The 112936-nt window shown below is 42.6% G+C and overlaps 3 protein-coding genes across 5 annotated transcripts; 1 reads left to right on the top strand and 2 right to left on the bottom strand.

Annotated features, from left to right (window-relative positions):
- Nucleotides 1–13451: 13451 nt before the first annotated feature.
- On the bottom strand, nucleotides 13452–58764 carry rcc1l (RCC1 like). 3 transcript variants are annotated; one of them, XM_073053855.1, is made up of 11 exons: nucleotides 57973–58754; nucleotides 55916–56045; nucleotides 42288–42416; nucleotides 41070–41136; nucleotides 36531–36582; nucleotides 32831–32915; nucleotides 30377–30558; nucleotides 22934–23021; nucleotides 22339–22512; nucleotides 21603–21688; nucleotides 13452–13747 (listed from the first exon to the last, which is right to left on the bottom strand). In XM_073053855.1, exons 1-11 carry the CDS (start codon nucleotides 58270–58272, stop codon nucleotides 13511–13513), a joined length of 1530 nt encoding a protein of 509 aa, XP_072909956.1. In that variant the 5' UTR covers nucleotides 58273–58754; the 3' UTR covers nucleotides 13452–13510. The 3 variants fall into 3 exon arrangements, with proteins under 3 accessions (XP_072909956.1, XP_072909957.1, XP_072909958.1); XM_073053857.1 differs by lacking the exon at nucleotides 13452–13747 and adding an exon at nucleotides 17934–19064 and having other exon boundaries at nucleotides 57973–58725; XM_073053856.1 differs by lacking the exon at nucleotides 42288–42416 and having other exon boundaries at nucleotides 57973–58764.
- An 8284-nt stretch (nucleotides 58765–67048) lies between these two features.
- Nucleotides 67049–102913, bottom strand: derl2 (derlin 2). Its single transcript, XM_073053854.1, has 7 exons — nucleotides 102785–102913; nucleotides 96416–96481; nucleotides 95594–95667; nucleotides 95353–95446; nucleotides 93815–94010; nucleotides 74692–74782; nucleotides 67049–70179 (listed from the first exon to the last, which is right to left on the bottom strand). The coding sequence occupies exons 1-7, from the start codon at nucleotides 102875–102877 to the stop codon at nucleotides 70086–70088; spliced, it is 708 nt and encodes a 235-aa protein (XP_072909955.1). The 5' UTR covers nucleotides 102878–102913; the 3' UTR covers nucleotides 67049–70085.
- On the top strand, nucleotides 102866–104530 carry mis12 (MIS12 kinetochore complex component). The gene is made up of 2 exons (XM_073053852.1): nucleotides 102866–103020; nucleotides 103535–104530. Exons 1-2 carry the CDS (start codon nucleotides 102957–102959, stop codon nucleotides 104179–104181), a joined length of 711 nt encoding a protein of 236 aa, XP_072909953.1. The 5' UTR covers nucleotides 102866–102956; the 3' UTR covers nucleotides 104182–104530.
- The last annotated feature ends 8406 nt before the right edge of the window (nucleotides 104531–112936 follow it).

Below are 112936 nucleotides of genomic sequence, written 5' to 3'. Positions count from 1 at the left end.
GCTGTTCTGGGTGCGGGACGGAGAATGACCTAGATCAAGCTCCGGGGTCGCTTCCTCTTCAGCTCACTGTTGAATAGTTTCTCCGCGATCCTCCTGGCGTGGCCGGCCGACCCGTGCCGGCCGCTGGTCTGTCCCATCTTATTCCTGCTTTTTCCCTTCCCTGCGCTGTGTGCCCGGTAATCCGCCAGGTTGTAGTACTCGTACTGGTCGTAATGCACTAACTCAAAGGTCTCCAGGCTGCCGGTGGACATGGTCGGGACAGGGCCGGCTGTCACTCACTCTCTCTCTGTGCTGTCAGGACAAGCAGGAACGGCGGTTAGGTGTACCTGCTAATTCACCAGTTTAACCTGTAACTATTGATTAGTTTCATTTGTCACGTAAGTGTTTGCGTCAGCGACAACACAATCCGAGGCTGTGTGCATCCGCGCCCACATTGCACGCCTGGCCTGTTAGGTTGTGTAACATAACTAATGGAAAGAAACGCAGGCAACCGGGTGTGGTAAACCATGTATACCTCCTGGGGCTCCTCCCACAGACCCCGGTATAAAGGCGATTGGGGCACTGCTCCTCCCTCAGTCTCCGACACGCCGTGCTCCCTTTTGCTGCTAATAAAAGCCTATCGTTCACTTCCAGTCTCCCAGAGTTATTGATGGTGCATCACCGGAAACACTTGTCTTAGCTTCGGTTTTACTTTTGCCAGACGCGCATATATGACGTGGTGTCTAAATGAAGTATGCCATTCAAAATTGAAATAATTATTATACACAACCTTGAGATTTGTTTCCTTGCAGGCAGCCACAGAACAAACGAACGGAATAGAAACAGAAAACCTACAACACAAACAGGCCCTTTGGCCACAGTGCTGTGCCAAACATGTACTTTAGAAATTACCTATTACATTACTAGGCCCATTACACAACACACTCAATATGCTCGCCACAGTATGTTTACAATATTACTCAAATATTAAATACACAATTGCCTACAACTTACTAACCTGTTAGACTCTGGAATGTGAGAGGAAACCACCTACAAACTCCTTACAGCCAGATAATGTTGGGAATTGCACCTCTCCCCCCCACCGGCATGCACTGTAAAATATTACTCTGGCTTCCTGCCTAATTGTTGATTCTTTAGAACCCTTCTTATTGGCTGTAAATAATTACATTAAGACACAAACTGCAAACTTAAGCTGGCTCCAAAGATCACCCCTTTTTCTTCTAAACAAATATATAGGTCTACCATTTCTTAACTGTTCATAATAGAACAACGCTCTCAAACCAGGAATTGACTGTGAATCTTTCCTGGTCTACCCATTCCTAAATCAGTGTCCCCAGATCAACGGTGTAACAGTGTTCAGTTGTTAAAGTCCATCCACTCACACTAATGGCCAAAACCTTCATTGGCCTTCGCACTAATGTTCTGTGCCCAATGTTTCCCTTTGTGTGATTCCTGATTCCTGCACTAGAATGCCAGAATCCCTCAGGAATCCACTCTTTCCACTAACGGGTTACACCTGAACCTGAGGTGGGGGGAGCAATATCCCTGCGGGTAGGTTTGCTAGAACTGTTGGGGGAGAGTTTAAACTAAACCTCTAATCTCAGACTCTCCCATTATAGAAAACATCCTCTCCACATCCACTCTATCAAGGCCTTTCACCATTTGATAGGTTTCAATTAGGTTACACCTCATTCTTCTTTGAATTCCAGTGATTGGAAACAGAATGATAGAGCTGAGGATGGGGCAGTTGGTATATAAGTCAATGCAGTGGGTAGTGGAACTGTGGGGAAGGACCGGCAAATGATACTGCACTCAATTGAATGAGGTAACATGGGGCAAAATCAACAAGGGTGCTAAATACAGGACTAAAGATGTTATATTTGAATGCACGCAGTATACGGAATAAGGTAGATGATCTTGTAGCGTAGTTAGAGATTGGCAGGTATGACATTGTGGGCATCACTGAGTCGTGGCTGAAAGATCGTAGTTGTGAGCTGAACATCCAAAGATACACATTGTGCTGACAGGAGGCCAAGTAGGCAAAAGGAGTGACATGGCTCTGTTGGTTTAAAAAAAATCAAATTCTGAGAAAGAGGTGACATAAGATCAGAAGGCGTAGAATCCTTACAGACAAGGGTAAGAAACTGCAAGTGTAAAGAGACCCTGATGGGAGTTATATACAAGCCTCCAAACAGTAGCCAGAATGTTCCGTACAAATTACAATGGGAGAATGAAATGACATCTAAAAAGGGCAATGCTACAACAGTCATAGGGGAGCTCAATATGCAGGTAGATTGGAAAAATCAATCTGGTGCCAATCCCAAGAAATGGAATTTGTTGATTGCCTACAAGATGGGTTTTTTTAAAAGAGCAGTTTATGCTTGAGGCCACCTAGGAGAAAGGCAGTTCTGGGTTGAGTGTTCTGTAATGAACCAGGTTTGATTAGGGAGCCATCGGGAAAGTAACCATCGGGAGATAGTGTTCAAAAAATGCAGTTTGACAGGGGAAAGCTAAAGTCTCAGTATCAGTATTACAGAGGCATAAGAGAGAATTGGAAGGGGGCTCCAACAAGGATGACAGCAGAGAATCCATGGCTGAAGTTTCTGGGGGAATTCAGAAGGTACAGGACAGATACATCTCAAAGATGCAACCCAATGGAAAGATGAGGCATCCATGGCTGATGAGGGGAGGCAAAGACAGCATGAAAACAAAAGGGAGGACATATAGCAAAAATCAGCAAAGCTTCTAATTAAGAAGCTTATAAAAACCAACAGAAGGCAACTAAAAAAAATCAGAAGAGGAAATGATGACATATGAAGGTAAGCGAGCCAAAAATATTGGTTTTATATAAAGAGCAAAAGAGAGGCGAGAGTAGATATCAGACCACTGGAAAATTATTCTAGAGAGGTAGTAATGGAGGACAAGGAAATGGTGGAGGAAATGAATAAGTATTTTGCATCAGTCTTCACTGTGCAAGACAGAAATGCCAGAAATACGAAAATGGTGTTAGGGGGCAGATGTGAGTGTAATTGCTATTACTAAGGAGAAGGTGCTTGGGAAGCTGAAAGATCTGAACGTAGTTACGTCACCTGGACCAAATGGACTACACCCCAGGATTCTGAAAGAGGTAACTCAAGAGATTGCAGAAGCATTAGTAATGATCTTTTGAGAATCAATTGATTCTGGCATGATTCTGGAGGACTGGAAAATTGCAAATGTTACTCCACTCTTCAAAAGGGAATGAGGTAGAAGAAATTACAGGCCAGTTGGTCTGATTCCGGTGGTTTAGAAGATGCTGGAGTCGATTGTTAAGGATGTAGTTTTGGGGTACTTGGAGGCACGTGATAAAAAAAGGCTGAAGTGAGCACGGTTTCGATAAGGGAATATCTTGTAGAAGTTTGGCTGACTGGCAGGAGGTAGAGTCAGAATAAAGGTAGTCTATTCTGGTTGGGATGCTGATGATGTGGTGTTCGCAAGGATAGGTATTGGGACCACTTCTTTTCACGTTTGATGAAGGAAGGGCAGTAGATGTAGTGTATATGGATTTCAGCAAGGCATTTGATAAGGTACCCCATACAAGGCTTATTCAGAAAGTAAGGAGGCATGGGATCCAAGGGGACATTGCTTTGTGGATCCAGAACTGGTTTGCCCACAGAAGACAAAGAGTGGTGTAAATTGGTCATACTCTGCATGGAGGTCGACACCTTAAGGGTCTGGGACCTCTCCTCTTCATGATTTTTATCAATGACCTGGATGAGGAAGTGGAGAGATGGGTTAGTAAATTTGCTGATGACACAACAGTTGGTGGTGTTGTGGATAGTGTGGAGGGCTGTCAGAGGTTACAGCGGGACATTGATAGGATACAAAACTGGGCTGAGAAGTGGCAGATGGAGTTCAACCCAGATAAGTGTGAAGTGGTTCACTTTGGTAGGTCAAATATGATAGCAGAATAGAGTACTAATGGTAAGACTCTTGGCAGTGTGGACGATCAGAGGGATCTTGGGGTCCGAGGCCATAGGACTCTCAAAGCTGCTGCGCAGGTTCACTGTGTGGTTAAGAAGGCATACGGTGCATTGGCCTTCATCAGCCATGGGATTGAGTTTAAGAGCCAAGAGGTAATGTTACAGCTTTATAGGATGCCGGTCAGACCCAATTTGGAGTACTGTGCTCAGTTCTGGAAGGATGCGGAAACCATAGAAAGGGTGCAGAGGAGATTTACAAGGATGTTGCCTGGATTGGGGAGCATGCCTTATGAGAATAGGTTGAGTGAACTCGACCTTTTCTCCCTGAAGAAGCGGAGGATGAGAGGTGACCTGATAGAGGTGTATAAGATGATGAGAGGTATTGATCGTGTGGATAGTCAGAGGCTTTTTCCCAGGGCTGAAATGGCTAACACGAGAGGGCACAGTTTTGAGGAGCTTCATAGGTACAGAAGAAATGTCTCTGTGTTTTATGCAGAGAGTGGTGTGTGTGTATGGAATGGGCTGCCAGCAACGGTGGTGGAGGCGGATATGAGAGGGTCTTTTTAGAGACTCCTGGTTTAGATACGTGGAGCTTAGAAAAATAGAGGGCTATGGGTAACCCTAGGTAATTTCTAAAGTAAGTACATGTTTGGCACAGCATTGTGGGCTGAAGGGCCTGTTTGTGCTGTAGGTTTTCTATGTTTTTATTTGGGTGCCCTGATAGACTCATCACTGTCAACATCTAGACAATGCACTGAAGTGATTAGGAAGCCTGATACAGTAGAATGTTGGGCTATATAACGCACTCAGTGGAGTTCAAGTCTAGAGACATTCTCATTAAACTCTATAATATGCTTGTGAGGCCACACCTCGAGAACTGTGTACTGTTTTGGTCTGTATCTTGTGAGGGTTGTGAAGGCACTGGAGAGTTCAGAGAAGGGCAAGATCATTCCAGGTCTGCAGGGTATGAGCTATGAAAAAAGATTGAAAGAATTAAATCTTTTTAGCCTAAGTAGACATAGAATGAGAGGAGACATGATAGAAGTGTTCAAAATCATTAAGGTGGATGCCAGCTGCTACTTCAAAATTAATGTGTCAAGGACACAGGGCCATAGTTGGAGAATGGTTAAGGGGAGATTTCAGACTAACATCAGGAAGCATTTCTTCACACAGCGAGTTGTGAACACATGGAAAAAACTACCTAGTTGTGTAGTTGAGAGTAGTACCTTACAGACTTTCAAATCTAAACTCAATAGTTATTTCAACACACAATGGGAATAGGAATTTTAATGAGGTTTGTTGTGCTGAATGGCCTGTTCTAGCGTACACCTTCCAATCCTATGTCACCTCTTTCTAATGATTTGATTTTATTTTTTTAAATCAACAGAACCACCCCACTCCTCTGCCTACCTGCCTGTCCTTTTGATACAATGTGTATTCTTAAATGTTAAGCCCCCAGCTAGAGTCTTCTTTCAGCAATGATTCAGTGATACCAGAGGTCCGTGAGTGTCAGGGAGCAGGAGTGAGTGCCATTGCTATTTCAAAGGAAAAAGTGCCAGGCAAACACAAAGGTCTAAAGGTCGATAAGTCACCTGGACCAGATGGACTACATCCCAGAGTCCTGAGAGAGGTTGCTGAAGAGATAACGGATGCATTGGTCATGATCTGTCCAGAATCACTTGGTTCTGACATGGTCTCGGAGGACTGGAAAATTGCAAATGTCACTCCACTCTTTAAGAAGGAAGGAAAGCAAAAGAAAGGAAATTATAGGCCAGTTAGCTAATCAGTGGCTGGGGAAGTTATTGTTAAGGGTGAGGTTTTGGGGTACTTGGAGACTAATGATAAAATAAATGAAAGTCAGCATGGTTTCTGTGAAGGGAAATCTTGCCTGACAAATCTGTTGCAGTTCTTCGAGGTGGACCAAGGATGTCATTTACTTGGATTTTCAGATCAGGTGCCACTCATGAGGCTACTTAACAAGATAAAATCTTATGGTGTTACAGGAAAGATACTGGCATGGATAGAGGAATGGCTGACAGGCAGGAGGCAACAAGTGGGATTAAAAGGGGCCTTTTCTGGATATGGACACCAAGATCCCTCTGATCCTCCACAAATCCTTCTCATACAGTGCACTTTCTAACTCAAGACCCCCATTGTAATATTTTTACTTCCTATATGTAATACTTTACATTTACTGACATTGAATTTCATCTGCCATTTATCTGCTCACATCTGGATTTTGTTTTGATCTAACTGTATTGATTCTGCTGCCTGAATGTTATCAGCCTGTCTCCCCTAATTTTGTGTCATCTTCGTTGTGTAGAATCATTGTGAGTAGAGCTAAGAAACTGCAAGGGTAAAAAGACCTTGATGGGAGTTTTATACAGACCTCTGAACAGTAGCAAAAATCTGGTCTATTAATTACAATGAGAGAAAGAATATGAATGTCAAAATGTTACAGTACTCATAGGGGATCTCAGTATGCAGGTAGATTGGGGAAATTAAGTTGGTGAGAGATCCCAAGAAGGGGTCTCCAGAATGCCTACAAGACTGGTTTTTAGGGAAGCTCGTGGTTGAGGCCAGTGGGGGATCAGCTGTTCTGGATCGGTGTTGTGCACTGAAATGGAATTGATTAGAGAGCTTAAGGTAAAGGAACCCTTAGAAGGCAGTGATCATAATATGATAGCATTAACCCTGCAATTTGAAAAGGAGAAGCTAAAGTCAAGTGTATCAGTATTACAGTGGAGTAAAAGGAATTGCAGAGGCATGAGAGAGGAGTTGACCAGAATTTATAGGAAGGGGACAGTAGCCAGCATGACAGCAGAGCAGCAATGGTTGGAGTTTCTGGGAACATTTTGGAAGCGTAGGATAGATACATCCCAAGGAAGAAGAAGTATTCTAAAGGCAGAATGACACAACTGTGATTGACAAGAGAAGTCAAAGCTAACATCAAAGCCAAAGAAGGGGCATATAATAGAGCAAAAATTAGTGTGAATTAGTATGAAGTATTGGCACACTTTTAAAAACCAACAGAAGGCAACGAAGGTAGGATGACCTCATCTAGTGCTCTTTGAAGCAGCACAGTTGTCTTAGTCTATTACCAAAAATGCTCCTCTGTTCAGCCAGGGGGGCATGCAGAGGGTGAGAAACATTGTACATTGTCCAGAACTGCCAGGATTTTCCATAAGGTCCTTTGTTCTACCACAGCCTCCAGTGTGTCCAGTTTGACTTCTATAACAGAGCCAACCTTTCTAATCAGTTTTTAAGCTTGTGTTGATGCCATTGCCCCAGCACACCACCGCATAGAAGATTGTACTGGCAACAACAGACTGGTAGAGCATGTGAATGAGAGCCTACATACTCCAAAGGACCTCAGGAAGTAGAGGCAACTCTGGCCCTTCTTGTACGCAGTCTCTGTGTTGGTGCTCACTCAAATATGCCATCCAGGTGCACCCTCAGGTATTTGTAGGTCTCATCACATCCACATCTTCACCATCGATAGTAACAGGGAGCAGTGAGGTTTAGTCTTGTGCATGAATGACAAAAAGTTGATTTGCCAGTGCAACGGGTTATGAAGAAGGCAAATGGAATGTTAGACCATAAGACATAGGAGCAAAATTAAGTCATTTAGCCCATCGAGTCTACTCCACTATATGTTCATGCCTGATGTATTTGGGAAGGTTCACCAGGTTGATTCCAGAGATCAGGGTGTTAGCCTATGAGGAGAGATTGACTTGCCTGGGACTATACTGCTGGAATTCTGAAGAGTGAGAAGGAATCTCACAGAATTATCTAAAATTCTGAAAGCAATAGGTAAGATAGAGGCAAGAAAGGTGCTTCCGCTGGTGAGTGAGACAAGAACCAGGATACATGGCCTCAGAATTCAGAGGAATAGGTTTAAGATGGAGATGAGGAGAAACTGCTTTTCCCGTAGTGAATCTTTGGAATTCTCTGCCCAGGGAAGCAGTAGAGACTACTTCATTAAATACATTTAAGACAGAGTTTGATAGATTTTTGCATAGCAGGGTATTAAGGATTATGGGGAGAAGGCAGGTAGGCAGATCAGGCTCGACAGGCCAGATAACCAACTCCTGCACCTTTTTCTTTTGTTCCCTCTTCTCACTGTTGCCATCAGGAAGAAGGTATGGGAACCCCAGGACTCACATCACCAGGTTCAGGAACAATTAATACCCTTCAACCATCAGGCTCTTGAATCAAAAGGGATGACTTCACTTGCCCCATCATTGAAACGTTCCCTCAACCAAAGGACTCTTCATCTCAAGTTCCCAATATTAATTATTATTAATTTATTTTTGTATTTGTAGTTTGTTGTCTTTTGCACACTGAACGTCCACATTGGTGTGGTCTTTTGTTGATTTCTGCCATGGTTATTATAGATTTATTGAGTATGCCTGCAGTGAAATGAATCTCAGGAAATGAAAATGGTGATATGAGGCAAAAGAGGTGTGGGTGTGGCACTGTTGATCAGAGATAGTGTCACAGCTTCAGAAAGGGAGGAAGACATAGAGGGATTGTCTACAGAGTCTCTGTGGGTGGAAGTTAGGAACAGGAAGGGGTCAATAACTCAACTGGGTGTTTTTTATGGACCAACCAATAGTAACAGGGACATTAGGGAGCAGATAGGGAGACAGATTTTGGAAAGGTGTAATAATAACAGGGTTGTTATGGTGGGAGATTTTAATTTCCCAAATATCAATTGGCATCTCCCTAGGGCAAGGGGTTTAGATGGGGTGGAGTTTGTTAGGTGTATTCAAGGAGGTTTCTTGACACAATATGTAGATAACCCTAGAAGAGGAGAGGCTGTACTTGATCTGGTATTGGGAAATGAACCTGGTCAGGTGTCAGATCTCTCAGTGGGAGGGCATTTTGAAGATAGTGATCATAATTCTATCTCCTTCACCATAGCATTGGAGAGGGATAGGAACGGACAAGTTAGGAAAGTATTTAATTGGAGTAAGGGGAAATATGAGGCTATCAGCCAGGAACTTGGAAGCATAAATTGGGAACAGATGTTCTCAGAGAAAGGTATGTAAGAAATGTGGCAAATGTTCAGGGGATATTTGCGTAGAGTTCTGCAAAGGTACATTCCTTTTTTTTAGAATCTTTTTAGTGGTACATAATCTTCTACAGTTATAAAATGAAACAAAACTTCAACAGATAATATGTATACAATTAATAAAGCTGATCATAAAATATAAAAATGGAAAAAATTTATGTGTGTGTGTGTATATATATAGGAAAAAGAAGGAAAAAAAGAACCCCATCTAACTAGGGAAAAAACCCACTAACTACAAAAAAAAAGAAAAAAAAAACCCTTAGGAATCAACCCCCCGGAGCAATACGTTTGACCATCATCTAAATATTTAAAAAGAGTCATCAACCATCATTTCATATTTATAAAAAAAATAAAATTGGAAGGAAACCATATAGCATAATTCAAATTAAATGATAATATTTGGCAAAAGAACCCCATCTTCTCTCAAAATCAAATCGAGGATCAAAAGTTCTACTTCTAATTTTTTCCAAACTAAGACATAACATTACTTGAGAAAACCATTCAATTAATGTAGGGGAAGAAATATCTTTCCATTTTAATAAAATAGCCCTTCTTACCAATAATGTAACAAATGCAATTACATGTTGATCTGAAGATGAAATACCCTGAATATGATGCAGAACTATTCCAAATAGAACAGTCAATCTATTAGGTTGTAAATTAATTTTCAGAGCTTTAGAAATTGTAGAAAATAAAGATTTCCAAAACGATTTTAATGAAGAACATGACCAGAACATATGTGACAAAGTAGCTACTTCAGTTTTACTTCTATCGCAGTAGTTATCTATACTAGGAAATATTTTAGATAGTCTCTCCTTTGTTAAATAATAACGGTGAACAATTTTAAATTAAATTAAACAATGGTTGGCACATACAGAAGAAGAATTTATGTTTTTCAAAACTCGAAGCCAATCTTCATTAACAAAAGTCATTTTAAGTTCTCTCTCCCAATCTTGTTTAATCTTTAGTGATAGGTTTTCTTTTTGTAACAAAAGTAAATTGTAAATTCTACAAATGGAACCTTTCACTAAGGGATTCAATTTCAAAATGGTATCCAACAAATCAGATTCTTGTAAATATGGAAACTTAGGTAAATATTGTAAAAAAAAGTCTAACCTGAAAATATTCCAAAAAAATGTGTATGAGCGAGAGAATATTTGTTGATTAACTCTTCAAAGGTCATCAATCGACCATCACAAAATAAATCTGTAAAAGAATTGATCCCTTTATTTTTCCAAAGGAGAAAACTCGGGTCAGTTGTTGAAGGTTTAAATGAAAAGTTTTGATATAAAAAACTAGACAACTTAAATTGTTTAAAATTTTAAAAATTACGAAACTGAACCCAAATCCGTAAGGATTGTTTAATAACCAGGTAAAGATTTAAATTTGGAATTTTAGAGAGCTGTAAAGGTAATGGAGCTCCTGAAATTGAAGTTAAATGAAATTGTTTAATAGCTTTTAATTCCAAATCAACCCATAATGGTTTTTGGTTCTTATCAAGCCAATATAACCAAAAACATAATTGTCTAATATTCACAGCCCAATAATACAGTCTTAAATTAGGAAGTGCAAGTCCACCATCTTTTTTAGATTTTTGTAAGATACTTATTAATTCTTGGTCTCTTATTGTTCCAAATAAAGGAAGAAATAAGAGAGTCAATTTTATCAAAAATTTTTTTAGTTAAAAAGATAGATATATTTTGGAAAATATATAAAAATATATAAAAATTTATAAATATATAAAAATCTAGGTAAAATCATCATTTTCACAGCATGAATATGACCTATTAAAGAAAAAGTAAGTAGATTCCATCTAGAAAATAGTTGTTTCATGGAGTCCATTAAAGGAACTATATTCGCTTTATAGAGATCTTTATATTTTTTTAGTAATTATAATACCTAAATATCTAAATGTATTAACAATTATAAAAGGAATATCATTATATATACTAACAGGGATATTTAATGGAAACAATTCACTTCTATTCAAGTTAAGTTTATATCCTGAAAATTTACCAAAATCTTTGTGTTTCCAAAAGATTAGGAATTGATTCCCCAAGATTTGAAATAAAAACCAAAAGATCATCTGCATAAAGAGAAATCTTATGTATGGTTCCATTCATAGAGATACCCATGGATATTTTTAGCTTCACGTAGTGTTATAGCTAAGGCTCCAATACAAGATTAAATAATAAAGGGCTTAATGGACATCCCTGTCTAGTGCCACGAGAAAATGAGAAAAAAGACCTGCAGTTATTAGTAATGACCGTGGCAATAGGATTCTTATAAATCATTTGAATCCGTCTATTGAAATTATTACCAAAACCAAATTTTTCTAATACTTTAAACAAATATGGCTACTCAACTCTATCAAATGCCTTTTCTGCATCGAGAGAGATAACACATTGAGGTTGCTTAGATAATAATGAATATATAATGTTTATCAATCCCCGAACGTTAGAGAAAGAATAACAGCTTTTAATAAAGCCCGTTTGATCCATAGAAATGATTTTAGTTGAAACATTTTCCAAGCGATTCGCCATTATTTTAGAGAGAATTTTTGCATCCACATCTAATAGCGAAATAGGTCTATATGATGAACATTCAACAGGATATTTATTTTTTTAAGAATTAAGGGGAAATAGATGCTTCATAAAAAGGTAAATTACCCTTCTCAAAGGATTCATGAAATATTTCCAAAAGATACGGAGAAAGCAATCTTTCAAATTTTTTGTAAAATTCCACTGAATAACCATCAAGTCCAGGAGCTTTACCTGATTGCATTGATAAAATAGCTTTCTGAATTTCATGCTCAGTAATTGGAGCATCAAGCATCTGTTGATCTTCAACAGAAATTTGTGGAAATTTAATTTTAAGTTTAAAAAAAAACCTTCATTTTGGAGGAATCTGCAGGAAATTGAGATCTATAAAGATCAGAGTAAAAATCTTGAAAAGTATTATTAATGTCCTCATGGTTACTTGCTATATCTCCATTATTTTTATGAATCTTTAAGATTTGTCTTTTAGCTCTAGCTGCTCTTAATTGAGAAGCTAAGAGCTTATTATTTTTATCCCCAAAGATATAAAATTGACTTTTCAATTTAAGCAAATATCCTTCAATAGGATATGTTAGTAATAAATTATACTGTGATTGTAATTCCACTCTTCTTTTAAATGAAACAACATTTGGAGAGATTGCATTGATGTCATCTAATTCTTTAATTTGTTTGGAGATTTTATCTAATTCCATTCTTGTTTGTTTCTCCAGTTTAGCTAGATACAAAATAATTTGACCACGTAAATAAGCTTTTAATGTATCCCAAATTACTAACAGAGACGTTTCCTATATTATTAAAGAGAAAAAACTCTTTTATCTGAGCTTCAATAAACTCAACAAATTCTGAACTTCGTAATAAATGTTCTGGAAAACGCTAAAATGGTCTGGTAGAAACAACATCTTTCAGTTCAAATATGAAGTTTAAAGAGGCATGATCAGGCAGATCGCATCATACTCACATTTCTGAACATTAAATAAGAGTTGAGGGGCAACTATAAAATAGTCGATTCTCGAATATTTATTATGAACATATGAGAAAAAAGAGTGTTCTCTATCACTCGTGTGCATATGCCTCCAGATCTCAATTAAACCGTAATCAATTTAAAAGGAATTAATAAGTGATGCAGAAGGATTAGGGAGTTGATGTTTGGATGATGACTTATCCTTTAAAGGATTTAGACAAGAATTAAAATCACCACCTATTAATAATATATATTCATTTAAATCAGGTAATAGAGCAAAAACAGCTTTAAAAAATGAGGGATCATCAACATTTAGTCCATAAATATTAACCAAAACCATTTTCCTATTACAAATTATTCCTTTAAGAATCAAAAATTTACCACTAATATCAGCTATAATATCCTCCTGATTAAAAGGAATATTGGAATCAATAAAGATAGAGACACCTCTAGTTTTACTCTGGGAGTTTGCATGAAACTGAGTACCCTTCCAAAATTTAAAAAATCGATTTTTATCACATAACCTGATATGCGTCTCTTGAGCAAAGATTATATCAGGCTGGAATCAGTTAATAACTTTAAATGTTTTCTTATGCTTAATAGGATGATTCCAACCGTGAACATTCCAAGTTAAAACATTTAACTGTTTAGATATCATCATGGAACTATGTATCTAAAAAGAGTAGTTGGACACATGTCAGGATAGGGTAGTCGGAAATGGCGGAGATGAACAACAATAAAAATAATTGGCATAGATAGATAGATAGATACTTTATTCATCCCCATGGGGAAATTCAACATTTTTTCCAATGTCCCATACACTTATTGTAGCAAAACTAATTACATACAATACTTAACTCAGTATAAATATGATATGCATCTAAAATCACCCTCTCAAAAAGCATTAATAAATAGCTTTTAAAAAGTTCTTAAATAGTTTACTAAAATACATTCAATGGTAACTTAAGCTCAGTCCTAACCCCGGCACTTTAACATATCTTACCCCTGGCGTTTGAATTGTAAAGCTGAATGGCATTGGGGAGTAATGATTGGGGAGCATATGCTCCAGGATTTCATAATGGGGAGAAAAAGAAAAAAATCCCACCCAAACTACAAAGCCCAGAAACAAGTCGATATCGACTGACGCAAGCCCCAAGAAAAGCATCGATGTGAATACAACTCCGCCTACCTAAGTAAAAAAAGAAAAAAAATTAATCTCTGTCTCCCTCTACCGAACATAAAACTCATTACAGTCATGTATCTCAACATAATTAACTTGGAAGGAAAGTGTTTTTCTTGTATAACAAAACGACCTTCAATTTGAAAGTAACCTTCATAATATTAGATAAGGGAAGAAAAACACATCCAAAACAATTCTTGAAATATTTGCACAGAAGAAAAATAATCACCATCTTTAAATTGTCCTGTCTATCTTTAAAACATAAGGAAATCCAAATAATTACTTAAAAGATCTTTACAAAAGCATATGAAACAAAAAAACAATTAATTCATTTAAAAGCTGCAAAAAAATTCTGAATGGTTCAAACTTATTACAGTCTATCAACAGTTCCAATGAGGTAGGGAAAGGATGGTAGGGTACAGGAACTGTGGTGTTCAAAGGCTGTTGTAAATCTAGTCAAGAAGAAAAGAAGAGCTTCAGTCAGCTTCCCCTAATTTGTAATGCTCTCACTTTCCTTGTGGTGGAGGTCTCAGACCCATGAACAAGCCATTTATCAACTCTGGTGCAGCCGGGAATCTCATGCACATCTCTCTCGCTGAAAGATGGGGAGTTTCAACTCGGGAATTAAGGGAAAAGATCAATGTCAAGGCGCTGGATGGTCGATATCTGGGAACCGGCCGGATCCACCTTTCCACCCAACCCCTCCAACTGGTGCTCAAAGGCAACCATCATGAAGAAATATCTTTCTATCTGGTTAATTCACCTGAACTGCCACTGGTTATCCCAACATAACCCACGGATCGATTGGTCTCTGAAGGTACTCCAAGAATGCCTGTCTACCTGTTTGAGTTCAGTTCAAGCTCCATTCCATGAATCCCCTCCTGTGTCAGCTAAGGATGAGACCTGTCTGGGATTCCGGCTGAATATGCGGATCTCCTGAGGTTTTCAGTAGAAGAAGGGCCACCACACCGGCCGTACGACTGTGCCATAGACCTCCTACCTGGCGCTGGTCCACCCCGGGCTGCCTCTTTTCCCTCTCTCGTCCTGAAATGGTGGCCATGGAGGAAGACATTAAGGAGGCATTGAGCATGGGGTTTATCCGACCGTCAACCTCGCCAGCAGGAGCGGGCTATTTTTGTGAACAAGAGAGATGGCAAAACCTCCGTCCCTGAATCGATGACCGGTGTCACCTGTTCTGTGCCCACAGGTTTCATTTACTGTGAGAGTCACTTTAGGAGACGCCTGGATGAGGTGGGTTATGATATCAGTGTAACAAGTTGCGACGGACCGCTGGAATTTTCAGTTGTGGGGGGGGAGGGGGAGAGGATTTACAAATCTCTCCCATCATTTATTCCGTGGATTACTGGACCTTTCTACTTTGCCATCTGAATCTTAAGACTTACATCATTGTTCCTAAACTTGACTGTTTGGGAGCCACACACACACATATACGCATAACAATGTTAACTTCTAAACACACAAAATGCTGGCAGAACTCAGCAGGCCAGACAGCATCTATGGGAGGAGATAGTGATGACGTTTTTGTGTTTTTATTTATTTCCAGCATCTGCAGATTCACTCGTGTTGACTGTTAACTTCTGTTTATTTCGTTTAATTTCTTATATTATGAGTAGATACTAATAAAGATAGTGGTTTTAACTTTAAACCGGACTCAATTTGTGATCTAAACAACAACACACACAAAATGCTGGTGGAACACAGCAGGCCAGGCAGCATCTATAGGAAGATGCACTGTCGACGTTTCGGGCTGAGACCCTTCGTTAGGACTAACCGAAAGGAAAGATAGTAAGAGATTTGAAGGTAGCGGGGGGAGGGGGAAATGCGAAATGATAGAAGACCAGAGGGGGTGGGATGAAGCTAAGAGCTGGAAAGGTGATTGGCGAAAGTGATACAGAGCTGGAGAAGGGAAAGGATCATGGGACGGGAGGCCTCAGGAGAAAGAAAGGGGGGGAGCACCAGAGGGAGATGAGAACAGGCAAACAACTAAATATGTCAGGGATGGGGTAAGAAGGGGAGGAGGGGCATTAACGGAAGTTAGAGAAGTCAATGTTCATGCCATCAGGTTGGAGGCTACCCAGCCGGTATATAAGGTGTTGTTCCTCCAAGCTGAATGTGGCTTCATCTTGACGGTAGAGGAGGCCATGGATAGACATATCAGAATGGGAATGGGGACAGTAGAGGAGGCCATGGATAGACATATCAATTTGTGATCTATTGTTGCTGGAACGTACACACCAGGTTCGGATATGGCCCAACAGCGGAGTGAAAGACACTGAAACAGGTCGACAGTTCACAGACTTTAATATGAGTAGTGTTAAAGGGGAAATAAAACAATAAACACTAGGCCAAACAGGACCGTTAACTAAAACTCCCAAAAGGAAAACGAAGCCCACACTGCGGCTGAAAAGAAGATTAAACGAATACCGCTAGTTTTCGGAGTAGGTTGATTTGAAAGACCAATACCTCAGGGAAGGCAGCGAAGCACAAGTCTCGGCAGCACGATGACGAAAATGGAGTTAAATACTATCGTGACAAAGAAATGATTACCTGACACGTGCAAGTTCACAAGCGGAATTGCCGTATCTACCGCGCTGCCGAATCCATGGTTGTGACAGGATTTCCCTCTCTAGGCGCAACCCCTGAGACGCCACAGACCTGTGTCCGCTGGAAGTCCCGGTTCAGCGACTTGTCCAAGATGCTCTTGGCCACCATTCCCCGTCCACAAGGTACTGGACCTTACCACGTACCCGGCAACATGGACGGTACAGACTTCTACCAGGAGGGGAGGAGGGGTGACCGGGGCCAGGGGAGAGCTAGTAACCGGCTTGAGCTGGGAAACATGGAATACTGGGTGGATTTTCAGTGGTGCTGGTAGAAGCAATCTCTACAACACCTTGTTGACAGCCTTTTCCACTACAAAAGGTCCCACGTAGCGCGGTGCCATTCTCCGGTTCTCCACTGTCAGGGGAAGATCCCTTGATGCCAGCCAGACCGCCTCTCCTGGGTTGAAAGGCCTTACCTGTCGATGGAACCAGTCAGCCTGTCCGGAACCTGGCTCGTCTCCGGCTGCGCTTGGAGCGCTGGATCTCCTGATCAGGGAAGTGCGGGGTCTGGATTCCCTTCTGGCATTCAAAGGGAGCCATACCGGAGGTTATTGTGGGCGATCTCTGCTCAAACCAATGAAGGCTGTCTGCTTTACTGTTTCTTGCCAGTTCCATTTATTCTACCTTCTCTTAGTGCTATGCTGAATTAAATAATTTTTCCAATCCTAGGACAAATGTAATCATGTTTTGCCTTGATGGTTGTCATGTAAACAATAATTATTCACACGTTCACTAATTTGAACTCCGGAACTCACACTGTCAACCATGTCCAACGATGTAACCCCTGGGAACTTCACTGCCACAGGTGGTCGGGATCAGGGCGACTTCCTCCAGTTCATCTGCAAAACACTTTAATTTCTCCTCTCCTTTTCAAAGTCTCTGATCTACAGCTACACTCAAATTGCGGTTCTTCACAGCAGGCTGGAGCACACCGAGCAGCCTGGATGCAGCCCTGTGGACAAGCCGACTGCAACATCACAGATCAGAACATCGAGACAGCAGTCGGCTCCCTCACTCTGACAGCAGCAATCGCTCTCTTTCCCTCCCTAGTAAGAGTCAGTGCGGAGACTGGATTTATGACGGACTCCAGATCATGGTCTCTTTGCGAGCTTTGCTGTTTGCCTGCATGGTGGGTGGTGAGGGGGGGGTCTGATAGTAGGTGGGGGGAGGGGGCTTTGCTGTTTGCCTGCATGGTGGGTGGTGAGGGGGGGTCTGACGGTAGGTGGGGGGAGGGGGCTTTGCTGTTGCCTGCATGGTGGGTGGTGAGGGGGGGTCTGACGGTAGGTGGGGGGAGGGGGCTTTGCTGTTGCCTGCATGGTGGGTGGTGAGGGGGGGTCTGATAGTAGGTGGGGGGAGGGGGCTTTGCTGTTTGCCTGCATGGTGGGTGGTGAGGGGGGGGTCTGACGGTAGGTGGGGGGAGGGGGCTTTGCTGTTGCCTGCATGGTGGGTGGTGGGGGGCTGATGTTTTTACTGGGGCAGGTGGGGGAGGGGGCTTTGGGGTTCTAACGTTTTTCTGTCATTGTTTCATGTATGTCTATAAAGAGTAAGAATTTCAGATTATATATACTGTATACATTCTCTGATATCAAATTTAATAATTGAAGCAAATAATTGAGGCTGATTCACACATCCAAACTCCAACAGTGGCCGATGCTGTAATCCTGTGCTTACTGCTATCAGTACTTCATTAACAATCCATCCGCAGTCCCAACATCAGAATCCAGACTCTCCCAACATTCCCACTATCAGGATCTGGTCCACCCCATCAGCAGAATCCAGACCATCCCAATGCCAGGAGAGTCTGTCCCACATTCCCAACATCAGGATCCAGACAGCCCACACTCCAACATTGCACCAACCACTTCCCGTCCCACCACACTGCCGGTGCTGCTTTCAACCAATGATGAGTGTGTGCTGGGTCAGCAGGAAGAGTTTGAAGTTCTGAGACATAAATTCTGAGAATGTGTCTTGTTTTCCCTTTAAGGCAGATGAGTGGTGTAATTGGTGAGTTTATCGTGGGACTGGGATTCACTGCCTTCTTCAGGCCCAGCGTGGACCGATAAGATGTTTAACTGTGAAACGACATTCTGTCAACAAAGGGCAGTTTGCCCATAAAGCTGGGATGCAGGGTCCATGGAAATGTCGGTGTAGTTGGTGTGCTATTTAGCCTGTTGCTGGCAGTGTGGCCACATCACTGTGTGCTGAAGCTCAGTCCTTCCATGAGGCTCTCTCACTCCAAGTATCTGTAAATGAAACTTAAGAACCAGGAAACAATAGAGCAGGGAAAGCTGTGGATCTTGAAACCACATCATAGTGAAAAGTTAGCTGAGAATTATGGCACTTGCAACAGAGGAATTCTTATCCATAGAAGCCAGTTTGTTGATGTGATTGTTGGGGTAGAAATCCCTGTATGAGCAGGTGAGGTGACATTCATTGGTCAACATTATCACAGCTGTAGTATTAATTTCACTGCACAGTGTTTAAATAATTTCAGCACTCAGTCTTAAAGGAAATAATAGTCAGGATGGCCAGGCTGTGGGATTGGAAGCAGCTCGAACACATTTGAATACTTGAATCAGTTTTTGCCAAGAGTCAAGCATGTTCGATAATCGTGGGCCATCAGGTCAGATGAATGTTTTTGTCATTGCCACCATGTGGTCGACCCCACAAGCCACGTCCATGACCTCTCCTGGTACCGTCACCTGAAACAGATAAACAAATACAATTAGTCAGAGCAGTGGGTTCCACCTGATCTCCACGAGCTGGGTGTGATCTGAGTGAGGCTTTCTGTCTTGCAACTTGATATTTGGAGGGTGGTGCTTAGTGATGATGGCGCTAAACTCCTTTGCTTGCATCTTTGGAAACAGCTCTATTTCTATCTTTGACATCTCTTTTCCCCTTTCAAGGTTCTTTTGAAGTCCCCGACCTGGAGTTACGCACTGATTTTGGTTCTTTGCGGGAATGTGACCTGCTGTCGAGCTGCCTTTCGATACGCAAGGACGCAGCCTGGAAGACTAGCGTGCCTCCAGGGATACGGATTTTCGTGGCTCTGGAGGTGGGCCGATTCAATGCTGGTGCTGCTGCTGACTGATGCATCGCGGGAGAACATGGAAGATCGGAAGCAGTGGGCTGGCTGTGTGCCCTGAGACCCGAGTTCTTTGGGCACAGGGCTCGGAAAAAGCGACACAACACCATAAAAAAGACTTTCAACACCATAAATCAGCAAGTTGTTTTGTTATGCCTCCACTCTAACTGTGAAATGGGGACACCTCTTTTTTCCTTATTAGGGGGAGAAAGAGCCTGTGGTATGTAAAGTACTGGGTGAACGAGTAGCCTTTGGGGTACTGCAAGTCTGTGTCTTTACTGAAGCTTTACTGCACGCTCGAGTGCTCCGTGGGCGAGCACAGATGCTTTTTTTTGCTGGTGGGGGAGGTGGGGTTTGTTGCTTTGCTGCTTGTGCGTGGGTGGGGGTAGCTGAGGGGGTGCTTTGGGGTTTAACTGTCATTCATTCTTTGGGGCATCATTTGTTTTCATTGATGTTTGCGAAGAAAAAGAATTTCAGGATGTATATTATATACATTTCCCTGATAGAGGTGTATAAGATAATGAGAGACATTGATCGTGTGGATAGTCAGAGGCTTTTTCCCAGGGCTGAAATGGCTAACCTGAGAGGGCACAGTTTTAAGGTGCTTGGAAGTAGGTAGAGAGGAGATGTCAGGGGTGAGTTTTTTTTTAGTGTGTGGAATGAGCTGTCAGCAACGGTGGTGGAGGCGGATACAATAGGGTCTTTTAAGTGTTACGAATGAGGAACAACTCTGATGGGCAGAAGGGTGCAAATTGTGTGGAGAAGGGTGGAGAAATTGCAAATCGCTATTATTTCAAGGCTGCTACCAAGGAAATGAAAGGGACAAAAGGAAATCTGCCAAAGGCAGTTGTTATTGGCAACCGCTCATGAAAATTAATGAGAGAAGAGACACAGCTCAGGTTGGAATGTCTCCTATTGACAAAAGGGGAGATTTACTGCTATTGTCTTTTGGAGAAGGATTGTGTACTTGGTACTGTTCTATTCATTGAAACCCCTCAGGGGGCAACCAGAGTGGGCTGGTTTGATGGGTTACATCATCTCAACCTGATTGACACCTGAGACCCCGTGAGTGGGGATAAAAGTGAGGTCTGGGGAAACACCCCTCAGACGCACCATGAGACGCTACGAGACTGGTGGGGGCTTGTGTGTGTGTCCACCCTTCCTTGGGTGACGAGTCCATCACGGAAGAACGGTCTAGCTAAAGGACGGAGGGGCCATATGTGAATGGCCACAACAACAACGCATCAACGGATCAAGATCATAAAGGAAGGTTGGCAAGATAATAGCTGTTACTGTTCTCTCTCTCTCTCCTCAACAATTGCAACACAGCGACCAACAACTACCGCAGCCTGCATGAACTGAGTGAACTTTATATTTCCATCTGACAATTCATTATCCCCTAGACAACGATAGAGCTTATTTCTTATTGATTATTATTATACCCGCACTTTTAGGTTTAGTATTGATGACGTATATTATCTGTATATTTGCATTGATATTATTTTTGTGTATTTTTACTAATAAATACTGTTGAAAATATTATCACCAGATTCCAACGGACACTTCTATCTTTGCTGGTAAGACACCCAGTTACGGGGTTCGTAACATAAGAGACTCCTGGACAGGTACATGGAGCTTAGAAAAATAGAGGGCTATGGGTAACTCTAGGCAATTTCTAAGGTAAGGGCACGTTTGGCACAGCTTTGTGGGCCATGGGGCCTGTACTTTGCCACAGGTTTTCTATGTTTCTATTAAATGTATCTATTGAAATGACTTCAGATAGTAAGCATATGAAATGAAATGATTCTGAGGAAGTTGTTTCATTAAAGGAGTTGACCATCCTCACAACAGGAGATTTATCAAGTTTTCAAACTGAGCATCAGTGCTCAGTAAGTCAGCTATCTCTGCTGCATCAATGCCTCTCTTCAGAAGACAATCATTCTTTGGACACCTTCTGTTGAAGTATTAATGTCTGCATGGTTATAGATAAGAGATCCCCTTAATTCTCGACTCCCTGGGATTTATTAAAGAGAATGTGGAATGACAAAAGCTGCTGGCAGCTGCTTGCCTTCATTTCGTTTTGTTTATTAACTAAATTTTGTGAGCTAGACCTGTGAAATGTCAGAACTAACACCAAATATTCTGGAGAACTCACCTTCCAGGGGAAGTACTGGTCATCTTTGCTCCCAATGCCAAGGCAACCTCGCTGGTTTTTGCCCCAAACAAAGAGCTCACCACGATCTGGAACACAAGGACCATTAAGCAAACAATGAAATCCACTCTTCTCCCAAATACAGAGCTTCAACTATTGTTTGAATAAAGAGAACATGTAGGAGAGACAGGTGACGTTTGAACAATGGCAGCATATAGTAACATCACAGGATGTCAAAGGTTGATCTGCAGCCAAACATTGCAGAGAACACAGACGTTGGTGGTGTTGTGGACAGTGAAGAAAGTGGTATAAGGCGACAGCAGAATATATAGAGCAGCTAGAAAATTGGACAGAGCAGAACTGAATTCTGTTGAACATTGTGAGCATGATGGAGCCAGAATGTGTGGATACCTTTGGATTGTGTTGGCTGTTAACGCAAAGGACACATTTCACTCTATGTTAAAATGGACAGATACTGTAAAAGAAAATCTGAATCTGACGTGATGCATTTTGGGAAATCCAGTGGGGTGGGACATCTGTATACTGGATGGGGTAGAGGACTAAGTAACATTGATGGACAGAGAGACCAGGGGGTTCAAGTCTTTAGTCTTGAATAGTTTAATAGAGGGTTGGTAGAGTTAGGCTGAAGGATGAGTTAAAGGAAATGAAATACAGACCAAGAGACGGGAGCTTGGAGCATGATAAAATGGCAACACCTCAAACTGTACGATGTACTCACTAGTGATGGCAGCAAAATGGTGGAGCCCACAGGCAATACGATCAACTCGCACTTGGGATGTGAACTCCGAGCAGCCAAACAGAGTCGGTGGGATCATCTCTGGTAGTTTGGACTCAGAGAGATTACGTCCTTTCCCCAGGATCCCATACCCCCACACAAACACATTGCCATCACCTGCAAACACCAAAGCGAAGATGTGTTCAGAAAATCCAAGTACTGTTATGAACAATTCCAGATAATGAGATATAAAAGGGTCAGCTGATTGACGAATGGACAGCAGGAACATTTGACACACATGAGAGTGGACTCACTCCCACACTCGACACTAGTGCTTTGAGGGAGTGCATTTTTTAGATGTAATGTTAAAGTTTTGCTCAAGGTGGATGTTGTTCTTTTACAAGTTTTGGGGCAATACAGCATTCTAATTTGGGCAGGCAGGGACGACAAGCGAACTCTGAACCGAATGTGGCCGGTAGTCACAGCTAACATCACTTTCAGATGTGTGAAGCCCTCCCTGATGCACAATCCAATTTTCTGGAATAAAGGATGAAGAGGAAGTGGAAGGTTTAAAGAGTTACAGAAGGTGATAGCTTACTATTGAGGACTGCAGCATGAGTGCCACCACACGCCGCAGACTTTATCCGTCCCAGGCCTTTAAAGGGGAGCTTCTTCGGCACATTCACCTGAAAGATCACATCAGACATAGTGAAAAGTTTCCAAATGACCACTGCTAGGCTTTGCACCCGTCCAGTTCTGGAACCCTACTCTCCCCATGCATTTTCAGCATCTTCCTTCCCATTGACAACCTGCCTGCAGAAATTGGTTTCATTCCAGAGCTTTTAGGGATTTGGGTTTTCATTGATGGAACCAAAGAAATAATTGAAGAGAATTAATTCCCAGTACGTAGTTACACTGCAAGAATGCAAAGCCACGGACGGGACAGAGTTACTGATCTCTGCTCATAGAGCAGTACAGGCACTTCAGCACGAAGTACTGAATTGAACTAATGACATTCTGCCCACACATGGTCCAATCCCTCCATTCCAGGCATATTCACATGCCTGTCTAAGAGCCTCTATCTCATTAAAACCTCTATCATACTGGTTTCCAGCACATTCCAGGCACCCACCACAAAGCTTTCCTGCACATCATCTTTAAACTTGCTCCCTTATACTTTGTGCATAATCTCCAGTATTTTTATTTTTACCCTGGAAAAAAGGTTCCAACTTTCTACCTTATAATTTCATAAACTTCTATCAGGTCTACGCTCGGCATCTGACTTTCGTTCAAAGAAAACAAGGCAAGTTTGTCCTACCTCTGCTTATAGCTCATACCTTCTAATCCAGGCATCATGCTAGCAAACCTCTTCTGCACCCTCTCCAAAGTCTCCACATCCTTTCCACAACGGGGAGAGTAGAGTTACACACAATACTCCAAGCTTGGCCTAACCGGAGTTTTAATGGCTATACACCGGCCATTTTAATCAATGCCCCTACCAACGAAGGCAGCATACAATAAAATACACCTTCATCATCACGTTATCTACTTGCTTGGCTACTTTCAGAGAGCCATGGACCCCAAGATCCCCCTCTACATCATTACTGAAGGTCCTACCATTAATTGTGTTCATTCCCTTTGCATTTGACTTCCCAAAGCACAACAACTGGCACTTGGCTGCATTAAACTCCATCTGCCATTTCTTCCACATCTGTAACAATGTTTGACAATCTTCTTATGGTAGTCATCAAAGCAGGAAGGTATTATTATACAAAAGTTCTAATAAATTATTTTAACTATCTTAAGATATAAAATAACTTATATCTTCAAAGGAAAAAGCTCAAAACCCAGCCACAGATCAGATCGTTTGATCGTGGAATGATTATCGATGGGTGCGTGTAGTCAGAGTGGACCGAAACACTTCTTTCTGACTTGAACTGTAAAAGCCATGTAATCTCAGCACAGAGCAGCATTAAATCACATCTGAATGGCAGAGAGGGCTGATGGAAAGCTGAGTGTTAGGAGGACAACAGTGAGTGTGACCATGCCAGTTACCCAGAGTTGGTGAGATAATGTTCTCTCCCACCAGTGAATGAAGATCCCTCCTGAATTATCTATACCCTGACTATGGACACTAGTGACAGAGGACTCTCTAGTCAGGTGCACAGACAGCATTTCTATGGCTGTGAGCAAGATTCTGTATGGAGTGTCGCCTCCCTGATGCCAGGGACATGGAAGTCTCTTGGGAAATTTCCCAGGATTGAAGAATCAAGATCTAGAGGGCATAGGTTTGAATTGAGAAGGAAGACATTTAAGAATATGAGTGGCAGCTTAATGACCCAGACAGTGGTCCGAAAATGGAATGAACTGCCAGAGGAAGTGGTCGAGTACAGTACATTAACAAATTTGATAAGCTACTTGGACATGTATAAAGATTTAGAGGCATATGGACCAAACATGACAAATGGGACTAGTCTAGAGGTTAGGTCAATAAATCGAATTGGAATAGACTGGACCAGTTGAATTGCCATCTGAAGTGTAATTTATCTTAATGCAAGGAGCATTATGGGTAAGGTACAGGAGCTCAGTGTCTGGATCAGTTCACAAAATTATGTTGTTGTGACCATTAGTTAAGACAGGGAGTGGTAACTCAATGTTGCAGGGTTTAGATGTTTCAGATGTGATAGAGAGGGAGGTAAAAGAGGTGGGGTGGGGGAGAGAAGCTGTATTATAGAACTGTGAGAATGCCACAACTGCGCTCAAAAAGAACTTAGTGAAGGGCACAGCCACTGAGGCAATATAGGTATAGTTCAGGAATACAATAAGTGCAGTCACTATGATGGGGTTATACTAATGACCTCGCAATAGTCAGCAGAAGATAGAGAAGCAGATATGTAGGCAGATCACAGAAAGATGCAAAAACAACAGGGTTGTTCTAGACTTTAACTTCCCTAATATTGACTGAAACTACCTTAGTGTACAGGGCTTAGATGGTACAAAATTTGTTAGGTTTCTTGAAACAATTCGTGGATTCTCCAATGTAAATAAGGAAGAGGCTGTACTAGACTTTATACTGGGGAGTACATCTGGATAGGTGCACTTTGGGAACAATGAACACAATTCTGGAAGTTTTAAGATAGTTATTAAGCATTCCTGTGAGGATGAAAGATGAGGATGGCAAGGTTTGGCAATCTTGAAGGACAAGAGATATTGTAAATTCAGTCAGAGAGGAAAAGGAAGTATATGTAGGATTCAGGAAGCTTAAATCGGAGAAGGTCCTTAAGGAATGAAAGGAATTGGGAATAAACATAAACAAGGAATTGGGAGGGCTAAAAGAGTCCATGAAGTGTCCGTGACATGTCAGGTTAAAGAGAACCGCAAGGAATTTGAAACGTTCATTAAAAACAAGAGGGTAACGAGTGGAATGGAAGGCTCATTCAAAGCCAAAAGAAGGGATCCAGGTCTGGAGCAGAGGAAGTGGGCAAGGTCCTAAACAAATATTTTGCATTGGAATTCTCTAATGAGAAGAACATGGATGATCATGACATCAGGGATGAATACATTGACATTCTTGGTATTAAGAAAGAGGTGGCGTCAGGATTCTTAAGGAACACTAAAGTTCCCAGGTCTGACGGAATCGATGCCAGGTTATTGAGACAGGCAAAGGAGGAGAATGCTGAGGCTTTGATCAAGATAGTTGTATCATCTTTTGCCACAAATAAGGTCCCAGAATGTTGTCCATTTGTTTCGAAGAGCAAAAGGAATAAGTCATGCATTTATAGACCAGTGACCAATTATAGACCAATTTACACCATTGCTAAGGAAACTACCACGGAAGATTGTTTGGGACATAATTTACTTGCATTTAGAAAAATGTTTACTTATTAGCGACAGTTGGAATGGCTTTGTATGGAGGTCCTGTCTTATTCAGTTGATTTGAGTTTTTAGAGGAAGTGACAATCATGGATGTTTGCAACACAAACTTTAATAAAGCTTTTAATCAAGTATTCCATAGACCATAAAGCATTGAAACAGAATTAGGTCATTTGATTCATCAAGATTGTTCACCATTTGATCATGTCTGATCTATTTCCCTCTCAACCTCACTTTCTTGCCTTCTCCCCACAACTTTTCACGCCCTGACTTATTAAGAATCTGCCTTAAATACACTCAATGATTTGGCCTCCACAGCCGTCAGTGACAACAAATTACAAAAATTCACCACCTTCTGGCTAAAGAAATTCCTTCTCATCTCTACTCTAAATGGATGTCCCTCTAGTCTGAGGTTGTGCCACCTGGTCCGAGACTCCCCCACTATAGGAAACATCCTCTCCATCTAGACCTTTAAACATTCTATAGATTTCAATGAGAGCCCCACTTCCCCCATTCTTCTAAATTCTAAAGTACAGGCCCAGAACAATCAAACACTCCTCATATGACAAGCCTTTCAATCCTGGAATCATTTTCGTGAACGTCTTTTGAACCCGCTCCAATGTCAGCACATCCACAACTGCTCACAATACTCCAAGTGAGGTCTCACCAGTTTTTATGTTCTAGTCCTCTTCAAGTGAATGCTAACATCACATTTGCCTTCCTCACCACTGACTCAACCTGCAAGTTAACCTTTAGGGAATTCTGCATGAGGATTCCCTTTGCTTCTCAGCTTTTTGAATTTTCTCCCCATTTAGAAAATAGTCTACACTTCTATTCCTTCTTCCAAAGTGCATGACCACACACTTTCTGACGCTGTATTCCATCTGCCACTTCTTTACACATTCTCCTAATCTGTCTAAGTCCTTCTGGAGCCTCCATTCTTCCTCAATGCTACTAGTCCCTCTATCTACCTTTGTACCATCTGCAAACTTGGCCACAAAGCCATCAATTCCATCACTGACATGCATTTTTGCATTCAAAAAGAAGTGGTCCCAACACTGAGCCCTGCGGAACACCACTAGTCATCGGCAGCCAATCAGAAAAGGCTCCCTTTGTTCCCATTCTTTGCTTTCTGCCAATTAACCAATGCTCACCCAGTCCCCACTATCACAGGCATGTATCCTTTCTGGGAACATGTCTTCACCGCCAGTTTGTACCACACCATTTCCACATTTGTTTTCAAACTTCTCAATTTGGACCCTCTGAGGACCCCTAGTACTCACACTCAATTGACGGCTTTTCCCTGTGCTTCTCCCTCCACGTTCTACATGCCACGCTTTCCGCCATGAGGAAGTACCTGGTGTCCCTATGCCAGTCACTTCCACAACTCTGGGATTCTCTCTCCACCGCCTAGAACGGAACTGTAAGATACCTTAACGGATCCATGCTTTCAATTTCCAGTTCTTTGACTTTCTCGTGTCCTGCAAGGATCGGAAGATCGTCCATCTACAGACCACAGAAACTGCCGAATCCAACGCTGGCAGGCACAGACGTCTCCAAACTGCAATCCTTGCTGCTGACCTCAACGGTTCTAACAATCCATTCTCATTCCAATATGTCTATCCATGGCCTCCTCCACTGTCATGATGAGGCCACACTTAGGTTGGAGGAACAACATCTTATATTCCGTTTGGGTAGCTTCCAAACTGATGGCACGAACATTGATTTCTCAACCTTCTGGTAATGCCCCCACACCCCCCCCTCACCTTCTCCCATCCCCTTTTCCCTCTCTCACCCTATCTCCTTGCCTGCCCATCGCCTCCTGCTGGTGCTCCTTCCTCCTTTTCTTTCTTCCATGGCCTTCTGTCTCTTTCACCAATCAACTTCCTTGTCCTTTACTTCACCCCTCCCCCTTCAGGTTTCACCTATCATCTTGTGTTTCTCTCTCCCCCTTCCCCCACTTTTTAAATCTATTCCTCAGCTTTTTTTTCTCCAGACTTGCTGAAGGGTTTTGGCCCAAAACATCAACTACACTCTTTTCCAGAGATGCTGCCTGGCCTGCTGAGTTCCTCCAGCATTTTGTGTGTGTTGCTTGGATTTCCAGCATCTGCAGATTTTCTCTTGTCTATGCCAGTATCTTTCCTGTAATACCATGGGATCTTATCTTGCTAAGCAACCTCATGTATGGCACCTTGTCAAAGGCCTTTTGAAAATCCAAGTAGACAACATCAACCGATTCTCCTTTGTCTAGCCTGCTTGTTATTTCCTCAAACAATTCCAACAGATTTGTCAGGAAAGCTTTTCCCTTAAGGAAACCATGCTGACTTCGGCCTATTTTATCATGTGCTCCAAGTACTTCAAAACCTCATCCTTAACAATAGACTCCAACATCTCCCTAACCACTGGGATCTGATTAACTGGCCTATAATTTCCTTTCTTCTACATCTCTTCCTTCTTGAAGAATGAAGTGAATTTTAAGAGTCTTCCAGAGCCATGCCAGAATCTAGTGATTCTTGAAAGATCATTACTAATGCCTCCACAATCTCTTCAAAGCCCTGGGGTGTAGTCCATCTGGTCCAGCTAACTTACCTACCTTTAGACCTTTCAGCTTCCCAAGCACCTTCTCCCCTTCTCTATAGTAATAGTAACTGCACTCACTTCTGCCTCCTCACATTCTCAAACTTCCACCATACTGCCTGTGTCTTTCACAGTGAAGACTGATGCAAAATATTCATTCAGTTAGTCCACCCTTTCCTTTCCTTGTCCCCCATTACTACCTCTTTAGTGTCATTTTCCAGTGGTCTGATATCTGCTTTCACCTCTCTTTACTCTTTCTTTATCTGAAAAAACTTCTGGTGTCCTCTTTGATATTATTAGCTAGCTTTCCTTCATATTTCATCTTTTTTTGCTCCTTATGGCTTTTTTAGTTTCCTTCTGTTGGTTTTTAAAAGCTTTCCAACCCTTTAACTCACCACTAATTTTAGATCTATTTTATGTCCTCTCTTTGGCTTTTATGTTGGTTTTGACTTCCCTTGTTAGCCTCAGCTGCATCATCCTACCTTTAGAATACGTCTTCTTTGGGATGCATCTATCCTGTCCCTTCCAAATTGCTCCCAGAAACTCCAGCCGTTGCTGCTCTGCTGTCATCCCTGCTAGTATCCCCTTCCAATCAATTCTGGCCAGCTCCTCTCTCAAGCCTGTGTAATTCCCTTTACTTCACAGTCATATTGATACATCTGACTTTACCTTCTCCCTCCCAATTTGCACGGTGAGGCTGGTGAATTGGATACAAAACTGATTTGAGAGCTGTGGTAGAGAGGCGTTATTCCATCACCAGTGTGGTTACACAGGAATCACTGCTGGGAACACAGTTGTTTGTGATATATATGATCTGGATGAGGATGGAGGTTTAACAAGTTTAAAAACAACATGGACATTAGGGATACTGAGGTAGGTTGTATAGAGCCACAGTATATAGAGCAATCAAAACCTTGGGTGGAGTAATGACAGATGGAATTAACCTGGACAAGTGTGAGGTGATTCATTTTGGAAGATCAAATGCAAATGGAAAGTGTATAGTAACTGACATGGCCCTTAGGAATACTGATATCTAGAGGAATCTTAGGGTACAATCCAAAACTTCCTGAGAGTGGCAACACAGGTAGATAGGTGGGGAAGAATGTGTTCAGCATATTTCCCCTCACTGGCTGGGGCACTGAGTATAAAAGTTGGGAAGTTGGGTTGCTGCTACATATAACACATTTGCACTATTGTGCGCAGATCTGGCCATCCCATTACCGGATGGATGTGGGGGATTTTGAAAGCATGCAGAAGAGGTTGCCTGCATTAGAGGGTAAGTAGCTATAATGAAACTATGATAAATGTGGATTATTTTCTCTGGAGCACGAGGCTGATAGAGGTATACAAAATTTTGAGAGGCATAGTTTTAAGATGAGGAGGAAAAGATGTGAGATAACTTGTTATTTTAACAGAGTGCCCTGGAATGTGCTGCCAGGGGAGATACTGGAAGGAGAAACAAGAAGCACTTAGACAGACACATGAGCTGCCAGGGAATTAGGAGATATGACCATACACAGGCAGAATGGACAAGGGGGACCAAAGGTGAGTTGTTTGCCCGATAGTTCTGTGTTCTATGAACCATGCTTACCTGTGTGGACTCAGTGACCGTAGAAAGCTGCAGGTACTCAGAGTTACCCCAACCAAACAGGTCTCCTTCTGCCGATACAGCCAAACAGAAGTCTCCATATGTTGCGATCTGCACAATATTCACTCCAGCAATATCTCCTGTCACCCTGGTTGGTTTGGACACTGCACCATTGTGACCGAGACCTGAGTAAAGAAAGATCGGGGAATACTGAACTAGCCCACAACTAAAGAGTAAATTCTCATAAACTAAGTCAATAGAATCTTTTGACACGAATACTGTCTGTGGGACTGTTGTACAGAGGGCGTGGAGAAAAAGGAATGAACTTCATTTAGTTCTGAAAATGAAGATGAGGTGTGGGTGGAGCCAACAATCACTAGGTCATGGCAAACACTGGTGGGAGTAGTCTGTGGGGTTCTAAACACTCCTGGTAATACAGGGGATGGCACCCAACAGGAAATTAAAGATGCATATAGTCAGGGTAGGACAGTTACCATGAGTGACTTTAATCTATATATTGACTTATCAAGCCTTATCAACAATAATACCATGGAGGAAGACATATTGGAGTGTGCACAGGATGGCGTTTTAGACCAGCATCCTGAACAACGAGCTGGAGAACAGGCTATCTTGGTGCTGTGCAATGGGAAGGAGTTACTTAATAATTTTCTGATGTGGGGTCCAACAGGGAAGAGAGACGACAACATGATGCCTTCACTACATGATGAGTTATTAACTTCAAACTTCCTGCATAATCACTCAAAGAGTTGACCTGCATGTACATGTAACGAGAGCTGTTTAACTCATCTCCTTCTACCTTAGGCCATGAACTTATCAATCATCCCTGCTGTGGACGCTTCCTGGAGGTCCGAGATCCGTATGCTCCACGACCGCTGGACTAAGTGTGTAAATGTAGGAGGGGACTATGTTGAAAAATAAATGTGCTAGGTTTTCTAAAATCAACTCCTTCTACCCGAGGCCACAAACTTATCAATCACCCCTCATACATTACGTACCAGTGTAAAAATACAAAAAAATGTAACCCAACCATGAGGCTAGCAAATTATGTCCTGAGTAGTATTTGGTAAAAGGAGAAGCCACATCAAGTTGCCAGTAAAAGGAAGAACCCAAGGAGCAGAAGCAATTTGGATTTTAGCAAAGGAGGAATCAAGAATTGATTAAGAGAACACAAATCTGGGCATAAAAGACCAGCAAAGCAGACCACAAACAAGAGAATGTCTACAGATGCTGGAAATCTGAGCAACACACACAAAATGCTGGAGGAACTCAGCAGTTTGTGTGTGTAGCAACAATGTTTGTACAGGTAACACCAAGCACAGGCAGAACACAGCCACCCGGGTCAGTGCAATCCAGCACTTGTTGTGAAGCTGCTTCTCCATCAAATCTTTGGCCCCTTACCCCTGTATCCCACATCACTGTCTTGGTTTATAGGCGTTTGCAACACCATTATTTGGCTCCAAGTCCTTTGGGTGTGAACATTGATTACATCTCTTGTTATCATGTCCTTTGGTTTGAGATTACACGCATTTCTCCCCCAATACCATTCTAATGCCCACATCTGGGCAAAAGACTCACCACATAACTTATTTTTTTTAAACCTACCATGCCACAATTTATAAAAGAACAAGGATCCAGATAGATTTAAAAAAGGTGTTCAATTTTTCTTGCCAAGTTTAAAGATTTGAGTAAATAATGAACAATTACACTTGAATCTTTGGTGCTTTGATGCAGAGCTCTGGCATACCTCTTCAATCCTGCCCTTTGGTGCTATCCATGTGGAGTTTGCATGTTCCCCTGTAACAGCAAGGACCCTCCTCCCCCCAGCTGCTCTGGTTTCCTCCAAAGACACTGGGTTAGAAGTTAACAGGCTGCTGTAAACCGCCAGTTGGCAGAATCAAACAGACAGCTGTTGGGAATGTGGGGCTAAGGGCTTGTAGATAAATTTAGTGGGGGATTCGAATTGCTTTGATGATCTGGTATTGACTCTACTAATAAATAGTTTCCTGTTGCAAGGTCGTATCAGGATCTGAATCAGGTTTAATATCACTGGCATGTGTCATTAAGTTTGTTCACCTAGCAGCAGCACTTCAATGCAATACATGATAATATATAAAACATTAATCAAAAGTATATATATGCATATTAAATAGTTAAATTAAATAGTGCACAAACACAAATAATAAAAAGTGAGGTAGTGTTCATGGGTTCAATGTCCATTCAGAAATCAGATGGCAGAGGGAAAGAAGCTGTCCTTGTATCTCTGAGTGTGTGCTTTCAGGCTCCTATACCTCTTTCCCGACAGTATTGACGAGAAGAAGTCATGTTGTGAGTGATAAGGGTCCTTAATAATGGACACTGCCTTATGGAGATATTACAAGCTGTTAAACTGAATCCTGACTGCACCAGGTCAAACTCTGGGCCAAACGGAACCCCCACCTGTTTGTCCGTCAACTCCCCATCCACAGGAATAAACCTCGCCTTTGTTTGTTCTGAAGAGACTGTGATCCTGCCCACAAGCAACCTGTAAATCAGACAGTCCATTGATGAATTACAAAGACAAAGTTCGTCGAACAGCACTACACCCAAGGTAACACTATTTGGCTCATAGAATCATGGCTTCCCATCAATCCTATCAGATGAGCTGAACACCTTCGTATTTTTATCCCGCAAACTTGTGTCACAATTTTAGTTTTGTTCTGCTTTTCGACTCTGGACATTGTAGCCCTGTGACTCAGCCAGGAGGATGAGGAGAGACCCCGCGAGCTTTTACTCCTCTGCTCACTGATGTGGTGAAAGCAGATCTCAGCGCCAACTGCAACAAACAGGAAATGATGTTCCCTGCCCAGAAACCTTCATTCCCCTAAAGCCGTAACTTTACGGCAAAGTTTTAACAAGGTCATGGAGTTGCACAGAACAGAAGCAGGTGTGGACTATTTATCTGCCGGCATTAGGTTTGCGTCCTTCTGTGCTTTGCCCAAGTCTCCTAGACAGTGGTTGTATCTGACTTCACCTCCTCCTCTGCCAGCATGTCCCAAATATCAACCTTTCTCCAGCTAACAAATGATCCCCTTTAAAACTCCTGCTCTTCACTTTAAACCTATTCCCTCTTGTTTTTGATACCCCTACCATGGGAAAAAGATTATAAATGCCTACGCTGTCAATCCATCTCACAATCTGACATTTATATCAGGCCACCCCTCAGACCACCTCACAGGTTACACAAACCCATCTTATTCAATATATCCTTGGAACTAAAGGTCTCTAATTTAGACAACAGCCCGATGAAGTTCCTCTGTGCCCTCTCCAGTGTAATCATATTGTGCACACAATACCCCAGCTGTGGCCCAGTGTTCTATAAAGCTGCAAAACCGAGCCCAGCCTATAAGGACAGGCACATTGTATGCCCTCCTCACCCACCCACACTGACTTTCCTTCCCACTCCTACAAGGTTTCTCTGTTTGTCAACATTCCCGATTGCCCTATCAGTTATGTATATGCCCTTCCCCTATCTGACGACAGAATTAATCACATAGAAAAACACAAAAACAGAAAATCAACAGCACAATACAGGCCCTTTGGCCCACAAAGTTGTGCCGAACATGTCATTACCTTAGAAATTGCCAGGGTTACCCACAGCCCTCTATTTTTCTAAGCTCCATGTACTTATCCAAAAGCCTCTTAAAAGACCCTGTTGTATCCACCTCCACCACCGTCGCCGGCAGCCCATTCCACGCACTCACCACTCTGAGTAAAAAACTTACCCCTGACATCTCCTCTGTACCTACTTCCTAGCACCTTAAACCTGTGTCCTCTTGTGGCAACCATTTCAGCCCTGGGAAAAAGCCTCCGACTATCCACATGATCAATGCCTCTCATCATCTTATACACCTCTATCAGGTCACCTCTCAACCTCTGTCGTTCCAAGGAGGAAAGACCAAGTTCACTCAACCTATTCTCATAAGGCCTGCTCCCCAATCCAGGCAACATCCTTGTAAATCTCCTCTGCACCCTTTCTATGGCTTCCACATCCTTCCTATAGTGAGGCGACCAGAACTGAGCACAGTACTCCAAGTGGGATCTGACCAGGGTCCTATATAGCTGCAACATTACCTCTCTGCTCCTAAATTCAATTCCACTATTGATGAAGGCCAATACACCATACTTTCACAATAAGCCTTGTATGGGGTATCTTATCAAATGCCTTGCTGAAATCCATATACATTACATGAACTGCTCGTCCTTCATCGATGTGTTTAGTCACATCCTCAATTCAATCAGGCTCATAAGGCATGATCTGCCCTTGACAAAGCCATGCTGACTATTCCTAATCATATTATACCTCTCCAAATGCTCATAAATCCTGCCCCTCAGGATCTTCTCCATCAACTTACAAACCACTGAGGTAAGACTGACTGGTCTATAATTTCCTGGGCTAGCTCTACTCCCTTTCTTGAATAAAGGAACAATATTCACATCCCTCCAATCCTCTGGAACCTCTCCCATCCCCATTGATGATGCAAAGATCATTGCCAGAGGCTCAGCAATCTCCTCCCTTGCCTCCCACAGTAGCCTGGGGTACATCCCATCCGGTCCTAGTGACTTATCCAACTTGATGCTTTCCAAATGCTCCAGCACATCCTCTTTCTTAATATCTACATGCTCAAGCTTTTCAGTCTGCTGCAAGTCGTCACTATTATCACCAAGAGCCTTTTCCATAGTGAATACTGAAGCAAAGTACTCATTAAGTACCTCTGCTATTTCCTCCGGTTCCATACACACTTTCCCACTGTCACACTTTTCTTTCACGTCTTATCCTTTTGCTCTTCACATACTTGTAGAATGCCTTGGGGTTTTCCTTAATCCTGCCTGCCAAGGCCTTCTCATGGCCCTTTCTGGCTCTCCTAATTTCCTTCTTAAGATCCTTCCTGTTAGCCTTATAATCTTCTAGATCTCTAATGTTAACTAGCTCTCTGAACCTTTTGTAAACTTGCACTTGTTGGGATTAAATTCCACTTGTCAATGCTCCACCCACCTTTTTTTCTGATTCGTACTCTACTGTAGCCTTAGCCAACTTTTTTTATCGTCCACAATACTGCTTTTAGTGACATCTACAAAATTAGTAATCATTCCTGCTGCTTTCATATCAAGTTGTTAACATAAATCACAAAATTCCCAGCACCAATCCCTGTGAAACATCACAGGTCATGGATTTCCAATCAGAAAATAATCCTTGCATCACTATCCTCTGCTTCCTATCACTTGTCCCATTTTGGATCCAATGACAAAGTGATCTTAGATGTATCCCAACATTCTGGATTACTAGTATGATGTGGGAACTTGTCAAGTGCCTTACTAAATTTTATACAGAAAATGTCTACTGCCCTGTATTCATCAATCTTAACGGTTACCTCCACAAAAAACTCAGTCAAGTTATTGAGAAAGGATTTGCCCCACACAAAGCTACACCAGTTAAAATTGTTCAGCCCCTGCCTTTCCAAATGTACCCAGATCCTGTTTCTTAGCACATTAGCATTTGATGAAGTTGAACACACAGACAGGTAGAGGTTAATGAACTGCAGTATCTCAGAGGGTAGGTGTGAGCTGGGTCAGGTGATGTCCTGGTGCATCTGAGGGAGCGGGACACAAGTTGAACACACAGACAGGTAGAGGTTAATGAAGTGCGGTATCTCAGAGGGTAGGTGTGAGCTGGGTCAGGTGATGTCCTGGTGCATCTGAGGGAGCGGGACACAAGTTGAACACACAGACAGGTAGAGGTTAATGAAGTGCGGTATCTCAGAGGGTAGGTGTGAGCTGGGTCAGGTGATGTCCTGGTGCATCTGAGGGAGCGGGACACAAGTTGGATTATGCATGGATAAATTGTCAAAGTGTGCAGGTTCTTCAAACTGGTCTGCACATACTTAGAGAAAACTTGCTCGTGCTTAAAGCTGAGAACACAATGAAAAGAAAAACTTGATAATCAAATATTTGAGTTTAGCTTATTTCTAAAATATTCATACAAGTGTTGAATTTGTAAGCTCTGTACTTCATTTTGCCAAGATAAAATTCTCGGTGGAACTAGTTTATAATTCCACGCACTTTCATCACTTTAAAAAGGAACAAGGATTTTAAATATTACCTCAACAATTCTACTATCCACACCTTCAATGCGGTGAATAATCTGGCTGCCACTGGAAAAAAATACAATAAGATATTAAAATTAACCACAGCCAGTGTGTGAGATCAGCAAATATTTTTGTATACATTACTCCACCATTGCTGTGAGGACTACCCTATAGTTACTTGGTCTATCTAGATTGTAGTTCACATTACAACAGCCTGCTGCTGTTAACCCCAGAACTGCAGGCAGTGCAGCAATCCTACACCATTCAAAGCCTCTTTGTACTTGGATCATTAAATACTTAGTTAAAATTAAAAATTCTACAAAGTACAATTCAGCCTCAGGAAGCTGATTCTCCAGGGAGGGAAGGATGAGAGAAGAACCCTCTCGTACATAAACAAGAGCAAGATGATAACAGAGGGATCCCAGAAGGAGACCATGAGCTTTGAGTTTGATTCAGAGGAATCAAAAAACAGTGAGATAGTGCTACCAAAGACAATGGAACTGAACAAAATCTTCTGGCTTCGCAGATTACTGGTGGGTGAACTTCCAAGAAGGGAACTAATGACAAAGACCAGAAATGCCTTAGCTTGGTTGTTTGCAAAACTGAAATCTCTTAGGTACCCTCAACACTTTCAGGTAAATCACCCTAGTTCACACAGAAATGGTCAATGGGGTTTTCTTCTTTGGGAGGCAGGGTATTATTATATAACATGTGACAGACTGGGAATTGTTGGTTTACAAAGTAACCAGTCCTCATTCTTCAGTTGCTTCGGCCTTCATTTTGAGCACAGGACTAAAGATGTCTTACTTCAGTTCCAATGTAAAAGTAAAGTAAAATTTATTATCAGAGTACATACACATCACCACATCAACCCTGAGTATGCTCCTGTGGACGTACTCACCAAATCTATAGAATAGTAACTGTAATCAGGATCCATGAAAGAGCAAGAGAATAGAAGAAAACAAACTACACCCTATCCTCGTTATATGTGGGGGATATGTTCCTCGCAATCAACGCATCGCATGGGAAACGCATAATGTGAATAATTATTTAAATGGAGAGAATAGGGATGTGTTCCGGAGGGCTTCCTGAGTATGTTTTATCTGTAACTTATTCACATTTTCATACCAATACGACACAAAAGCAGTACCACAAGGCAACATTCGTATTATATTCCATCAACTTAAGGTAATATTCAATGTAATAAATCATACAAAGTTAACAGTCTTTTCATCCTTACTTATGTAAGTGCGTTTTGGCATACGCTTCCAAAAACGCCCGGACTCGTCTGCATTAAACACCTGCTTTGGTGTGATGCCTAACTCAGCTATCATAGCCCACAACTGCACAGGGTAGCGTTCAGTAGCTTCGTGGTCAGCACTAGCTTGCTCACCATGCACAGCTACGTTGTGAAGCCTGTGACAATAAACAAACTTAGAAAACCATCCCCTACTTGCATTAAAGCTAACAATGTCACTTGACACTTCCTCAATAGCCTCTGAACAAAGGCCACCACAAATTTCCAAAGCTTTCACACAAAGATGATCGGAACTGAGTGTTGTTTTTTACTTTGTTTCATGCTTAATATACAAACTCAGCATTTTCTCCATTTTTGTCATAATCAGGTCACACACTTCGGTAACAATCTTTGAAGACACTTGGGATGAATCAATCACTGCACTTTTTATTTTCTCAACATTTTTCTTTGTGTTTCTGATCGTGGACTCACACAGGCCGAAGTAGCGTCCCAGAGCTGTGTTACCCTCACCTGACGTCACCCTGTTTATAATTTCCAACTTTTTTTCAAGTGTTAAAGCAGTTCTCTGCTGCTTGGCTGATGGCCCAGGACTTGAGATAGGATGCTTAGGAGGCACAGTTAAAATATATCAAGCACAAAATCAGTGCACTGTAGGTAACAATAACAAAAGTTTAACAGCGCAAGATCACACATCCACACGCTGCCAAAACCAATGCGAGACTGGCGGGAGTGACTTTGAGGCGTGCGCACGGGACTTGTATTGGCGGGAAAGTGGTGCTTCTCATCCCAACAGCCTCGCATAACAGTGAGTTTTGGACACATATAAGGAAAAGTTGGCAGAAATAGGTTCGATGCATAACTGTGAATCCGCATTGTCTGAAGACGCATATAATGAGGATAGGGGTATGTAAATGGAAATATAAATAAATAGCAATAAATAACAAGAACATTAAGTAACAAGACAAAGAGTCCTTTAAGTGAGATCATTGGTTGTGGGAACATCTCAATAGACGAGTGTAGTTATCTTCTTTTGTTCAAGAGCCTGGTGGTTGAGGGGTAGTAACTGTTCTTGAACCTGCTAGTGTGAGTCCTGAGGCACCTGTAGCTTCTACCTGATGGCAGCAGTGAGAAAAGAGCATGGCCTGGGTGGGGGATCTTTGATGATGGATGCTGCTTTTCTATGGCAACAATTCATGTCGATATGCTCAATGGTTGGGAGTTTTACCTGTGATGTACTGGGCCAAATACACTACCTTTTGTAGGATTTTCACTCAAAGGCATTGGTGTTCCCATACCAGGCTGTAATGTAGCCAGTCAGCACACTTTCCACCACACATCTGTAGAAGTTTGTCAAGGTTTTCGATGACATGCCAAATCTGCACAGATTCTTAAGGAAGCAGAGGTGCTGTCGTGCTTTCTTTGCAATTATATTCATATGACGGGTTTAGGACAGATCTTGTGAGATCATGACATCCAAGAATTTAAAGTTACTGACCCTCTCCACCTCTGATCCTCCGAACAGGACTGGCTCATGGGCCTCTGGTTTCCCTCTTCTGAAGGCTACAATCAGTTCCTTTGGCAAGACCACACCTGGAATATTACATGCACTTTTGGTTTCCTTACTTCAGGAAAGAAATGTTTGCCACAGAGAGTTAAGAAAATTCACCAGAGTGATTCTTGGATGGCACGACTGTCAGATGAGGAGAGATCAAGTTGACTGGGCCTGTACTAACTAGCTAGAAGAATAATGGGAGAACATTCCCCACTCGTAACAAGTCTAGTCGACCTAACATGATGGGAGTGCACAAAATTTCTAACAAGACCCGTCAGTCTGGATGCAGGGAGAATAGCTGGTATCATCTCTTCAGACACTTTGACAACAGGCATTGTGTCTGAAAGATTGCTAACATTTAAAACTGGGGAATTGGATAGACTAAGTAACTGTTGGGAAGTTAGCCACACAGCAACGATGGAGGGATTATTGGAAAAACTTCTAAGGGAGAGCAAAGGGTAAATCAAAGACAATCAGCATGGATTTGTTAAAGTCTGTTAACCTAGCTAACATTTACTGAGTCTACTGAGGAGAGCTGATGAGGAAAATGCACTTGATCTAATCTACATGGATTTTTAGCAAAGTATTTGACAAATTCCTGTGAGCAAATACTGATCAAGAAAGCAAAACCCTGCAAGATCCAAAAGAACATGATAAGTTGGATTATAAAACTGGTTCATGTGAGAAAGCCAAGAATTATGGTCAATGAGAACTTCAATGAATGGAAGATTGTGTTGAATCCTTTGCCTTCTCTGGTATACGTGAACTTTAATGCAGCACCCATGATTAAGATGTTTGCCTTTCTTTGATACCAAAACCAGTAGCTGATAGTGAGAAATCTATGGGCAGGAGGGTGATATTGGTTAGTTGGTACAACATTACAAATGAAATTTAGTCTAGAAAAATGCACAAAGAGTAGAAAGAACAAGGAAAAGGAACATACAACACAAGACATGATACCAAAAAGTGGAGAGGAAGAGAGGCACCCTGGAGTTATTAGGTCAGATAGGTAAGCCAGAAAAGAAGGCACATAGAGTGGTTCTATTAGACATGGAAACCATATCAAGCAGGCCAGGCCAGGTTTCATGAATTCGGATCATCATGCTATAGGAAGGTTATGACTGGATTGTAGGAATTGCCAAAGAGATTTCTGACATTGTCGAAAATAAAGAACACTGCAGATGTTGGAAATCTGAAATAAAAACAGAAAATGATGAAAACATTCAGCAGGACAAACAACATGTTTACGAAGACCACAGATAATGCCTGACCTGCTGAGTGTTTCCAACATTTTCTGTTCTGATTAACAAGGATAGTATCAGGGCTGAAGAACAGCTACAGGGATATAAGATGGGGTACTTACTACTGAGGCAAAGCAGATCAGGAAGAGATTTAAACAAACAAAATCATGAGAGGAAACCATAGCAGTTAATGACAGGGGAAATGTGGATGAGTGGAGGACCTGGATTTTCACTTAAAGAGCAGTGGGGTGGAGCTCACTACCTGAGTAGGAAGAGGAAGGAATACAAAACTTTAAATAACTCCTAGATGGACACATGAAGAGCTGGACGCAACATGGACCGAGATCTGGGAAGTAACCCAAATAGCTGAGTTTCTTGACCTGACAATCATCATGAGCCAAAAGGTCTTCTGTGTTGTAAGTATCTGTGGTTCTCCATAGCTAGACTGAGTTTAGGAAGATATTACTGTTCTGATTCAGATTCAGAGCTCAAGGTAGCTTACCTATAAATCTCACTGTCAACAATGCTCCTGCCACACTGTCCATACGCGTTGTTTCCCATACTGAATACTACAAAAAAAAAGTGTTTCATGTTGTTACGGCTCTACAGACTTCAGCAGAAGCACCCCAAGGTGCGACAGGTATAACATTGTTAAGAATGTAGTGCTGCAGTAAGACAAGGTAATTCTCCACTAATTAATTACACCATCCACTCACCACCTTCAATAAATAATTGTGCCAGTCTGTGAAACACTGTCAAAATTAAATCCATTCACACTTGAACCAAAAAGAACGCCTGACAACACTCCTTCCACTCACCTCGTTCTGCAGCAGGCCACTGAAACCCCTTCTTAGAGGATTTCACAAAGCCCTGGTGGTAATTCTCATGAACTTATTGTCAGCTGTCGACATCAGAAATAGGAATCACTGTTGGCCAACAGACAGTGACCATCAGCAGCATGAGTAACCAGGTCAGAACCCGTCCAAATTCTCAGGGATCGACTGAAGTCCATGATATTTTGAGGTTCATGAAAATGATTCCAGGTGTCAGAGGCTTATGGTTTGACGGCTCTGGGTATGTACTCACTGAAATTCAGCAGATCGAGGGGTGACCTAATTGAAATTGATTGAGTGGTGAGAGGCCTTGATAGAGTGGATGTGAAGAGGATGTTTCCAATGGCGGGAGCATCTACGACCAGAGGACTGAGCCTCAGAAGAGAGGGGCGTCCTTTCAGAACAGAGATGAGGAGGAATTTCTTTAGCCAGTGAGTGGAGAATCAGTGGAATTCTTTGTCACAGGCAGCTGTCAAGGCCAAGTTTTTAAATGTATATTTAAAGCATAGGTTGATAGGTTTTTGATTGGTCAGGACATGAAGGGATACAGGGGGAAGGCAGGAGATTGGAAATTGGATCAACCATGATGAAATGACAGAGCAAACTCAATGGGCCAAATGGCCTGCTCCTATATCTTACGGTCTTATGAAATGGGAATAAGTGCAACTGAAAGAGGCACTTCTTTCCTAACATGACAGAGCAATTTTGTCTACTTCAAGTATTTCATTGATGATTACACTTAATTCGTCAATTAACCAACTGGGTCTACTTAAACTGCAAACAAATGTTGGAATTTTAGGGGAAGAATTACTGGAACACATAGGAAGTTACCTCGGACCATACAAAGAGAAGAGGGGTAAATGTGCTGAAACAGAAAGAGTGCAGACCTCCCTCACTGTCGGTCATCACCAGTGAGTGCGCCCTCCCACACGACACCTGCAGCACTCGCGCCTCCTGAGGCTTCTCCAGAGGCAATGGCACAGGGGAAGGTTCCAGTACGTATTCATAACCCCTCGCTGAAAAGGAATAATAAATTCATTTCATAATCAGAAACTGCTAGTAGGACACATCATTGAAGGGAGGAACAGCGTTTTAGACAGAAATGGAGAAGTGGGACACAAACAGAAGTGCAGAGAGGGAGGATTGGGGAGAACGGAGAGAATACCCACTGCAACGCTGACCAAAGTTGTCACATAGAAAACCTACAGCCAATACAGGCCCTTCAGCTCACAAAGCTGTGCTGAGCATGTTCTTACCTTAGAAGTTACCTAGGGTTACCCATAGCCCTCTATTTTTCTGAGCTCCATGTACCTGTCCAGCAGTCTCTTAAAAGACCCTATTGTATCCGCCTCCACCACCATCGCCGGCAGCCCATTCCACACACTCACCACTCTCGGAGTGAAAAACTTACCCTTGACATCTCCTCTGTACCCAATTCCAAGCATCTATCAAGTCACCTCTCATCCTCTGCCGTTCCAAGGAGAAAAGGCTGAGTTCACTCAACCTATTCTCATAAGGCATGCTCCCTAATCCAGGCAACATCCTTGTAAATCTCCTCTGCACCCTTTCTACAGTTTTCACATCCTTCCTGTAGTGAGGCGACCAGAACTGAGCACAGTACTCCAAGTGGGGTCTGACCAGGGTCCTATATAGCTGCAACATTACCTCTCGGTTCTTGAACTCAATCCACGGTTGATGAAGGCCAATACACAGTATGCCTTCTTAACCACAGAGTCAACCTGTGCAGCAGCTTTGAGCGTTCTATGGATCCCTCTGATCCTCCAATCTGCCAAGAGTCTTACCATTAATACTATACTCTGCCATCATATTTGACCTATCAAACTGAACCACCTCAGACTTATCTGGGTTGAACTCTATCTGCCACTTCTCAGCTCAGTTTTGCATCCTATCAATGTCCTGGTGTAACCTCTGACAGCCCTCCACACTATCCACAACACCCCAATCTTTGTGTCATCAGCAAATTTACTAAACCATCCCTCCACTTCTTCATCCAGGTCATCTATAAAAATCACAAAGAGAAGGGGTCCCTGAGCCACACCACTGGTCACTGACCTCCATGCAGAATATGACCCATCTACAACCACTCTTTGCTTTCTGTGATCAAGCTAATTCTGGATCCATAAAGCAATGTCCCCTTGGATCCCATGCCTCCTTACTTTCTGAATAAGCCTTGCATGGGGTATCTTATCAAATGCCTTGCTGAAATCCATATACACTACATCTACTGCTCTTCCTTCATCAATGTGCTTAGTCACATCCTCAAAAAATTCAATTAGGCTTGTAAGGCACAACCTGCCTTTGTCAAAGTCATGCTGACTATTTCTAATCATATTATGCCTCTCCAAATGTTCATAAATTCTGCCTCTCAGGATCTTCTCCATCAACTTCCCAACCACAGAAGTAAGGTTCACTTGTCTATAATTTCCTGGGCTCTACTCCCTTTCTCAAATAAAGGAACAACAGCTGCAACCCGCCAATCCTCCGGAACCTCTCCCATCCCAATTGATGATGCAAAGATCATTGCCAGTAGCTCAGCAATGTCCTCCCTCGCCCCCCCCCCCCCCCCCCCCCGCAACTTATCCAACTTGATGCTTTCAGTGATAATTACTTAAAAAGCAGCAGTTAGCAAAAGAAAATAAACTAAATAAACTGAAACTGAAATATCCAGCAAAATATCAGAAAAAGAACAAGCTTTCTCTGAAGTTGTTAAATTCAATATTGAGTCCCAAGGGTGTTGTTGAGGTGTTGTTTCTGGAGCTTAATCTGAGCATCACTGGATACTGTAGGAGACAGATAACAGATTGGGATGGAGAATTAAATAGGCAACAGGACACACGATTCACTCTGGTGGTCTGAGTGAATCTGTATTCAGCCAACCTGCATGTGCTTTCTCCATTTCAATGGAGGCCATATTTTGGACACCAAATGCAGAAGACAAGACAAGAAGAAATGCAAGTGAATCATTGCTTCACTCGTGTGCGTTCCTGCATGGTGGGGAAGACAAAAGTAAAAAGGGCAAGTGTTGCATGGGAAGCCATGATAGTGTCGTGACTGGCGTAGCTCTGTTACTGTTTCAGATTCAGGGTTCACTCCCTGTGAAATGCACCTGTTTTCCCTGGCTGCTCCAGTTTCCTCCACAGTCCAAAGATGTACCAGGTAGGATAACTGCTCATTGGAAATTGCCCTGTGATTAGGTTAGGGTTAAATTGGGGGGGGGGGGGGGAGGGCTGAGGAGGCTGGCTCAAAATGCTGGAAGGGTCTACTCTGCGCTCTATTGCTACAGAAGTGAAGAATGCGGAGTCCACATTTTGGTTCTGATGAGGAGTCTTAGCTGAAATGTTAACAGTTTAGTTTGCTCCATAGATGCTGCCTGAACCAGAATTTTCTGTGTTGCTCCACTGTAGCATCTTGTGTAACAGAATATTATCAGGAGAACTACATAGGAAGTAGGGAAGTTAGATGGGCATCTGGAGAACTGGTTACAGTGTTGATCTTAAAGATGGATGTTAATGCATTTGAAGCAGTTTAGAGACCATGAATCACAGTGACAGAGCATGGAGAAAGCACTTTCAGCCAAACCTGTCCATGCTGTCAACTTTCCTCACCTTTGGCCCGGGCCCCTATAAACCTTTCCTATCTATGTACCATCTAAATGTCTGGTCAATGTTGTAATTGTACCTGCCTCTGACAGCTTGTTCCATTTACCCACCGTCCTCTGTGTGAAGACTCCTCAAATCCTTTTCAGGTTCTTCTCCCCTCACCTTAAACCTGCGCCCCCTGGTTTTAAACTCCTCTACCCTGGGAAACGGGTGAGATGTCCAATGTGAAAGGTCTGGCAGGCTGGGTTGTCTCCACAGAATTTAGAAGAGCCAGAGGTGACTTGATGAAAACACACGACTGCGTGAGGAGTTTGGACTGGGTGGTTTAGGGCATGATGTTTCATTTGGTGGGAGAATATCGCACAAAGGGTCACTGTTTAGAGACAAATTACTGCCTCTTGGAAAACATTAAATATTACTAAGAGAAAGAAAAATTAAAAAGTACGTGGGTGTACTTATTAGCCCACAAGTGGATACAAACCACCGATAACCCGTTTACACTAACCCCACATCAATTTCATTTTATTCCCTACCCCTAAACTTCATCCACTCATCTACACCGGCAGTCATTAACCTGCACAACATTCGGGATTTGGAAGGAAACCCGAGTGCCGGGGAAACCCTCATGGTCACGGGACAACTTGCAAACTGCATTCAGCTAGGACAGAAACTCAGGAATGATCTGAAATTCCAAGAGCTATGACACCAGTAGAGGGCTAAGGATTCCAAGGGCTCAGTACCCTTTGAATAAAGAAATTTCTCCTTGTTTCAGTCGTTATTTTGAGCAGGCAATGTTGCAGTCTCACCTCACATCTCCAAGACCCAGACTCGATCCTAACCTCGTTATAGGTTAATTGGACACAGTAAATTACCCCTGGTGGAGGTGGCTGGTAAGAGTGGGGAGGGGGAGTGAGCTGATGGCTGCTTGTAAGAGAGGAAAAAGGTTCAAGGAAAATAACTGGGGCAATGTATCAAGCAGTAGTAATCAAGGCAACTGGACTTGCTGTGTTGTCTAGAAGACGTCTCACCACTCATCCAAGAGGCTTCTTCATGGTGGGTAGTTTTCTGGCTTATAAACTCTGAGTTGTTAAAAGGTATAGCAATCACATGAGGGTTGTTACGAGTCACAGAGGTAATGAAAGGGTCATTAGTCTTATCTTTGCATGAATGGAGGTGTGACCAGTTGTGGAGATGTTGGGGTAGAGATATTACGACTGCTTTGTAAATTGCTGATAGGTCCTGTTGTATCACACCCTGTCTGTTTAGGGATGGGTTTTACAGTTTGACAAAGATGGCTCCTTTAACACCTCTTTCAACCACCTGTCCTCCCTGTCCAAAATATGCACATTGTTATCGCCAGAGGAGTTGTTGGACAACACAGCAAGTCCAGTTGCCTTGATTTACTACTGCTTGATATACAATGACCTGGATGACTGAGAACCTTCATAGACAACTGGGGCAAAGGTACAGTCAGTCCTCCTTATCCGCGAGGGATTGGTTCCGGGACCCCTCGCGGATACCAAAAAACGCGGATGCTCAAGTCCCTTATTCAACCTGTCTCAATGCGGTGGACCTTAGGACCCGGTGGCAATGTTCTGAATCCGCAGTGTTTCTGTTCACAAAAATAATCACGATCATGATTGAAAATAAAGTGGAAATAATAAAGCGATCAGAAAAAGGTGAAACACCATCGGTCATTGTAAAAGCGTTAGGCTACGTCGGTCAACGATCTGAACAATTTTAAAGGATAAAGTGAGAAAGACACTGCCCCGATGAAAGCTATAATTATTACTAAGCAACACAGTGGTTTAATTATTGCGTTTTGGGGTTTTGAGTTTGTGATCCTCCACATCAACCTGGCATGAATGGAGAGCACACTTGAAAGCAGTCTGTCACTGGGCCCGGCTCTGAAACATATGCTCTTAAGTGTTTTATATGCATAGAAAGGTAAAATATATACTATATACTAAGACAAACGTTTGACTAACTGACGCTAAACAATACCGGATGTACCTGTTTCAACTTACAGTAACAGAACTTCCGATTTTTTTCAATCTCGATCCACAATAACCCACGCACATCCTCCCGTATACTTTAAATCATCTCTAGATTACTTATAATACCTAATACAATGTAAATGCTATGTAAAATAGCTGTTATACTGCATTGTTTAGGGAGTAATGACAAGAAAAAAAAGTCTGTACATGCTCGAACAACAAGTGCTGGAAGAGCACTTCTGGGTTTTCGCGATTCGTGGTTGGTTGAATTCGCGGATAAGGAGGGCCGACGGTATTGCTCTGAGAGCTGGCACAGACCCGATAGGCTGAATATTCTCCTCCTATTCTGTGAGAAAATTGAGACTTAGTTCCTGCATCTCACACAACTTTATCTGGCCCTTCAAATGTTTTCATCACATCACCACTGATTTATCCATGTTCTGAAGAGGGTAGGCCGAACTCGCTCTTTGTCCCAGTGTGCAAACCATCAATATGCAGCACCCATTCAAGAATCTAGAATTTTGGAAGAAGGTAATCAAAGGATTGACCACTTCCATTGCCAGCTCTCACAAAACCATGGGGAACAGATCAGCAGTTCCTCGGGACCTGTCAACTTTCAAACTCATTCGCTTTTCTGCTGGTGTTTAATTAGTATTTCATTTATTTCCTCCTCGATAGTAGACACTTGGTTCTCCAGTATTTCTAGAAGTCTTATGGTGTCTTGGAAGAGTCATAGAAAATTACAGCATGGAAACAGATCTTTCAGCCCATCTAGTCCGTGCTGAACCATTTAAAGTGCCTACTCCCATCGACGACTATAGCAACCATAACCCTCCATACCCCTACCATCCATGTACCAATCCAAACCTCTCCTGAATGTTGAAATCAAGCTCTCATGCACCACTTGTGCTGGCAGCTTGTTCCCACACTCTCATGATCTTCTGAGTGAACAAGTTACACCTCATGTTCCTCTTAAACTTTTCACCTTTCATCCTTAGCTGATGGCCTTTGGTTGTAGTCCCACCCAACAATGGAAAAAGTCTGTTTGCATTTATCCTAGCTATACTTCTCATAATTTTGTATACCTCTATCAAATATCCTCTCTACCTCTATGTTCCAAGGAATAAAGTCCTGATCTATTCAATCTTTCTTTATAATTCAGGTACTCCAGACCAGGCAACATCCTTGTAAAATTTCTCTGTACTCTTTCCACCTTATTTACACCTTTCCTGTGTGTAGGTGACCAAATCTACACACAATACTCCAAATTAGGCCTCACCAGTTTCTTATACAACTTCAACATAACCTGTACTTGGCACTTTGATTTATGAAGGCCAATGTACCAAAAGCTTTTTGGTGTTTTCTTTGTGAATGCATTTTGGGAAGTCATATTCTGGTACGACATTTTGAGTCAACAGCAGGGCTGATGTTCAGAGAGACTCTGGGGTACAAGGCTATAGCTCACTGAAAACAGTAACATAGAGGGACTCAGGGGTACAAATGCATGGTTCCCTGAAAGTGACACCACAGGCAGACAGGATGGCAAAGTGGCTTTTGCAATGCTGGCTTTTATTAGTTAGGGCACCCAGTATAGAAGTTGGGGTGTTATATTGCAATTGTACAAAACATTCATGAGACTACACTTACAGCATTGTACAAGGCCATAAGACATAGGAGCAGAATTAGGCCATTTGGCCCATCAAGTCTGCTTCACCGTTCCACTGTGGTTGATTTATTGTCCATCTCGATCCCATTGTCCTGCCTTCTCCCCATAAACTTTGACACCATGACTAATCAAGCACCTGTAAACCCCTGTTTTGAATACATACCCAATGTCTGTGGCAATGAATTCCACAGATTCACTAACCTCTGGCTAATAGGAGTACAGGTTGGTAGGTCATTGTAGTTTGTGCCATGATGAAGCTTGGGTTGAATTGGGGGTTGCAGGGCGGAGCATGCTGCGCTGTATCTCAATAAAATAAAGAAATTCCTCCTCATCTCTGTTCTAAAGGGAGGTCCCTCTATTCTGAGACTGTGCTCTGCAGTTCTAGACTCCTTCACCATAGAAACATAGAAAGCCTACAGCACAATACAGGCCCTTCGGCCCACAAAGCTGTGCCAAACATGTCCTTAACTTAGAAAATACCTAGGGTTACCCACAGCCCTCTATTTTTACAAGCTCCATGTACCTGTCCAGGAGACTCTTATCGTATCCGTCACCACCATTGTCGCCGGCAGTCCATTCCTCGCACTCACCACTCTCTGGGCAAAAAAACTTACCCCTGACATCTCCTCTGTACCTATTTCCAAGCATCTTAAAACTACTCCCCCACGTGCTAGCCACTTCAGGTTTAGGAAAAAGCTCCTGACTATCCATATGATCAATGCCTCTCATCATCTTATACACCTCTATCAGGTCACCTCTCATCCTCTGTCACTCCAAGGAAAGAAGGCCGAGTTCACTCAACCTATTCTCATTAGATATGCTCCCTAATCCAGGCAACATACTTGTAAATCTCCTCTGCACCCTTTCTATGGTTTCCACATCCTTCCTGTAGTGAGGCGACCAGAACTGAGTACAGTACTCCAAGTGGGGTCTGACCAGGGTCCTATATAGCTGCAATATTACCTCTCGGCTCCTAAACTCAATCCCACGGTTGATGAACACCAATGACCGTATGCTTTCTTAACCACAGAGTCAACCTGCACAGCAGCTTTGAGTGTCCCAAGGTCTTGGACCCCAAAATCCCTCTGATCCTCCACAATGCCAAGAGTCTTACCATAAATACTATATTCTGTCATCATATTTGACCTACCATCTGCCACTTCTCAGCCCAGTTTTGCATGCTATCAAAGTCCCGCTGTAACCTCTGACAGCCCTCCACACTATCCACAACACATCCAACCTTTGTGTCATCAGCAAGTTTATTAACCCATCCCTCCACTTCTTCATCCAGGTCATATATAAAAATCACGAAGAGTAGGGGTCCCAGAACAGATCCCTGAGGCACACCACTGGTGACCGACCACCATGCAGAATATGACCCGTCTACAACCACTCTTTGCCTTCTGTGGACAAGCCAGTTCTGGATCCACAAAGCAATGTCCCCTTGAATCCCATTCCTCCTTACTTTCTCAATAAGCACTGCATGGGGTACCTTATCAAATGTCTTGCTGAAATCTAATTTACAGTACATCCACTGCTCTACCTTCATCAATGTGTTTAGTCACATCCTCAAAGAATTCATTCAGGCTCGTAAGGCACGACCTGCCCTTGACAAAGCCATGTTGACTATCCCTAATCAGATTATGTCTCTCCAAATGCTCATAAATCCTGTCTCTCAGGATCTTTTCCAACAACTTGCCCACCACTGAATTTATGACACAAAGATCATCGCAAGAGGCTCAGCAATCTCCTTCCTCACTTCCCACAGTAGCCTGGGGTATATCTCATCCAGTCCTGGTGACTTAGCTAAATTAATGCTTTTCAAAAGCTCCAGCGCATCCTCTTTCTTAATGTCTATATGCGCAAGAGTTTCAGTCCGCTGTAAGTCATCCCCACAATAGCCAAGGTTTTCTCCCCTGGTGAAATGGTAGATGAATAAGGTAGATGATCTTGTAGCACAGTTAGAAATTGTCAGGTATCATTTGTGGGCATCACTGAGTTGTGGCTGAAAGGAGCTTAACATCCTAGGATACACATTATATTGAGGGTAAAGGACAGATACATGCCAAAGGTGAAGAAATAGTCTAAAGAAGGATGACACAACTTTGGCTGACAAGGGAAGTTAAAGACAGATAAAAGCAAAAGAGAGGGGTATATAATACAGCAAAATTTAGTGGAAAGTTAGAGGATTGGGAAGTTTTTAAAAACCAGAAATTGAAATATGAAGGTAAACTGTCCAATAATATAAGACGATATATAGGAAGTCCTGACGAAGGGTCTCGGCCCAAAAAGTCGACAGTGCTTCTTCCTATAGATACTGCCTGACCTGCTGAGTTCCACCAGCATTTTGTGTATGCTGCTTGAATTTCCGGCATCTGCAGATTTCCTCATGAAAGGATACCAAAAGTATTTTTTAGAAGCATAAAGAGTAAAAGTGAAGTGGTAGTGGCTATTGATCCACAGGACAGGTCGTAATGAGAGGCAAGGAAATGGTGGACGAACTTCTTAAGTATTTTGTGTCAGTCTTCTCTGTGGAAAGCTCTAGCAGTAGACCAGAAATTCAAGGTGTCGGAACAGAAAGGAGTATAGTTGCTATTACTAAGGAGAAGGTGCCTGGGATGTCGCAAGCTCTGGAGGTGCATAAGCCACCTGGACCAGAAGGAGGTGGTGAAGGGATTGTGGAGGCATTAATAATGATCGTTCAAGAATTACTCGATTCTGAAACGGTTCTTGAGGTCACACCACTCTTTTTTTTTAAAACTTCGAACTTTGAGAAGAGGGAGGCAAAAGAAAGGAAATTATAAGCCAGTTAACCTGACTTCAGTGGTTGGGAAAATGCAGGAGTCCATTGTTAAGGATGTCATTTTGGGTTAATTGGAAGCACATGATAAAAGAGGCCTAATCACCATGATTCCTAAGGGGAAATCTTGCCTACTGGTGACAGCTGGCTGTGGGTGACCAGTGGTGTTCTGCAGAGGTTGGTGGTGGGGCTGCTTCATTTCACATTATACAGTATGTCAGTGATTTGGCTGACAAAATCGATGGCTTTTTGGCCAGTTTGCAGACAATACAAAGATAGGTGTATGTGCAGGTAGCTCTCATCTACAGAAGGACTTGGAAAATGGGTGAAGGAAGTGGCAGTTGGAATATAGTGTAGGGAAATGCATGATATTGCACTTTGATAGAAGAAAGAAAGGCATAGACTATTCTCTAAAAGGGGAGAAAATTCAAACATCAGAGGTTCCAAGGGACTTGGGAGTCCTTGTGCCAGATTCCCTAACAGTTAACTTGCAAGTTGAGTCTGTGGTAAGGAAAGCAAATGCAATGTTAGATTCATTTTGAGTGGAGTAGAATATAAAAGCAAGAATATAATGCTCAAACAGAAGGAAATCTGCAGATGCTGGAAATTCAAGCAACACACACAAAATGCTGGTGGAACACAGCAGGCCAGGCAGCATCTATATGAAGAAGTACAGTTGACATTTCGGGCCGAGACCCTTCGTCAGGACTAACTGAAAGAAGAGATAGTAAGAGATTTGAAAGTGGGATGGGGAGGGGGAGATCCGAAATGATACGAGAAGACAGGAGGGGGAAGGATGAAGTTAAGAGCTGGAAAGTTGATTGGCAAAAGGGATACAGAGCTGGAGAAGGAAAAGGATCATGGGATGGGAGGCCTAGGGAGAAAGAAAGTGGGAGGGGAGCACCAGAGAGCAGGGAAGGAGTGATTGTGAGAGGGAATGAGAGAGAGGAAAAAGAGAGAAAAGAAGAAGGGGGGGAATAGTAAATAAATAAATAGGGATGGGGTAAGAAGGGGAGGAGGGGAATTAACGCAAGTTAGAGAAATCAATGTTCATGCCGTTAGGATGGAGGCCACCCAAATGGAATATAAGGTGTTGTTCCTCCAACCTGAGTGTGGCTTCATCTTGACAGTGGAGGAGGACATAGATATAATGCTGATGCTTCATAAGGCATTGGTCAGGTCAGACTGGACTTGGAGAATTGTGAGCAGTTTTGAGCATCTTATCCAAGAGAAGGTGAGTTGATATTGGAAAAGGCCCAGTTGAGATTCAGGCAAATAATTCTGAGAATGAAAGGGTTAAAGTACAAGGAGCATTTGGTGGCACTGGGCCCATACTTGCCGGAGTTCAGAAGAATGAGGGGGTTCTCGTTGAAATCTATTGAATATTGAAAGGCCTAGATAAAGTCAATGTGGAAAGGAATGTTCCTGTAAATTCAGGGGGTATTTGTGTGGAGTTCTGCATAGGTATGTTCCAATGAGACAGGGAAAGGATGGTAGGGTACAGGAACCATGGTGTACAAAGGCTGTTGTAAATCTAGTCAAGAAGAAAAGAAAAGCTTACAAAAGGTTCAAAAAATGAGGTAATGATAGAGAGATAGAAGATTATAAGGCTAGCAGGAAGGAGCTTAAGAAAGAAATGAGAAGAGACAGAAGGGGCCATGAGAAGGCCTTGGTGGGCAGGATTAAGGAAAACTCAAGGCATTCTACATGTATGTGAAAAACAGAGGATAAGACGTGAGAGAATAGGACCAATCAAGTGCGACAGTGGAGAAGTGTGTATGGAACCAGAGGAGATAGCAGAGGTATTTAATGTGTACTTTGCTTCAGTATTCACTATGAAAAAGGATCTTGGTGATTTAGGGATGACTTACAGTGGACTGAAAAGCTTGAGCATGTAGATATTAGGGAAGAGGATGTGCTGGAGCTTTTGGAAAGCATCAAGTTGGATAAGTCACTGGGACCAGACGAGATGTACCCCAGGCTACTGTGGGAGGTGAGGGAGGAGGTTGCTGAGCCTCTGGCGATGATCTTTGCATCATCAGTGCAAAGATGCAAAGGTAAAGTAAAGGATAGTAAAGGTTCCAGAAGATTGGAGGGTTTCGGGTGTTGTTCCATTATTCAAGAAAGGGAGTAGAGAAAGCCCAGTAAATTATAGACCAGTGAGTCTTACTTCAGCGGTTGGTAAGTTGATGGAGAAGATCCTGAGAGGCAGGATTTATGAACATTTGGAGAGGCATGATATGATTAGGAATAAATACTTCAGAAAGTAAGGAGGCATGGGACCCAAGGAGAATGAGCTAGGGGAATTCTAGTCAGTTTCTAGAGTAGGCTACATGGTTGGTACAACATTGTGGGCATAAGGGCCTGTAATGTGCTGTAGACTTGCACGTTTTATGTTCTCATTCTGTATACTGTACAACACCTTCAGTCCTGTGTTCATCTCCCTCTTTGATTTTGCTCCCGTGTTGCACCTCAACTCATCCCACACTGACTGCAATTTTGCCCTATTATCTGTCTGTTCTTCCTCACTCCATCAAGTTGTGTACAAATCACCCCATCCTCAGTCCGATCACTTCAGTTCCCACCCCCCTGACAAATTGTGTTTCGTTTGGTCTCCCTACTTTTGGGAAGGTGCCATTAACCTGGAAAGAGTACAGAAAAAAACCTACAAGGAAGTTTCTAGAACTTGATGGACTGAGCTGAGTCGGTTTAGACCATTTTTCCTTGGAGCGTCGGTGGGGGGGGGGGGGGGTGATCTTAAAGAGCTGTATAAGATCATGAGGGATATAGACAGAGAATGCAACTTTGGGGATGTCTTATTCCCAGGACCGGGAAATTACAATTAGAGGGCACAGATGTAAGGCAAGAGGGGAGAGATTTAATTGGAACCAAAGCAAAGATCAAATATTGAGAAGCCTAGATAAAGTGGGCATAGAGAAAACGTTTCCTCTAGTGAGTGGGTCTTGGACCAGAAAGCACCGCCTCAGAAGGATTTCCCTTTAGAACAGAGATGAGCAGGAATTTCTTCAGGTGGTGAATTGGTGAAATTCACTACTGTAGAGTCCTGTAGAAGCCAAGTGATTGTGTATATCTAAAGCAGAGGTTGACAGGTTCTTGATTAGTAAGGGGGTCAGAGGTTAAAGGGGAATGGGGTTGAAAGGGACAATGAATCAACCCTGATGGACTGGCGGAGCAGACTCAATGGACAGAATGGCCTAATTCTGCTCCTTTTGTCTTATGAAATGAGTAGCATTAGTGAATTTATTGGGAAGCTGGATAACCAGGAGAAGAGAATAAAACAATATAGGGACATACACAAAATGCTGGAGGAATTCAACAGGCCAGGCAGCATCTACAGTCGACATTTTGGGCCGAAACCCTTTGGCAGAACTGGAGAAAAAAGGCTGAGGAGTAGATTTGAAAGGTGGGGGAGGAGAGAGAAACGTCAGGCAATAGGTGAAACTGGGAGGGGGAGGGATGAAGCAAAGAGCTGGGAAGTTGATTGGTGAAAGAGACAGAAGGCCGTGGAAGAAAGAAGGGGGGTGGGGAGGAGCATCAGAGGAAGGCGATGGGTGGGCAAGGAGATAAAATGGTGAAGTGGGGGGTGGAGGCATTACTGGAAGTTTGAGAAATCGATGTTCATGCCATCAGGTTGGAGGCTACCCAAACAGAATATAAGGTGTTGGTCCTCCAACCTAAGTGTGGCCTTATCCCAACAGTGGAGGAGGCCACTCGTCCCCCCACCGTCACCATTTCCCATCCCCTTTTCCCTCTCTCATTTTATCTCCTTGCCTGCCCATCACCTCCCTCTGGTGCTCCTCCCCCACAAGTTTCACCTATCACCTGACCTATCCCCTCCCACCATCTTTCAAATCTACTCCTCAGCTTTTTCACCCCAGTCTGCCAAAGGATTTCACACGCAGTAATTCAGGAACAGCTTCTTTCCCTCTGCCATCCCATTCCTAAACGGATATTGAAGCTTTGGACACAACCTCACTTTTGTTTTAAATACTGTATAGAGTATTTGTTTTTGCACATTTTAAATAATCTATTCAATATACGTAATTGATTTACTTGTTTATTATGTTTTATTTTATTATTATTTTCTTCTCTCTGCTAAATTATGTATTGCATTAAACTGCTGCTGCTAAGTTAACAAATTTCACGTCACATGTCGGTGATAATAAACCTGATTCTGACTCTGTTTTTTTCCAAAGATGCTGCCTGGCCTGCTGAGTTCCAGCATCTGAAGATTTCCACTTGTTTGTAAAACAACAGTAATAAATTTAAATGGAATGGGATAAATTTCTAGGAGTACAAACACCAGAGACACCAATGGAGGAATTACCATTCTCTGTAATCACAAGAATCTCAACACTGCATTCAGATTTCTGATCGAGTAAAATTAAACAGCGAGGAAACAGCAACTCACTCCTGTCCTGTCGGCTCCTGTGAAATCCAATTTGAGAATCTCTGTTTAGGCCCATTCCCCACAGCTTGGTGATGTCAGTGGTTTGTGAAGACAGTAATGTGAATCCATAACCACATGCTGCAGAGGAGATCTGTTGCATGAATAACAACAAAGTTTGTTTTGTGAACAATTATATCTTGAAATTATCATGTTCAACAATAATATATCAGATTACAGCACAAAACTTAAATCAAACAGACTTACACAACCACCACTCATCTTTCAGGAATATTCCAGAATGGAAAAATTATTCTGCCTTCTCTTCTCCAGTGTAAACTTTCGCCTTCTCTTTTGTTTCTGTCTCCTCCATCCCCAGCTCAACCTACAAACCTCTGTCACTCCAAACTATTCCATTCCTCCAGCACCTCAACCTTCCCTAGAATTCCCAGATGTCCAGCTTTGAACCTTCCCACATTTCAAAATGCCCTCTGCTCTTGCAAACTAATATCAGTTGCTTTCTGCAATACTTGAATATTCCACCTATCCCCCATCTTTGTGTTTATACGTAGCCCTCACTGGGACCATAAATCACTCCCAATTTTACTGAGGTAAACAGCTCTCTTCCCCTTTACATGGAGTCTGAATTTTTAACTTGGGTAACACATAACTCTCCTTCAATTCCTCACTTGCAGCAGTGCTGTGATTTAAATATAACTATTCTCTTTGTCAAATTCCACTATCATTTTGCCCCATCTCTGAAATCTCCATATGCCCCATAATTTATCCTCTGTTCTCCAACCCCTGAATCTGTCCACACCACTAGCTCGAGCTACCAAACTTCAGGCTCTGCAGTTCCCTCGCTGAACCGCTCAACCTTGTTCCTCCTTTGAAATGCACCTTAAAGCCAACCTACAGACCCCCAGAATCATTACTGCACAGGAGACCACTGAGCATCAGGTCAAGTTCATTCTCTTTTCACTCCCTCCACCCCTTTCTTCGAATTATTTCCCTAAGATGTCTCTCCAAGCCATTTTTGGAAAATCCTCATTAGCTGCTTCCACCATCCTTGTAGACAGTGAACTCCATATCACATGTAAAAACTGTTTCTCCTCACATCCCAACATGCACAAAATGCTGGAGGAACTCAGCAGGTCAGGTAGCATCTATGGAGGGAAATGAACACTCAACATTTCAACCTATGCCTCTTATCAGGACCTGTGCATCTGTCAGTGTTATTCATTACATCCGGAGCTCCTAATGCAGCCCATCAGCGGGACCCAACACAGATTGAGGGACACTACTTCATGAAGTTCCTTTGCTCTATCTGCTTCAGCAGCCATCCCCATTTCAATTCCAGTTCCGAATCAGTATCAGGTTTATTATCACTGATATACATCATGAAATTTGATGTTTTGTGGCAGTACGGTGTAAGACATAAAAATTCCTATAGGGTACTTAAGATTTTAGGAACAGCTTCTTCCCCTCTGTCTTTAGATTTCTGAATGGTCCATGAACACTACCTCACTATTCCTCTTTCACACCATTATTTATTTAAGTGTGTGCCTTAAGTCTCCTAACTTCCTCCCTGATGGTAGCAATGAGAGAGGGCATTATCCCAGATGGTGTGTCTTTGCTGATGGATGCCACCTTCTTGGGAAGCTGCCTTTTGAAAATGTCCTAGATGAGGGGGAAGGGGTTCGGGAGGAGATTGTGCCCATGTTGTGCCTCTGGTGATCCCGCATGCCAGTCAGAACATCCGTATAAACGTGCTGGACTTTGGTGATAAACTAAATCTACACAAACTCCTAATGGAGTACTGCTGCTGGTGTGTTCACTTCCCATTCCCGGACTGACAGGGCGGTGAACATACAGGGTAATGTCCCTGCCCGACCTACCGAGTTTCTCCTGTATTTTGTGTGTGTTGCCCTGAATCTCCAGCTTCCTCAGAATCTCACATGTCCTGTCCTGTGAACCCGGGGCTCCCGGTTTTAACCCCAGTGTACGTACCCCCGCCGATAAAAATCGCTCCTCCCGCACTGGTCTCACACCCCACAGCCACAGTCCCCGCCGCCTCTCACCCGCGACTCCGACTCCAGCTCCAGGCGGTGAGGCCTCAGCTGCATACTCGCGGCGTTCCGGCGGGCAGCAGCTGCGAGGCCCAAGGCCCCGGTGTGGGCGAATCCCCAGACAAACACGCGGCTCTTTCTGCGGCCTTTCCCCATGTAGCGGACTGTCGGGGAGTCGTCCCGCTCCACTAGCGAACGGCCCGGGGAGGGCGCCTCCCTCAGCCCCCGGCCCGGAGTGGACGCCTCTCTTCGCCCCCACCATCGCAGTCCGAGCTGCCAACTGCCTCCCAGCCGCCTCAACCGTGTAGTCATACTCGGGCCTGGCCGGGGTTACAGGGGCTGGACCAGCGCCGGGAGCTCCGGGAGCGCCGGGCAGTAAGGGGGCGAGGGGACAGAGTCAAGCGAACTCGTTCATAAACCGAAGCTGGAAATCCGCAGTCTCTCTTGTCGATTCTGTGAGAAAAACGTCGGAGACCATCAAATAAAACGGCAGGTGCTGAAGATAAGAAACTAAAATCGCAAAAACACGGGCAGCAGTTCGAGTTGCGGGCTCGCCGCTAGGTGAGATGAGTGAGACACTCACACCGAATGCCGGCGTCCTACGGAGTGCCCACCCAGCCGAAAGCCCTCAACTGAATTCATATAAAATCATGCGGGTCATAAATTTTAACCAGAATTGGGGGGATCAAAAACTAGAGCGTTTAAGGTTAGAGGGGAAATATTTAACAGGAAGCCGGGGGAGCAGCTTTTTCAGTCAGAGGATGGTCCGTTTACAGAATGAGCTACCTAAAAGGTGCCTGAAGTCGGGACAAGGATAGGAAAGGTTTAGACCGGCTGGTGGAATTGGAAGAGTGAGTCAGGGATTTGTGAAATGTACAATCCTTCTGAAATGCAGAAAGGGGAGGAAAGACAAAGATGTGATGGCAGTAGAGTTGTGACTTCTGTCGGTCGTGGTCGACCATGGGTACTGCTTTGTCAAGCAGTGTCGACTGTGGCTGTTGAGGTCGATCCTGGAACAGTAGGCTCTGCCACAGTTGCTGCATGTGTAGGGTGTTGTGGAATTGTTGTCCGCTGTGCTCTTCGTTTAGCTCTCCGCTCCTCAAACTGACTCAGGATCACTCTTTCGTCTTGCTCTAGGTCTTGCTGAAGAATACCTCGCCATTTGTTGCGGTCATCTGCTGTATCCTCCCAGTACTCTGTGTTGATTTTTAAGGCTTTCATGTCACGTTTGCCGAGGTCCTTGAAGCAAAGCTGGGATCTACCATTCTTCATACCATGGACGTGGGCCTGCCAGCGCAGTCTGCGTTGTCTTAAAAGCGTGAACATTGTGGGAAGTCCGGCGCGGGAGAGAACCTCACAGTTTGGGACTTTGTCTCTCCAGGTGATGCTGAGGATGTGGCGAAGGCTGCGCAGGTGAAAACTATTGAGTTTCCTCTCCTGTTTGAAGTAGATGGTTCAAGTCTCGCTACCATACAGGAGGGTGCTGATAACACATGCATTGTGCACGGCAGTCTTGGTCTTTGTAGTGAGTTTCGGATTCTCCCAGACCCGCGAGGAGAGTCGAGCAAGGATCGATGTTGCTTTGCCGATAGACCTGTTGATTTCAGCATCGAGGGAGAGAGTGTCGCTAATGGTCGACCCCAAGTATGTGAACTCGTGGACCACTTCTAGATCGTAATTGTCGATGGTAATGACTGGTGTCTCCACTACGTTCTGGGCAAGGACATTTGTTTTCTTTAGGCTGATGGTAAGCCCGAAGTCCTTGCATGCCTTAGAGAAGCGGTCCATGAGAGTTTGTAGTTGCTGTTTGGTGTGCGAGGTTATAGCAGCATCATCGGCAAAGAGCATGTCACGTATTAAGATCTTTCGCACCTTTGTTCTTGATCTCTGGTGCGCAGGGTTGAACAGCCGCCCATCAGACCTGGTGTGCACGTAGATGTTTTCTGTTGACGTCCCAAACGCATAGCATAGAGAAGAAGATGCCGAATAATGTTGGGGCCAACACGCATCCTTGTTTGGCTCCACTACGAATAGCGAAGGGTTCTGATGAGCTGCCATTGTATTCAACAGTAGCCCTCGTGTCATCATGGAATGACTTGATGGTATGGAGTTTCGGGGGACAGCAGATCTTGAGGAGAATCTGAAAGAGCCCATTCCTGCTGACGAGGTCGAATGCCTTGGTCAAGTCGGTGAAAGCAATATAGAGGGGTTTCTGTTGTTCCCTGCACTTCTCCTGGAGTTGACAGAGTGAGAAAATCATGTCGACAGTTGACCTCCTTGCGTGAAAACCACATTGGGACTCAGGGTAGACTCGTTCTGCCAGAGTTTGTAGACATGCCAGAGCTACACGAGCAAAGACTTTACCGACAATACTCAGGAAGGAGACACCCCTGTAGTTGCTGCGTGAAATTTTGTTATTTTGCTGGTAATTACCTAGCTCATCCCTGCTGCCCATCTTGAATAACCATGCAATATCTTAGTGCATGACCCTAACTGTAGCTTTACCTGGAAAACTGGCTCATGGGGATGGTTTCAAAAAGAACAAGAATTGCTTTTTTTCACATTCATTAGTAAGGAATCTGTTAGTGATTTATGAATGAACCTGGAGTGTGATAGGAGTTCAATACTGAAAGGGTAGGAGACAAGTTCTGAGTTGAGTTCTGCATCGAAGACCAGTGGTGTTCCAGAGGGATCTACTCTGGGACCTCTCCTCTTTGAGATTTTTATAAATGACCTGGATGAAGAAGAGTGGGTTAGTAAGTTTGCTGATGACACAACAGTTGGGAGTGTTGTGAATAGTCTGGAGGGTTGTCAGAGGATACAGCGGGACTTCGATAGGATGCAGAACTGGGCTGAGAAGTGGCAGATGGAGTTCAACCCAGAGAAGTGTGAAGTGGTTCATTTCAGTGGGTCAAATTTAAAGACAGAATATAATATTAATGGTAAGACTTTTGGCAGTGTGGACGATCAGTGAGATCTTGGGGTCCGTGTTCAGAGGACACTCAAGGCTGCTGTGCAGTTTGACAGTGTTGTTAAAAGAGCTGTGAGATAATGTTACAGCTATGTAAGACCTTAGTTAGACCCCACTTGGAGTACTGTGCTCAGTTCCGGTCACCTCACTACAGGAGGATGTGGATACAGAAGAGATTTACAAGGATGTTACCTAGATTGGAGAGCATGCCTTATGTTGAGTGGACTTGGCCTTGAAGCAATGGAGAATAAGAGGTGACCTGGCAGGGGTGTATAAGATGATGAGAGGCATTGATCTTGTGGATAGCCAGAGGCTTTTCCCCAGGGATCAAATGGCTAACAAGAGGGGGCATAGTTTTAAGGTGCTTGGAAGTAGGTAGAGGGAGGAAGCCAAAGGTAAGTTTTTCACACAGAGTGTGGTGGGTGTGTGGAATGCATTGCCAGCAATGCTGGTAGAGGCGGATACAATAGGGTCTTTTAAGAGACTGTTAGGTACATAGAGGGAAATTCTAGGCAGTTTCTAGAGTAGGTTACATGGTTGGCACAACATTGTGAGTTGAAGGTTCTGAAATGTGCTGTAGATTTTCTATATAGATTCATTGAACATGGAGGCTGTTTCGTTGGTAGGTGAGGGCAAAGGAACCCTACTGTATTTCCGAGAGTAATGGGATGGACATTGTTCACTGGGGTTTATAGAATTCTTGATAAAGATTCACAGTAAAGAAGAGAGAATGATCAACTGGAGCAATGGTATGAAGGATGGCATTATCAGAAGAGATACCACGCAATGGAGTAATGGGGGATTGGATGAGATCTTACAGGAAGCAGGCTGGGAATCTGCAGGCTTATAGGTGGTATTAATAACAAAACAAAAATAATAAGACTCAAAGATGGGTCTAAAAGAGGAGTAGAACTTAGCAGAAAAATTCATACAACTGAGGGGTGATTGATGTTCGTGGCCTAAGGTAGAAGGAGTTGATTTTAGAAAACCTAGCACATTTATTTTTCAACATAGTCCCCTCCTACATTTACACACTTAGTCCAGCGGTTGTGGAGCATATGGATCTTGGACCTCCAAAAAGTGTTCACAGCAGGGGTGATTGATAAGTTCATAGCCTAAGGTAGAAGGAGATGAGTTATACAGCTCTGTTTACATGCACATGCAGGTCAACTCTTTGAGAGATTATGCAGAAAGTTTGAAGTTAATAACTCATCGGGGTGATTGATAAGTTCGTGGCCTAAGGTAGAAGCAGATGAGTTTTTAACTTCAAATTTTCTGCATAATCACTCAAAGAGTTGACCTGCATGTGCATGCAATGAGAGCTGTATAACTCATCTCCTTCTACCTTAGGCCACAAACTTATCATTTACCCATCTGTGGACACTTTCTGGAGGTCCAAGTTCACTATTTTGTAAATTTCTGTTGTTTTGCACTACTTATTTTAACTGAACTATTTAATGGACATATATAAACAACGTAACTAGTTTTTTTGTTCTGTATATTTATCATGTATTTCATTGTACCACTGCCATGAAGTTAACAAATTTCACGACATATTCCAGTGATATTAAACCTGATTCTGATTAAAATTCCTTGCTATTACCATATCAGAGGATCTGTCCTGAGCCCAGCATGTAAATGCCAAAGGAAGGTGGCTTGACAGCACCTGTACTTGCTTAGACGTTTCAGCAGATTTGGCATATCACCTAAAATTTTGATGAATTTCTATAGATGCACAGTGGAGAGTAACCTGACTGGTTGTATCATAGCCTGGTATGGAAACACCAATGCCCAAGAATGGTGAAGTGTACAAAAAGCGGTAGACATGCCAGTCCATCACAGGAAGAGCCCTCCCCTTTGTTGAGCAAATCTACAAGTAAATGCTGCCACAAGAAAGCAGCATCCATCATCAAGAACCCCCACTATCCAGACCATGTTCTCTTCTCGCCGCTGACATCAGGAAGTACAATAGCCTTAGATCCCATACCACAAGGTTCAGGAACAGTTATTAGATCAGACTCCTGAACCACTGTGTCACCCCACCTCTGAACTGATCCCATAACCAATGGACTCAGTTTCAAGCATTCTACAACTCATACTTTCAGTATTATTTATTTACTTTTTAACTTTATTTTAACTTGCACAGTTAGTCTTTTTGTTTATTGGTTGTTTATTAGTCTTTGTGTGTACCTTTTCATCAATTCTATTGAGTTTCTCTATTCTACTGTGAATGCCTGCAAGAAAATGAATATCAGTGTGCTATATGGTGACATATATACTTTGATAATAAATTTACTTTGAACTTTGACCTGTTGCCATTGACCCTTACAATATCAATGCACAACAGAAACCGTTGTATCTGGATGTACAACCGCTTGAAACATAGACAACCTCCAGCACAATACAGGCCCTTCGGCCCACAATGCTGTGCCGAACATGTACTTACTTTAGAAATTACCTAGGGTTACCCATAGCCCTCTATTTTTCTAAGCTCCATGTACCTGTCCAGGAGTCTCTTAAAAGACCCTATCGTATCCGCCTCCACCACCATCGCCGGCAGCCCATTCCATGCACTCACCACTCTGCATAAAATAGTTACCCCTGATATCTCCTCTGTACCTACTTCCAAGCACCTTAAAACTGTGCACCCTCATGTTAGCTTGGTATGACAACTGCTCTGCATGTAACTGCAGAGGCTTCTGATGAGATGTGGCCACATTATGGAAACCAAACTCTCCTCCATGGACTCTGTTTATACTTGCTGACTCAGTAAAGCAGCCAACATAATCAAAGACATCCCTGTCCCCACAGCAGACATTCTGTCTTCTTCCCATATATATATATATATAAACAGTATATATAAATTACCCAGGGTTACCCATAGCCCTCTATTTCTCTAAGCTCCATGTACCATATGTAACCCTCAGATCTCCATCTTAAAATTACTCCCCCGAATCTTGAGGCTATGTCCTCTAGTTCTAGTCTCACCTACCAGTGGAAACAACTTTCCTGCCTCTATCTTATCTATTCTTTTCATAATTTTATATATTTCTATTATATCTCCTCTCATCCTTCAGAAATCCAGCAAGTACAGCCCCAGGCAACTCAATTTCTCCTCATAGTCTAACCCCCTGATTTCTGGAATCAACCTGGTGAACCTCCTCTGCACTGCCTCCAAAGCCAGTATATCCTTCCGCATGTAAGGAGACCAGAACTGCACACAGTAGTCCAGGTGTGGCCTCATCAGTAATCTATACAGTTGCGACATAACCTCCCTGCTCTTAAAATCAATTCCTCTAACAATGAAGGCCAACATTTCATTTGCCTTCTTGATAGCCTGCTGCACCTGCAAACCAACCTTTTGTGATTTATGTAAAAGCACTCCCAAGTCCTTTTGCACAGCAGCCTCTTCCAAAGTGGATGACCTCACATTTACCAATATTGTACTCCATCTGCCAGACCCTTGCCCACTCACTCAACCTATCTACATCTCTCTACAGACTCTCCGTATCCCTTGCACAATTTGCCTTTCCACTCAATTTAGTATCATCAGCAAACTTAGATATATCATGAACAGTTGTGGGCCCAGCATCAGCTCCTGAGGCACACCGCTTACCACTGATTGCCAACCAGAGAAACACCCATGTATCCCAACTCTCCGCTTTCTATTAGTTAACCAATCCTCTATCCATGCTAATACATCACCCCCAACTCTATGCATCCTTACCTTATGGATAAGTCTTTTATGTGCACCTTATCGAGTGCTTTCTGGAAATCAAAGTAAACAATGTCCATCTGTTCCCCTCTATCCACTGTGCTCGTTATATCCCCAAGAACTCCAGTAGGTTTGTAAAACAGGACCTGCCTTTACTGAATCCATGCTGTGTCTGCCTGATGGATCCATTTCTTTCCAGATCCCTCGCTATTTCCTCTTTAATGATAGATTCAAACATTTTCCCAGCTACAGATGTTAAATTACCTGGCCTATAGTTACTTGCTTTTTGCCTACATTCTTTTTTGAACAGTGGAGTGACATTCACCTTCTTCCAGTCTGCTGGGACCTGTCCAGAGTCCAGAGAATGTTGGTAAATTATCACCAAAGCCTCAACTATAACCTCTGCCATTTCTTCCAGTACCCTGTGATGCATTCCATCAGGACCACACCAGTCCTGATGACGGATATAGGTCCGAAACATCAACTGTTTATTCCCTGCCATGAGAAAATTGATATTTATGGGTGAAATTCGCTCTTCAATGAAAATTAAACTGGGCATAAGATATAAACTACCCTTCCCAGAAATAGTACAATAGGTTCTTTTACATACTTAAGTTCCATATTTTATTTCAGTGATGGTACTTCCATACTGCAGGACCTCTTCAGTGTCCTGTTTGAGCCTCTGGCGTGGGGCATAAGCCTTTGATCTACTGACTCATAAAACAAAGGGTTAATTGGGCTGCAGCCAATACTTGTTCAGTGAAGCAATTTCTCAATCCTTCTCATAGTGATATCTATAACCTGATGGGTGTTTGTCTTTTCCTTCAGGGAACTGGGGCTCTCCCTGTTTATCAAATAAAACCAGAAAATGCTGGAAATACTCAGCAGGCTTGGCAGCATTTGTGGAGAACGAAAAAGAATTAATGTTTCAGATTTATAGCTTTTTTCCCTGAATTAAAAAGATCTAGAAAATAGACACATTTAAAGTTGCAGAGACAGATGGACTAGCTGCCTACAACATCTTTTTACAGTCAATGTCATTCCCTTTCATCCTTTTTCACACCTGGAGAGGAGGGATGCTGATGTAAGAATGCTGTTCTTGGACTACAGTTCAGTATTTCCCCTCCAGGCTTGACAAGAAGCTCAGAGACCTCGGCCTTCACCCTGCCTTGTGCAGCTGGATCCTGGACTTACTGTCAGATGGTAATAGTGGGCTCCCTCACCTCTGACCCTCAACACAGGAACCCCCAGAGCTGTGTCCTAAGTCCACCCCTTTACTCTCTGTACACCTGTGACTGTGTCACCACCCACACCTCCAATCTGCTAATTAAATTTGCAGATGATAATACATTGATTGGCCTAATCTCAAATAATAAATGCAGCCAACAAAGAGGAAGTCACCACCCTACACAGTGGTGTCATGAAAACAACTCTCCCTCAATTTCGAAAAAAACAAAGGAGCTGGTTGTGGACTACAGGAGGAATGGAGACAGGCTAACCCCTATTGATATCCACTGATCTGGGGTTGAGAGGGTGAACAGCTTCAAGTTCCTCGGTATACACATCACCGAGGGCCTCACTTGGTTTGTACATACTGGCTGTGAAAAAAGTAAAACAGTGCCTCTTTCACCTCAGACAGTTGAAGAAATTTGGCATGAGTCCCCAAATTGTAAGGACTTTCTACAGATGCACAATTGAGAACATCCTGACTGGCTACATCACTGCCTGGTATGGGAACTGTACTTCCCTCAATCGCAGGATGCTGCAGAAAGTGGTGTGGACAGCCCAGCACATCTGTGGATGTGAACTTCCCACTATTCAGGACAGGTGCGTAAAAATGACCTGAGTCAACCCAACCACAAACTGTTACATCTGCTACCATCCGGGTACCGCAGCATAAAAGCCAAGACCAACAGGCTCCAGAAAAGCTTCTTCCACCAGGCCATCAGACTGATTACATCATGCTGATACAATTGTATTTCTAAGCTATATTGACTGTTCAGTTGTATATCTTACTGCAAATACTGTTTATTACAAATTACTATAATTTGCACATTCAGGCAGAAACATAAGGTAAAGATTTTTACTCCTGTGTGTGAAGGATTTAAGAAATAAAGTCAATTCAATTCAATTCTATCATCAATACTCTGTTAGCTTTTGCCTCCTCTCTGCAACCTAGAACACAGTAAATGTCCCAGTTCTGATAAGAACATACAGAATTTTGTTTTTATATAACATTTACAGTATCTGGAAATGTTTGTTTTTCTCAGGAAGGTATCTATAAGCTTACTGCTATTTTTCAGTTCCCTCTCTTCCCACAGAGCCTTTCCATGGGGAGTATCTGCCAAGCCAACCAGGGGTGAAAATATGTGTATAGAAGAACCTTAAGAATTTGAGAAATATGAATGAAAATAATTTAATTTTTATCACAAGGTTTTCCATAAATTGGAGATGAGCATAGAATAAAAAGGTGAAACTCTTGTCAAACATCACTAAAAGGTTGAACAAGAAACAAGTTACAAAGTGTAGGTTTTTTAAATAATCAGTTAACATGCTGTAAATGGAAGCAGATATACACCCAACAGCTTCACAATATTCTGCATATGGGAATCACATAGTATGATTAAAAATACCTAAATACTTTGCTTCACATAGATTTGATACAATGATAAACCGATTGGAAGGATTCAATCTTTCATACTAATCTGTGGGGCGGGCCCATGGGTGCCAGAAATAAGGGATGCTTCCAGATCCATGGGGTAGCTGCAGCTGCAGCTCTCTGTGATGCCCACACCTAGCTATCAGCTCCATAGGTGTGAGGCTCAGTGATACAGGTGGCCAGATCCAGTCTCCAAGCAGTTCAGCTTCATGAGGTAGCCAGGGACAGAATGATGAGGTACAGGTGCAGTGGGTACAGGCCATTGTGCCATATTGCAAGGGCCATTAATCACGTAGCTGATTGTACTGACCAGCTGAGCCTGGTCAAGTTCCATCTGACGTATACAAAGCACAACACAGACAGCAGGGCAGTAGCAGCCTGAGCCTGCTTCCCTGCTCACCGCTCAACGACACAGAAACTCAGTGATCATGAAGGATTTTACACTACCAACAACCAAGGGAAAAGAAACAATAAAACCATCTGATTAAGTCTTAGCTCACTAGGTACAGAAAATTAGGATTACAATCTGAAGCTATCAGATAAAACTGAGGTCTGAGTCTTAATGAGGATGCAGTCACTGGCAACCTGTGACCCTGCCAACTGAACATGCAGTGGGAATGCTGAACTCTTCATGAATCAGACCAAATGCCAAAGTCAATTGACAATGAACCAACTGAGCTTTCATTGTGAATTTAAAGGATATTCCCAACTTGTTCTGCCTCAGTAACTGTTGGGACCTACATTGACAAGACCTTAATTCACTCACCTTGACAGAGTACCAGGGTTAGACTGGTAAGAACTTGCATTATAGACTGCCAATCCACATCCTCTCAGTCTGCCAGCAGCAAAGAGGCAGCTAATATATTTGTTATTCAGTCTGGGGTTCATAACAGCAGTCAGATAACAAAGAAACAGACTGCTCTTGATGATTACAAGTGTATAAATATTCACCTGGTTACTGGGGGATAGTTCTCTCTTCACCTGTAAAATAACACACAGCCCTTTTACGTTAATCTGAGAGAGCAAATCATGCTACGATAGGATTGCTCACTGTGCTGCTTCACTGATGGCAATCTGGCCTGCAATTTCAGTCTTCTGGAGCAGGACCACAGACCTGGATGTAAGTACAGCTGTGGGGAATGGCTCTCAGTGCAGTATACTTGGTGAGAAAGCTTTTTCCGGCTTGCAGTCCCAATCCCCAGCATCATTCCACCTGTGTTACATCACCAGCAGTGATCCTTTCAGCAAACGAACGTAGTGTTGCACTACTGCAAAGTTCCAGTTCCTCTCACATAAAACATCCTATTGCTCATGCCATTTTCTACTATGTTTTCCATGACCCAAGAAACTAAAAGCTTGCTCGGATTCAAGGAGGTTGAAAACCTCACACAAGGAGCTAGTCAGCTAAATTCTATGTAGGAAATTATAAATAACAAGCTATGACCTTAATGGCCAAACTGAAGCAAGAATGTTTAATACAATCACACCGGAATGAATTAAGCATATTTATAAGCAGTTTGTTCAAGATATTCTTTTACACTTGGATGTTGCTGAATAATGTGCAAGTGCAAGAAATGAATGGAAGTCACCATCTTACCTGGCATTTTATACACTCTTCACCCTCACTGTCTAGCACTTTTCATATGCAGTGTGAGGCCATCAGCCTAGCAAGGTAATTGATCCAGCAGAGGGTAAGTTAACTAAAATAGGACATTATAGTATTTTATTATTTTGAAATTTGAGCACAACAGCCTTCGTTAATGGCAGAATGTTAAATGATCCCTACATCTGCCTAATGAAGTCAATTGGGGGAATAAGACCCTGAACTTCTTTGCAATTTTACACATCTGCTTGAAAAGACAGACAGTTTAATGTCTCATTTTAGAGACAGAACTTTCCAGTGTTATATTCCAATATTGCTTAGAAATATTAGTACAGTATATACTTTTATCTTCAGATTTCTGGAGGGAGGTTTGAACCCACATCATTCTCTCTCAACTGGAAATACTGCCAACTGCTGACAATACAGATATGCAGATATCCTCAGACCACCAGTGGGCAATTAAAAGCAGCCTCACATATCAAGTTAAAACTCATCTGTGGATTAGCCTATTTAACAACGCTAACAATCCTGCGATGTCCAAATCACATAAGTGCAGGGTTATGCTGTGAGGATTTCAGTTCAACAAAGTATTCTGTCTGATACTCAAAGTATACTGACTGCAGAGGTGGAGTGTACTTGGTCTAAACAAAGGCAGTAATAAACTGTATTAACGGAGGACTATGTTAACACAGATCAAAAGCTCCATCTGTTCGCTTTCTGCTCAGTAATTTAATGTCAAGAATCAAAGAAAGTTTGATAGTCGGGTTCCAATTTCATTGTCAAATAACACTTACAATTCTGAAACCAGTCAGCCACTGTTGATAAAAAAAAGTTATAAAAATTATGGCCACACTTATGACTGTAACCTCAGATATTTGATCTTCTGTGAAACAATTAATGTAAATCTCAGATGTCCAGTTCCATAGAGTAGACCTTATGGAAGCTATCAGCTATTCCAGTATAACAGGCATAGGCACCATTGGCCATCAGGAAAGGCAAGTATCCATTTCGCAGGAGGTGCTTGCTGGTTGGTGGGTCATTGGCAATCTGTAAGATTGTATTCTTTGTAATGAACCAAGGTCACGGCAAGCAGTAGGGAGGCAAATGAGAACAAATTTGTCCTCTGAGGTTCCAAAGAGTGTGTGTGGCTAGCAGTTGTTCATGGCTAGCCTCCAAGTCACTGCCCCTCACCCCAGTTGAAGCCCCCAGGTCGGTCCTCAGGCAATGGGTTGTAGTTGGGATCTTCTTCAGGAATGTCAAAAATAGCTTTCCTGCCAATGAGAAACAGAGCTTAATGATTTGTGAACACAAATATCATATAGAATAAACAACAGAGATTCTGCATATGTTGGAAATCTTGAACAACACACAAAATGCAATTCAGCAAGTCAGGCAACGTCAATGGAGGGGAAGAAACAGTTGATGTTTTGGGCTGAGAACCTTCATCAGGTCTGGAAAGGAAGGGGACAAAAGCCAGAATAAGATGGAGGGAGGGCAAGTCCAGAGTTCTGACACGTGAATATGCAGAGAATGGATGGGGTATGACTCGTGTGTATATGTCTTCCTGCATTTCAAAACTCCTGCAATCTAGGGTCCACTCTGTTCTCACTGTCTAAATGCTCCCGTTCACTCACTAATTACGTAACCTTGTTCACAGTTTATCCCCATGGTAACCTCACTTCTAACTTATCAGAGACATGCGCAATGAGCTTCTTTAATCTCCTTCCTAGATCTGAAGTGCTTCCAACTTGAAATATTGATCATTTCCCTTCCTAATGATACAGCCTGACCTGCTGAGTATTTCCAGCATTTTCTGTTTTTAGACTACCAGTATCTGCAGCTTTCTTTGATTTCAAAGGGGACATCAGAAGTAAACAGTCCATCTCCAAGCTAGAATTACCACTGTCACCTAAACACAGTAATGTGTTGTGGTAAGAACTAAGGCCACTGCATTAATATAGCCATTTTCAAATAAGTTCAAGGGAGCAGAACATACAGTGAGACGTCCTCTCCAAAAGGAGTAGTTTGGATTATAAAAGAGCTGCAACTCCTTACAATGGAGCAAAGTCACCAGTGGGGCTGCATTAGCAACATTAGGTGGGATGGGAGCTCGTGGCAGATGCTGATGGGTTGTTTGCATCTGTTAGAAATTTGCTGGGGAAACATCATTCTATAGGAACAAGGTGGGAAGTTGAAAACAGGGCTAGGGGCCGGTTGAAACTTAGTGGGTATATAGTGTTCAACAGTTATCTGTGTCTGTTGGGACAAAACCTATCTTTGTCAGAGTTTTGACTCATAAGATAGTTGACAACAAAAGTCAATCTTTGTTAATGATGCATCTGCAGAATGTCACATAGGCAGACAAATGGGTTGATAAAGGTCAGCTCAGATAACTTGATTTGTCAAGATACGCTCTGATTATGATAGTGATTACAAACTGTACAACAGAAGGATGTTCCTGAGAAGCAGTTGCATTTGGAGAGGGCCACATTGCTCAATCCAACTACACTTGCAAAAGACCTTAATTCTAATGGAATATTAGTCACCATTGTATCTTCTCTCTTAGCAGACATCAAACTCTTATTATCCATATTGCAAGGTGCTTGGATTATCAGAAGAATTTAGACTTGTTTCAACTGCAAAGGGTAATGGTGGGCCCACTTGGAGTATCATCTGTAGTTTCAGTTGCCTCATTTAAAGAGGAATGCACTTACCTAATTGAAAGTGCAGATAAGGTTGACTAACTGTTTATAAGAAACAGCAGTGGGCCATTTGGCCTCTTGTGGCTACTTCCTTTTTTTCCAATACAATCATGCTTACTTCAACAACATTTACCATATCTTTTGAATTTTCTTATTTTAATATCTCACTCATTTTTGGTACTAAGTGACTGAGCTTCCATAGCCCTCCCAAGTACAAAATTCCAATTATTCTCTTTCCCCTGTTAAGAAATTTCTCATCCTAGAAATGACATCCTCTAGTTTTGAGAATGACCTCTGATGTTACGACACTCCAGCCAGGTTTTGTCCTGCAGGGCTTTGCCTCTTTGTTTGTACACCACACTTCCAGCATCATTTTCACTCATCCTTTTCTCACATATCCTTTAATTTCCAGTATACAATTCCATGATTTAGGAGCAGGAGTAAGCCATTAACCTTGAGTCTGACCCACTATTTAATAAAACTATGACTGAGCTAACTGTATCTTCACCCCCACAGTACTGTGCAAAAGTCTTAGGCACAAGTAAAAAAATTCTGTAAAGTAAAAATGCTTTCAAAAGTAATGAAAAGTTTCTAAATATCAAAAAATTACTATAACAGTATAAACAGTACAGTATAAAAAACTAAAATCAGTATTTGGTGTGACTATCCTTTGCCTTTAAAACTGCATCAGTTATCTTCAGAACACTGTTGTGCAGTTTTATAAGAAAATTGGCTGGTAGGTGTTCCAAGCATCTTGGAGAACTTGCCACAGTTTCACTGCAGATTCTGGCTGTCTCTGTTGGTAATCCCAGACAGCCTCGATGATGTTGAAATCAGGGCTCTGTGGAGGCCATACCATCTGTGCAGAACTCCTTGTTTCTCTTTTTGCTGAAGATAGTTCTTTATGACCATGGTCATATGTTTGGGGTCATCGTCCTGCTACAGAATGAAGTTGAGACCGATCATACACCTCCCAGATGGTATTATGTGGTGGATGAGAATCTGCTTGTACTTCTCAGCATTGAAGACTCCATTAATTCTGACCAGATCTCCAACTCCATTTGCAGAAATGCTGCTCCAAACCTTCAGGGAATCTCCACCATGCTTCACTGTTGGCTCCAGACACTCATTCATGTAGCATTCTCCAGCGCTTCTATGGACAAACTCCCTCCTGTTTGAGCCAAACATTTCAAATTTTGACTCATCAGCCCAGGACACTTGCTGCCATTGTTCAGCACCCCAGACTTGCGTCTTTGTGTTCAGGTGAGTCTCGTGGCTTTGTTTCCACTTTGGAGGAATGGCTTTTTGGCAGCAACTCTGACATGCAGATCATTTCTGACAAGACTTCTCTGGACTGCAGTGAGTTCAGAGCTGAAAGCAGTGCCGGGCGTCTTCCGATTTAGAAGGGATGTCAGTTTGCTATATCTCATCAGCTGTACTTGGTTTCCATGGCATTTCTGTACCTCAGCCTTGTCAGTTTCTTTGTGTTTCTTCACATGAACTTGAACAGCAGATCTTAAAAATCCTGCCTGCTGTAAAACTTCTGCTTGGGAGAGACCTTGCATGACCACCTTGAGTCTTGTTGCTGTACTCAAAATTGCCATGGTGTAAGAATTGATTATTTGAAGGTTAACTTGTCATATCTGCCACACCCTCACCTTTTAGTTTGGTCATCCTTCACTCAATTTGGTTCCTTCTACACCCATTTCTGTTTCAGTTAATCAGTTTGTCATTATGTCATTATCATTAACACCGATTTTATCTTTGTTTAATCATGTACTGGGCTATATACCTACAAAGTCATCAAGATTTTGAAAAGTGTTCTATTACTTAAAATGTTATTTTCTTTAACAAAATACAGAGATTTCTCTGTAACAATTTTTTGGAAAATGAATATTTATAAATCTGAAATTTACTTTTTTCTACTGGCACATTAATGCAGAAGACAAAAAACACCTATAACTAAAGTCATTTAAAAAATATAGTGTGTGTAAGACTTTTGCACAGTACTATATCTCCCCAGTCACCTGCAGTAAACTTTCTCCTTCTTGCTTATTAAGTATCTATCTCTGATCCCCACTTCTTCATGCTGCTCAAGGGTTGCTTTGGGATGGAATGGGGAAGAGAGCTGGAGGATGCCTGAATTCAAGAATAATCAAGAGTGACATGCAATTTCACTGCTGACTTGGCTTAATGTAATTTTAGTTCCAACTAAAGATTGCAAATTCAGGGGATTTGAAGAACAATGAAAGAGCTTTAGATGGCCAATTATCATCAAGAGGAGGAAGATGGAAGAATGGGGATGGTGAGGCAGAGAATAAGGGATTTCTTCTGCAAACATATGAGGCACTTTCGTAAACCAGAAAATTCTGAGTAGACATCCATGTCAGTAGAGTTCATTGTGGAGGCCCCTTGCCCAATGGGTCAGAAAAAGGTGAGAGGGAAACAGTCAATATTGCGGATAGATGACCTACTGCAGAAAGTGCTAATACAGACAGAGCAAGCATGTTACCTGAGGTTGCAGCATTCAGTATCAAGTCCTGAAGGTTATAAAGTGCCAAAACAGAAAATGAGGCACTGTTTCTCAAGCATGAATATAATACAAGGGCAATCCTGTTTTTCCTCTTCTTCTCTTGGCCAGAGCAGTGTTTTCCCTTGGTGTTCTCCTTCCGATCCACCAGTTTCTGCAGCCACCCTTTCATTTTCCACCACTCCAATAAAATTCCACACCCAGACACACCTTGCCCTTCCATCCATTTTCTCTTCAGCCCCTCCAAATATTATTTTCCTTCTTAAATCAGTTCCATGCAACTGCAGAAGATGTAATGCCTGTTATTTCACCTCTTTCCTTTCCATTGTGCTGGGATCCACACAGTCCTTCCAAGTGAAGTACTGATTCACTCGTACATGACCCATCTTTCAATGGGAAAGGTAGATAAATTAAATGATTCAACAATGTTTGAAATAAATACCATCGTTCGGGTGCTACTATAAACTGAGACACTCAGTGGAATTGCTTTGATTGAAATAGATGGAATTGCCTGCACTGAAACATTCAGCAAAAGCTTTGGTAATACTTACAAAATGCTTGGAGTCCTAAGTAGCCGTCCCCCACCTGGTTGGTTTGGAAATACATCTTCCAAAAAGTAGTATATGTGGCCCACAGCAATTCCTGAAGTGAAAAATAAGCAGGTAAATGCAGGAGTTAGAGGTACAGCATGTTTCCCCTCCTTAGCATTATCATCTGCACCCTGCACACTCAACACCCAGAACCAATCCACACAGGGATTATTCAGCCCATTAACCACACCTGCTCTGTCCCACTCCGTCACAGAGAATGGGTCACTCCTCATCTTTCCTTGTAACTCTACAGCTTTTGCCTATTCACCTTTGAGTGCTTTTGAAAGTTATTAATAAATTTGTGACCCTCTCTCTTTACAATCCACTTTTATCCAAATCACACTATCCCAGCAAGTTTCCATTTATTTAGAACATAGAAATCTACAGCACATTACAGGCCCTTCGGCCCACAATGTTGTGCCGACCATGTAACCTACTCTAGAAACTGCCTAGAATTACCCTATGGCATAGCTCTCTATTTTTCTAAGCTCCATGTATCTATCTTAGAGGCTCTCAAAAGACCCTACTGTATCCGCTTCCACCACCGTCGCTGGCAGTGCTTTCCACACACCCACCCCTCTCTGTTTGAAAACTTAGCCTGACATCCTCTCAGTACCTATTTCCAAGCACGTTAAAGCTATGCTCCCTCGTGTTAGCCATTTCAGTCTCTGACTATCCACATGATCAATGCCCTTCATCATCTTATACACCTCTATCAGGTCACCTCTCATCCTCCGTCACTCCAAGGAGAAAAGGCCAAGTACAGTCAACCTATTCTCATGAGGTACACCCTCCAATCCAAACAGCACCCTTGTAAATCTCCTTTGAATTGAATTGAATTGAATTGAATTGACTTTATTTCTTACATCCTTCACATGAGAAGTAAAACTCTTTACATTACGTCTCCATCTGAATGTGCAATCATAGTAATTTATAATAAATAGAACAGTCAATGTAATATAGATTACACTCAGATCAGCGCGAGTTCATCAGTCTGATGGCCTGGTGGAAGAAGCTGTCCCGGAGCCTGTTGGTCCTGGTTTTCATGCTGCGGTACCACTTCCTGGATGGTAGCAGCTGGAATAGATTGTGGTTGGGATGGCTTGTGTCCCCAATGATCCTACGGGCCCTTTTTACACACCTGTCCTTGTAAATGTCCTGAATCATGGGAAGTTCACAACTATAGATGTGCTGGGCTGTCTGCACCACTCTCTGCAGAGTCCTGCTATTAAGGAAAGTACAGTTCCCATACCAGGCAGTGATGCAGCCAATCGGGATGCTCTCAATTGTACCCCTTTAGAAAGTTCTTAGAATTTATGGGCCCATACCAAACTTACTCAACAGTCTGATGTGAAGGAGGCGCTGGTGTGCCTTTCTCACCACACAGCTGGTGTGTACAGACCACGTGAGGTCCTCAGTGATGTGAATGCCAAGGAACCTGAAGATGTTTACCCTCTCAACCCCAGATCCATTGATGTCAATAGGGGTTAGTTCTGCAGTCCTCATGTAATCCACAACCAGCTCCTTTGTTTTTGAGGGAGAGGTTGTTTTCTTGACACCACTGTGTCAGAGAGATGACCTCTTCCTTGTAGGCCACCTTGTTATTGTTTGAGATGTCAATCAATGTAGTGTCATTGGCAAATTTAATTAGCAGGTTGGAGCTGTGAGTGGCAATAGTCATAGGTATACAGGGAGTAAAGGAGGGGATTTAGTACGCAGCCCTGAGGGGCTCCTGTATTGAGAGTCAAAGGGTTGAAGGTGAGGGAGCCCACTCTTACAACCTGCTGGTGATCTGACAGGAAGTCCAGGATTCAGCTGCACAAGGCAGGGTGAAGGCCGAGGTCTCTGAACTTCTTGTCGAGCCTGGATGGAACTATGGTGTTGAATGTTGAACTGTAGTCCAAGAACAGCATTCTCACATAAGCATCCTTCTTCTCCAGATGTACAGCAGTGGCCATTGTGTCATCTGTCAATCAGCAGTGTTGGTAGGCGAATTGTGAGGGTCCAGTTTGGGTGGTAGCAAGGTGCAGATGTAATCCTCGACCAGCCTCTCAAAACATTTACTTATTATTGAGGTGAGTACGACAGGACACCAATCTCTATACTCTATACAGTCTCTATAGTATTCACGTCCCTCCTATAGTGAGGTGACCAGAACTGAACACAGTACTCCAAGAGGGGTCTGACCAAGGTCTTATATTGCTGTAACACTACCTCACGGCTCTTGAAATCAATCCCATGGTTGATGAATGCCAGCACACCATACACCTTCTTAACAACACTGTCAACCTGTGCAGCAGTTTTTGAGGGTCCTATTGACACAGACCCCAAGATCTCTCGGATCCTCCACACTGCCAAGAGTCTTACCATTTATATTATATTCTGTCTTCAAATTGGACCTACCATAATGAGCCATTTCAAACTTATCTGGGTTGAAGTCCATCTGCCGCTTCTCAGCCTAGTTCTGCATTCTACTGATGGCCTGCTGTAGCCTCAGACAATCCTCCAGACTATCCACAACACTCCCAACCTTTGTGTCATCAGCAGACTTACTAACCCATTCCTCTACTTCCTCATCCAGGTCATTTATAAAAATCACCAAGTGAAGGGGTCCCAGAACAGATCCCTGAAGCACACCACTGGTCACCAACCATCTACAACCAGCCTTTGCCTTGTGTGGGCAAGCCAATTCTGGATCCACAAAGCAAGGTCTCCTTGGATCCAATGCCTCCTTACTTTCTGAAGGAGCCTTGCATGGGGAACCTTATCAAATGCCTTATTGAAATCCATATATACTACATCATATAACCATATAACAATTACAGCACGGAAACAGGCCATCACAGCCCTTCTAGTCTGTGCCGAATGCTTACTCTCACCTAGTCCCACTTATCTGCACTCAGCCTATAACCCTCCATTCCTTTCCTGTCCATATACCTATCCAATTTTACTTTAAATGACAATACCGAACCTGCCTCTACCACTTCTATTGGAAGCTCGTTCCACACAGCTACCACTCTCTGAGTAAAGAAATTCCCCCTCGTGTTACCCTTAAACTTTTGCCCCCTAACTCTCAACTCATGCCCTCTTGTTTGAATCTCCCTACTCTCAATGGAAAAAGCCTATCCACGTCAACTCTATCTATCCCCCTCATAATTTTAAATACCTCTATTAAGTCCCCCCTCAACTTTCTATGCTCCAAAGAATAAAGACCTAACTTTTTCATCCTTTCCCTGTAACTTAGGTGATGAAACCCAGGTAACATTCTAGTAAATGTTGGACCCAGTACAGATTCTTGAGGCACACCACTAGTCACCGGCCTCCAACCTGACAAACAGTTATCCACCACTACTCTCTGGCATCTCCCATCCAGCCACTGTTGAATCCATTTTACTACTTCAATGTTAATACCTAACGATTGAACCTTCCTAACTAACCTTCCGCCCGGAACCCTGTCAAAGGCCTTACTGAAGTTCATATAGACAACATCCACTGTTTTACCCTCGTCAACTTTCCTTGTAACCTCTTCAAAAAATTCAATAAGATTTGTCAAACATGACCTTCCAGGCACAAATCCATGTTGACTGTTCCTAATCATCCACTGCTCTATTTTCATCAATTTGTTTTGTTACATCCTCAAATAATTCATTCAGGCTCGTAAGGCTTGACCTGCCCTTGACAAAGCCATGTTGACGAGCTCCAATCAGATTATGTCTCTCCAAATGCCTCTCAGGATATTCTCCAACAACTTGCCCACCACTGAAGTCAGACTCACTGGTCAATAATTTTCTGGGCTATCTCCACTCCCTTCCTTGAACAAGGGAACCACATTTGCAACCAATCCTCTGGTACTTCTCCTGTCCCTATTGATGAAGCAAATATCATCGCAAGAGGCTCAGCAATCGCTTCCCTCGCTTCCTACAGTAGCCTGGGGTACATCTATCTCAACTGGTCCCAGTGACTTACCTAACTTAATGCTTTTCAAAAGTTCCAGCACATTCTCTCTCTTAATGTCTATATGCTCAAGTGTTTCAGTCCGCAGTAAGTTATTCCTATTGAATACCAACTTACTGAAAACCTCAAGATGCTGATGATCAGACATCTTTTAGAATGCCTGCACTCTACCCTAGATTCTTGCACGATGCTGTTTATTTAAGAAGATTCAGCAACACTGAGAGAATAACTGTACACAGTAGAACTCCAATAATCTGGAAACTATAAGGCTTTGGGACAAGCATATTTTCTAAAATGAGATGTTATTCCACTAATTCTCAACCATGTTTTTTTTTTACATGCTACACAGTTGTACATTAAGTTTTCCAGTGAACCCACTGAATTTAAAGGAAGCAGGAAATATGCAAGTACTCTGGACTCTGGCTCCCAGCACACTGCTGCCTCCTTGGGTTCCAGATCCCAACAATAGCACAAACTGTGCAATCAGCCCATAGTCAAGACCCCAAGCTCAGGCCAAACTCCACTCAGCGGTCAGTTTAGGATCTGGACTAATAAGTGAGCTGGGTGCCAGACTATTATCTGAATATTACTGCAAACTTGGATGTGGTCTCATGACTTTGCTGTCCTGGTCCTGCAAGGTGGCAGTGTTTACACGTTTGGGAGGATTTCCAAGCACAAGTCGCAAGTCATAACCAAAATGTCCAATGAAGCAAATGAGAGAATGAGCCTTTCATATAACCATTGTTAGAATAACGGAGATCCTCCACCAACCTTCCACCCACTCTACTACAATCCCCACAGCAGTTCACAAAAAATGAAAACTTGTTTAAAAGCTTTTGTAGATATGTGAAAAGAATAAGATTGGTCAAGACAAATGTCTTACAGTCAGAAACAGGTGAATTGATCATAGGGAACAAGGACATGGCAGATCAATTGAATAACTACTTTGGTTCTGTCTTCACTAAGGAGGACATAAATAATCTTCCGGAAATAGGAAGGGACCGAGGGTCTAGTGAGATGGAGGAACTGAGGGAAATACATGTTAGTAGGGAAGTGGTGTTAGGTAAATTGAAGGGATTAAAGACAGATAAATCCCCAGGACCAGATGGTCTGCATCCCAGAGTGCTTAAGGAAGTAGCCCAAGAAATAGTGGATGCATTGGTGATAATTTTTCAAAACTCCTTAGATTCTGGATTAGTTCCTGAGGCTTGGAGGGTGGCTAATGTAATTCCACTTTTTAAAAAAGGAGGGAGAGAAAAACCGGGGAATTATAGACCAGTTAGTCTGACATCAGTGGTGGGGAAAATGCTAGAGTCGGTTATCAAAGATGTGATAACAGCACATTTGGAAAGAGGTGAAATCATCAGACAAAGTCAGCATGGATTTGTGAAAGGAAAATCATGTCTGATGAATCTTATAGAATTTTTTGAAGATGTAACTAGTAGAGTGGATAGGGGAGAGCCAGTGGATGTGGTATATTTAGATTTTCAAAAGGCTTTTGACAAGGTCCCACACAGGAGATTAGTGTGCAAACTTAAAGCACACGGTATTGGGTGTATGGTATTGATGTGGATAGAGAATTGGTTGGCAGACAGGAAGCAAAGAGTGGGAGTAAACGGGACCTTTTCAGAATGCCAGGCAGTGACTAGTGGGGTACTGCAAGGCTCAGTGCTGGGACCCCAGTTGTTTACAATATATATTAATGATTTAGACGAGGGAATTAAATGCAGCATCTCCAAGTTTGCGGATGACACGAAGCTGGGCGGCGGTGTTAGCTGTGAGGAGGATGCTAAGAGGATGCAGGGTGACTTGGATAGGTTAGGTAAGTGGGTAAATTCATGGCAGATGCAATTTAATGTGGATAAATGGGAGGTTATCCACTTTGGTTGAAAGAACAGGAAAACAGAATATTATCTGAACGGTGGCCTATTAGGAAAAGGGGAGGTGCAACGAGACCTGGGTGTCATTGTACACCAGTCATTGAAAGTGGGCATGCAGGTACAGCAGGCAGTGAAAAAGGCAAATGGTATGTTGGCATTCATAGCAAAAGAATTTGAGTACAGGAGCAGGGAGGTTCTACTGCAGTTGTACAAGGCCTTGGTGAGACCGCACCTAGAGTATTGTGTGCAGTTTTGGTCCCCTAATCTGAGGAAAGACATTCTTGCCATAGAGGGAGTACAAAGAAGGTTCACCAGATTGATTCCTGGGATGGCAGGACTTTCATATGAAGAAAGACTGGATCGACTAGGCTTATACTCACTGGAATTTAGAAAATTGAGGGGGGATCTTATTGAAACGTATAAAATTCTAAAGGGATTGGACAGGCTAGATGCAGGAAGATTGTTTCCAATGTTGGGGAAGTCCAGAACGAGGGGTCACAGTTTAAGGATAAAGGAGAAGCCTTTTAGGACCAAGATGAGGAAAAACTTCTTCACACAGAGAGTGGTGAATCTGTGGAATTCTCTGCCACAGGAAATAGTTGAGGCCAGTTCATTAGCTATATTTAAGAGGGAGTTAGATATGACCCTTGTGGCTAAAGGGATCAGGGGGTATGGAGAGAAAGCAGGTACAGGGTTCTGAGTTGGATGATCAGCCATAATCATACTGAATGGCGGTGCAAGCTCGAAGGGCCGAATGGCCTACTCCTGCACCTATTTTCTATGTTTCCATGTTTACTTAGATTTAAATTAACCACCTACCATTGTGGGATTCCAAATTTCACGTCAGGATGAGCAGTTCAAAACTCTGGCTACTAGACCAATAAACTAACCACTGCAATATACCCTGTCAAGTCTTATCATACTCTAAAATTTCTTTCCTGCCACACTGCCACCAGGCATCTCTCAGTCATGGCATCTACACTCAAGTGCAATTGATTATTAAATAGCATAGGGCCATAAGATATAGGAGCAGAATTAGGCCATTTGGCCCATCGAGTCTACTCCATTTCATCATAACTGATCCATTTTTCCTCTCAGCCCCAATTACATGTCTTCTCCCTGTATACCTTCATGCCCTGACCAATCGAGAAACTATCAGCCTCTACCTCAAATGTACATAAAGACTTAGCCTCCACCGCTGCCTGTGGCAAAGATTCTACAGATTCACCACTCTCTGGCTAAGGAAATTCCTCATCTCCATTCTAAAAGGACACCCTCTATTCTGAGGCTATGTCCTCTGGTCTTAGACTATCCCACTATAGGAAACATCCTCTCCACATCCATTCTATCAAAGCTTTTTACCATTCGATAGGTTTCAATGAGGTCACCTCTCATTCTTCTGAATTCTAGTGAATATAGACACAGAGCTATCAAATGCTCTTCATATGACAAGCCGTTCAATCCTGGAATTGTTTTCATGAACCTCCTTTGAGCTCTCTCCAGTTTCAGCACATCCTTTCTAAGGGGCACTAAACTGCTCACAATACTCCAAGTGAGGCCTCACCAGTGCTTTAGAAAGTCTCCACATTACATCCTTGCTTTTATATTCTAGTCCTCTTGAAATGAATGATAACATTGCATTTGCCTTCCTCACCAGACTCAACCAGCAAATTAACCTGGAGAAAATCCTGCACGAGGATACCCAAGACCCTTTGCACCCCGGCATTTTGTATTTCTCTCCATTTAGAAAACAGCTAGCCCTTTCATTTCTTCTACCAAAGTGTATGACCATACACTTCCCGGTACTGCATTCCATATCTGCTATTACTTTGCCATTCTCCTAATCTGTCTAAATTCTTCTGTAGCCTATCTATTTCCTCAACTGCCCCTCCACCTATCTTTGTATCGTTTGCAAATTTTGCAACAAAGTTTGATGAACATGGTGAAAAATGAAGAGCTCAGGAAAACCATACTTCAATTCTATTAGACCATTTCCTTTTAGATTTTTCTACTGTGCCAAGTTATAATCTAGCTTGTCACTTTTTCTTAGTTTCCATGGACTTTTATTTTATAGACTAATCCATTTAAGGAACTTAGTAAATTGATTTGTTAAAATCCATGTATTTGACATCAATTGTGTTGCTCTCCCGCTAAAATTCCTTATAACCTCTTCCAAAAATCCCATCATTGGTCAAGCATGACATGTCCTGCAAAACATCATTACACACTTCCTGCCTCCTTTAAAATGAGAAATTATACTGTCCTTTAGAATCATTTCTCTCATCTCTTTTTTAAAGATGACACTACATGAATCACCTTCCAGTACCATGCCAATGGCCAGAGCTTTACTACTTTTTTTTCCTCTCATGTATTACTTAAGGTAGTGGGGTCCATTTTATCAAGGTGATTTATCCCCTTTGAAAAACGCTTGTCAAGTTACTTAATGTGCTGCCTCCATGTTGATCATTTTTAATACTGTGCTTTCTTCCTCATTGTAACATTTTCCCTCCTCCATAAAAGACCACAGGATCACAAGACTGAGAATTTGGACATATGGTAATCAAACTGCATTGCCATTCCATCATAAATGATTTATCATCCTGCTCAACTCCATTCTTCTGCCTTCTCCTTGAAACCTTACACATCAAGAAACTATCAATCTCTGCTTTGAAAATACCCAAAGACTGCCTCCACAGCCGCCTGTGGCAATGAATTCCACAGATTCACCACCCTCTAGCTACAAAAGAAATTCCTCTTCATCTCTGTTCTAAGGGGGCGTCCTTATGTTCTGAGGCGTACCATCTGGTCCTAGACTCTCCCACTATGGGAAACATCCTCTGCACGTCCACTCCATCTAGCTTTACAGTATTCAATATGTTTCAATAATATTCCATATAACCATATAACAATTACAGCATGGAAACAGGCCATCTTGGCCCTTCTAGTCCGTGCTGAACACTTACTCTCACCTAGTCCCACAGACCCACACTCAGCCCATAACCCTCCATTCCTTTCCTGTCCATATACCTATCCAATTTTACTTTAAATGACAATATTGAATCTTCCTCTACCACTTCTACTGGAAGCTCGCTCCACATAGCTACCACTCTCTGATTAAAGAAATTCCCCCTCGTGTTACCCCTAAATTTTTGCCCCCTAACTCTCAACTCATGTCCTCTTGTTTGAATCTTCCCTACTCTCAATGGAAAAAGCCTATCTACGTCAACTCTGTTTATCCCCCTCATTATTTTAAATACCTCTATCAAGTCCCCCCTCAACCTTCTACGCTCCAAAGAATAAAGGCCTAACTTGTTCAACCTTTCCCTGTAACTTAGGTGCTGAAACCCAGGTAACATTCTAGTAAATATTCTCTGTACTCTCTCTATTTTGTTGACATCTTTCCTATAATTCGGTGACCAGAACTGTACACCATACTCCAAATTCGGCCTCACCAATGGCTTGTAGAATTTTAGCATTACATCCCAACTCCTATACTCAATGCTCTGATTTATAAAGGCCAGCATACCACAAGCTTTCTTCACCACCCTATCCACATGAGATTCCACTTTCAGGGAACTATGCACCATTATTCCTAGATCACTCTGTTCTATAGCATCCAATGCCCTACCATTTACCATGTATGTCCTATTTGGATTATTCCCACCAAAATGTAGCACCTCACACTTATCAGTATTAAACTCCATCTGCCATCGTTCAGCCCACTCTTCTAACTGGCCTAAATCTCTCTGCAAGCTTTGAAAACCTACTTCGTTATCCACAACGCCACCTACCTTAGTATCATCTGCATACTTACTAATCCAATTTACCACCCCATCGTCCAGATCATTAATGTATATGACAAACAACATTGGACCCAGTACAGATCCCTGAGGCACACCACTAGTCACCGGCCTCCAACCTGACAAACAGTTATCCACCACTACTCTCTGGCATCTCGCATCCAGCCTCTGTTGAATCCATTTTACTACTTCAATATTAATACCTAACGATTGAACCTTCCTAACTAACCTTCTGTGCGGAACCTTGTCAAAGGCCTTACTGAAGTCCATATAGACAACATCCACTGCTTTACCCTCGTCAACTTTCTTAGTAACCTCTTCAAAAAATTCAATAAGATTTGTCAAACATGACCTTCCTCGCACAAATCCATGCTGACTGTTCCCAATCAGACCCTGTCTATCCAGATAATTATATATACCATCTCTAAGAATACTTTCCATTAATTTACCCACCACTGATGTCAAACTTAGAGGCCGATAATTGCTAGGTTTACTCTTAGAACCCTTTTTAAACAATGGAACCACATGAGCAATACGCCAATCCTCTGGCACCATCCCCATTTCTAATGACATTTGGAATATTTCTGTCAGAGTCCCTGCTATTTCTACACTAACTTCCCTCAAGGTCCTAGGGAATATCCTGTCGGGACCCGGAGATTTATCTACTTTTATATTCCTTAAAAGCACCAGTACTTCCTCCTCTTTAATTGTCATAGTTTCCATAACTTCCCTACTTGTTTCCCTTACCTTACACAATTCAATATCCTTCTCCTTAGTGAATATCAAAGAAAAGAAATTGTTCAAAATCTCCCCCATCTCTTTTGGCTCCACACATAGCTGTCCACTCTGATTCTCTAAGGGACCAATTTTATCCCTCACTATCCTTTTGCTATTAATATAACTGTAGAAACCCTTTGGATTTACTTTCACCTTACTTGCCAAACCAACCTCGTATCTTTTAGCTTTTCTAATTTCTTTCTTAAGATTCTTTTTACATTCTTTATATTCCTTGAACACATTTACTCCATGCTGCCTATATTTATTGTAGATCTCTCTCTTTTTCCGAACCAAGTTTCCAATATCCCTTGAAAACCATGGCTCTCTCCAACTTTTAACCTTTCTTTTCAACCAACAGGAACATAAAGATTACACTACACATCGCTTTTATTTGTAAACCAACTCCATGCACTCCATCCTCAGCACTATTGTTCCGGTTCCCATCCTCCTGCTAAATTGGAAAAAGCTTTTACTATGCACTTTGCTTTCACATTTCATCTTTTCCATCGTAATGTTTCTTTTAGTTGTTTTAAAAGCTTCCCAATCCTGTCTTCCCACTAATTTTACTTTGTTGTATGCCCTCTCTTTTGCTTTTACATTAGCTTTGACTTCCTTTGTCAGCCATGGTTGTACTAAGCAGTACTAATACTTCTAAGGACATTGAGAATTGCACAAACACCTTTTGGTTAAACTTCCGGTTTAAGATGGCACTACTGCAGTTGGGTGACAGCTTACTGGTGGCTAATCTAAGAAATACAACTAAATAGCTAATTTATAATGTTTTTTCTGTGGAAAATTATCACCACAAATAATGAAGAGGCGAGCGAAGATGAGGCTGACTTGAGGGTTGAGCTGTGCAGATGCGATGCAAAGTTGGAGTGTGGCATTTTCGAGAAGAGGTTGGAGCAAGATCAAAGCTTGGTCAAGACAGAGATGGAGATGCAGTTGGAGTGAGTCAATCAGAGAGAATGGTGCAGAGGAGTTTTGGAGGAGCCCGTCCACCTAAACCAAGAGCGAGCTTGGATCGTTCTAAGTGCTGAGCCAATTTGGTGAGGTCAAGTACAGCCTCAGGCTGGGCAGTGGGGTACAGGCCCAGAGTGTATTGCTGTGGTGGGGTCTGGATCCTAGCATGAGGCACGACCCTGAGTGTGGACAACTTAAATGCCAGTCCAGATAGACTGAAAAGGCAGGGTGTCCGGACCAGAGCTGAGGGTTGGCCAGATTCCCCTCGCTCCTCTGCTACATTTACTCCACTGCCTGCGGTGCTGAGGCTGGGAAACTGCTCTGCATCTTGTGTCTGCAAGCTTCACAGTGATTTGCCCGCTGTGTGATGAAGTGAGACTGAGGCTATGGGCCTGCTCCGGCTGGCCAAAGCTCTAGGTCTATGGACACAATTTGGTTTGGAATGCTGTTGCTCACTCTTATTGTTTGCATGATTTGTGTCTTCTTCTCCTCTTTCTCTGGACACTGGGTCTTTTTTTCCCCAGGGTTCTTGCTCTGTGGCTGTTTGAAAGCAGATGAATCTCAAGATTATATAATTTATATATTGTTTGATAATAAATGTACTGTTACGAATGATGAACAACTCTGATGGGCAGAAGGGTACAGAATCGCCAATGACCCCCCCCTTTTGGAGAATCGCAAATCGCTACTATTCCGATGCTGTTATCAAGGAAGTGAGAAAGACACAGGACTCTGCCAGGGCAGTTGTTATTGATAACAGCTCATGAAAATTAATGAGAGAGAGGCACAGCTAAAGTGGAATGTCTCCTTCTAACAAAAGCGGAACGGAACCATTGATTACTGCTATTGTCTTTCGGAGAAGGATTGTTTACTTGGTACTGTTCTATTCATTGAAACCCCTCAGGGGACAACCAGAGTGGGCTGGTTTGATGGGTTACAACATCTCAACCTGATTGACACCTGAGACCCGTGAATGGGGATAAAACACCCCTCAGACGCACCAGGAGAAACGCTAGTGAGCATCAGAACCCCCACGAGACAGGGTAGGAGACCAGAAACCGAACGAAGGGTCGGTAAATTTTAACTCACAGTGTTTTTGTAGCGAGACCAGTGGGGGCTTGTGTGTGTGTCCACCCTTGCCTGGGTGACGAGTCCACCACGGAAGAACGGTCTAGCTAAAGGACGGAGGGGCCATACGTAAATGGCCACAACAACAACACATCAAAGGATCAAAATCGTAAAGGAAAGTTGGCAAGATAATAGCTGTTACTGTTCTCTCTCTCTCTCTCTCCAACAATTGCAACACAGCGACCAACAACTACCGCAGCCTGCATGAACTGAACTGAACTTTATATTTCCATCTGACAATTCATTATCCCCTAGACAACAATAGAGCTTATTTCTTATTGATTATTATTATACCCGCACTTTTAGGTTTAGTATTGATGACGTATATTATCTGTATATTTGCATTGATATTATTTTTGTGTATTTTTACTAATAAATACTGTTGAAAACAGTATCACCAGACTCCAATGGACACTTCTATCTTTGCTGGTAAGACACCCAGTTACGGGGTTCGTAACAGTACTTTGAATCAATCTCCAGAAACTAATTGGAGCTACACTATCTTTTAAGTCATAGACCACTACAGCACAGAAACAGGCTCTTTACCCCATCTAGTCCTTGCTGACCTTTTATTCTGGGCAATCTCATTGACCCACACCAGGACCATATCACTACATACCCCTTCCATACACGTACTTATCCAAACCTCTCTTAAATGTTGCGATTGACTCTGCATCCACCACTTGCACCACATTCTGAGCAAAGAAAATCCCCCCTTGGGTTCCCTTTAAATACATCACCTTTCAACTATAACCTGTGATCTCAAGTTCTAGTTTTACCCAACGTGGAAAAAGTCTACTTGCATTTCCAAATCCTCAAAATTTTGTATATCTCTATGAAGTCTTCCCTCATTCTCATACAATCCAGGAATAATGTCCTAATCTTTTCAAACTTTCCCTACAACTCACGTCCTCAATTCCTGGCAACATCCTTACCAATTTTCTCTATATTATTTCAATCTTTTCGATACCTTTCCTGTCAATAGGTGACCAGAATTGTACTCAATATTCGAAAGTTGGCCTCACAAATGTCTTACACAACTACAATATAACATGCCAACTCCTGTGCTCAGTACTTTGATTTATGAACCAATATGCCAAAATCCTTTTTATGACCTGTGAAACCACTTTCAAGGAACACTTGATCTGTATTCCCAGATTCTTTTGTTCTACTGTATTCCTTAATAAGCAACCTTTCACTATGTCCTTCGTTGGTTTGCCCTCCCTACGTGTAACACTTCATACTTGTCTGCATTAGATTCCATCTCCCATTATTCAGCCCATTGTTCCAGTTGACCCAAGCTTTGATTGCATTCCTTACTGACCACTACACCTCAATCTTGGTGTCATCCATAAGTTTGCAGATCCAGTTTACCACATTATCAACCAAATCATTAATACAGATGACAAACAACATATTCAACACCAATCACCAACAGTAACTTGACTAAAATGCACTTGTCCCATTGCTGAACGCTTCCCTCAACCTATGGACTCACTTTCAAGAGCACTTCATCTCATGTTCTCGATGTTTATTCCCCATTAATTTATTATTTTTCTCTCTTTTATATTTGCACAGTTTGTTGTTTTTTTGCACAAGGATTGTTTGCCTGTCAAGTAGGCTGCAGTCTTTCATTGATCCTATTCTCCAGGTGACTTCCTTGGGAAAATTCTGTTAGATTGGTTAGACATGACTACCATGCACAAACTCAAGTCTATGCAAATACTTATATATCATGACCCTTAGAATAGCCTCAAAATAATTTGCCCACGAATATCATGGCCGAGAAGTCAGCTAGTGCTACTCAGGAGTGCTTAAACTTGTTTGGCAGGGGTTTGGAAACCAGAGCACCAGCTCAGAAAGTGGAAGTTTGATGTCAGGGCCAGTAAAAAAAAAAGCAGACAAAAGCAAAGGGACAGATACAATGGTATGGATGGTTTGAAGTGTGTGTATTTTAATGTTAGGAGTACATATTATGGGTACAGGTGATGAACAAAGCATATATTGGTCCATGGAATGATGATGTTGTGGCCATTACACAGACTTGGTTGAGAGAAGGACAGAAATGGGTGTTCAATATCCCAGGGTTTCAATGTTTTAGAAAAGAAAGAGAGAAGTGGGCGGTGAATTTGCATTACTAATCAGAGACAATATCATAGCTGCACTCAGAGGGAGCATAATGGAGGGCTCGTCCACTGTGTCTGTACAGGTAGAACTCAAAAATAGGAAGGATGCATTCACTTTGATAGGATTCTACCACAGATGCCCCAACAGCCATTGGGACATTGAGGAAAAGATATGCAGGCTGACTGAGAAAGATGTAAAAGCAATAGAAGCATAGGAAACCTACAGCACAATACAGGCCCTTTGGGCCACAATGCTGTGCCGAACATGTACTTACTTAGTAATTACCTATAGCTACCCATAACCCTCTATTTTCCTAAGCTCCAATAGGGTTGTTGTTACAGGGAACTTCAACTTCCCTAATATAAATTGGGACCGTCTCAATACAAGAGATATAGATGGGGCTGAGTTTGTTTGGTGCATTCAGAAGGGTCTCTTAAATCACATGTAGAATGTCCAACGAGGGGCTGTACTGGACCTGGTGAGTTATGAGCCTGGCCAAGTGATCAACCTTTCAATGGGTGAACATTTATGGAACATGACCACAACTCTTAAATATTAAAATGGCTATAGATAAGTATGGACCTTGCCGGAGAGTATTAAATTGGAGTACAGTAAATTACTCTGACACTATCAAAGATAGTGTCACAGCTGCAGAAAAGGAGGAAGTCATGGAGGGATTGTCTACTGAGTCTCTGTGGGTGGAAGTTAGAAACAGAAAGGGGTCAATAACTCTACTGGGCGTTTTTTATAGACCACCCAATAGTAACAGGGACATTGAGGAGCAGATAGGAAGACAGATTCTAGAAAGATGCAATAATAATAGGGTTGTCATGGTGGGAGATTTTAATTTCCCAAATGTTGACTGGCATCTCCCTACAGGAAGGGGTTTAGATGGGGTGGAGTTTGTTAGGTGTGTTTAGGAAGGTTTCCTGACACAATATGTAGATAAACCTACAAGAGGAGAGGCTATACTTGATCTGGTATTGGGAAATGAACCTGGTCAGGTGTCAGGTCTCTCAGTAGGAGAGCATTTTGGAGATAGTGATCACAATTCTATCTCCTTTACCATAGCATTGGAGAGGGATAGGAACAGACAAGTTAGGGAAGTATTTAATTGGAGTAAGGGGAAATATGAAGCTATCAGGCAGGAACCTGGAAGCATAAATTGGGAACAGATGTTCTCAGAGAAACGTATGGCAGAAATGCTATAGACGGGTCATATTCTGCATGGAGGTCGGTGACCGGTGGTGTGCCTCAGGGATCTGTTCTGGGACCTCTTCTCTTTGTGATTTTTATAGATGACCTGAATGAAGAAGTGGAGGGATGGGTGAGTAAATTTGCTGATGACACAAAGGTTGGGGGTGTTGTGGATAGTGTGGAGGGCTGTCAGAGGTACACCAGGACATTGATAGGATGCAAAACTGGGCTGAGACGTGGCAGACGAAGTTCAACCCAGATAAATGTGAGGTGGTTCATTTTGATAGGTCAAATATGATGGCAGAATATAGTATTAATGGTAAGACTCTTGGCAGTGTGGAGGATCAGAGGGATCTTGGGGTCTGAGTCCAAAGGACACTCAAAGCTGCTGTGCAGGTTGACTGTGTGGTTAAGAAAGCATTGGCCTTCATCAACCGTGGGATTGAGTTTAAGAGCCGAGAGTTAATGTTGCAGCTATTTAGGACCCTGGTCAGACCCCACTTGGAGTACTGTGCTCAGTTCTGGTCACCTCACTACAGGAAGGATGTGGAAACTATAGAAAGGGTGCTTCTCCATTCCTCTAGTACCTCATCCATGGCTAAAGACATTTTAAATATCTCTGCCAGAGCCCCTGTAATTTCTGCAATAGCCTCCCACTATCTCCAAAGGGACACCTTGTCAGGCCCTGGACACTTATTCATCCTAAATTGTCCCAAACAGCAAGCACCTTCTTTTCTGTAATCAGAATATGCTTCATGACAGTTTGCTTCAGCTCTATAGACTTTCTGTCCATCGCCTAAGTAAATACAAATGCAATAAAAAAAATCCATTTAAGATCTCCCCCATTTCTTTTGGCTCCATACTGATCTTCAAGGGGATCAATGTTATCATTTTGCTTCTTTCCTTTTGATATAGGGGTAGAAGCTCTTAGGATTCTCCTTCACGTTGACTGCCAGAGCAACCTCGTGTCTTTTTTAAACCCTCCTGATTTCCTTCTCAAATATTCACTTGCATTTCTTATACTCGAGCCTCATTTGATCCTTGCTGCCTATATTTGCTACCTGCCCCTCCTTCCTCCTCTTAACCATGGCCTCAATACCAATCAATAACAAGGTTCCCTTAAGCAGTAAGCCTTGCCTTTCATTCTAACAAGAACATACAACCCATCAGACCTCCAAATTGTAGCCAGAATGTGGGCTATAGATTACTACGGGACAAAGAAAAGGAATGTGAAAAGGGCAATGCTGTGATAATTGTGGTGGATTTCAAAATGCAGGTACATTGGGAAAATCAGTTTGGTGCTGGATCTGAAGGAAGGTAATTTGTAGAATGTCTATGAGGTGGCTGTTTAGTGCAGCTTGTTGTTGAGCCCACTAGGGGAATAGCAATTCTGGACTGGGTATTGTGTAATAAATTGGAATTGAGTAGAGTGTTTAAGGTAAAGGAACCTTTATTCTAAAGCACTCAGAATTAATCTACAACCTAATAAATTGACTGCGCTTTTTGGAATAATTCCTCAAAATATCCATGGTATTTCTGTGTCTGACCAACATGTTATTGCATTTGTTACATTGATAGCTAGGAGGGTCGTTTTGTTGAAGTGGAAGGATATATCAGCTCCTGCTTTGCCACAATGGTTCTCTCAAGTGATGCTATGTCTTAGTTTGGAGAAAATTAGAAGTCGAATCTTTGAACCTTTATTTGATTTTGAGAAAAGATGGGGCTCATTTGCTCGTTATTATCATTTGAGCTAATTGATAGATCTTCTCCACAATCTAATTGTAAATTTTTTGATATATTTTTCTTTCTTGCTGGCGGTTTGATGTTTATTTTTAGAAGCTTTTTGTATGACGCATGGCTCTGGGATTTTCCCCCCACTTTTTTGCTTAGTAGGGTTTTTTTTATTCATAAAATTTTCAATCTTTAAGATAATTTCTTTTTTTTTTTAACCTTGAGGCATTGTAAGTGTTGTTACTTCGATGTACTTGTGTTATTTTTGAATAATATAATAAAAATACAAAGATATGAAAAGAAAAGAAAGGAACCCTTATGAGGCAGAGATCATATGATAGAATTCACCCTGTAGTTTGAAAGGAAGAAGCTAAAGTCAGATGTAGCAGTGTTACAGTGGAATAAAAGAAATTACAGGGGCACAAGAGAGGAGCTGGCCAAAGTTAATATTTTTAAATTAACTTACAAGATGTGGGTATTGCCATCTAAGCCAGCATTTATTGTTCATCCCTGGTTGCCTTTCAGAAAATGGTAATGAGCTGCCTTCTTGAACTGCTGCAATCCCTGAGGTGTAGGTACACCTATTGGTGTTAGAGAGGGAATTCTATGATCTTGACTCAGCGACAATGAGAAACATCGACATGTTTTCAAATCAGGTTAGTGAGTGACCTGGGGGGGGGGGGGGGGCGGAATTTCCAAGTGGTATTATTCCCAGGTATCTACTGTTTCTGTCCTTCTAGATGGTAGTGGTCATGAGTCTGGAAGGTGCCTCCTTAGGAACATTGGTGCGTACATGCAGTGCATCTTGTAGATAGTACGTGATGCAACTGTTTGTCGATGGTGGAGGGACTGCGTGCTTGTGGAAGGTGTACCAATCAAGTGGGCTGCCTTGTACTGAATGGTGTCAAGTTTATTGAGTGTTGATGGAAGGGGACACTAGCAGGGACAACAGCAGAACAGCAATGGCTAGTGTTTCTGGGGGCAATTTGGAAGGCGCTGGAAATATATATTCCAAAGATGAAGAAGTATTCTACAGGGAGGATGAGGCAATTGTGGCTGACAAGTCAGACAGCATAAAAACAAAAGAGAGTGCATATTGCAAAAATTAGAGGATTGGGAAGCTTTTAAATCCAACAGAGGGAAACTAAAAAAAAGCCATAAAGAAAGATGAAATATGAAGGTAAGCTAGCCAAAAGAAGACTGGAAATTTTTTTTTTAGATATAAAGAGTAAAAGAGAGACGAGAGTGGATATTGGACTGCTAGAGAGGTAGTAATGGGGGATAAAAAAAATGGTAGATGAACCTAATAATTATATTGGGTCAGTCCACACAAAAATGATGAAGGCTCCAAATAAAATCACAGGCCATATTTTGATTAAAGAAAACATTTGAGTTAAATGAGGCATGAGTTTCCTCCAGTACCCTCCCCAAATGACAAAATAAAATGAGATACCAAGCCTAGACAGACATTGGAATTGAAAGCTCTGACATTGGCAAATACTTTAGATTGTGATATTGTTTTCTTACCTAGCAAATCCACTATGATTGCATTGCCAAGTAATAACGAGAATCCCATTAGTACCCAAGGCAGGAACGGAGCCTGAAAATTAAGGAGTCCAAAAAAGTTCATCCTGACATAAGGATTCCTTCTGCTCCAAATGTACACTAACATAATGGTGAAAGCTTGTCCCAGGAACACCAGATTGACAAACGAGCCAAAAACCTGGTACAAAATTAAGGAGAGTAACGTTTTCAATGAGAGTAGCAGAATCTAGTCAGGGAAATGGGGAGGGCAGAAAGGATAAAACAATTAGCATCGCACTTGATAGTTCATATCGTTTTTCCAATTTGCCTGCTGACCGAAATCTCGTCTAACAAGAACAGAGACATAAGAGACAGAACATAGAACAATACAGCACAGTACAGGCCCTTCGGCCCACAATGCTGTGCCGACCCTGCAGATGGCAGATACTGGAACCTGGAGCAAAAACTCAATGTGTCAAATAGCATTTGGGGAGGCAAAAGGATGATAGGCCTTTCAAATCATGACCCTGCATTAGGACTGAGAGTGTAAAAAGAAGATAGCTAGTATAAAGAAGTGAGAGGGAGGGGTGAAACGGGGCTGGTAAGTGACTGGTGGAATCAGTTACAGAATGATGGGCAGATAAACTGATTTATTATCACATGTACTGAGATATAGTGAAAAACTTACCTTTCATGCAGATCAGTTTATTACAACAGTGCAGTGAGGTAGTACAAGGTCAAATAACAGTTTGCAGAATGAAGTATTACAGTTACAGGAAAGTGCAGTGCAGAGATAAGGTCATAAAGAAGAAGATTGTAAGGGCAAAAGTCCATCTTATCATACTAGGGAACCGTTCAACAGTCTTATAACAACAGGACAGAAGCTGTCCTTGAGCCTGGTGTGGTACTTGCTTTGAGGCTTTTGTGTTTTCTGCCAAATGGAAATGGGGGAGGGTGTAGAAGAGAGTATGGCTAGGGTGGGAAAAGTCTTTGATTTTGCTGGCTGTTTCACCAGGAGAGGAAGTGGAGGAGTTCACAGATAGAAGCTGGTGGGAACCCAGTGGCTTCTGTCTATAGTCCCCTCTCCCCCTTCTGACTCAATCCGCCCGTCACTCCCTCCTTATCGTCCACCAGGCTGTCCTACCCCTCCCTTTCACCTCTTTATAGTGACTATGTTCCTTCCACATTTTTGATCCTGATGCAGGTCTCAACCCTAAATGTTTTGTATTGTTAATCTAACAATAGTAATAACAATAAAACTTTATTTACAGAGCACTTTTCATACAGACGATGTCGTTCAAATAAAAATAAACATGAAAATAAAAGACGAAAAGCAAGGTTAAATAAACAGGTTCTGAGCTGGCGGTTAAAAGTGTCAACTGAGTCTGTATCCTTTATAGTTTTAGTTATTGAAGTCCTCAGTTTGGAAGCACAGTTCAAAAAAGTTACGTTCAGTTTGATAATTTACTAATCTTTAAAGAAATTTTGTATTCTATTCACTTTTACAATTTTGTAGAAAAAGGCCATTAAACAAAGGATACGGTCATCAAAAATCCACCAAAAAGAAACATAAAGACAAAATCTGCAGTGCGGCCCCTGAATGATCCTTCCTCTAGCATGCGACAATACCGGTATCTGCAGTTACAACTGTTAAGGGAATGCATCAAAATAAAAGAATGGCAAGCAGAAATGAACGTGTCACTGGTTAAACAGAACAGCAATAAAGCAGTTTTTTAAATTCAAACTTCTAATTGTCTATCCATACAACCATTAAAAGGATACAGAAAGATCATATTAAACAAAAAATTAAATCCCACTGTACCAAAAAACAGGAAATTTGTAATTAATCGCCAAACCTACAAAAACAAGCACAGGTTAACATTACAGAAAATCACAAAATCAAGCAAATTTTATGAAGGCAAAATTGACAATTCAACTACAATTCCTAAAGGGTGTAACAAACAAGATAGATAATGTGGAACAAGTAGAATGTAGTGTATTTAGATTTGCAGAAAGCCTCAACAAGTTGTCATATTAAAAGTTTACAGCACAAGAGTAAATGGAGTTGGGCTAATATAATAGCACAGATAGATGGATGGAATATTGTTTAACAAATAACAGAAAGTCAAGATATACCCGGTACATCATTTTCAGTTTAGCATTCAATAACTAGTGGATGCTTAACCATGTATACTAAAGATCTGGATGGAAAGGATGAGTGGACTCCAGCCAAAATTGCCGATAATGTGAAAATAGATGGATTTGCGAGGAAATACAAAAGGTCTGCAAAAGGTTGAAGGTCAGTCAGCAAATGGAGGTTTGATACTGAGACTTCAGATGATGGAAGATAAAAATTAGCCTCAATGTAGTAACTTTAATACTTATTACATATTTTGACATCGGGGAAGAGACTCAGAAATTGCTTTATTTTAAGACATAATCAGAACCAATGAAAGCAGCTACTTCAGTCAGAACAGGGATTTTACATGTGCAGTATTGTACTAATTTGCATACAATAGGAAAGGCTTTGCTGACTGGAAATCAGAACAATGAGCACATACACTGAGTCATAAATACATTAGAGATTAGAAACACAACACTTACTTGATAATGTTTGAATATTAACTCTGGATTGAGGTACAGCTGAAATGGTGTGATTATTTCTAATTGCTGAAAAATGAATTACATGATTTTCATCAACAAAAATGTAAGCACATACAAATAGAGCTTTCTTCCAAAATACTTGTACACAACAGCTATTTTAAACCACCCCAGACAATGAATCGCTTTTCAATTGCAGTCAGTTGCGATACATGAAAATCAAAGAATCTGTTTAAAAGCTTTGACAAACATGAAAACAATGAACTTAACAAAGTCTTGGAGAGCAATCAACAGCAAAGTGGGGAAACAAGGGAAGTTAGAGCAAAGTGTAGCAATATAGTCCTCATCCAGCGTTGACAGACAGAACAGACGAGTATTCTCTACAAGTGCCAACAAAAGTCAGGCAGGATAACTCTAAAGTATTTTTTAGGGCAACAGTAACGACCAGAGGTTTTAATCCGTACACCGAATTACACAGGTTAAACTCTGCAGCTAGTTAAGCTTGGGAATATAGTAGAAATAGGCTTAGAGAGGGGACAGGGGACAAAAGGGAACAAAGATTCAAATTTAGATTTACTTATCACATGTACATGGAAGCATAGAGAAATGCATCATTTGCATTAACATCCCAACACACTTGAGGATGTGTTCAAGAGCCGCCACATAGCATGCCCACAAAGAATTACACTGATACCTTTTTATCTAGGAAAAGATGGAAGGAGAGCCAAGCAGACAAAACACTGGCATAGACTGGTGGGGCTGAATGTCAGCTCATGCACACTATATCCTGCGGGGGATTTTGAGACTTGCATCTCATAAAACAATGTTGCAATGTGAATAACATAGATCTAGCTCAAAGGAAAACTGGGAGTCTGATGTTCTTTGTTAAAAGATATACAGGAAAAACATGGTTGATTACTGATTGAGTTGGCTATTATATAATATAGAAGAAGGTGGAATCCAAAAATATGATGTTTGGACCAATTAACAACAGGCGAGCAGTTATACTGTAAACTGATAGAAAAGATGCAAGGGCCAGAGCAGTGATGGTGTCCATTATCCTAATGCAGACTGGGACAGCACAAACACAAGACCATAAGGGGAATGAATTCACGAAACATGACTAACAGAAATTCCTAGTTGAGTGCATTCCATCGGAATCAAAAATGAAGCAATGCTGCAAAACTAAAACACTCCAAACTGGCAGAGAATTAGAAAATACTGTACACCCTCAGCATCTGGGGGGAGAGAAACAAGAGTCAATGTTCCAGATTGCCAGCCTTTCACTGGAAATGGAACAGAGTGCTATTTCTCATTAGGGGGAATAACAAGGATCAAGTGAGATGTTTCAGTGGCTGAGAACTGTGAGTATCTTTGTACACTGTGTGGGGTCACCCACTTTTGCCTTACACTTACGTATGGTTGTTACCAGCTTCACTTGCTGCTTCTCTTCTGGTTCGTATGCTTGTTTAGCCTCTCCTCAATCTATTTATACCACATTCCCATAGACAAAAGCTAAACTGACTGATGCTAGTTGTGGCCACATGTCACCAACATCAAGAGATCATTGCTTCCTCGAAGTGAGAGAGGTTTACTGCAGCAATACACACAAAATGCTGGAGAAACTCAGCAGGTCAAGCAGCATCTATGGATGGGAAAAAACATTGACGTCTCGAGCCGAGACCCTTCATCAGGACTGGAAAGGAAGGGGGAAAAAGTCAAATGATGACACAAAGTTTGGGAGTGTTGTGGATAGTGTGGAGGGCAGTCAGAGCTTATAGCAGGACATTGATAGGATGCAAAACTGGGCTGAGAAGTGGCAGATGGAGTTCAACCCAGGTAAGTGTGAAATAGTTCATTTTGGTAGGTCAAATACGATGGCAGAATATAGTATTAATGGTAAGACTCTTAGTAGTGTGGAGGATTAGAGGGATCTTGGGGTCTGAGTCCAAAGGACACTCAAAGCTTCTGCGCAGGTTGACTGTGTGGTTAAGATCTATTTCCTTCTCAAGCCCATATCCCTTCATGCCCTGACTACTCAAGAACATATCAACCTCCATTTAAAAATATCCAATGACTTCATCTCCACAGCCATCTTTAGCAAAGAATTCCACAGATTCACCACCCTCTGACTAAAGAAATTCCCCCTTTTCTCTGTTCTAAAGGGAGGTCCCTGTATTTTTAACCTGTGTCCTCTGGTCCCTAGGCTCTCCCATATAGGAAACAGCCTCTCTACCGCCATTCTACCTAAGTCTTTCAATATTCGAAGGGTTTCAAAGAGATATCTCCTCCACCCACCCCACCCCATCTTTTGAACTCCAGCGAGTACCCAGAGGCACCAAATCCTCCTTCTGTTAACCTTTTCACATCTGGCATCATTCCTATGAACCTCCTCTGGCCACTCTCCAATCCGTTCTTAGATTGGAGGGACCCAAGTATGGTCTGATCAATGCCTTATGAAGCCTCAGAGTTACATCCTTGACTTTATATTCTAGTTCTCTCGAAATGATTACAAATATTGCGTTTGTCTTCCTTACTGATTCGACCTGCAAGTTAACCTTTAGGAAATCCTGTACAAACACTCCCTAAGTTCCTTTGTACCTCTGGTTTCTGAGTTTTCTCCTCAGTTGAACACCGTTCCTCTTACAGCAACGGTAAGAGTAGGAACTATACACTTCCCTACACGACAATCCACCTGCCATTTCTTTACGCAGTCTCCCAATCTGTTGAAGTCCTCCTGCAGACTGCTTGCTGCCTCAACACTACCAGCCCTTCTACCTACTTTCTTATCCTCAGCCAACTTGGCCATAAAGCCATCAGTTCCATCATCCAATTCATTGATATATAACTGAAAATAAGCTGTCCCAACACCAACCCCTGCAGGAGACCAGGTTTGGTGATCACCACAGAGTCTCAGGCACCCTTAGAGTTGCTAACATGGGATTGGATGAAACAACAAGAAACTTTAGAAGGGAAAGGTATCAATTGACTAATTTCAGTATGATTAACAAAGGACCCACAAAATATGATTATGAAGCGTAATTAAACATGGGATATTAATGAAACAACCCGGTGGAAATAGACATATTCCCATCCAAGGAAAAGTAAGGTGTCTGAATCTTTGAAGATAAATTAAAAGGAGATTTGAAAAGGTGAAATATAACATGTGTAAGACTAACATTGCAACAAGAAACTAAGAGATACAACATGGAACAGGCCCTTTGAGCTGCACTGCCCAGCAACTCCCGGATTTAAGCCGAGCTAATCACAGGACAATTTACAATGACCAAGTAACCTACTAACCAGTAGGTCTTTGGACTGTGGGAGGAAAACCCTTGCAGTCTTAGTTGCACCTCAGTAGGGCCAATGCAAGCTGCTAATACACTGCTAAGGGCAGAGCAGAGAGATTTTTGGATCCAAGTGCATAGCTCCTTGAAAGTTTCCACACAGCTGGTTAGGAAGGCTTTTGAAATGCTTGCTTTTATTAGTTGAGGCATTGAGTTCAAAAGTCAGGAAGTTAATAGTGCAACTCTGGTCAGGCCACATCTGGAGTTTTGCAGTCCTGTTCACCCACACTACAGGGAAGATGCTGAAGCTTTGGAAGGGGTGCAGAAGGTTACTACAATGCTGCCTGGTTTTGGGGGCATTTGCAATCATGAGTGGCTAAAAAACTTCAGTTTTTTTCTCTGGAGTGCCAGAGGCTGACAGGACAAGATTATGGAAGGCATCGACAGAGTGGACAGACAGCATCTGATTATCAGGGTCGAAATGTCTAATGCATTGAAAGTGAGAGGGGGTAGGTTTAAGGGAGATGTGACTGTTAAGTTTTTTTTACTCAGAGTCTTGGATGCCTGGGGTGTGCTGCCTGATATGGTGGTAGAGACGTTTGGATAGGCACATGGATGTAAGGAAGATGGAGGGATATGTACATTGTGTAGGTAGGAGGGATTAGTAAGGGGTGGAGCGCAGGAGACAATGGCACCTAATGACAACTCCTTTGCTTGCATCTTTGGAAACAGCTTTAATTCTATCTTTAATTTTTCCCTTTCAGGGTTCTTTTGAAGACCCTGACCTGGAGTTACATGCTGACTTTGGTTCTTTGTGGGAATGGGACTCGCTCTCGGGGTCCCACAACTGGCCGTTATACCAAGGACGCGGCCTAGGAGATTAGCACGCCTGCGGAGATTCAGGATTTCATGGCTTTGGAGGCGGGCGGGCGGACTCGAGGTCAGTACCTCTGCAGGAAATCAGTGTGTCGTAGGAGATGGAAGATCGAAAGCAGCGAGCTGGCTGCTGGCTGTGTGCCCAGAGACCCGAGTTCTTTGGGCAGAGAGCTCGGAAGAAGCGATGCAATGGACTTTTAACATCGTAAACCAGTGAGTTGTTTGTTATGTTTCCCCTCTCACTGTGAAACAGGGACACCTCTTTTTCTCTTATTAGGGAGACAGAGAGCCTGTGGTATGTCGAATTACCGGGTGTACGAGTAGTCTTTGGGGTACTGCAAATCTGTGTCTTTATTGATGCTTTGCCACAAGTTTGACTGCTCGGTGGGGGGGGGTGCCGATGCTTTTTTTGCTTGTGGGGGGGAGGGGGGATTGTTGCTTTATTGCTGCTTACACATGGGAGAGGGAAGCTGGGGGGACTTTGGGGTTCTAACATTTAATTTACATTCATTCTTTGGGGCGTTTCTCCGTTTTCGTGGATGGTTGTGAAGAAAAAGTATTTCATGATGTATATTGTATACATTTTTCTGACATTAAATGCAGAAATCTTATTTGGGTGTTTTTGATTTGCTTTCTAGCTGGTTCGCCACAACATTGTGGGCCGAATGGCCCACGGCAGTGCTGCACTATTCTGTGTTACTGTAGAAACTCCTTATAGGCAGCAGCAGGAATTAGGGTTGCTGTACTGTGAAGTGTTGTGCTAACCACTAGGCTACTGTGTCATCATAAATACAGGGAGACCAAGTAGGAGATTGAAAGAGAGAAAAATAGCAGAGTTAACTTAAAAACACACAAGAAGTTTTTTTACAAAGCATTTACAGTAAAAGGGTAGCATGCCTGACATTAGACCGGAACCAGAGAATATCTTCAGCTTCGTCAGAAGAGACTATCAGGTGAATGGAAAGAAAGATTCAAGGACGTGCCAAAAATCTCTTTGCAAAATGTGCAACATTTGCACTGACTCCTGGAACATCGAGCCCATGACCGTACAAAGCGGAGAAGGCAGTCACACTTCAAGAATAGGTCTAATCACTGCATAAGTGGTAGAAGGAGAACATCATGTCTCATACATCTTGTAATTTCAGAGGTACTGTTTCTAATTAAAACGTTTATTATACATTATCTGCAGAAGTACCTAAGAGAGCAGTGTTGCTGATGTTGTTTGTCTGCACTTTCAGAAGTGCTTTGATAAAACACCAAACATACCCATAATCCACTGATTAATCACTGCTTTTCTTTTTCATCAGAAGAACTACATTGCAAATCTAGCTGGAGAACCTCAACCCAAAATGTCGACTGCCATCTTCCTCCATGGATGCTGCCTGAGTTCATCTTGCATTTTCTTTATTGAACTACACTGTACCATAATCGATTCCAATAATTTACCAACCATTAACAGATTTGTAATTGCTGAATTATCTGCTAATTCCTTTCAAAGCAATGGGAAAATCCAGCCAGCAAAGACTGAAAAGGAACCTCTACGAATTCCATCACAGTAAATGAAAAAAATAAATGAAATAAGGGCAGAAAGTACTAAACTCAGTAAGCAAAGCTAATGTGCAAAAAGAAATGGTTAATGTTTCAGGTTGTTCTCTCGTTCTCTCAAATGATGTCGGCAGCTGTTCAACCTTTGCACCTGATGACACTTTCTGCACCGCACGGCTGTCCAACACACTGAAACATTTTCGAATCCTCGCAGCTCCGTTTCCAGATCCCCCGCACCCCAAACCCTGTGCCTCGACTCCGAAGAACAGGACACAGTACTGGACTCGGGCCTCGTTGACAAACACGTCAGCTTTCCATCGAGCCGGAAGCCAGTGTAGCCACGTTACCCAGATCAACAAACTAACTGCCGGAGCAACCCAGTCGGTCGAGTAGCATCTGTGGGTCGGAAGAAATTGTCGATGTTTCGGGTCAAAACTCTGCATCACCCCAACGAACAATCCCCTCCTCACCCCACAGACGCTGCTCAATCGCTTGTTGCTGAAGACTCCCGTGTCTCCAAGTTACCCAGATCCCCGGTCAGGACTCTAAACCTCCGGCCCAGCCTCCACCTGCCGACCACTCGCTATACCCCCTCCGTGTACAGGCCGCTCTCGCTCCTGCCCCCCGCCTGCCAGGTGTGAGCGAGTCCGGTCCCCGATCCTACCACAGCGGCAGTGGTGAGCACACAGGCCGTGGTATACGCCCGGGTCACTAGCGGGATCTGCAGGTACTCCTGCTGCAGGCTCTGGTACGCCATCTTCGTACTTCCGGCCAGTGCCGCTGGCGTCACTTCCGCACACGGACACCATCAACCGGGCACCTCGGGCCAGGTGCGCATGTGTGGAGTTTCGGCGGGAGCGCGGAGCCGGCCAAACCCCGAGTGGAAACGCTCCGTGGAGGGTGAGGAGGGGCAGGGTGGCGGAATGAAGCGGGGGTCGGAGGTGGGAAAGGCCGTGGCATGGGAAGAGAGAGATTCTGCGGATCCCGATGCTGAAAATCTGGATCAACACACAAAGAGCTCCTCCACGCCGCCAGAACCTGCCCACTTTCTTCCCTCTTTCCCTTCATACCATCGTCCCACCATGTCCTCCGCACCTATAACCATCCATTGTTCACTCACCCACCCTTTCTGTTCTGTCTTTTGCCTTCTTCCTTTCTAGTCCTGATGAAGGGTCTTGGCCTGAAGTGTTAACTGTTCATTTCCCTCCCTGGATGCGTTTTGTGTCTGCTGATGAAGACGGTGAGAGGGAGGGTTGTTAGAGTCGGAAACCGTAGCCACACGTTTCTATGTTGTCAGCTTCATTGCTTCCGTGCCATTTAGATGTTTTTGATTTATGAGTTGTTGAGGACTGTTTGTTCTGAGGCCATCTGTACATTTTTATTCATTTTTAAATTTTTCTTAATTATTTTCTAGATTTTAAAATGGCAGATAGGCTGATGACATACGAAACCCAGTTCTTTGGGTTTTCTCCTCAGACTTGTGTTCTCCGAATTCACAGTGGAATCCAGGATTCTCTCCTTGATGTGATGCTTGTTGTGGAACGAGTAATCCTTAAGAAACTGAAGGAGCACCCAGACAACAGCATCACACCATCTCAACTCCGTGCCTGTACAGAGAGTTTTCTCCAGTTGATGAAAGATCGTTTGGATGCAGTCTTTGAAAAGGTTGAACAAGGAATTTTACAGCATATTTTTTGTATTCCTGAAAATATTCTGCTTCGTGAAGACAGTGTTCAAGAGCAGCACTTATACACACAGGAACAGTACCAGGAACTTTTGATGGAAATCTCTCGGCTTCAACAATGTTATAAATGTGAAATAACAGCCAAGCATGCCTTTCTTAGTGAATTGGAAGAGCAAAAGATGGCTGAGCTGAAATTGGAGCAGAGGATTCACTGGTTGAACAGCTTGGATCATATGTGGAAGGATAATGGAATTAACAGAATTCCAGAGAGCCTGGCTTTTGTTACAGAGTTGGCCCTCAACATCCCAGCAGTGCTTGCAAAAATTGAAGAGCAATACAAGGATGAATTAAGACAGATGCGTGCTGAGAGTGCATGAATAAAAAGCAATTGGATGCAACACAAAATGTAATTGAGGTCAGATCAGGTGGCAGAGTGAGGCGATCTGTCATCTTCTGGATGCTGTAAATTGAAGGGCTGTGAACTTTACCGCAAAATAGACCATTCTCATTCTTGTCTAAGACACAATACAGACATAAAATTACTTAAAATATTGTTAGTTTTTACACATTCAAAGGGCAAGAAAATGAGCAGTTTAGCAAGTAGGAAAAGTGATATACAAAGTGTTCTGAGATCCTGCACGTATTGAACAGTATGAATTCTTTTGAAAATGTTAAGAAACTAGTTATGTAGTGCAAAACTCAATAAAGCTTGCTTTCTGTGGTAAATTTATTAAGTAATTCACCTCAGGCTGTCTACCCATGTGTTATAGCACGAGAACAGGCCCTTTGGCCAAACCACAGCATTCTCCCTACTTGTGTTAGGCCCGAACCCTTCAAGTGTATTGCAAGTGTACCTGCCTCAACCACTTCCTCTAACAGCTCCTCCCAGCACTACTCTGGGTGTAAAGAAGTTACCTCTAGATCTCTTAAATCTCTCCTGTCTTAAGTCTGCCCTCTGGTTTTGGACTCCCCAGCCATGGGGAAAAGACGGTGATGGTCTACCATATCTCTACTCATGATTTTCCAAACTTCTGTGAGATCATCTCTCATTTCCTTATGCTCCAAGGATCCAGCCTGAGCAACCTCTTCCTATAACAGGCATCAATCTTGTGTAAATATCTTTTGCATTCTCTCCAGCCTCAGGCTGGAGAGAGGTCTCTCTTATAACAAGGAGACCAAAACTGTACACAATACTCCCAAGTACAACCTCACCAAAGACTTAACCATCTGCAATATAATGTCCCTACTCCTAAACTCAAAGCTGTGACTGATGAAGGCCAGCATGCAGCTCATGATGTGATTTACCAATATATAATCACCCTTCAGACTCTTTTACTTTGGGGGAAATAGTGGCCCCTGATCCCTCTGCTCCTGGTAACATCCTCATGAATCTTGTCTGGACCCTTTCCTCTGGAAGGGAAATTGAACAAATAACAGAATACACAGTAGATGGGAGGACATTGGTGATATGGTGGAAGAGACTAGAGTTGATCTGATTCTAAAGGCAGCAGGATGACGAGATTTTTAATAATTGGGGTAATGTGATTTCCTCCTCAGCTCAAACAATTCTGATTCAATCCCACTCGGGCAGTGTGCAGTTTGCAGACCGAGTTTATTGGGCACTCTAGTTTACTGTACGTTCCAATGATGTGTTGAAAGGCTACTGTAAACTGCCCTGATGTAGCTAAGTGATAGAGGGAGCAATGGAGTGTTAATAGCATAAGAAATGAAAGACGTGGGAGTGGGGAAGCTCATTGCTTTACTGCTGCTTTTGCATGGGAGGGGGAGTGGGGGTTGCTTTTGGGTTCTAATGTTTTTACTGTCACTCAGTCTTTGGATATCTCTTTTTGTGGATTTCTGTCAAAAATAAGAATTTCAGGATATAGAATGCATTCTGATAGTAAATGGAACTATTAATGGTGAAATAGGTCTTCAGAGTTGCCAGAAAGTTGATGGGCCAAATGGCCTCTTCCTAGCTTGCAAAAAGAAAAGCATGAGTAGAATAGAACAGCTGAGGAATTATGCTGGAAAAACTTATTTACTACATACGGATCTGATCACAACAGGAGAAATGTGATAAGATTGAAGAGTGCAGAGATTTAGGATGTTACCAAGATTGTAAAATTGTAGCAGAAGGGGTGGATCCACTTTATTGTCGTGTGTGCAAGTACAAAACTCTCGCAGCAGCTTCAAAGGCACAGTGGGTAGACCTGGGTTTTATGTGAAAAAAGGATGTCTGAACAGTATATGTACAATTAGAAAGGGCAGAATGGGACCATATTTACCTTCACTATGCAGAAGTCAAAAACAATAAAGCACAGATTTAAGGATAGTAGAAACATTTTTTTAAAACAGAAGCCAGTGTGTGGTGAAGGTCTGCAACTCACTGACTGACAGGGTGATAGATGCAGAAACCCTCACTACCACTAAAAATTAACCTGGATATGTACTTGGTGTGTGATTGGTTGGAGCACAAACCAAGAACTTTTTAATCAGAAGGGGCACGTTAGACCAAGGAACAACTGCAGGCACGTGGACGCCAGTGAGTTAGACCGGTGAGAAGATTATAAAAGGCAATAATTTTTTCTTTGGCGGTTTGATCGAGACTCCCAGCCTCCTGGACAGCCACATCTGCGCCAGGTGCATCAAACTGCAGCTTGTTAGGGAACTGGAGATGCAGCTTGATGACCATTGTCTGGTCAGGGAAAGTGAGGAGGTGATAGACGGGAGCTATAGGCAAGTAGTCACACCGGGGCTGTGGGAGACAGATAAGTGGGTAACATTCAGGAGAGGAAAGGGCAAGAATCAGATACTAGAATGTACCCCTCTGGCTGTCCCTCCTAACACTAAGTACTCCTGTTTGAGTACTGTTGGGGGAGATGACCTACCTGGGGGAAGCAACTATGGACGTGCCTCTGGCACAGAGTGATCCTGCAGCTCAGAAGGGGAGGGAAAGGAAGGATGGCAGCCATGATAGGGGACTCTATAGTTATGGGGTCAGACAGGCGATTCTGTGGACACAGGAAGGAAACACAGATAGTAGTTTGGCTCCTAGATGCCAGGGTCCGGGATGTTTCTGATCATGTCCATGATATCCTGAAGTGGAAAGGTGAACAGGTCGTGGTACATATTGGTATCAACGACATAGGCAGGAAAGGGGAGGAGGTCCTGAAAACAGACTACAGGGAGTTAGGAAGGAAGTTGAGAAGCAGGATCTCAAAGGTAGTAATCTCGGGATTACAGTACTGCCTATGCCACGCGACAGTATAGGAATGAGGTGGAGGGTAATGTGTGGCTGAAGGATTGGAACAGCGGGCAGGGATTCAGATTTCTGGATTATTGGGACCTTTTTTGGGCAGGTGTGACCTGTACAAAAAGGACGGGTTGCACTTGAATCCCAGGAGACCAATATTGTGGCGGGAAGGTTTGCTAAGGCTATTGGGGAGAGTTTAAACTACATTTGCTGGAGGGTAGTTTGTGAGCCAGAACCCCAAATTTGAGCCACCGGTACCATTTGGGGGAAATAATTCTTAGTGATTTTTGGCAAGGTATACACCCCTAGTGCTAGAAAATATGTGATAGCATTGCAGCAATGGTAGCTTCTTCAAATCATTGTTAGACCAATTGAATGACATGGCCAGTGACTTGAACCAACAAGCTGCTGCAAAGTCCACTCTTAGCTGAGCTGATAACCCTGTGGACAGGCTTTCTAGAATACCTCTGTCACGATAGTGGAGAGCTATCCGCATTCTGGATATCATACATTGACATGGTAGAGAACGGAGTACTTGGGCTTCTGCACACCTCTCGTGAGGGGGACTGGGAGTTGCACCTCCATGCAATAAGAACCATGATCCCATGGTGCTTTGCCTATGATAAGATGAATTATGCCAGATACCTGTCCCCTTACTTTGCTCAGATGATGAACCTCCTAGAGAAGAATCCTTCTGTGTATGAGGCCTTCAAGACAGGCCAATTCTCAGTGCAGCTGTCAAGTAACAACCCCTTTGGGCAGATCCCTGTGGACCAGGCTATTGAAGTCACAGTGAACAAAGACATGCAGACTCCTGGAGGCACATCACGGTTCAGCCTGAATGCTGGAGCTATCAGGTGTTACTACATAACAATTGAGCACCGCAGTGCATTCCTTGGACAGTTAAGGGAGATAGTTCAAGACAACAAATCAGAGCTTTCTCATGTGAAGCTACAGTGGCCAAGAATCCAGAAAGATGAGGAAGTAGTTTCAGCAGTGGTTGACCTTATACATGAATGGGTCAACACATTTGCAGAGAAGTGGGATCTCATGAGCATCTCTACGGCAAAGGCAGCCCCCAGGGACATTGCCTCCGACCTGATGAAGGCATATGAGATTGGTGAGCAATGCTATGCAACCTTCAAGATGAGAGACTAGAGGAAGACCCACCAGCAAAGAAATTCCATGACCCAATGAAAACCAACAAGTTGAAAACATTCAGTGATATGTGTAAGAAGAGAGAAGTGAAATCAAATGGGAGGGTGATCATCTTGAAAGCAGACAGGTCTTTGTTTGGATGCATCATAGTGATGGCACAAGGATGCAGTCTACGTATGGAGGATATCCTTTCTCATCCCCTTGGAACATTGCCCTGGGCCCTGTCCACACCAGAAGGATTGCTGAGAAAGACAAATAAAGCTACTTTAGACACAACCTTGCAGAAAAATGTAGCAGTAAAAGAGCAACTCCCAGGAAACTCTGCTACAGTGGAATGAACTTGGTCCAAAGAGTGAAAGATTATCAAGTTACTTTCAGAGATGTTGCCACAACAATTCTGGGTGTGGCTCTGAGGGAAGGCAGTCAGAGTAGCAGAATAGATGTTGTGTTCGACATATACAAGGAGAACTCTATCAAGAATAGTGAAAGATTTCTACGGGGTGAAGAGACTGGTCATGAGATGCGAGGTATCACAGGCACACAGATGGTTAGACAGTGGAGGAGCCTCCTGACCAAAGTCAGTAACAAAAATAGTCTCATTAGCTTCATAGTCCATGAATGGAGGAAGGCAGAGTACAGAGCAAAGTTACAGGAGAAGATTCTGTATGCAACTGTGAATGACAAGCATTCACATGAGAGGGATAGCAATCTGTAGTGATCTGCTACAGATGTCTTTGTCATGTCTTTAGCATTTTGTGACGAGATTGAGGCCCCATTGTTCCAGAAATGTGGCACTAGAACCCGTACAAGGCTTGTAGACATCAGGAAGGTTGTTGCCACTGTTGGCATAGAGGTTTGTAGGGCTCTCATCGGGTTGCACGCATATACAGGATGTGACACTGTAAGCGCTTTTGCTGGCAAAGGGAAGACAAGTGCCCTAAAACTTCTGACCAGCAACAGGGAAACTCAAGACACATTCTTACAGTTGGGTCAGGAATGGGACCTCTCCCCAGAACTGATGGACAAACTGGAGACATTTACATGCCTCTTGTATGTCCCAAAAGCATCGATCACCAAGGTCAATGAGCTCAGGTATCACTTTTTCTGTGCCAAAAAAGGTGAAATTGAAAGTCATCAACTCCCACCATGCAAGGACTGCTTAACAAAATATGCACAGCGAGCCAACTACCAGGCTGGTATATGGATAAGATGTTTGGATAAAGACCTACAAGTGCCAAGCCCTGTTGGCAGAGGATGGAAGATGGAGAGAGAAGAGGAAGCTGAACAGTTGGTGGTGCACTGGATGGAAGGCCAGCCAGCCCCTGATGCCGTCTTGGGTCTACTGGTCTGTAACTGTCCAAAAAAATGTTCACTCCCAAAATGTATGTGTGTTGCAAATTGCCTCAGGTGCACTGACATGTGTAGACTGGCAGACTGTGAGAACCAGGCATCCACCTCAGAGAGTGTGGCAAGTTCAGATGAAGATGTGGAAGACTTGGAAAATTATTATGATTATTAATAGGTTATGAAAGAATGGAAAACAAAGTATGCAAAGCAGTCTTTAATTAAATATATTCATTTTACAACCAAATGGGGCCTAGGTTATGGCTGTGTGGAACCCCACATTTGAATTACTGTACTGTAATTCTATATGCTATGACAAAAACTTAAGATTGTTTTAATTTGATACAACGATATGGAAAATATCATGACATTGATAAAACTCCAGAAATCTCTCCAAATGAGGTTTTTTACCTTGGGGGGGGGGGGGGTGTGGCAACATTTTCTGCTGTACTGATGTTAATATGGAATATATACAAAAAGTGATTACTTATTTGAATTCCTGAATAAATTCTCTACAAATCCATGTGATTATATGTGTCCTAGGGTTTTTATTGACTTTTCCAAAATAAACAACACAGATATTTTTTCTAAAAATGAAATGAGTCACTCTACTGAAATTGGGCACTGTACTGCGAGTGCCACCAATGACATAGTTTTCAATGTAGAATTTTATAACAACATTTGATGAAAAGTGCTTCAACTCAGCTATCATTGTGACAAATTTAAATGTTGAGCGATCACTGATGACAAAATACCACTAGGTTGAATATATACGTTGTACTTTATACTGGCCACTTTTCAGAAATGCTTATTTTGGGGTAGTGTTAGAAAATGCATGATAGCACACATAAAGCGACCACTGGTGCAATGCCATCACATTTTCCAACTCTAGAGATGTATACCTTGTCAAAAATCACTATGAGCATTATTCCCCTCGGATGGTACCAACCAACCCTACTGGCTCATGGACTAGGGTGGGAACCAAACTGAAGAGGCAGTTGGCTCACAGAGAAAGCTTGGAGACGGTGTGAGAGGGAGGATAGGCAGGTGATAGAGAAAGGACACGCTCAGACCGATGGTTTGAGATGTGTCTATTTTAATGCAAGTATTACGACCAAAGCGGATGGCCTTAGAGCCTGGATCAGTACTTGGAGCTATGATGTTGTGGCCATTACAGAGACTTGGATGGCTCAGGGGCAGGAATGGTTAGAAACATAGAAAACCTACAGCACAATACAGGCCCTTCGGCCCACAAAGTTGTGCCGAACATGTCTCTTCCTTAGAAATTACTAGGTGTACCTATAGCCCTCTATTTTACTAAGTTCCATGTACTTATTTAAAAGACCCTATCGTATCCACCTCCACCACCATTGCCAGCTGCCGATTCCACACACTCACCACTCTCTGAGTAAAAAACTTACCCCTGACATCTCCTCTGTACCTACTTTCCAACATCTTAAACCTGTGTCCTCTTGTGGCAACCATTTCAGCCCCAGGAAAAAGCCTCTGATTATCCACATGATCAATGCCTCTCACTATCTTATACACCTTTATCAGGGCACCTCTTATCCTCTGTCGCTCCAAGGAGAAAGGGCCAAGTTCACTCAACCTATTCTCATAAGGCATGCTCCCCATTCCAGACAACATCCTTGTAAATCTCTTCTGCACCCTTTCTATGGCTTCGACATCCTGTAGTGAGGCGACCAGAACTGAGCACAGTACTCCAAGTGGGGTCTGACCAGGGTCCTAAACTCAATTACACGATTGATGAAGGCCAATACACCGTAAGCTTTCTTAACCACAGAGTCAACCTGTGCAGCTGCTTTGAGCGTCCTATGGACTCGGACCCCAAGATCCCTCTGATCCTCCACACTGCCTAGAGTCTTACCATTAATACTATATTCTGCCATCACATTTGACCTACCAAAATGAACCACTTCACACTTATCTGGGTTGAACTCCATCTGCCACTTCTCAGCCCAGTTTTGCATCCTATCAATATCCTGCTGTAACCTCTGCAGCCCTCCACACTATCCACAACACCCCAATCTTTGTGTCATCAGCAAACTTACTAACCCATCCCACCACTTCCTTATGCAGATCATTTATGAAAATCACGAAGAGTAAGGGTCCTAGAACAGATCCCTGAGGCACCCAACTGGTGACTGACCTCCATGCAGAAAATGACCCGTCTACAACCGCTCTTTGCCTTCTGTGGGCAAGCCAGTTCTGGACCCACAAAGCAATATCCCCTTGGATCCCATGCCTCTTTACTTTCTCAATATGCCTTGCATGGGGTACCTTATCAAATGCCTTGCTGAAATCCATATACACTACATCTACTGCTCTTCCTTCATCAATGTGTTTAGTCCCATCCTCAAAAAATTCAATCAGGCTCGTAAGGCATGACCTGCCCTTGATAAAGCCATGCTGACTACTCCTAATTATATTATACCTCTCCAAATGCTCATAAATCCTGCCTCTCAGGATCTTCTCCATCAACTTAACAACCACTGAGGTAAGACTCACCGGTCTATAATTTCCTGGGTTATCTCTACTCCCTTTCTTGAATAAAGGAACAACATTTGCAACCCTCCAATCCTTCGGAACCTCTCCGGTCCCCATTGATGATGTGACGATCATTGCCAGAGGCTCAGCAATCTTCTTCCTTGCCTCCCACAGTAGCCTGGGGTACATCTCATCCGGTCCTGGCGACTTATCCAACTTGATGCTTTCCAAATGCTCCAGCACATCCTCTTTCTTAATATCTACATGCTCAAGCTTTTCAGTCTGCTGAAAGTCGATCACTACAATCACCAAGATCCTTTTCCATAGTGAATACTGAAGTAAAGTATTTATTAAGTACCACCGCTATTTCCTCTGGTTCCATACATACTTTCCCACTGTCACACTTGATAGGTCCTATTCTTTCACATTTTATCATCTTGCTCTTCACATACTTATAGAATGCCTTGGGGCTTTCCTTAATCCTGCCGCCAAGGCCTTCTCATGGCCCCTAATTTCCTTCTTAAGCTCCTTCCTATTAGCCTTATAATCTTCTAGATCTCTAACATTACTTAGCTCTCTGAACCTTTTGTAAGCTTTTCTTCTTGACTAGATTTATTACAACCTTTGTACAACATGGTTCCTGCACCCTACCATAACTTCCGTCTCATTAGAATGTACCTATAACAGAAATCTACACAAATAACCCCTTTTGCCACATTTCTTCCATACTTTTCCCTGAGAACATCTGTTTCCAACTTAAGCTTCCAATTTCCTGCCTGATAGCTTCATAATTCCCCTTACTCCAATTAAATGCTTTTCTAACTTGTCTGTTCCTATCCCTCTCCAATGCTATGGTAAAGGAGATAGAA

Source organism: Hemitrygon akajei, chromosome 8 (genome assembly GCF_048418815.1).
Source record: "Hemitrygon akajei chromosome 8, sHemAka1.3, whole genome shotgun sequence".
Taxonomy (NCBI): Eukaryota; Metazoa; Chordata; class Chondrichthyes; order Myliobatiformes; family Dasyatidae; genus Hemitrygon; species Hemitrygon akajei.
Note: the sequence above shows the minus strand (reverse complement) of the source record. Positions and strands in the feature narration are given on the sequence as shown.

What these genes read in the sequence shown, in the direction of transcription:
- derl2 (XM_073053854.1), bottom strand. Translation starts at nt 102,877, where the DNA reads ATGGCGTACCAGAGCCTGCAGCAGGAGTACCTGCAGATCCCGCTAGTG. An exon ending in TGCTCACCACTGCCGCTGTG is followed by an intron (nt 96,482 to 102,784) that starts GTAGGATCGGGG and finishes TTCATTTTTCAG; the next exon opens with CAATTAGAAATAATCACACC. An exon ending in TTGGTGGATTTTTGATGACC is followed by an intron (nt 94,011 to 95,352) that starts GTATCCTTTGTT and finishes ATTTTGTACCAG; the next exon opens with GTTTTTGGCTCGTTTGTCAA.
- mis12 (XM_073053852.1), top strand. Translation starts at nt 102,957, where the DNA reads ATGTGTGGAGTTTCGGCGGGAGCGCGGAGCCGGCCAAACCCCGAGTGG. An exon ending in GTGGAAACGCTCCGTGGAGG is followed by an intron (nt 103,021 to 103,534) that starts GTGAGGAGGGGC and finishes ATTATTTTCTAG; the next exon opens with ATTTTAAAATGGCAGATAGG.
- rcc1l (XM_073053855.1), bottom strand. Translation starts at nt 58,272, where the DNA reads ATGACTACACGGTTGAGGCGGCTGGGAGGCAGTTGGCAGCTCGGACTG. An exon ending in CCATTTTGCTGCCATCACTA is followed by an intron (nt 21,689 to 22,338) that starts GTGAGTACATCG and finishes CTTGTGTTCCAG; the next exon opens with ATCGTGGTGAGCTCTTTGTT. An exon ending in ACCAGTACTTCCCCTGGAAG is followed by an intron (nt 13,748 to 21,602) that starts GTGAGTTCTCCA and finishes TTTTTTACTTAG; the next exon opens with GTAGGCGGAGTTGTATTCAC.